At 45.6% G+C, this 126,887-nt stretch overlaps 2 protein-coding genes across 3 annotated transcripts; one reads left to right on the top strand and one right to left on the bottom strand.

Annotated features, from left to right (window-relative positions):
• The first annotated feature begins 1,101 nt into the window (after positions 1–1,101).
• On the top strand, positions 1,102–16,611 carry LOC116943898 (protein FAM171A1-like). The gene is made up of 8 exons (XM_032957225.2): positions 1,102–1,469; positions 6,013–6,252; positions 6,602–6,694; positions 7,912–8,070; positions 9,118–9,300; positions 13,190–13,306; positions 13,862–13,985; positions 14,091–16,611. The coding sequence occupies exons 1-8, from the start codon at positions 1,391–1,393 to the stop codon at positions 15,766–15,768; spliced, it is 2,673 nt and encodes an 890-aa protein (XP_032813116.2). The 5' UTR covers positions 1,102–1,390; the 3' UTR covers positions 15,769–16,611.
• Positions 16,612–24,814: 8,203 nt separating this feature from the next.
• Positions 24,815–95,114, bottom strand: LOC116943897 (uncharacterized). Of its 2 annotated transcripts, XM_032957222.2 has the most exons (54): positions 94,679–95,114; positions 85,804–86,007; positions 81,656–81,672; positions 81,437–81,469; positions 81,183–81,215; positions 80,377–80,430; positions 79,552–79,653; positions 77,901–77,978; positions 76,117–76,161; positions 75,910–75,963; positions 73,841–73,894; positions 73,629–73,682; positions 72,987–73,040; positions 72,036–72,089; positions 71,823–71,867; positions 70,804–70,857; positions 69,934–69,978; positions 69,419–69,472; positions 64,400–64,498; positions 63,842–63,886; positions 62,911–63,009; positions 62,356–62,409; positions 61,630–61,737; positions 61,157–61,210; positions 59,738–59,836; positions 59,269–59,322; positions 57,242–57,340; positions 53,029–53,082; positions 52,074–52,127; positions 51,433–51,486; positions 50,883–50,936; positions 49,970–50,014; positions 48,692–48,790; positions 47,567–47,674; positions 46,655–46,708; positions 45,486–45,539; positions 44,704–44,757; positions 42,070–42,123; positions 41,010–41,117; positions 39,831–39,884; positions 39,028–39,081; positions 37,780–37,941; positions 37,049–37,156; positions 35,763–35,870; positions 35,085–35,138; positions 34,175–34,282; positions 33,255–33,308; positions 31,328–31,435; positions 30,269–30,322; positions 30,009–30,116; positions 28,568–28,856; positions 27,959–28,146; positions 27,075–27,317; positions 24,815–26,375 (listed from the first exon to the last, which is right to left on the bottom strand). In XM_032957222.2, exons 1-54 carry the CDS (start codon positions 94,770–94,772, stop codon positions 26,229–26,231), a joined length of 4,470 nt encoding a protein of 1,489 aa, XP_032813113.1. In that variant the 5' UTR covers positions 94,773–95,114; the 3' UTR covers positions 24,815–26,228. The 2 variants fall into 2 exon arrangements, with proteins under 2 accessions (XP_032813113.1, XP_032813115.1); XM_032957224.2 differs by lacking the exon at positions 85,804–86,007.
• Between the last annotated feature and the right edge of the window lie 31,773 nt (positions 95,115–126,887).

Consider the following 126,887-nt stretch of genomic DNA (forward strand, 5'->3'; position numbering starts at 1 on the left):
AAGCCACAACATTTACAATCTGAGTATGACATTTCGCCGTACTAAACATAATTTTAACCGTTCGGATAGCTACAGACTTAGTGCTGCTTGTAAGCGAATCATTAAGTCATACATTGTTTAAATGCATGCCTATACAGGTCACCATGCTTCAATAGGGATTACCGTTGAACAGTAACAGGGCTATTTTAGTGCACACAATCGACAGGAAGTACAATAACAATGGGTGCGTTGCTTACTATACAAATAGCCCAGACGGCAATGGATACCCATAGTCATGTATATGCATTCATTAATTCCCCCCCACCACTTCAAGCAAGAAGTGCTCACAAGTCATCACAGCTCTATTTAAGGAACGAAACAGGAGGATTTCTCTACAAATCTGGCTTTCGCCTGATGAAGCTAGTTGTAATTATTGGCGGAACGTCGTACTCAGATGTAAATGTTGTGGCTTTGCTCTCCAACACACCGGTGTGCTGTACTAGTAACGAATTGGCATGTTTTGTTTACGTGATAAACCTTAATAATTGGCAAGGCCGGGTGGTGGCGGGTTTAACGACACATTTATATATTTACCCTCAAATCGTGCCAGCTGATCGAATCACAGAAGATGTAATTGATGAAGCTAATCGCAGGGCCCTGTGCAAATCATGTGTACGAATCTGGAATAATACAGAGTGCTTCAAAAAAATGGAAACACTTACATGGTACTATCGTTTTTAATGGAAAACGAACGGATAATAATAATACACTGTAACATGATAACAAATGTAATGTTAACAGCTGCAAAAAGCCAAAGAGTCTCCACTTGTTCGCCATCATTGTCAACGCGTGCCTGGAATCTTTTCCAGGTGGTCTTCAGAGCCCGGAGGTACATTGTATTTTTGCAAATTCCCAGAAGTGTTCACATGTTTTTTTGTTGGTGATCACCCCAGGTAATAATAATCATCATCATCATCGTCAAACACCACCGCCGCAAGCCAATCCCGACACTGCATTCAGTTGCTGGCGTCCGTGCCGCATCAACCGCGAATCCCGCTGCCGTCTGCAAATTCGCCGCAGTGTTCGCTTAGTGTTATCACTACGGGAGGGGGTGGGGGTTGATGTCGCGCATGCGTGGCCCAGGGATTCACTGCCGCCACTGGGGGGGGTAACGGCTCCCGACAACAGCCTCGGCGCTCCCCTCGGACTCTCGTGGCAGCAGCAGCAGCAGCGCGAGAAGCAGTCGAGTCGAGGAGCGTGCTCTTTACTACCGGCGTGGTTGTTGTTGTTGTGGAGGGTGGTGGTGGAGGGGGGAGAGAGAGGACGGGAGCCGCGTGAAGGAGGAGGGAGAGTGGAGGGGGAGTGAGTGAGGGAGGAGGAGGAGGTGGTGGTGGTGCTTGGTGCAGCCACCATGCTGCTCGTGCTGCCGCTGATGACGCTGCTGCTCCTGTTTCTGGCCGTGGCTGGAGAGGATGGAGCGGGCCCTGTTGGTGAGCAGTGGACACCCCCCCCCCCCGATAACCCTTGAATTATTTGACCAGGTTGGGGGGGCCGGGGGGGGCGGTTCGGGAAGTCCTCTGTGAGGGGGGTCACCGGTGGACAATCGTGCGGAGTCAGAAGGTCCTGTGGAGTCGTGCGTTAACCAGGGTGCAAGTGTTTGTTCAAGGGTGTTTCGGGGATCCAAAGGGGATGCTGTAAGCCGTGGTGGTCTAAGGGTCCCACACGGGCCAGAAGCTCCAACGTGGGATGTTCATGATTTGACGCTGGAGCGAGTGCTCTCGGAGGTTTAAAGGGTCCACGAATGTTGGCCCATGTTGATGTCTATAGGAAACGTCCACGTTGGTGCCATAGATATGAGATGGTTGTATTAGTACTGTGTGGGACACGGATGTCCCGTGAGCCTCCCTATATTCTAAGGAGTGTGTGTGGTGGTGGAGGGGGGGGGAGACCAACATCAATGGATGGACGATGTCCAATCGAGCAACTTTTGTGTTCGTTTTGTGTTGTACATTTTGCATGCGAGGCAGCGTGACACAGCGACGATTAAAGTGCATTCAATTCGGAGAAGTGCTAGCTTCGAACAAAACAATATATACAGGCACTGCGCGTTCTTGTTTGTGTTACTGTACTGCCATTGCATGCAGAGGGGGGGTGGCAAAGAGGATGGATGGAGGTCGCAGATGTTTTTTTTGTGTTGGAGGGGATGGAGGGACAGATTGACATTGGTCCCGAGGGACTGGACGAATCCATCCATGTGTTTAATTACGCGCTTGCAGCGTTTCAAACGAATGAATGGATGATGAAAGTGTTTTCTGCTTCGCGTTTCCAATTGCCAGGGCTCTCTCTCTTCGTTAGCCCATTCATCCTATTCATTCGTCTGAGATGTGATGATGGTTGCCCCTTGTGTGTTGTGATTCTTTACACGTGTGTAACTGTGCCCACGTGTGTGTGTGTTGATTGTGTATTTTAAGTTGTGTTTGTCTGCTTTTGTGTGTTTTGTTATGCCCCCTGGTTAATGTGGCCGCGACTGGCATGGTTCACGTGGTCTCATCTTTGTCCTTTGTAGCGCGCGCGCGTGTGCGTGTGTGATTTATTTTGGAAAAGATTTACATCAATTGTGTGGTCCACCAATTTGAACTACGTTGTGTTTTATTGCGTTAAGACGCTCGCGTTGGAAGCTCAAAACAAAGATTTCGGCAACGACAACAAAAATAATCGCAGAGCCCAACATTTATTCCACTCCCATTGATTTTTTTGGGCCCTTCAGTCATAAAGATTTGAAAAGCGCCATCTGTCGGCCAATCGTCTGCCCACTTGGCTGAATTGTTTGTTACGCGTTAATTAATCTATAAAGCTCATTTAAGTATGTTTAGTTTGTAAACATTGATTATACTGTTGTGGAATAATTAACATTTTTGAAAGGCATTCCCTTATGCCACATCCCTTTTTCGGACCAAAACAAAAGTAGCCATCTCATTGAGCTGTAATGCAACAGCAAAGGCAAATGAACGAACTAATGTATGTGCATATAAAGTGTTTCTAATTATTATGTACTCGTGTTCGAGATTATAAACTCTATGTTCTGCAGTAGTCCTGATTTACTGAGCGAGATTGTTTTACACTGCAATTACAAAATGTAAATCGGTGCCTATAAAGCAAGCTTCCAACAATGACCTTGTCATGGCTGTAATTAGGTTCAAGGAAAATTGCCTTCCACATTATCCTTGGGTCGCCCTGAATCTGTAGCAGACTCATCCCCCGGGCAGCCTTTCCCAAGGACCTTTCGCGCTTTCCCTCCATAGGGATAATACGCTAGGCTCTATTGATTCCACTTCTTTAATAGCAGAATGCCCCTAGTTTTACTTGGAGAAACCCCCCCCCCTTTTTTTACTTAATACATTAATCTCCATGGCTTTGTTAACATCCTCGCTTGCCTTTTGGCTTCTTGAATAATCTTCAGATGTAATGCTGGCGACTCGGTTCATTTTGGCCGCACGGTAATTGAATGGGATGGAGGTAGTTTGTGCGCTGTGGCCCTTTTTGTTGTTGTTGTGAAAATCCCTGGAGGGTGCAGCGCACCTGCACCTAATGCTGCGTCGTGCCTGACCAGCACCCCACTGGAAAGCAGCGCACTGCAGAGCAATATCTCATCGTGATGCAGCATCCTAAGTGCCCGCGCGCACCGCTGCTGCCGATTGAATCTTCCGCTTATCCCACTTTTAAAAAAGAGGGTAAGCATCCCAAATTAAATTGACCTCAAGCTACAGGCTTGCCGTGGTGTTATGGTCAGTGCATTGGAGTTGCACCTCAGAGGTCACCAGTCTGATTCGTTCTCCCGGCGCGGCAGTTGAAACGATGGGCAGGTTTCTGAAATTCCCGCCCCTCCCACTTCCCACTTCCGTTCACCCAGCAGTATAAATGGGTACGCCATAGTTTATCGGCAGGTAGCGTGTAGAGTAGGGTAAAGTGTGGGTACAGCTACAGTGAGGGAAAAAAGTATTTGATCCCCTACTGATTTTGTACGTTTGCCCACTGACAAAGAAATGATCAGTCTATAATTTTAATGGTAGGTTTATTTGAACAGTGAGAGACAGAATAACAACAACAAAATCCAGAAAAACGCATGTAAAAAATGTTATAAATTGATTTGCATTTTAATGAGGGAAATAAGTATTTGACCCCCGCTCAATCATAAACATTTCTGCTTCCCAGGTGTCTTTTATACAGGTAACGAGCTGAGATTAGGAGCACACTCTTAAAGGGAGTGCCCCTAATCTCAGCTTGTTACCTGTATCAAAGACACCTGTCCACAGAAGCAATCAATCAATCAATCAGATTCCAAACTCTCCACCATGGCCAAGACCAAAGAGCTCTCCAAGGATGTCAGGGACAAGATTGTAGACCTACACAAGGCTGGAATGGGCTACAAGACCATTGCCAAGCAGCTTGGTGAGAAGGTGACAACAGTTGGTGTGATTTCGCAAATGCAAGAAACACAAAAGAAATGTCAATCTCCCTCGGCCTGGGGCTCCATGCAAGATCTCACCTCGTGGAGTTGCAATAATCATGAGAACGGTGAGGAATCAGCCCAGAACTACACGCGAGGATCTTGTCAATGATCTCAAGGCAGCTGGGACCATAGTCACCAAGAAAACAATTGGTAACACACTACGCCGTGAAGGACTGAAATCCTGCAGCGCCCGCAAGGTCCCCCTGCTCAAGAAAGCACATATACATGCCGGTCTGAAGTTTGCCATTGAACATCTGAATGATTCAGAGGACAACTAGGTGAAAGTGTTGTGGTCAGATGAGACCAAAATGGAGCTCTTTGGCATCAACTCAACTCGCCGTGTTTGGAGGAGGAGGAATGCTGCCTATGACCCCAAGAACACCATCCCCACCGTCAAACATGGAGGTGGAAACATTATGCTTTGGGGGTTTTTTCTGCTAAGGGGACAGGACAACTTCACCGCATCAAAGGGACCATGGACGGGACCATATACCGTCAAATCTTGGGTGACAACCTCCTTCCCTCAGCCAGGGCATTGAAAATGGGTCGTGGATGGGTATTCCAGCATGACAATGACCCAAAACACACGGCCAAGGCAACAAAGGAGTGGCTCAAGAAGAAGTACATTAAGGTCCTGGAGTGGCCTAGCCAGTCTCCAGACGTTAATTCCATAGAAAATCTGTGGAGGGAGCTGAAGTTTCGAGTTGGCAAACGTCAGCCTGGAAACCTTGATGACTTGGAGAAGATCTGCAAAGAGGAGTGGGAGAAAATCCCTCCTGAGATGTGTGCAAACCTGGTGGCCAACTACAAGAAACGTCTGACCTCTGTGATTGCCAACAAGGGTTTTTGCCACCAAGTACTAAGTCATGTTTTGCAGAGGGGTCAAATACTTATACTGGTAGGAACGAAGTTGTAAACTGAGTGTACCAGCCTGTAATAGATTAATGTGTCCGTCCGTCCGTCCCCTTTCAATACTTTAACGAAGTGAAATCTCGTGCTGTTGGGATGTAAAAATAAAATTGCGCAACATTCCAATGTTCCTACCAGCCCACCCTGCAGGGACCTGTTTTCCCTCCTTAAAATGCAAATCAATTTATAACATTTTTGACATGCGTTTTTCTGGATTTTTTGTTGTTATTCTGTCTCTCACTGTTCAAATAAACCTACCATTAAAATTGTAGACTGATCATTTCTTTGCCAGTGGGCAAACGTACAAAATCACCAGGGGATCAAATACTTTTTTTCCCTCACTGTACCTCTAACAAGGCACCTGACTCGCGTGGAAGAATAGGCCAGCTACCCTCTAGCGGAGTCGGTTCTGCCAGAAGTGGCGTGAGGAAGAACTTTCCGGTGCGAAAGAAGTTCAACATGCATACGATGTGGCCCTTAGCATGTGCAGGATACTTCTTTGTTCCATTACGCCTAGGCGGGGGACGGGTGCTCATTTCCGCTCCCATTGCACTGTCCGGCGCCTGCCAAAAAGACGGCGTTTACCGGACGCGTTGTAAACTAAATCGTTGCAGATGCGGTGGCTGTCGCGGTGCACGTAAGGGACGTCCTGACGCATTTGCCCGTCGAGGGGGCCTCCGTTTGGGCCCTGGAGGAGCAGACGGTGCAGGCCGCTCGGGTGACATCACTTGCGGGGGCTGCCCAGCTGTCCTTGAGCCTACGCCACTCTGCCCAACCCCCCCTCCTCCTCCTCTTGGTGAAAGGCTCCGGTTATGTGCCTTCTACCCTCCAGTGGCAGATAATCAACGTCCCACGTGAGTCACAATATTAAATAAATAAATTGACGCAACAAGGACTTCTTTGTGCTGCCTACCTCAGTAAATGACTTGCACTTGTTGAGGTTTTCAGTAAACAAGCCAAAAAGGAATGATTACAAAAAGCCCTGCTTGCTATGTGAGCCCATTACACATTGCAAGAAGTATTTGCTCTTCTTCAGGGCATTTTTGGCTTAGAACCAAAACAACAAGTGTTCTGTATCGTCTTAGCTACCAGAAGTCACCCAATCCTGCGGGTCCACATTGAGCCAATTCCCATATAAAGCTGGTGGGTTGTTGCAATGTTGACTTGCGGCAATTTGTTGTCTCAATTGTGTTTGCATTACAGTGGCGGCTACTTTAAACGTTCACCTACTTCCTGAGGATCCTGCCCAGCTGACTGTCTACAGGGACCTGGTGACAGTTTCCTCCAGAGTTAGAGGTGTGACCTTGACCATTTAGTATGTATTATGTTTTATTACCATGTCGGTCAATAGGGTTAAAGTCCACTCTGTGTCCTAATCATATATTGCATGGTGAATTGTTCATGTCTCTTGGGGACAGCCGTTTCAAAATAGGCAAAAAAAATGTGTGGCTGTTTGTGTTTCTCTCTTGTGATGAGACTTTGTAGGATGAACGTTGAGATTTCTAAGGGCACTAGGTGACCAATAAGGTCTGAATTGGTCTGTAATAAGATAGGTACTGATAAGGGGTTGACAGGTATGTGTACGCTACAGATATAATGAGTAAAATAATGTAATATACATTATTGAATCAATGCAAACACAGTTCTACTGTATGCACTTTACATTTTCAGTTCCCAAACATATTTGGCAAGCCGTCCCTTGTGTAGGTTTTCATAAGTCGGCAACATGTTATTGATATTACACAATTGAAAATCACGTTCTCATGTAACCTCACTTGTCGACATCTCCCTCACCCACATTAATTACAATTGTATATCCGTAAAAAAAGCATTTATGCTAGGGGTGTTATCTTCATTGATGTAATATTCCTCAATATATGTTTCCCTATGCTAACATTTTTTTAAAGTAATATTAACCATGTTTGTACACAACTGGTACACACCCTCTGAGCATGGCCTGTTATTGGTTTGACATCATTACGATTAAATTCCATTCATCACGTGTAACTTAATTCTACTTTAAACGTCGCCACTTCATCCTAACTTAATATTTTTCACAACATATAAAGTAAGTAAAAAAAAATTCCTGTTTGAGTAGGATACATTTTTTGAAAGACTTACACTTTTTATTCTATTGCTTTTACACACTCGTGAATCGAATAATCAACACCAATTTGAACCTAAATTTATTTTAGAACTAAAAACTAAACTATTTTCCTTTTACCAGGTAAGGCCCACTAAGCTATAACGCTCTTTTTCAGAAGCGACCTGGCCACAAATAGCTGAATGAAGTAGCTTATCATGTGGAAATGCATAGCATCCAAATACTATAAATGTATATTGTTTCTAAATGTGGAGGGGAAAAACCGGCGGACCCGGAGAAAAAAATCCATGCGATCACGGGGAAAGAGACATGCAAACTCCAAATATACTGGCATCAGACGAGGTAGTTAACATCTCGCCACCATGGTGCCCAAAACTGGCACGAGTCAAAACTGTGTTCTGCATTGCAGGTCACAAGTGGCATTCTGCAGCACAGCTTCACCCCGGTTCCCTGGTGCTGCCGCGAAACACCAGCTACAGTGACCTCGAAGCGTACCTCACCGTGTCCACGACTGCAGATGAGCTCGACCTCTTCCCTTTCCCGCTGGGAACGGAGGTCAACGCCACTGGTGAGCAGCGTACATTGTATAGCCCTCCGATGTATTTCCTGATTTACGAGTGTTTTTTTAGCATGATGTCTTGCCTTTTCGCCCCACGTGATGGAAGCTTCTTGAACAGTTCCTCGACGTGCTGGGAACTTCTTCGGGAACAATTCCTGAAGGCGCTCACAGCAGGTGGGGTGAAATGTTGGACGTACCAAAAAATACGCGGTTCAACCCGAAAACTCATTGGAGAGCTGTACAGCAAAACCTGCGACAACATATACAGTAGTAAAGTGTATATTTATCAATTTCGGTGAATGCTGGATCCGGGATTATATATTGTTCTGTGTTGGGTGTTGGTGGCATGTAACATATCAGTCAAGTGACTTAGATTGTTGTTCCACATTGGCTGTGGCAGTGTAACAGCATGTATGTTAACCATCCGTTAGCTTGCAAAAAAGTTGGAATTATGGTTATTTTGTTGCCGTTCAAGAAAAACACATGGGGGCGGAGTGATGGCGCAGTAGTTTACTTAGCCACAGCTGACCCCTCCAGTGACAAAATGTGGTGAAGCATTTCACACGACCCCCATGATCAACATGGTGTAGAGAGGCTGTCATTCAGCAGTGGTTGACACAACTGATTTTTTAAATTCAGATAAGGACATTTATAGTACAATTAAATACCTCCGCTTGTCAAAGTGTCTTGTATCTCATCTCAACCCTTCATTCCGTTGCCCTTATGGCAGTCTCACCTAGGGAACCCCTAAGTGGCAGCTGTCCCTACTCGGCACAAGGCGTACGCTGCACAAGCCTGAGATTGGGTGTTGTCTGTCAGCAGGGGGCGATGCTATTATACATATATATTTTCACAACTAATTATTGTAAACCTAACTTCTTACAGTGTGGTGTGTTCTGACACGGAGATGTCCCCATCTTATTCATAATCCCCTTATCGTTCATTTACAATACAAAAACTTGAGGAACCTATTTGTCTTTCGTCGCTGTGACCCCGTACATCGAGCCCAGCGCCGGCGGTCCGCCGAGCTGACACGCGTGCCGCTTGCGCTCGCAGGCACAAACGGGCTGCTGAAGTTGATCCCGTCGGGCGCCGCTTGCCTCCGGCTGTCGAAACACGGCAGCCGGGAATCCAACGTGATGGTGGCTGGACCTGTCCAGCTGTCGCTCGCCCTCCCGCCTGGCGCCAGCCTCCGCGACGGTGACACCGGCGTCGTTTGGGAGCTTGACTCCAGCATCGGTGGGGCTATCATCGGCGGTGCTTTGATATGATGTAAACCGTGGTTTGCTTACCAGTTGTACGGCCTTGTTGCGGTCAGCAGAGGGCAGTACTGTACAGCTAAATCCATGACATTGTACTATGATCCCCACCTTGAGCCCACATTGACCAGCATGGTGAAGTATGGTCAAGCCGGCAAAACTCACATTGGGTCACATTGTAATGGGAAGGCTCTCATTCAGCATTCCAGTTATATATTAGGCATGTAATGATTCATAACCACCCACCACTTCCTCTCCCATACAATTTGATGAGTTGCATTTATTTTATGTCTTGCTTATGAGCATAAGCAAGACATAAAATAAATGCAACTCATCAAAAAACCAAGACTACAAATGAGCATTTGTAGTCTTGGTTTTTTTACTCTAATCAATTGACATTTCTTGAAAAATTCTAGAAATAGAAGAATCATCGATTATATTATGCATGCTTTCATATGTTTGTCTTGAGCATAAAAAAATGCAGTTAATGAATCAATCCATGATTGTGTGCCTAATAGATATACATTGTGAGAATATTTGGTACATTTGGGCAACCGATGTAACCGCAGTTGTATGCCACATTAACCCAGAGTAAGAGCCATTTTTTTTAGGGTAAAGTTACTGTTCCCATTTACTGTGAATACAAATAATTATTGTAATGATATTTTATCAGGTATACTTGTAAGCACGCAATCGGCTGTGACATCTGGGCATGTTGTATGAACGTCAGCCTTTAACCTAAAACGTCACTGCAATCAAATCCAGTGAACTTCCCGGGTTGGTACTTCAACTCATTCATATTCACGAGTTTCCAACGCTGTTCCAAGGCCCCTCGTCACCCCTGAGTCACCATTTCCTTTACAGCATTGGCTACCTCTTTGCAGCGCCTTTCAAAGGTTTTCAAGAGCGTTTCGTAATTTACCAGCATCTGTTAAGTCATCACGGGTAGAGAAAACGGTAAGTGTCCACTATTGCTTCTTGGAATCTTGTGCAAGAGGCTGCTGATGAAACCTGTGACGACCCTCTTGCTCATCACTGGCTCTTCTGGTACCTTTCAGTAAGAGTCGCGAGCTGCACACTAACGACTGCGTGGCTGTGACACGCAGGCATTCATGGCTGCTTGGCTCTGCTGTGTTGAATTGTGAAATTGCAACTGCCGCTACTAGTTTTGTACTGTACTTACTTTTCACTCGTATTTAATAATTAAGATGTACATGCAGTTCTCACAAGTTTTTCCGCTTGAGAATTTTACTTGCGAATGGAAACCAATACAACAAAAATCTCACTAAGGGCATTGGGAGTGGAATGCTGCACGCACGGTTATTTAATATTAATACTGTATTCAGCGAACGTCACGCCATGATTGTTGAAGCGATAAGGAAGCATTAGCTGCCATGTGGTTTGAAGGACGTATGGCTCTTCTGATAATTTAGTGCATTCGCGTTCAATGCACAGCAACACAATTAAATTAATTTAGGAAATTACGGGCATATTATACTCTTTGGTTTTTTCGGTAAAGTCACGTAGGTAAAATAAAAATAACATAAAAGAAAACAACTAAATTAAATCGCGACGTTTCGGAGGCAACACAAGCTTCCGTCTTCAGGTGGAACAGAGACAACAAAGTCCGCTGTATCAAGTGATACAGCGAAATCTAAAATTACGGGAATATTGTTTTGTTTACGCACTATGTTCGCTGTTATGTAGACTGCATACTTATACTATACACATGATTTCTTAATTTTTGGTGTTTAAACACTTAACTAAGTATATCATTTCATATGTATTACCTGTAAGCCAATTATAAAAGCATCAAAGTGTTACATAAGACCAATGAGCCAACAACTCCGAGTATCGTGGATTCATGTCCAGACAGCAACCCGTGATTAAATCTGATTCTCAAGAGTAGCGAGCTGATGGTCTCAGCTTACCCAATGCCTGCAACAAAAAAACATTGTATTACATGTATTTTTTTTGACTTGATTAAGGTACTTTGTAGTTTTGAGAAGAAAAAAAAATGTTTAACTGCCATGTGACAAAGATTTTTCTGCATCAGTGTTCCTAATGAGTTCTTTGTTACAGGACATGCCGATCATACATTTGGAACAAAATCTTTGTTACTAAAAAATAATCCATTCCGGAAGACGGTCCATGTACAGTGAGGGAAAAAAGTATTTGATCCCCAGCTGATTTTGTACGTTTTCCCACTGACAAAGAAAAGATCAGTCTATAATTTTAATGGTAGGTTTATTTGAACAGTGAGAGACAGAACAACAACAAAAAAATCCAGAAAAACGCATGTCAAAAATGTTATAAATTGAGTTGCATTTTAAAGAGGGAAATAAGTATTTGACCCCTCTGCAAAACATGACTTAGTACTTGGTGGCAAAACCCTTGTTGGCAATCACAGAAGTCAGACGTTTCTTGTCGTTGGCCACCAGGTTTGCACACATCTCAGGAGGGATTTTGTCCCACTCCTCTTTGCAGATCTTCTCCAAGTCATTAAGGTTTCGAGGCTGACGTTTGGCAACTCGAACCTTCAGCTCCCTCCACAGATTTTCTATGGGATTAAGGTCTGGAGACTGGCTAGGCCACTCCAGGACCTTAATGTGCTTATTCTTGAGCCACTCCTTTGTTGTCTTGGCCGTGTGTTTTGGGTCATTGTCATGCTGGAATACTCATCCACGACCCATTTTCAATGCCCTGGCTGAGGGAAGGAGGTTGTCACCCAAGATTTGACGGTATATGGTCCCGTCCATGGTCCCTTTGATGCGGTGAAGTTGTCCTGTCCCCTTAGCAGAAAAACACCCCCAAAGCATAATGTTTCCACCTCCATGTTTGACGGTGGGGATGGTGTTCTTGGGGTCATAGGCAGCATTCCTCCTCCAAACACGGCGAGTTGAGTTGATGCCAAAGAGCTCCATTTTGGTCTCATCTGACCACAACACTTTCACCCAGTTGTCCTCTGAATCATTCAGATGTTCATTGGCAAACTTCAGACGGGCATGTATATGTGCTTTCTTGAGCAGGGGGACCTTGCGGGCGCTGCAGGATTTCAGTCCTTCACGGCGTAGTGTGTTACCAATTGTTTTCTTGGTGACTATGGTCCCAGCTGCCTTGAGATCATTGACAAGATCCTCCCGTGTAGTTCTGGGCTGATTCCTCACCGTTCTCATGATCATTGCAACTCCACGAGGTGAGATCTTACATGGAGCCCCAGGCCGAGGGAGATTGACAGTTCTTTTGTGTTTCTTCCATTTGCGAATAATCGCACCAACTGTTGTCACCTTCTCACCAAGCTGCTTGACAATGGTCTTGTAGCCCATCCCAGCCTTGTGTAGGTCTACAATCTTGTCCCTGACATCCTTGGAGAGCTCTTTGGTCTTCGCCATGGTGGATAGTTTGGAATCTGATTGATTGATTGCTTCTGTGGACAGGTGTCTTTTATACAGGTAACAAGCTGAGACTAGGAGCACTCCCTTTAAGAGTGCTCCTAATCTCAGCTCGTCACCTGTATGAAAGACACTTGGGAGCCAGAAATCTTTCTGATTGAGAGGGGGTCAAATACTTATTTCCCTCATTAAAATGCAAATCAATTTACAACATTTTTGACATGCGTTTTTCCGGATTTTTTTGTTGTTATTTTTTCTCTCACTGTTCAAATAAACCTACCATTAAAATTATAGACTGATCATTTCTCTGTCAGTGGGCAAACGTGCAAAATCAGCAGGGGATCAAATCCTTTTTTTCCCTCACTGTATAAAAACGTGAAATATAATGCGTAGCTAACAATTGAAACGTGAGCTAGCGACGTTGGACAGTTGACATTGGCTGCGGCAAACTCTGGTGTCGTGCCGTGTGTGCGTCAGGCGTGTGGAGGAAAACGGGGCTGGCACAGATAAAGCTCTCGGGAGACACCCTGCTGTGGATGTACATGGCCTTCAGCACTGGCTGCTGGCTCCTTGCCTCTCCGGACAGAACTGCAAGTACGACCATCCTGTGTTTAACAACAAAAAAAATGCTTCCCTTACATATATATATATATAAAAAAACACTTTCAGGCAGGGGTGGGGAACATTTATACCGTAAGATACGACATTTTCAACGTACATTTGCTGGGCCACATGAATTGTCACTAAACCTTGTTCACACGAGTGCTATGTGTTGAATTGGTGCTGAGAGCTGCTGAAAAGACAACAGGTGACTGAGGCTGTTAAAATATAAAGTGTTGTCATGTCGAAAATATTGCACCCCCCCCCTAGTACCAAAATTAGTTTGGCTAAGATACTTGCAGTGAAGAATGAATATCGTTTCTGGGCCGTTTTTGAAGTGATCTAGCCTCATGTGGCCAGGGGCTGTATGAAATGAAGCATTCTGTCTGTGGACTGTTCCCCATCCCTGCTATAAAACGAATATTGTATTCTCAAAATGTGCAAATAAAAAAGGTGGTGTGGATGGGTATAGTAAACTTTTAAAATGCTGTGGCGCCTGCTTGCTTGGTGATTGCCTGTGTTGATGTCTGCGCATGTTCGTTTTCACAGTAATTGCTACGTCTGATACGAAAAGTGACATGCCGAGCTACCACACCATCCTACTGCTCGCCATTCTAGGCGGAGTGCTGCTCATCATCCTCTTCCTGCTTTGCCTGGTGATGTATTACTGCAGGTAGTTACAAGCCCTCAGTTCAGTGATTTGTGTCAAAATTCAGTGTCAAGAGCAATGTGATAAATTATGGACACAGTTAAGTGTGAATTGTCTTGTCTGACACAGGAGGAAGCGATCGAGGGAGAGGCTGCGAAAGTTGCCGCTGTCATCGCCAGCAGACACGTTACCACTTTCCAGGCGGGAGCAGGGTACGTCCACCTCCTACGCCAACCTGGGTGCCATTAGCACTGCCACGTCCAGCCGGGAGGAAGCAGGGATGAGCTCGCAAATGCTTAAGCTCTGCTCAAGCTCTGCAGCCGCCTCTCCGGAATTTGATTTTTCAATCGGGGACCATGGTGACACGTTTCTGGGATCGGCCGACACCCTGCCAGTAAAAATGGGCTGCACGCTGCGAGGCGCTGATGGCTGGTCGGAGAGTCTGCAGTTGCTGGGTTCGGCTTCAGATGTCTTGTTGGAGAACTTGAGCAGTGCCAGGGCATGCAGGTCCCTGGCTGAGGACAGCAACCGAAGCGTTCGCTCGGCGCCGGTAGCCACTGAAAACATAGCCATGACATCGGTATTGATAGCGACAGCTGCGAGCCATCGTTCTCTACTGGCAGATGATGATGCTGCATCCGACTCCAGGCAGACTTCGGGGAATTTGGCAGCAACGCCGCTCGCTCACTCAGCCGATGACCTGCTGATGGACCGGAAGGTTCCCGAATGCTTTCTGACGAGATCCGTCGATCACTTAGGCATTCTGGGATCACCGTCCAGGCCCGGACAGCTCTTTCTCTTTGGCTCTGTAAGCCACGTTAATGACAAAATAAATGGAAAGATGGTGCAAACTTTGGTGATCCCTTCCCAGTGTGTGACGCTGCCCACAGACCATCCTTTACTCTGTGCCAACGGTGCCATTTCGTCGGAGCAGCCGTCATGGGTTTCTAACAATAACCAGACCCAGGCAGCGGACGCATGTCAGTCTTCCAGGGTGCAAGCGTGGGAGCCACGCCGTTTAGATATGCCCACAAATGGATTGGAGGTCCCTGTAGCAACTGCGATGAATGGGGAACTGCAGCCGGTGCCACACGGCACTGCCGCCCTGCTGGAGCTGAAGGAAGTGAAGCCCCTGAAGCATCCCAAGGCCTGGTTCGTGGCACTAGACGGCTCCGTCAATGCTCAAGTGCGGCACTCGTACATCGACCTCCGCAACGACGCGAGTCTCGACTCCGGATTGAACCTCAGCGAGGGAAAAAAGGGCAGGCGGAAGGCGGTGCCCGTTGCCAGTCGCCTCGCGGACAACGGAAAAAGTGCAGGCCGACGCCAGGAAGAAGGCAAGCGGGAAGGCACACAGTCCGCCGTGGAGGCGCCGCCATCTTACACCCAGCTGGTGTTTTTGGACGAGATGGACCAGAACAGCGGCAGTGAAAGCGGCACGGCCACCTGTTCCCCGGAAGAAGGCTCGCTGAGGCCTCTGCTGGGCACCGAGGCCAGCGCGGCCGACGCTGCCTACGCGCTCACGTCGTCGATCGACACGGAGAGCCCGGCAGACGTGGACATGAACACGAGCCAGAGCGAAGAGGGAAAGTTTACGCAGGAAACTCATGACGGACCCGAAGCGCATGACGGACCCAACGGGCATGACGAACCCCACGGGGATGACGGACCCCATGGGGATGACGGACCCCCCGACGGGGATGACGGACCCCCAGACGGGGATGACGGCGGTGAAGGCGGTGATGGGACAAAGAGTCGGTGGCAGAAGCGGGAGGAGAGACCACTGATTGCCTTTAATCTACAGTAAAACAATGTTTTGTCCAGATCAGTGAAGGTAGCGTTAACGTCGGCTTTGACGCTCAAGGACAAAGTCCTCAGCTTTTCAAACGTGCTCAGAGTTATCAAGTTAAGGCAGAATGCTGCCACCTCTTTGTTTACCGAAATTACCAAACACCAATCCTGTAAACAGTGCCCCTGACCGCCAGCCTAGACTACATGATGCTTAAAGCATACAGACTTGTATTGAAAGTGAAGTGCTTTACTTTTTAATTGCCTTGAAGTCATGCTGTCGTGTCATGTGGGTGTTGGGCCAGGTGTCAGTAAAATGGACACTTGCCACTTGCCTTGATACCAGATTATTTTACCCAATGTAATGCAACTGTAGCTTGTAATGTATGTATTGTAAATGTGCAAGTTGAGGACAAGGATGAATGATTAGAGGGAACTTAAAAGCAGTGTGATGGAATTGTGTTTTTTTAAGGCTGCAAATGCATAATCATTTTGCTTTTTGTTTTAGTCATGTATTCAGTTTTCTTTTTGTACCTATTTATTATTCAATGTTTTAATCTGCATATTGACAAAAGCACTTGTAAATGTGACCTTTATAGTTATTTTTTTTATATATATAAATCACTGTAGAAATGTGTTTTCTGTTATTTTACAGCACCCAGGAATCAACTGCCACATTGGGTGCTGGGCAGATTTTAAATTCTAATGCCAGAGCTGTATTTTCATTGCCATATGGACACCTTGTCCTATTTATGCAACTGCTGTGTGGACAGGATGGTTGTAATCAGGTGAACATTAATTATGCGTTTTCCAGTCTGCATACAGATTCTGTGCATTTAAATAAAGCTTGTACCAACATGTCTATACATATCCTTATTCTTGGTTCTTTCGGGAAAGTCACGTTGAAAGGAAACAATAAAATAATCAAATATATATAAAACAATAAAATTCTCACGACGTTTCGACTGCAACACAAGCAGTCATCATCAGGTGTGAAAACCAACGGCAAGAACATTTGAAAGAAGTGGCGTTATTTATTTTTAAACGTTAGCACCACAGATAGCGATTTGACAGTTTGTTTAGATGGACGAGTCCATCTAATGGACGAGTCCATCTATGTTCGGAAAAGAGGGGGGAGACGAAAAATTAATGTATGCTGTCTGAAAGCCACCGTAAGCGTGAACAATCAATTAAGACCCGGAATGGTTTATCAAACCCTTCCAATGATTGCTAAGGCAGATTACATCTTCTCGGTTGAAATTGTCTCTGTGTTTGTATATGTGGATAGCCTCATGAACGAATCTCTCATGGTGGCCAGATGGCTTGCACTTGAATTGTTTTTGGTAGTTAGTGTTTGCTTTTGGTATATGTTAGCTACTTTGAGCGTCCATGAAATTATTTGGTTTAAGTCCATGCAATTTAAATGCTGTGTCTCAGCTATCATCAATGATGTCGCGTTTTACCACTTGTTGGGTCACTCATCACCCGTCACAAGTCTGATTTATTGCTCAAGTGAGTATTGAGTGCTCATCTGTTTGTGGCCCTGAGCCACTGGTCGAAATGTCACATTCGTATGATGGGGGCGCGTCAATCCATGTGACAGCTAATAGTTGGCTTCTCCACAAACAAGTTCTGACTATATTGACCCTGGAGGGATGATGGGCTGAATCAACCCCTAACCAGGATTTGAACTCGCAACCTTTCGAGAGCGAGTCGCTCACTCAACTGTGATGAGGCAACTGAATTGAATTAATCGCTGCTCAGGACAAAGTTATGGTTTAGGTATAAGTAATGTAAGGTTGAGCATTATACTGTCACTATACAGACACGACCTTATCATTTATATTATAAACGTTAATTAAATTAAATTGTACCGTAAATTCAGCAATCCTAATTGCCAAAAATGAAGCAACCCAGTTGCAGTCGACTGACCAAGTCAACAAGATACACTTGATAATTGCATTTCAACAAAAAGACAGTTTTTAATATTCAGACTCTAAATGTACACTTAGTTAATAATAATTATTTTAAAAAAACTACAGGTTAAATTTCAAATGAATGTTAAGAGCATTGTAAAGCGTAAGGTACACGGGGAACATGAAACACGAGCTTGTTTGCCCGTCCAAGGACGAGTGTATTTTGCAGTAAATCTGAAATACTCAATAGAAAAATTGTGCAGCTCATGATTATTAATGAGGGGGAGTTGCCCCATGTGGAGTGACGTCACCCGCTAATGGTATTTGGGGAGGGGTGCGGCATGTTGAGTGACGTCACCCCCTCATGATTATTAATGAGGGGAGGGGTGCGGCATGTGGAGTGCGCGACCTCTTGCAGTGACGTCACGCACGGATGTAGCACTGTGCTACGTAGATTTATTTTTTACCGTCACTTTCTGTAAAGAAACGTCATATTTGAAGCGACTTTGCATAACAAATTATTTAATTCAGCTCGACCTTCCTCTGCGTTCGTGTAAAAAAATCTACCCACTCATGAATATTAATGAGGGGGGTGGGCCTCATGTGAAGTGACGTCACGCGCGGGACGGACAGACATGTCTGGGTGATCATAGGTAATAGACTGGAATTGAAAGCATTTAGCTCGGGGCCGTTGAAAGTGCGGGGCCCGTAGCATATGTAGTTACTTTTGCTACGAGGATAATCCGACACTGATCATCACCACTGGCGTTCCTCGTGGTTGGGAATTAAATATGGGGGGGGGGGGGGGCACAAGACATCTGGACTCCACCCTGTTAACAGCAGCTAAGTGGGTAAAAGTACGTGGTGGATTCTGCATGTTAAATAAGTGGGAAGGCAATGAGAGATCGGACACTCGCACACACGTACAAAGATGCCCCCCCCCCCCCCCGTGTATCCTTAACAGGACAGTTGGGACAAGTGCTGTTAGCGAGGAGCGCCGATGAAGGCCGGCACGGCACACGAGGGGATGGGTGGCCATCCTTGATAGGTGCTCGCTAAAACAGAACTTTGGGCCCTCCGAACAAACTCTGTGAAGGTTTCACGGTGGCGGCGAGTGGCGTTGGGGGGTTAAGGGGGGGGGGGGATGAATGAGGAACTCATCCAGCGGTGGATTGAGCAAGGCCACCGAAAGGGGAGAACGGAATCGACGAAAAACCGTGGGCGATGGGGAACAAAACGGAGCCTATGGATGGGCGAGGCCCACAGGGTAGATCGCGTTTCGGGTGGCGGTGCGAAACGTTGGCTGGCACCCACGTAAAGTGCCGCAGAGCTACTGTCGGCAATTACAGTACAGTGCGTTTGTTGAACACCTTGAAACACTTTGGTGACCGGTGTAGCCCACAACAAAAGGGTTGTGTTTATTGGGGTTAGATGGTTAATTTTAAACGTCGTGATTTTACTCTCCAAACACACGACCGGTGTGCTGAAGTCGCTAATTTGCATGTTTTGTTTACGTATCAAACCTTATTGGCTGTGTCGGGTGGAGGCGGGTTTAACGACACATTTAAATATATACGCGATCGAACCCCACCCCCCATACAACCTTTTTTATGTACGTATGTGGAACTTCTTTCGCACTGTACGTAGCCAACCGTCCTAATCGAAGGTGCGGAGAGGGACAGCGAACTAAACACACAAAAATCAATTCCAAAGAAATGAGTTTGTCAATCTATACTCTTTGGTTTTTTCGGTAAAGTCACGTGTAGGTATCAAAAATAATAGATCACGACGTTTCGATCGCAACACAAGCAATCGTCATCAGGTGTGAAACAAACACAGCAGGAGGACTGCTACGTCAGCAATCACGAAAGCTTCAAATCAAGTTTGTCAATCTAGATCAGACATGGGCAAAGTACGGCCCCCGGGCCGTATACAGCCCGTTGGGCTTTTTAATCCGGCCCTCAGAACTTGCCCAAATATTATTAAATAACATTTTACCTTTCTCCTGTAATGCCCCCATTTCCCCATTAGATGGCGCACTTTGACCAGGAGTGTGGTGTATCGGGCTCGAAAGGGCACATGATCTCGCAATGCATTGTGGGCCGTCAGTGCCATTTTCAGGGTTTGTTTACATTGCTGAGTTAGACACGGTGCTCCCTTCACTTTTTCACTTTGCCCTGTGAGCCCTTCTGTAAAATGAGCGGATCAAGGAAGCGAAAAGTGGACAATGAGTGCCGAGTGTTTAACACGGAGTGGACAACAAAATACTTTTTCACTGAAGTCCAATCGAAGGCTGTATGCCTGATATGCCGAGAAACTGTCGCAGTTTTCAAGGAGTACAACATCAGCCGTCACTTTGCTACGATGCATGCTAACTACGCTAGCAAGCAGGTCAACGCAAGAACGGGCGGCTACGGCTCAGAGGTTGGTGGCTAATTTACAGACTCAGCAAAATTTTTTTCACCGACAAACTGCGATTCAAGAGTCAACTACCAAGGCAAGTTTTATGGTGGCATTCGAAATAGCAAAGGCTAGCAAGCCTTTCTCCGAAGGCGAGTTTGTAAAAGAATGCATGGTACAGACAGCAGACATCTTGTGTCCGGAGATCAAAAGCAAATTTGAAAAAGTCAGTTTATCACGCAGGACTGTGACTCGCCGTGTGGAACTGATTGATGGAAATATAGCCAGCCAATTAAACAAAAAGTCTGATTCCTTTGAGCTATATTCACTAGCACTGGATGAAAGTACGGACATAAAAGACACTGCTCAGCTCCTCATTTTTATCCGAGGCATTGACGGCAGTTTTGCGATAACAGAGGAGTTTTTGACCATGGAGTCCCTGAAAGGAACAACGCGGGGAGAGGGCTTGTATAACCAGGTGTCTGCTGTCATTGAAAGAATGAAGCTACCTTGGAGTAAACTTGTCAATGTCACAACGGATGGATCGCCAAATTTAACTGGAAAAAATGTTGGGCTGCTGAAAAGAATCCAGAATAAAGTGAAAGAGGAAAACCCTGACCAGGATCTTATTTTCCTTCACTGCATCATCCATCAGGAATCCCTGTGTAAGTCTGTATTGCAGCTTAATCATGTCGTGAATCCAGCCGTAAAACTTGTTAACTTTATACAAGCAAGGGGACTTCAGCACCGTCAATTTATTACGTTCCTGGAGGAAACTGATGCCGATCATCAGGACTTGCTGTACCACTCTCGTGTCCGCTGGTTAAGTTTGGGGAAAGTGTTACAACGAGTGTGGGAGCTGAAATAGGACATCATCGCATTTTTGGAGTTGATGGGGAAATCTGACGAATTCCCTGAGCTAAGCGACAAGAACTGGCTTAGTGACTTTGCGTTTGCTGTGGTCATATTTTCACACATGAATGAGCTGAATGTGAAACTGCAGGGGAAAGATCAGTTTGTTCACGACATGTACAAACATGTGAAAGCCTTCAAATCCAAGCTCACTTTGTTCTTCAAACAAATTGCGACCAAATCTTTCCCTCATTTCCCCACACTTGCCATGCAGGAAGAGGCACCGCGAAACGCAAAAAAATACAGCAAATCACTTGAGGACCTGCACGGAGAATTGTGCCGTAGGTTCTCTGATTTTGAAAACATTGAACAGTTACTTCAGCTGGTGTCCTGTCCCCTGTCACAAGACTCTGAAACAGCACCACAGGAGCTGCAGTTAGAACTGATAGATCTTCAGTCTGACTCCGTCCTAAAGGAGAAGTTCAACTCTGTTAAACTGAATGACTTTTATGCTTTACTTAACAGAGCCACGTTTCCAAATCTCCGGAGGACTGCACAGAAGATGCTGAATTTGTTTGGCTCAACTTATGTGTGTGAGCAGACATTCAGCGTCATGAACGCCAACAAAGCCCGTCACAGATCAAAGTTAACGGATCAGCACCTCAGATCTATCTTGAGAATTGCCACAACCAAAATAACTCCAGACTTGGATGCACTGGCAAAAATGGGAGATCAACAACACTGTTCCCACTGAAACTGAAAGTGATGATGTGTTGCTGCAGCGAGGTTGGAGCCAAATCTCCGACACACAGCCTGCATGGCCGCTCTAACCTGTTAATGTAGATCATAAAGAAGTTCAAGTGAGGTTTGGGCGCAGGCCTCAAATGTTTTCATCATTGGAAGAATTTGATAAACCATTTCGAGTCTTAATTGATTGTTCACGCTTACGGTGGCTTTCAGACAGCATGCATTAATTTTTCGTCTCCCCCCTCCTTTTTTCCGTACATAGATGTACTCGTCCATCTAAACAAACTGTAAAATCGCTATCCGTGGTGCTAACGTTTTAAAATAAATAAATACAAACCGCCACTTCTTTCAAATGTTCTTGCCGTTGGGTTTCACACCTGATGATGACTGCTTGTGTTGCAGTCGAAACGTCGTGAGAATTTTATTGTTTTATATATATTTTATTATTTTATTGTTTCCCTTCAACATGACTTTACCGAAAGAACCAAGAATATGTTTTCATGATGTTTGATCAGTCACATTACGACATGTTTTTGTATTGTTCATGTTCGTGCAATTTGTTAAATTGCCTTGCAAATAAATGCTTTGCTACCTGTTAAAGGCCAAATCCTTTCATGTAATGAGTTTCATATGTCATTTATATTAGTTCACACAAACACTCCATCCATCTGTTTCTGGCCGGGCCCCTCTGTCAAATTTTAGAACCCATTGTGGCCTGCGAGTCAAAAAATTTGCCCACCCCTGATCTAGATGATGATTTTTTTTAAGTGCACAGCTTTACTATCGGAAGGAAGAGCGTTCCAGACGGCCGCAGAAACGCACCTGGATGGCGAAGCCGCCCCCAAAAGTCAGCGTAGCCGCTGACAAACCTCCACAGTCAGTCAATTTCCACGCCTTGCCTTGCAGGGCTGTTGACCATACTTCAGCACGCTGGTCAGTAGTGATGATTGGGCGAGTGTGTGTGGGGGGGAGGGGGGGGTTGTGTTTGTGGGGTGAGTGCAGAAGAACGTGGGATTTTCCTGCAACCTCTTACTGGACTCTTTGGTTCTTTTGGTAAAGTCACGTAGGTAGAAAAATAAAATAATACAAAAAATAATTAATCACGACGTTTCAATCGCAACACAAGCGGTCGTCCTCACTGCTGGATTATTTTTTCCGCCTGAGGACGACCGCTTGTGTTGCGATCGAAACGTCGCGATATATTATTTTTGTTTTATTTTATTTTTTTCTACCTACGTGACTTTTCCGAAAGAACCAAAGAGTATGGATGCCTGCAGTCACGAAAGCTTCAAATCAAGAATGCACCTCTTACTGCCCACAACGCCCAAGGCCAGCACCTCTGTCTTGTCTCCGCATGGTTGGTGATCATTCCATCCGAGCGTTATCCAGTCTCCCCCCAAAAAATAACCCTGCGTAGCTTCCTTAGGTCTGATGAGATCGGGCACGTTCTGGGTGATTTGGTTATCGGCTGAGTGAGCTTCCATGCCCCTCTCTCCCGCACCTCCGACTAGCACGGTTGGCTACGTACGGTGCGAAAGATGTTCAGCATGCACTTGTACATAAGTCTCAAAAGCTGTTATGTCGCAGGTGAGGGTATCGAGATCTTGCTCGTCATATGCAGTGCAGCACATTTATGTGTTGTAGCGCAGTGTTCTTCACTAATTTTGAGAGGGGGGGGGGGCATTTTCGCCTTTAAGACCTCATCAGTGTGAGGGCCGCCACACATTTGAAACCATTGGGGGTTGACAGGACGATGACATGTCTGTCAACTCAAACGTTGTTACCCGTATTCTTGTACAGGAATTTGAGCAAAACAATGTTATTTGTCTATTTGCTTGTGTTTCTCCCTTATGATGGGACTTTGTAGGATGAACGTTGAGATTTCTAAGGGTTACGTGGGTGACCAATAAGGTCCTGAATTGGTCTGTAATAAGGTAGGGCACTGAAAATGGGTTGACAGGTATGTGGTGGTGATTGGAGGGGGGGTTCACATTTGTGAACTAGGCAGAGCTGTCATGTATCACCTGTGTGATGCGCCCCTTCCAGCTAAATAAAACGTATCACGCTGGCTTAGACATGTGTGAAGAGGAGATAGTAGCCACACTTCACCCTACCACACACGACCCAATAAAGCAGGCCGTTTGCTTCAACTGCTGCTCTGTGAAAATTGAACCTGCAACCTCTGGATTTGCAAGTCCAGTGCACTGAAACGCAGAGCCAGCGTATATAGCCCAACAAAATAATGTTGTGCGGGCATCGCCTTCACCAACGCGTGGATGGAATGTGAGATGCAGCACTTTGAGGTTGCGTGGGTAGCTGGGGCGATCTCCTTTGTTGGGTTTTGTCCTGGCAGCTGAAAAGACGGGAGGTGGGGCAATGACTGATCGTGTGGTGGCCACGTGCGTCATCCAGCAGTTGATTGAAAATGGGTGTTGGGACGATTTATGGTGGTGCTTTGTTATACCCTGCCAGAGTGTCCTGGTACGGCACTAAATTCGTAGAGCAGTGTCCTTGAGTGGCTGGCATGGGCCCCCAAGTACAATGCATGCTCTCCGCCCGATGCCTGGACCCCGTTGGTTCATGGTCCCCGATCGAGTTGCATCAACGGCACATTCGATAAAGAATACTCCTGTCATACAATCCTTCTGTCATGACCTTAGACGTGCGCTTGTGGCAACCAGGTAGAATTCTAAATAAAGATTATGAGTATTGAACCAGAGATGGTATGAACTCGATCCGATAACTAGCCCTTCTACCGGCAATGCATTTGGTCCTATTCTGGTGCTCGCTAAATACAAATTTTCATTGTGATGTTTCCTCCAATGAGTGTTGATTCGCAGTAGATTTTTTTTTATCAGTATAAGTATTAAATTATTACCAGAGTGCAATCTTTTAACGTGCATAAATCAACATGCAATCAAAATGGACCAATGCATTTGCTGTGTTTGTGGGGAAGGGAAACTGCAATTGGTTTAATTGTTTGAAAGAAACATGTTTAAAAGCATGGTTTTGTATTAAATGTTTTATTTTCATACTTCATTCTTTTTCATGATTTGTCCCAGGGAAAGATTTCTTCTTTTTTTCACAAAGGTACATTGTACAGTAAGAAACTTTAATAGAGCGGTCTCTTTTTGATAGAAAATATTCTACTTTATTTTTTTTTTATTTGGAAGAGGAAAAGAGAAACAAGGTACAGCGTTAGGGGTTTAAGAAAGCTTATTATAGATTAATTTAGAGATAGCATAAAAAGGCCACTTCTTCACTGTACCTTGTCAAATCCAGGAACATAGAAACTTGTTATAAGCAATGGTTCTATTTATACATTTACAAAACGGTCATATTTTCCTTTCTTCCACCCCCTGTTACAATTTACCTTGACTAACTTTGTTTTGGACAATGATCCCCTTTAGCTTAATTACAAGAAGCAAAGTCGTGCTGCGTAGGATGGGCCAGTTCGTTGTTTAGGGAAAGAAAAAAAATACAATAAACATATCACAGAAGAAATGTATAATCCACATGCCTATTTTTTGGAAAACATAGAAGGTATCGCAAACACGCGCTCTTTAGCCATATGTTGAAGTACCTGGCTCGCTTAATGCAGCATCCCATGGGGAATCATAAATAACACCGCCTCGTGATCATAGTTAGGCGTTAACCGAGTGTTAAGCAGTTCAAAAAGAGCACAGAAGAAATAACTTCATATAAAATAAAAACGAAATAACGACATTAAGCGCACAAAGCAAGATTTTTTTTTGTTCAACAGCACCAGGAAATTTTAATAGTTTTTTTTGTCTCGTTCAAGTTTGATTCGTAGTCGGCAAAATAGGATGGTTGTATACATCTCATAAACATAAAGCACCATTTGTTGTTGAAAAAAGGAACACATTTTGCAAGTGTGTGTGATTTTTTTTTGGGGGGGGGGATGCTACAAATGTCCTGCTTGCATTTGGCTTCCAACGGCTTTGATTTTTGTTTTTGCTGTCTGCTTGAGGTAGCTACAAAGGAAAGCATTAACCTCTCACTGTGTTCTAATTGCTTAAGCAGGTTCCATTCGTTTGTACCATCATTCTTAAGTCATGTCAATATTTTTTGAAAACAAGCTTTAAAAAAAAATAATCTCCCCCAAAAAGTTGCAATTCTAATCCTGTGTACTTTTTTTTTTCTTCTATCGTGTGTCGTTGTACAGTTTACTCTTTGCTTTTTGAATGTCAGGCTCTTGTGCATTTTTTTCCAGCAGGCTGTCCCCAGCCTCTGCTGTGGTAATTTTGCGTTGAAAAAAAAAACAGCACCAATGTTGAAACGCGTTCTCCGCCTGCAAAATAATTCGCGTCGAGAACCAAACGGAATTACCCGGGTACCCACATCCAGGCAACGCAAACACCAAGCAAGTAGAAATAATACAAAACACTCTGCCATGAAATCCAAAAGATAAGCGTGTGGAAAGACCAGGGCTGGTGTTGGGTGCCCAGTGAGTGCAAGGGGTCCTCGCAAAAAATACGTTGTCAGGACGCCACGGCGTTTCCTTGGCAGGTTTGTTTAAAAAAAAATTCTTCTTTCTCCGCGTTTACAGGAAGCAGACGGGCCCGATGTCCAGGCCAAACTCCTGGTCAGGGCCGCCGACGTCCATTGGAGCAACGTCGACAAACGGCAGCCGCGAGGTCTTCTGCGTGCGGTACTCGACGACCGTCCTGCCCCACTCCCCTGTGTGTTTCTGTAGGCGTGACAAAGGGGCGGCAGCAGCAGCAGCAGCACCGGCAGTTTGTTACACGTGTTATGCAAATGAGTCCGCGTCAGAGTGGAAGTAAAGGTGCGGCCCTGTAAATGCATGCTCACAAACCCTGCTGATGGGAAGGGGGCTCTCCCATCAACTTCCCATCCAGCGGCACACGCGGCAAGAGGTGAAACCGTTTTTGCCCCAGCTATTGTGTTATCTGATTAGTCGGGTGATAGAATTGATCATCTGTAGAGTATTTCATTAGCTAAATCATCTAATAGCCCAGCTCCGGTTGAGTCACTATTATGACATTACGCAATTAGTACAGGAATACATTTTTTTGTAAAAATATGTATTAAATTGTATTTTACCAGGTAAGGCCCACTGAGCTATAAATCTCTTTTTCAGAAATGACCTGGCCACAAATGTGAAAATTTATAACAGCCAAATACTCTAAACGGATGTTTCTAAATGTGGAGGGAAAAGCCAGAGGACCCGGAGAAAAATCCAGTTTGACTGGTCCCTCCAGCCTGGTCCCTCCAGTGTACCAGGCGAACTGATCATCGTTTGAGTATATAATCGATTGCATGCACAATTGGATAGCCCAGCTCTGGCTGCGTCGCCCCACGCAACTAGAGTTGGGTCTGTTTGCGTGGGGCGACGCAACGAATGAGGAAAGAGACGAGAGAGCCCTACCGTGCAGCTGTCCTCCAGCACGTTGTAGGTAAAGCGCGAGTTGCCCTCCGCGCGGATCTCCATGTCGTTGGAGCCCTGCAACAGCAGTGCCTTCTTGAGGTTGCCCGTCTCCTCGTCCATGTAGGCGATGCTGTTCTTGCAGTGGTACGTGATGTTCTGCGATGCCTCCATGGACAGCAGCCGCAGGAAGGTCATCTGGATGGCGGCCGTGTTGGCTGGCAGGTTGTCATCGCCGTAGTTAAACTGCCACAGAAGGAGAACGTACATTTTCTCCTGCACTTCAGCACGTGCACAGGTCGTCAAATTCCGTGTTACGTCCCAATCTGAGTAAACACTAAATCGTGATATGTTATGTCCCAATCTGAGTAAACACTAAATCGTGATATGACATTCTTTGTTGCAGTGCTTCTCCTCTCTGGACAAACATTGCGTGTCTTGTACATTAAAAACAAATGGTTTTAAAGGTACATTTAAAAAAAAAATTCGCAGTGTAATTATCGGTGTCATGTCATGAGTTGAACAATCTATTCGGTTATCTCCGTGTGCACATTCCATGTGTCTATCAATGGCTGCACAAGGGGACTATGATTTTATTGTAATTTATTCCGAAAAATTCTACAAGTTACCGTATCTCTCTTAAATTGAAAAGTCTTCCTTCCCAGTGATTTCCAATACAGCTAAAATACAGGTTATTGGACTGTAATTGCTTTAGAAACTCTACCCTTTACAGTAAAAAAAATCATCTTATCGTATTATTAAATATGGTTCGTAAGTTAATGTATGAGACATCTCTGTTATATTGACTACCCGTTTGTTCTGCAACTGTGACACGGCACATCCAGGGAGGGCCCTGTCAAAAGCCCCACAGAGATTCAATCACTTACGTGTAAGCCACCGCTCATGGCCTCGCCAAACCAGACATGCTTGCGGTCGGCGCTCTTGCTCTGCCACCAGTTCTTGCGGGAGATGGTCTGTGGGTTGGCGTACACGCACGTCTCGCCGGTCTCCATGTTGCAGAACACCTTCAGGGCATCCAGAGTGCAGCCCTGGTTGGGGTCGATCCAGTAGTTTCCTAACAGAGGTTACAGAATGATGGTGGTGTGTTAAAATGTGCTGTATTGAAAATGAAAAAAATGAAACCGTTCAAACACACCGTCAAGAGAGCTCTGTTACAAAAGAATGTCAAGGGAACGTCAAAACATTTGCAAACGTTCAGCGCTTGTGCAAAAAACTCAATTCCAGTTATCTCTCTTCTGTTGTTCATCACATGATGGCTGACAATTAGGCTGGACAAAAGTCTTCCACTCCTTCTTTTCTTTTAGTCATGGCAATCGCTTCATGTAAACCTACATAATGCACAGTGTGTGCATGCAGCCAAACTCCTGAGACCTAGCCTGGCACAAGAGCTGTGATGACACCACACCACTACTCAGTGTTAAACGGCTGCTGTTGCTGCTTTTGTTGTTGCCACCGTGAATGCGGCCACTCCTCACCGCTCTCCCATTCGGGGTGGCAGAGTTTGAGGTCACGGCAGGTGCGCGCCGGGTTCTTGCGGGTGCCCTCGGGACTCCGCAGCCCCTCGATCTGCCCGCTCAGAGACTTGATGGAGGCGTCCACCTCGGCGTCGTGCTGCCTCAGCTCGGGCAAGGCCTGGTCGCTGCGGTAGTAGCGCAGGGGATCTGGGGCCTTGTCGGTCTGGCCGATGCCAGCAATGGCGGAGAGGTCGATGCCTGGGCCGGGTGGGCCTGGGGGACCTGGGAGACCGGCTGGACCAGAAGGACCCTGGAGCAAGAAGAGAGGAGTCATCGACGATCAGGAACCTTCACGACAGGTGTGGAGAAGCCGTTGCTTACTGAGGGGCCAAATAGGGCCTTCAAATACAGATTACGAATCCCAAGTGTGGTTTTCTGGGACTGGCCACGTGTCGAGCGTTTATTCTCCCGTTTATCGCTCAGTGTCAAAACTTTATATATATATTGAGTGCAAAGATGAAGTAACATTTCCTGAAGATGCCTGCAGTTGTGCGTGGTGAAATATTGAGAGTAAAAATGATCAACCCGCTGTCCAACCCGGAAAGCCACACTTGGATTACGAGTGTCTGCGATAATGTACGTGCTAAATTAACAGATTATGATTGTTAGTAGTGAGTCAGTGATATTACATGTTTTTTTTTTGTGTTGCCCAATACAGGGCCAAAACACCCAAAATGCAAAGTGACCAGCGACTAAGAGTACTAATTATAGTAGTACAGCAAAATAACAGCCAACGTATTTGATGAATTAACTTAGGTTATATGAACTGAGGAAAAAAGATGCTGGGAGGGAGGTTCCAAAGCTGAGCAGTGTGAGGAAATAAACAGAAGAGAAATGTTTTGCCTTGTAGTATGTTTGTGCAGGTGAGACAATTTTGGTCGAATAATACCTTGTAGGGTTCATATTCGAAATAAAAGTAAGAAAAATTTATATTTTATTATTTTATTGTTTCCCTTCTATGTGACTTTACCGAAAGAACCAAGAATATGAATCCCTGCGGTCACGAAAGCTTTAAACCTTGTATGGTTATTAATGGGCGACGTTCATTGGAAGGACGTGGTCACATCAACAAATGAGTGACAAGGAACTTGACTGAATGACTGAGAAACGTGCTTTGCGACTGCGTTGAGCGGCAGCTTACAGCAAATGGAAAATGTGATTTTTTTTGTATTTTTTTATTACAAATCAACACGAGCTCGATATAACGCGCCGATTACAGAATGGGGAGGCGGGGGGGGGAACAAAGTTCTGCGAATAGCAGCCCGAGTTGAGCGCGACAGGGCAAAATGAAGAGGGAGAAAACTGGGCTCACTGCCCCACCAGGTGGGGGACCCACTAGCTGGGGACATGAAAGTTTATATGGGGAAAACGCGTGAGCGTTAATTTCGCTTCTACTACTCACCGCAGGGCCAGTTTCGCCAGTGCGACCGCGAGGACCTGGAGGGCCGATGGGGCCGGACTGGCCGTTGTTTCCATCCTTTCCTGGAGGGCCGGTGGGGCCAGAAAGACCCTGGACGTAAGGGAACACGACATCGCATCCCGTTAGTTAACACATCAAAGCTAAGTATAATTGCTGGTGCTGTTGCATGAACGAAACAAACTTATTGGCATTGATGCGTTTTAGTTTTTTTGTTCGTTTGAGGTGAGTTGTATGGAACGTACTCTGGGACCAGATGGACCAACGCTGCCTGCGAGACCCTGGTCACCTGAAGAACCCTGAAAAACAAAGCAAGACAGTGGCTTGTAAGTTACACGCTAAGCATATACAAGCTACGACGCGAATGCCTACACTGATAAACATTAATGACGAGCTTTTTTAGTTTCCATCGTTCATTTACACGGGGATTAATCTCTTACTTCAGGGAACACATACACACATGATCACAAAGTGTAATGGTGCATCGATTTATCGACTAATATCAATTTTTAAGCTCACAATGCATGCATCGGAAAGCACGTGTGTAAGAAACGAAATATTTATTAATGGTGCATGTAATGGGGCTCATGTGAAAATGCCAGCGTCTAGAGGCTGCTAAAGTCTAGAATCGAATCACGACCCCAAGTCATGAAATGTCATTAAATTCCAATGTGGTGTGAATCGTTACACCTAACTTAGGGGGTTAGCTGCAATGGGTGGTTCAGGTAAAGGTGCAGCGCTGAAATTGCTCACGCCACTGCGGGCAGGAGGGCCTCCACTAGAGTGAGCTCTGCAGGATAAATTTTGCCCTACTTTTCCACTCTTGCCAGAACATACGTGGTGCCCTGGCATTAATGTTAAACGCGCAACATCTCTGTTCTCGTCTGCCACTTTAAAAACTATAAAACGAAACTATTTCTTATTTTACCAGGTAAAGTGCACTGAGCTATATAGCTCCAGTTCAGACGCGACCTGGCCACAAGCGATAGCCCAACGAAGTGGCTTATCACGTGGACATTTATAACGGCAAAATAGTCTAAAACACGTTGATTCTAAATGTGGAAGAAAAAACCGAGGAACCCGGAGCAAAATCCACGTGACCATGTGGAAAATATACAGCGGGCGTCAGGGTCGGGATTGAACCCGCGACCTCCTGTATACCAGGAGAGGTAGTTAACATCTCGCCACTGCAGCACCTTGGGTCGGCAGATGGCACCACAGCCTCTTCTCTGTGTTATTATACTCTGCCTGACACCGATGTGCAGGAACACTGAAAGTTGTGCATTGATGTTGCTTTTGCTCACCGGTGGGCCGGGGAGTCCCTGAAGTCCGGTGAATCCTCGGTGTCCCTTGATGCCCCTCTCTCCAGCCTCTCCTGTCTCACCCTTGTCTCCCCGGGGACCTTGTGGGCCCTTAAGAGCAGAGCACGGCCAAAGTGAAATGTTGTCTGTTATTCAAACGCATTGTAGTTCAGTACATACACACTGATGGGTTGATTCAGCCTAAGTTGTCAATGTACTCTGTAGTTCGTAGACAACCGTGCTTAGGTGCGGGAGGAAGGACAACAAACTAGACACAAAAATAAGTTCTAACTAAATGAGTTTTCAAACGAGATTTAAAAGTGCATTGCTCCAGTGGTCTTTCCAATATCGGAAGGAAGAGCATCCGAGACGGATGCAGAAGCGCATCTGAAAGCGCGCGATGCAGTGACCGTCTTTAGTCGATGGCCAGCAGCCAAAAGCCGCTGCTGCTGCGAGGATGACCAGAGTTGGTGTAATGGTTTATGCTCCTTGAAAGGATCTGAAAGGTATTTTGGCTCATTTCTGGGCAATCACTTTGTGTGTAATGAGTGCGAGCTTATAACGTATTCGCTCGGAAACCGGAAGCCAGTGACAGCTCAATTTGCAAGTGTGTAGCCAGCTTATCATGTAGCGCTGTTTGCGGGAAAAGTATTGATCGCACTAATGTCCTCTATTTACCCCAGGAAAGCCTCACGCATGTCATTCGAGACCATTTCCATAAATACACATTGATGGATTGTACATCTCTGTATTCGGTATCCCAGTAAATGACATCTTCGTTTACATGTGTGCAGCCAGCCTATAATACAATGAGTGCTGTTATGTGGTCATAGTATTGACAACACTGGTGCCCTTTATATGCTCAGAATAGGCTCGTGTGAGTCGACATGAGGTTGTATTAGAATGCATGTCAGTGTATTCGGCATGCTCGTGAATGACGGCGTTACATGAGTGCGGTAAGCTTATTGGCAGCTGTTCGCTTGCTTAAGAAAAACGCTGCTGGATGATGATGTTGGTATGAAATGCCAGTGGGCACTATGGGCGAAATAATGTTTATTTACACAGTATGTGGAAGCACTTAATGGAGTTCTGTTTATGTGCGCTGTTATACGTGCCACTGCTTTGCGGTAATAGTATTGGTGATCGAGTTGTCCTTTATTTACCCACAAAAGCCTCACTAACTGTTAAGACCGGTTTTTTTTAGGACGATTCAGCTTTGCGATGTTTGGACAATTCCAATAACAAGGGTTTTTGCACATGGGAGGAAACTGAAGTCCCCAGAAAAAAAAAACTCCCAAAAGCTCCACAACGGATCAACCTCATGAAACGTTGTACTCCCAGATAGTCTACCAACTAGTGCTAACCAGGCTCACAGCCTGCTTGGCTTGGAGATCCCTTAAAATCGGAAGCATTCATGGTCATTTGGTTGCAGGAAATTGTGGCTGATGGCATAAACTTTGCACTTCAAATTACGACAACATTGCTACCCACCACTTTAAACCCAAATCCCCCTTCTAACATTCTATTGCAAGCATATCTTTATACGCTCTGAAAAGCTGCTGAGAAAAAATGAAGGGGAAAAAATTATGCATGCATGCATCCTGTAAAGCTTTCCAACATGCATGTATCCTTGGAGATATGTAATAACAGTACGGAAACTGGCAGATAGCTGTCCGGGCAAACCGGATTTTTTTAATATTTGCAAATAATATTTCTAGCGCTGGTTTGGTGCTGCAAGTTTTGGGTAACCCTTTGGATCAAGATGGCTGATTTGATTTCTCGGTTGAGTCCAGAATAGAAACATCAAATAAAAAATAAACTTAAATTGGATCATCTTTATGAGAGTTATCGTGACCCCCCCATGTTACAGACAGACAGGGATAATGCATTCACGGCTTTTGACGTTCGTGGACGACCGTTGAAAACTTACCGGCAGTCCACGGGCACCAGAGGGACCAGGTGGACCCATGGGGCCTTGAGGGCCCTGGAAATTAAAACGCAATTGGTCAGTCTCACATTGCATTCACAACAGATAACATAGTGGCACTCAGAGCTCATGATGCGGCCAAAGCCACCTAGCATTTAAAAATAGATCGCGAGGATGAGTGCAGTGGACATTTATTAAGTTATATCAACGTGATAACACGTGCAGATAATAGCGGTCACATTTCCCGTTTAATAACAGCGCATTCTACAGTTTGCCAAATGGATCTTCTGATTACATTTTGGCCATATGGTGCACTCAGGCTTGATGTCTTGTTTTCATAATCACAGTCATTGTTTATTTTTTTGTAAAGCTCTCAAATAGAATAAATATAAGTCTCTGAGTGCTGCCTGACATTAATGCTGGGTGATTAACGTCCCATTAAAAATTGTGTGGAAACAAGTTAAACAAAAATCATACCATGTTATTTTGATAAACAAAACCAGCATGCATTGTTGACTATACGAAAAAACAAATGAGGTAAATTAAATTATCTTCCAATGTTCCACCCTGAGTTTTAAAATTCATCGTCAAGTAAAATAAAATACATTAAATCAGTCCTTTATAAATACATTTGTGGATAAAGGCCTCCCCAACGACATATGTTTGTCTAGTATCAATAATAATCTAGCCATCTTGTTCAATAACACCCAGATCATTAACCCGCTTAAATAAATGAATCCTTGTTTTTAAAGATGTCGAACGTTGCCGCATCAACCGTACGTTGAGGCAAGGTGGTTGTGGGGGGGGGAAAACTCGATGACAAATGATCATCATGGCGGTGGTGCCACGAACACCCCTGTATGGGACAACGAGCAGGCGAGCCCGGCCTGGAGAGCTTTGGCGCCAACGAAAAAGGTGCTCACCTGATCTCCTCGGGCGCCATTTTTGCCGGTGGGACCAACGGGGCCGGGTGCCCCGGGTGACCCGGGTGCTCCGGGCTGGCCGGCCGCTCCTGCCTCCCCTCGCTCGCCCTGGAGGGTGCACACACGGCCGCGGCGTAGCACGCTTCACCACGGAGGGTCCACCGAGCGATTGTCTGCGACCCCGCTCCGCCCGTTGGCTGAGTCGGTCGGGAGTGTAACGATCTGATTTGGTGCAATCTGATTTGGTGCAATCGGTCGGGAGTGTAACTATCTGATTTGGTGCAATCTGCGGTCGACGCGTATTGCGATCGACGCGTATTACGATGTGAAATGGTTTTACTGCTTTTAATGCCGGCGCATAGCACAGGCCCAAAACGCCAAGCAGCCAGCAACAAACAGCACTCTGGAAAGGTGTATTAGATAAGAGTTTATATTTTTCTTGAAGTGAGCAAGGTTTAAAAACTTGGATATGGGTGGGAATTCCGTCGTCAATCGGTGCGTGGAACGAAACATCGATATTATTTGACCTGTGGTATGCATGGTGATTGAACACAGCATGAATTGTTTGGTTGGTTCAATCTGGAGCACTTATTTAATGGCATCACAGCAATGATTAGCCCTCATCTGCCTGCAATGAATTAACTTGCGACTGCAAGCAAGTGGGGTCGACTAAGCAAACAAACTAAACAATAACAACTGCAACCATCACAATCGTATTCAGATAAACCAATGAAGCGAATGTGAGACATCGACTGAAGCCCAAGTAAGAGCTGTAGCTCACCCACCCGTCTCATAATGATGCGCCTTTGCGTTGGCGTGAATGCACGGACAACGGTAAGGGTTTGTTAAGGGGAGGATCGCGACAAGGCCACCACCAGTGGCCCTCTCTTCTCCGAGCGGCACTGCTCACCTTTGCTCCAGCGGCACCATCGCGACCTGGGGCTCCATCAGAACCAGCGTTTCCCTGTCGGGAGACAAAGAGGAACGTGTCTTGAGAAGCCGCCCATGTCTACATTGTGGTGCACTCAAGCCCAGTGTGTACCGAATGAGAGGTGCAGTGATATATATATCCGATTGGGCCTTGTTATCTGTGGAATGCAAGGGAACCTCAATGTTTTATTCACTAACGAAGTAAATTATTAAATAAGATTTCCAAACGAGGTGATGATAAGGCCTCAAGTTGTACGAAAATGAACAGGAAATTTAAAGACAAAACACAGTAGGAAGAGGTAGAAGGGCTCGCCAGATACATATTCAACATTGCCTTATATTTATACAGGACAACCTCACTAATCACCGAGACTCAGAATGGTGGCCCTACATTGAAATGTTTTGGTCAAGTCCATTCGAAGGCACTAATGGGTGCATAAGCCCACTGGCCGTACCGCCATCTCCTGTCCGCCTCACAGCACAGCAGGTTTTGAGAGTTTCACAAATCTCTTTGGGCCACCGAACCCAAAAATCTGGATCACAGGAATGTGCCACCACACCCGGTGCAGTCCAGGTCTTTGAAAGGGTCACGAGCAAGTTTTGGAAATCACGGTGTTGGTAAGGGTGTGGCTCGTTAACCGGTTGATGTGGCACTCACTTCACGTCCTTGCTCCCCAGGTGGACCGCTCAGACCAGGTGGGCCGACTGGGCCAGGTGGGCCCCTCTCTCCAGATGCTCCCGTCGAACCCTGCTTGCCAGGCTCTCCCTGCAGTGAGGTGACATACAAACACACAACTCGTGTCTCATTCCAGCAGCCAACAAAGATGCCCATCTTCTTGGTTCTTTCGGTAAAGTCACGTAGAATGAGAATAAAACATTCTACGTGACTTTACCGAAAGAACCAAGAAGATGGATCCTTGCAGGCATGAAAGCTTTAAATCGAAAGATGCCCATGTGCAAGACAATAATACAATCAGAGCGACTGTAATCATCGTCGTCACGACCAAGGCTTTCCAGCACCATTGCCATCTCTCACGGTCCTGAGATACCACAGTCTCATCTCCTAAGCACGAACTAATTTCATCGCTCCATCTCCACGATGGTCATTCTCTCGGGAGCTTCATCTCTCCTTTCTGATGGCATAGTCTATCGATTAGCATGATTGACTACGTACGGTGTGAAAGAACAACATACATCATCCCTTGCGGCGATGTGTTCCGTCCAAGCCCGCATGCTTGCTTTAACAATCAATACGATGTCTCTGATTTGTGTTGGTTCCCTGAAATATATGCTGCCCTTTCTGTCTCTCAGTGTTATTCCGTGCACGCGTATCTCTCCATGCTTGTTCGCATAACTTTAAGCTTTTAATTCCAATTTTTATTTCACGTGCACGCCAATGATGTATAAGTCAGAGCCAATATGATGTAAATTAAAACATGATTTCGATATACACTGACTTTCCATTGTGTCCTAATGCACACTACTGGTGTTGAGGTGCTTCACTAATCCACTCTGAAATTTTGATTTAAAGCTTTCGTGACTGCAGTGATTCATATTCTTGGTTCATTCGGTAAAGTCACGTTGAAGGGAAACAATAAAATAATAAATTCTCACGACGTTTCGACTGCTTGTGTTGCAGTCGAAACGTCGTGAGAATTTTATTGCTTTATATATATATTATTCTTTTATTGTTTCCCTGCAACGTGACTTTACCGAAAGAACCAAGAATATATAATCCACTCTGCTTTGTTATCGTTGCATTAAAACTGTCAAGCACATTAGTCTTCCACTAGGGGGCGCTGGAGCTACGTGGATTTTGTTTATTTCTCCCAGTTAAGTAATGCTCATGCATCACAAAAAGTCACGCCATCCCAATGAACGCATAAAAGCATCTCGATTACCACGACCAGGAAAAAAATATATAACTACGACGGGAAAACTCACCGCAGGTCCGGGAAGACCAGGGAATCCCCTCTCACCGCGCTGACCGGGCAGACCCACAATACCTCGCTGTCCCGAAAGACCCTGGGCACCAGGGGGGCCGTCTGGACCCTGTGAAGAGAGGGTTGACGCACGGGAACACGACAGCAGTTGCATTAAGCTGTGCTTACACGATGCTTACTGCTTCGTCCTGCACTCGAACACCAGATGTCCCAGAAGTGGCCGGGTGACGTAGTGGTCAGACCACTGGGCCGGCATCGCCGAGACCCTGGTTTTGAATCTGCGTTTTAACTGCCCATGGTTAAACCGGGCTCTTAAGTGAAGTGAGTTTGTTAGTCTCAGCCTAGTTACTGATGACTACACAAAGAAATGCATGTATTAAACAAATATTGTTACGACATTACGTGTTTGGCAAAGGCCTAAGCTTTGTTTACCATAATAGCAATCAATGAGAAGGCTTTCTCTCTCATCCATCCACGAACCCACACACGCACTGACTTTAATCGGCCATTTCTCAAACGAACAGAGCGTGACATCATCCAGTCATTTGACCGCGAGATCCGACTTTGGAGGTCACCGTTCCAGTTGCCCACTCACGAGGGCTGCGATCAGGTCCGTTCAGATCTCAGGCCAACTACGTTTTTTTTTCACGACGGGAAAATGGTCCGGCGGCTGTTTTCCCCAACATTTCCCCCAGTAGGTCATGGCCGTCCGTGCGTCGCAGCGGTACTTACAGGTGGGCCGTCCTCCCCGGCGTCTCCCTTCTCTCCAGGGGCGCCGATCGGTCCCTGAAGCCCTGGCTCGCCGGCGCGGCCCACGGGGCCTGAGTCACCACGGATGCCCTTGGGCCCGTCCTTTCCGTTGGGGCCAGCTGGGCCAGGGGATCCTGGGTTACCCTGAAACGGAACGGGTGTGTCGCGACGTCAACAGCCGGGCCGCACAACGCTCTCGCGCCCGGCTCTTGCGAGGCCTCGTCACGTTTTTGCCACGCCAAATGCGACGGACGGTTGGCCAGAAGGAGGCGGCACTCGAGCAAACGCAGGTTGCGGATCCTCGCCTGAATGAAGGCTGGATCACTCTACAGTCTACACCTTTTGGCTATCCATCGAACATCGCGCGCTTTCAGATGAGCTTCTGCTGCCGTCTGGAACGCTGTTCCTTCCGATATTAGGAAATCACTGAGAGCTATGCATTTTGAAATCTAAATTGACAACTCATTTCTTTGGAATTGCCTTTTGTGTTTAGTTTGTTGTCCTTCCCCCGCACATCCGATTAGCACGGTTGGCTACGTACAGTGCGAAAGAAGTTTAACGTACATACATACATCTCCTACCTCTTAAGTTTTAACCTACGATCATTTTCAGTTCCATATGTGACATTTCGACTTTTATTTCAGGACAGTGATGTTATTTATTTATGTATCTATCTGTGTGTAGGTTTAATTGTTGTCCCCTCTATGCGCGGGTTTCTTCCAGGTTCTTCGGCATTCTCAAACGTGCAAAGAAGCACTTCGTCATGTAATCGGCCGAACATCCCAATGTAGTGAGGCTTTCCAAGCTAAATATAGGGTATCATCATCTGTGATCTATCCACTGCTAGAATGGCCATAGCCAGTTTTAGTAACATGTTCTACCGAAGCCAACTTATTTTCATAGAAGTCCAGATGATAACTTTAATTAGCATTTCTTCTCTGATCCATGTCTTCTTCTTCCCCTCTGTCAGTTTAATTTCCCAGCATGCACCTCTTCACGATTTTCTTTGCACGATTTAGTTTTTGTAAAAAAAAAACATGTATTTGTCAGTCGACATAGCAAGTAAGTACATTAAGAAATTCCCAACTCTTTTAACTGTGATAGCAGGTAATATGCACCGACTGTAAACTTTCTTCTGGAGGCACATGGTTATCATTTTAATGAACAAAACCGTTGTTGGTCAATATTAACATGTTAAGTGGAATGCAACAACAACAGGATGCTTCTCACATTGGGACCTGGGGGTCCAACTCTGCCAGCTGCTCCAGGGAAGCCGGTCGCTCCCTACGGAAACAGTGAACAAAACATGAGTGCCATGACGTGGGATAATCACGTTACATATTTAGCAACGACGAAGACCAGAAAAGCTTTTTCACGTAAAGTATATATATCATAATTTTTAAGTGCAAAGGCGGGAATTTTACAGGTTCCCAACCATCAAGAACAATGCCTGAGCTCATAAGCAACAGTTTACATTAGACACCAAGCCCACAGTCAGTCAATCGACAAGTAGTGCAAGGTGGAGTTGTAGTGCGGTCATTCCCAGTTCTTCAACGATGTTTCTGACCAGCATGAAACCAGCTTGAATGAGAATGGCAAAAAAAATATCCTCAAGGGCTCACTTGAGCCAAGCCCCATCCGCCAGCATTGGCACGGGCAAAGTAATTGCCGGGCTAAAATCTTTTACCCCTTTGCTTACAAGGCCCACAGCAATACATCTCAGAGGCTTTGCCATGTATTTCATTAAAATTATTTCAGTTGGTGCGTGGTGCAACAGCCAGACACTGAGAAACAATGTTTGGATTTAGACTGCAAGTTTTTTTTTCCTGCCAAAGCTGCCGCTAGGATTAGGATGCCAGTGAAGATCGCACGCTGTTGGGAAACACGACGAACAAATACATTTGTAAATAGCTGTCGCGAAAAATGTGGGCCTTTTTTTACGGGTTACGACGAAACAAGATGCGCCCATAGTTAAATCGTACAAATTAAATAAAGTGAGATTTTATGTAATTGCGTTTAAGAAGATCACTTACAGGGGGACCTTGAGCACCTCGTGCACCTTTCGGACCAGAAACGCCATTAGGACCCTGAAAAAAGAATGTTTAAACATGTGAGCCAAGTCCATTAGTTCTGAGCGAGTCTTAAGAATGTGTCCATATTATCTATGCAAAGTGTTTTTAACTCATTACAACAGAATGGCGAACAAACTCATATTACAAATGTTACTTGTCTACTAATGTATTTTGTATTCGTATACGTAGGTAGATTCCGCCGCATAGTAGTTGATGATCCATTGCTCACTGATTCACTCCGTTGAACTCTCTCAGTGTATTTCAGTCGCTTCTCTGCTACTCTCTTATCGCTACTACCTTGGCCATTGATCTCATAAACGTCACCTCCACCAATGTCAATAACTCATTCTACCTGAATGACTGTTTCATCACATTCATAATGTGTACCATGTTGCAAGTTGCAGCACTGCTCGACTTTGGAATGCCATCCCGCTATCATCTTTCCAAGCTTCTATGTTCTTGCTTAATTTACGAAATAGTTCATTATTATTATTATCATCTGCTGTCCTATCCTTAGTCCTGCAAGTTGCTGGCTTTGAAACTCCCTTCCGTTTGTTGAACACGTAGGCTTTCCTTTCCGTTTCATCTCCATCCTTTCCTAAATCCTTGCTCGCTTCAAGAAATGCATTCACTCTGTATAATAGTTTGTTTTTCAGCAGCAGTGATAAAAAATATATATTTTCCATATCAAACGATGAAAGCGCTTTTCTTTAATCTGATTTATTAACCCAACAAACATTTTTTCAATTTAAGATGTGCCTCAAAGCCGTTATGTTATGTCCGCAGAGTAAACACTCCAGTGCTTTCTACCATTTTGTTATTTACATACATCTCTATGGGTCTCTATATGGGTATATGGGTGTCTATGTGAGTCATTAAATATCCACGTGATTCTATATCTCACACCACGGATTCAATGGTAACACCGCTGCCCGCTTCCATCATCGGTCGGCAGCCCTTCCGACATTCACCGGGCTACTCGCGCATCCTGGGAGGACTATACATCCACTCTCTCACTCGCCAGCCTCGACACGAACACGTACACTTTGCCCATTAACTTCCCACCATATAACAGCTTGAGAAGTTGTTGGTGGCTTGGGGCGCGGTGGGGGGGGGGGGGTGGAGGAGGGAGCCACTGACCTGGGGCCCGGGGGCACCTGATGGCCCCTGGGGACCTGGGGCACCAGCATCTCCCTTCTGTCCGGTCTCGCCCTGCTCTCCCTTGGCACCGGGCTGCCCGTCTGAGCCCTGACAACGGACGGGTTTGTGTTTGTGCGTGCGCGGGTGCCGGTGGCGGAGGGAGGGACACAAACGACGTGGTTCACACACGGCCCTCGAGACAGCGCACACGGCGGCGGAGAGGGGTGAAGTTGTTAACCCGACACACAATTACACGGCCAGAACTGGCGGGCGCTCTGTGCGCGTTAGCGCGCACAAGACAAAGCCATCGACTGTATTTGAGTAAAGGTCAATTTAGTAAATGAATGGAACGTTTAATCCGGCCGTAAAAAAAAAAAATTACACCTAGCCCGGATAGAGTGGGCACAAGGTTTACTGCCGTTGGGGGCAATGCAGCCAACCCATGTTAGCCTACGATTGGCATGGTTGGCTACATGCGGTATGAAAGAAGTGCAACATATATACCTGCATACGAAAACATGTTAGACTTCTTAGGTAACAGGCCATGCGGGTTAAGTTCATAGACTAGGTGGTGCATATGCATGTACAGCCCTTTTCTGTCAATCCACTACTGGATGAGGGCCTCCACAAGACTTGTTGGGCCGTGAGAAATATTTTGACCATACATCACCACGCTGGTGATGGTGTGGAGGGGGAGAAGAAAATCAATGGATTTCTCTGCTCTGCCCTCTACTGCCCACAATGCCTATTGCACCCTTTTACACAGAGCGGACACTCACCGAAGCAATATCCAAGCTCAGCTTTACGAGGTCAGATGGAATTTACCGTATCGCGGGCGATTTGGTCATATGTCCAAATAACAATTGTCTGGCTTTGTAGTGGAATTAAATGTGTCATGTAAGGATGTAAACACACACGGCACGATTCGTATGTTTATGTATTGGTAAAAATCTTGTAATTAAAAATAATGAACTAAATTAACGCCGTGCCGTACGGCTTGTAAATGTGGTCGGAGTTGAAGGTGTGAGACGTGGGGGGGGGGGGGGGGGGCTATACTCACAGGAGGCCCAGCAAAGCCGGCAGGTCCAGGTGGTCCAGTCTCTCCACGCTCTCCCTGCAGCAGAGGGGTTAGTGTCGATCAATGGCATTAGCAAAGCGCCCTGCAGTGCTCAGGACACAATAGACTCCCCTGTGCGTGACTGCGGCATCGAACCATGGAGCGTCGGACTTTGCAACCGCCCCAAGTATGCACATCTAAAAGCGCTGTGCATTCGAAATTCACCGACGCTCAGGCAAAGTAATTGAATGGCTAAATCACTTAGAACTGAATCTCCTAATAGTTACTCTTCATTGGACATTGATGTTCGGCGCTGGTATGACAGCTAATGTAGCTGTTTCCTTGCGGCTATGCCTGAATAAAAACTGTGGGCCTTGGGCATAAACAATGAGAGAGTGGCGTAGTGTGGCTCTCTGAGCCACGGGGCATTGAGAAGTGAATCCTGAGAATCAAAAAGGTGCGTTAGTTTGGCTCTATTTAACCCTAAGAATTCTTAAGGGTGCATTGGTCTGTGAGGCTAATGCTTTATCAATGAACCCTAACAAACCTAAAGGAGTGTTAATCATGACAAAAAGGAAACGGCCAAACATTCCCAATGCAGAAGCCTGTTGAAAAAGCGTCTTGAGACTCAGTGAGGCATTCCCATATAAATGTCATTGTTATTACGTCTGACAGTTACTATTGTGTCACTTTTTAATGTATTCACGTAGCTGCTGTGCATTCTGCTCACCATATATATACACCAAGGCCGTAGCCATGGAGTCAACATTGGGGGGGACCAAATCTTCCAGGGGGTCTGGGGGTCCCCCTCCAGAAAAAAATCTTAATTTGGAAACGAATTTCCTGCCTAAAATATTTTAAAAAATCACCACTAACACATAGAATGGACTTTTTATTATTTTTTACAATAATGTCTAATAGTGTATTGTCTCTGTTTGTTATTTTTTGCCTTTTCTTGTTTCATTGTATGTAATGGCAGAGATTAGGGATTAATAAAGTACAACCATAACCACAATCATATAAACATAAATCTATTTTATAGCAATATATTGGGGACATTTTGAGCATAATTTAATATTGGGGGGATGTGCCCCCCCCCCCCAATATATATTATAATTACGGCCTTGATATACACAGCGCATAGTTAATACATATGTAACTAAGCTAAAAAGAAAGTTTGGTAACAATAGCGATGGCACTGTATCTGCTCCCACGTGCTGCTGATTTCTCCAAAGGTGGCAGACGCAGCTTGTTGTTGTTATTATTATTATTGACGCCGCCATGTATACGTGGTTATGATGTTAAGCTTATGTTAACGCACTGTTTACACTTTCTCTGAGGACACTGGGAGGTTTGTTTTGTGCAGATTTGCATAAGCCGCAGCTGTCTGTATGTTGCTACATGACACTGCCAACGGAGAACACTAAAATCACAAGCTGGAACAGCGTCCAGTGTGAACACCGATTCACTACCATACTCATCCCGTGATGCTAAAAGCAGTATTTTTTGAAAATGTTGCACGGCATTACAAACGACTTGCCAGTTGCCTGGAGATCTGTGTTTGGAAACTCTTTTACATTTTAAGAGTTCTCGCCTGGTTTTGAAATTCCTCAAAGCAGCTAACCCCCGAGGATCTATGATGCATTCAATACACAGTGAAGCATTGATTATCATTTCAGATTACCTGCATTATTAACCTAATCCCCAACAAACTGCCAAATGGGCACAGAGAAAAGCCCCTGAATTCTGATCATTCTGATCATTGCAAAGGCTTGTACAATGAATTGGCACAAGAAAGCACAATAATAATGCTCTTCATAGGGAGGATCCTTGATCGGACTGTTTAAGCAATGCCAGGAGGAGATAACACTCAAATCCCGCACAGATGGCTTCAAGAATCACGTTCCGTACTGCCATCTACTGGCCACCGCACAGACCAACTCTCCGAACTGATATTTAACCAGGCTCCCAATAGCCTGCTTGGCTTGCGAGATCTGACTTGATCGGGCACATTTGTAGGCTTGTCGTAGGCGCAATTCAATTTCTGCTTGCTTGTACGTTCGTCGCGAGCTCGTGTAGGTGATGACGTCACTGGTATTTTATTTGAACGTGGGTATTGTTGTACTTTACGGGGGCAAGCCTAATGTTGGAACATAGCAGAGGAAAAGTCGACCGCACTGGTGCGGGCACGTTAGGACCAGGGGTCGGTCGGCCAATCAAAATAGCAAGAGGCATTTTTTTTTTTCTAATTCGGTAAAAGACTCGATATTTCAAGAGCCGCAGTGCATCTGAATACGCGACCGTCCTGAATAAATAACATCACGAAAACAGTCCTTAATGAGCCGCAGGTTGCCGGCCCCTGCCCGTGGATTTCCATGGTAAAGTGGACTCCCGTGGCTAGGGGTCGACAACCAATATAACACGTGTCAGGAGTAGGGAAGGAGAGAAAACCAGGTGGGTAGGTGCAAGTGCGAAAGGACCTAGAGGAATTAATATTGAGACCACAACAATGCGGTAATACTGATTAACGAAAGAGAACCGTGGCAGAAATGTGTCCATCCCCATCATCGCTAATGAGCTGTCGGAAGTGACAGATGATGATGATGATGATGACGATGTTGATCGCGATTTACTTACGGGTGCCCCACGGGCTCCAGATGGTCCAGTTGGTCCAGCAGGACCAGCATCACCCTAAAGACAGGACACAGCACCGCCGCACAGTGAACAGACTGCTCTGAAGAACAGGGACCGCTTGATCTGTGTATAAGTTTGGAGTGTCCAACGTCGAGTTGTCTGGGTGGGCCGAAAGGTCAGAGGACTGCTCTGGCATCACTCAGAACCCGGGTTCTAAACATGAATTTCAGTCACCCATGATTAACACTAAACTGAGCTCTCAAAGTGTAGTGAGTTTACGGATTTAGATTGGTCACCAATGTCAGCAGAGTAAACTTGGTATGTAATTTCATTGAACTTGTTCCAGAATTTTGCTTTTTATTGACAGGTGATGAGCTATCTCTGCTACTGAAGGGAAGTGACTTTAGAAGTAATTCCGTGATGTCATCTTCTGGGGCCATTCTCTCACACAGGGTGATGCCCTTCTAGCTGCAGAGTTCCAAATGTTTTTGTCTCAAGAGATGAAGACATCTATAGCACAATTTTGATATAATAGAGAAAAAAAGTGAAGGTATCCAAATGGTACTTAAAAAAAACCCATCACATTTCTTTGATGAGATGTTTTATTATGATTGCTGAGCACAGGCCAGAGGCCCAATATGCCAAGCGTCCAGCAATAAACAGTACTATTTGGACGATCATCCACCCATTAACTTATTCAGCAACGCTTTTTCAAATAACGCCATGCTAGGTATGGATGTGATTCCATTCATCACCAAAACCGTCACGGTGGCATGTGCCCTCACCTTGTCACCGTGAGCACCGGCTGGCCCAGGTGGTCCAATAGGCCCGGTCACACCCTGCACAGCGACGGCGCAAACAACAACAACAACAACACGTCAACACAGCTCGCCCGACGCTTAATTGTTCGCACGAGCTAAGTTGTTCAAAAGATACGGAAAAGTCCGTGTCCACGCACGGTCTCGTTTGTGAATGCATCGCTTGATGAGGAACGGCCTTCCCCACGCCGTATAGTCACTGCGGGGTATTTGAACGTACTTCACAACGCTGGTCAGTGCGGGCTATTTGAACGTACTTCACAACACTGGTCAGTGCGGGGTATTTGAACATACTTCACAATGCTGGTCAGTGCGGGTTGGTCAAGGTGGAGGGAGAGTACAGAAAAATGATGGATTTGGCTGCACTGTCCTCTATTGCTCATAATGGCTACGCCTTCTGTTTAATGAACGGCATTCATCCATCCAAGCACGATCCAGGTTCAACCCGACTTAGCTTACATGGTCTGATGGGGATCGAGCGCTTCATCAAGTGATTTGGGCGTCGGTAAATCAACGTGTACTAGTTGTCATTCAAGCGGCAGGCGAAATACTACATATTGCATGTAATGTTCAATAATGGTACTGCACCTAGGGTAATCGCTTATGGAATGACCCATGTATAGTTTTGTGACAAGACTCCTCAACATTGAAATTTGAGATTCATTGCCATGTAATGATAGAAGCTGGCAATAAGCATACACAGTTTTCATATGAGCGACACATCCTGACAACACACTGATTGGGGGGAAAGGCAAGGGCCAACTTGCGATACAAACACGCTGCTGTACTTCGGATAGTAGCACGCGTGGCCTTGCTTCCAAAACATCAATTGGCTCAGAACGTCTGAATATATATCGGTAGTATATGTACCTCCACGTTTTGTGAATTGTGCGACGTGTTGCGTCAAATTCCGACATGCAAAAATCATCATTATATCCGGCGACTGTGCTTATAAAAGCAAAATACGGAGTGGGGGGGGGGGGGTGGGGAGAAAAAAAATGGCCCGCGACACTTGAATAATGCGGTAATAATATAAAGCTCCGTTTTGAAACCGAACCCGTTCGGATGGAGTGACAATTGCTGACAATCGCCAAGGAGCAAGACTCGTGCGCGCGCTGCATGCGTGAACAACCCACCCTGCCTCCGTCCTTGCCGGGAGCGCCCTCCGGCCCCTTCTCGCCAGAATCTCCCTGTGGGAGGCAAGGCAGGTAAAGAAAACAGAGTGAGATCGAGTTTTATTGAGCAACAAAAAAAAACCCCGGCTTCCACTTACCGATGCCGCGCCATCAAAGGGCCCCTTTGTGCTGCCTCAGCGCCCAGCAGGGCAATTCGCGAGTCGGCGGCCCACGGCGAAGCTGAACTCGTTCATTCATCCCCACTCGGCGTGACTTTCTTTCGCCCGGTGACGGTGTTAATTTTTTTTTGTTTGAGAGCAAGGGACGGTGAGCGTCTCATTTTAAGGGTCTTCCTTAATGGCACATTTATCGTGCTCGCCACAGCAGGCACCCCGCGTGCCCTGTACGGACACGGACGGGCAGGCTCGGAATGAACTCTCTTTCGCCTCTTTGTAAAGGTGAACATAAGTGGCGTGTGCTTTCCTCTCAAAAGGTCAAAAACGTGGCTGCCCTGCAATTGCTTGCGTGGGCAATCTGCTCGAGGAGGCTCTGGAGAAGCACCTCTAGAGTGTATTTGGCCTACTCTGCCACACATGGACAGGCATCTTGGAAGAGTCGGGAGTGCCCACGCTTTTTACCCCACCACACTTTGGTGTACCCTCGTTTTACCGCTGGGTGGACAGAGTTGAGGGAAGGAGGGCGGTTTCAGAAACGTGCCCAATGATCACAACTGCCTTCATGGGAACATCAACTGGCGACCTCTGGATTGCAAGTGCGGTGCATCACCCATTACACTGCAGCAACCCTCTCTATGACCACTCAAACTGAGTATATATATATGGGACATATATTGGGGTGCAAGTTAGTGAGAGCGAGGACGCAAACGTGAGAGTACTGGTGAGATGAGTGGTCGACATCCAAGGTTGTCCTCACCCTGTCTCCCTTGGCGCCGGAAATGCCCGTCGCTCCCCGCTCGCCCGGCATGCCCTGAAGGCCTGGGGGGCCCTGTGCTCCTGGGGGACCGCCGGGACCTGTCGCACCCTGGTACAGACAAAAGGGGCGGACGGTTGGCCACGGTCGGTTATTATCGTACGCGGCCACGCCTGAAACACGCAACAGAAAAGTGAAACGTGAAGTGTGCGTCACGACTGCCAATGTACGCGTTGTTGAAGGGGGGGGGGGGGGGGATAATATAAACGAACGATTTGGTCGTTGGCTCTCTTGCAGAGTTGACAAAGGACCATCGCCCGGAATTGTTATTCTTTTCCTACCTGTAAGTTGGCGGCTTATCCTCAAGCTGACATTAGCCATATGCTAATGTACTGTACATACCATTCCCTGGCAGTGCAGAAATCATCATCACCATCAGCAGTAGCAGCCACGATCTATCCACTGCTGCATGAAGGCCCCCCAAACATTGTCATCATCTCTCACAGTTTTTTTTTGCGGTGCCGCAATCAATCTTGCTCGTGCGCACGAGCTGATCTTATCGCTCCTTCTCCTCGGTGATCGTACCCTCGGGTGCGTTCGCTCCTTTGGCTGCGATTCTTTCACCAGTCTCCTCCTATGGCCATCATCTCACCTGGCGACGGTGCGTCCTGCCCAAGCCCGCTCGCTTTCCTTAACTTGTAAATGTTTTGGTTGTCTCCAATTTTCCATCAGTTCTCTAATCCACGCGCAGAATGGTCATTATTATAGTAGTAACTTGAAAAGTGGTGGGATTCTGCCCATGTTACAGGCGCCGCCCTTGTGCTCTCATCGGTGACATCCACCGTCTGCTTTCACGGTGAACGTGAAGGATCCCTTGACGTTATTGGAAAAAGGGTAGGCCGTGTGTGCCGACATCATGGTCCAAATCTGCTATATCGCACCCTACTGATAGACTAATTATGCGTACACCTTCTAGCGTACAGGGGCAGCTGCCACCAGTAACGAGGTCCCCAGCTGCAGCGTGCATCGAGATTGCTGCATGGGAAGTGTGGTGTGAATATTAAGCGACCAAGCTAATGATGATGGTGATGATGTTGTTGGCGCTGCCACAGGTACGACGGGGCCTACCTTGGGACCGTCAGTGCCGGGAGTTCCTGGAAGGCCTCGTGCGCCCTGCAGACCCTGGGGTCCTGGTGCCCCTCGCTCACCGGGGAAGCCACGCTCACCCTGCACGCGGCACGGTCAGGAAGGCGCGGTGTGTTGACTGAGGTCAGGTGTGGAGAAGCGCGGTAAAGTGCTGTGAAAATATGATTGGGCGTGGTGGTGTGAGGCGAGGTGCCTGGTTGGGTATGGTGATGTGCATTGGGGTGTCTTGAGGTGCGATGAGGTATGACGAATGTGGGAAGCGGTGCATTGTGGGTGAGGTGCGGGCTTGAATGAAATATCAGGCACGAACACTCGACTACAGTCAATCTCAAACAATGAGGCCTGCGCTATGAGGAGATAATGCGACATAAGCAAAACTTGTTATTATAATTAATTATAATTTACATTCACGCTGAACAGATTTTATCGACTTATGCTTCCAAACCATTATCGCGTGGTGTTCCCCGCTTGTATTTTCTTTCTCTGTGTAGTTTTCAGATTTTCTGTGTTATATATATATAAAAATATACTCCATCATGGGACCTTCTTTGCCAGTGCCAAAATATGAGAATAGGTTTTCGCCTTTTTTTCTGGCAACAAATCCTATTCTCATATTTTGGTAGTGGCAAAGGAGGTCCCATTATGTAGATGTTCACCCCGAGCTCTCATTACTCTGATAGTGGGCAGTGCCTTTGTCCTGTTCGCCTTTTGGTGTCCTCTGGTCTAACACCGTTTTGAGACTAGGCTCAAAAGAAAGCTGTCTCTGGTGTGGACCAATCCGTTTCAAAGACAATGCATATATTATCAGAGTATGTTTTTGTTTGCATTCTGACCACAAGTATTGTGGTTAATGCAGGACAAGATTCATTGTAAAAAGTTTCAGTTTGGCGTTTTCACATTTTAACACAGCTGTTTTGTTGCCAGAAAAAAATGGGAAAACCTATTCTCAAAAATATCACAAAAGTGTTACCCTGCAACGCCTGCGCACACATATGGCGCAGGCTTTGGAAACGCTTGACAATACCACGGACGTGCCAGTCCCGATGGGCACACGATGAGCTTCAGTGCGTACAATTTTGAATGGAATCTTTTCCAGGGCCCGCCCCCCCCCCCCCAAACCCTGCTCCGCCCCTTCCCCCCATGTACGGAACTGCGCCCCGGACAGCTCCGGCTGAACTGAAGAAGCTCCGATTAAGCTGCAATGCAAAGGCTGTTTTGCGCCCGTTGAGGATGGTACTTGGGAAATGTGGCGCGACTTACCCTTGCACCTGAAACTCCAACCTTGCCCGCTTCACCTGGGACACCCTGTGAAGACAAAAACACTTAAAGCCCCGCGTGAAACGCATCGCAAGGTGCGCACTTAACGACGCCTTGGCAACGATCTGCTGCCAGAGCCACTGGCTGGCTGGGTGTGCAACAAATTAGAAAAAAACATGGCACGGTGCATTTTGCCAAACATTTTTTTGCAAATGGTCACGCAGTAAAAGCCAGCGCAGCTCACATGTGAACGATAAAGAGATGGAATTGATTGCCCAGGGCAAACTGATGTAGGATAATTATACCCATCGCCATAACGTATACACATCAAGATCTTTGAATCGTTTTTTTTTTCTTTTGACCAGTTTGGCAGAGAATGCTCCTTTTCAGCACGGCACAGGACAGTTCAGAATGCCTTTGAGCTAGCAACTCTGGTGGTGAAACAGATGCCACAGCAAGTTGACATTTGCAGGCAAAAAAAATCTAACTTTTAGCTGTAACAATTTTTCGTAATATATTTTTTATCACAGTTGCTGAGCACGGGTCAAAGGCGCAGAACTCTTAGCAGTTAACGGCCAAATAACACTCTTGAGGGTGTACTCGATAAGAGCTAATGCGCTTTTGAATTGAGCAAGTTATGAGAACTTGGCAAAAGAGACGATGGCAGGGCACACACGAGCATTATTTTCTGAACAATTAGGTATCTTTTGTATCGCCTCTAACTGCCAGATGGTGCGCGTGTTAGATAATGTTCCGACGGATGATTATCTTGGGACTGAGGTGAGATTCATTCAAACCCATGATGCGTATGCGTCTGAGCTCGCTCGATGCAATCAAGCATTTCGATTGCGTGCAATTAGTGGTAGCATTCTATTTGCATTTATTATTAATGCCTTGATATTAAACAGTGACTCACCTGAGCACCTGGTTTGCCAGCCTCTCCTGGGGGACCGCTAGGTCCGGGAAGACCCTGGAATCGTTCAGATGCAAAGAGTCAACATCTTCGCAACGCACGGAGCAAATCAGGAATGTTAAAAGAACTCTTCATGGCATTTAAGTGCTATGTCACACTTTTGATGGTGTATACAGTTTCCTCTGAGAATAATCGTCCCTTGACGGTTTGATCATTTTGCCATTATAATTCTGGTGATTTTTTGTTGTTGGAACCATTGGCCTTTGATACAACATTTTGGATGATCCGAAAATATGAAGCCACAGAAAGTGATGGCACCAATGTGGCGTCAAGTCTGAGATTTTTCCCACCTTAAGAAATGTCACGTGAATGCAGGTGAAGTTGCTTTCGTGAGCACCAAGAAACGTTCAATTATCACATGCAATAATGCAAATGATCCAAAATTATCGTTTAAAAAAAAATCCAACAATTTTCAAATGTGAAACTCATCCCTAATCCGTCGTGGCTGAGAGCACATCGAGTCTGATGTTTGGGAGACTTGAGGCCTTCTCACCTGGAAGCCAGGAGGTCCAGGTGGCCCACCTTCACCTCGCTCACCAGCTGGGCCCTGGACAGACAATCGATCAGGTGTTATAGGCACAGGTGGAGTCAGCCACGGTTAACAGAAATGCGGCACAGATACAGTATATTATATTGCTACATGTCCTTTCATCATCATCAGCATCATAAACTTATTATGTATATATAATAAAGTCGACTTGTTCTTGTGCAAATGTATCTATTTGTGTTCACAAGAGTCGACTGAGTGACAGTATATCCATGATTACTCCTGTTAGTGACTGGATAAAATCCATTACAAGTAGCTTATGTTGACCGAAAACGTATTCACTGCATCCTCAATGCATCTATTGCAACATATAAAACTCATGCACATTATCACCCTCTTCATCGTTGAGACAAGTATTTTGGAAATACTTTTTTTTCTGTAATCATCCTATCGATTTTTTCCAAATAACTTTAAAACTCAAATAAATGCCAATCATTCGAACAAAGAACAATTACTTGGGACACCCAGTAAACGGGGTGCACTTCAGCGCAGGCGCTTTTCATTATTTTCATCTCTTTTACGTTCCGCTCATGCTATGCGAGTGCGCGTGCGATCGTGCGTCGTTATTGGCGAGGGTGAAAACGTACAGCGGGGCCGGGAGGACCCTGAGCGCCAGTCTCGCCATCCTTTCCTGGCAGGCCCTGCAAAGGCAACATCGCAGCAACATCAGAGACAAGCAGCATCGTTCAAGCAAACTGAATATGTAATTTGCGTTCTATTACTACCGCATTCTTCAGATTATCAGAAGTATTGTTCCCCAACCCCCCCCCTCCCCCCCCCTATGTGGGGGATGCGCATTATCCTGAGAATACTTTGTCTTCTGAAAATCAACGTGTTAATCGAAGTTGTTCAAAATCGTCTTGCCGAAGACGGTCCTCCAGGGCAATACGTGACCACCCAGGGGACAGAAGCTCGCCACCAGCCGTTCAGAATCTTCCAGGTGACCTCTTTCCCAAGGTTAAAGTGGTACGCTCGTGAACCTCTTTTCCCCATAGATAGCACCGCATGCCGCGGATTTTTTTTCTTAAAAAGTTACCCCAAAGAATACAGCAGTGCTTCGTCTGTCCCATGACCCATTGCTTCCACTTGTCACAGGATTTGTGTGATCATTCCGAGCCCTTCCACGTAACACCGATGGATGTTCTGTCCTTCTGCAACTGTTTGGTTTCAGCTTATTGGCCGTTGTCTTCGTTCGTGGCAACGGCATTTGTTCAAAAGGAACATTTTGGACTGGGTTTTGACATTTTGTACCTCACCAGTAGAGTGAGGCTTGCTGAACAAATATCATTACATTGCCAGACGTGGGCCAAAAGCCCTCCCTATAATTGGCAAGGCCCTGTCTCACCGTAAAGAAAGGCAACAATGTATTAGAAACTCACCTAGCGCTCATGTGGAGGAGCAATATAAATGTACTTCCGTTCACCTGCTATATTAAACGATCGTCGATCCCATCGCTTGTTTCACGAAAAGCGAATGTGGTTGAGTGCGAGAGAGAGAGAGAGACTGCAGGTGGGGATGAGGGTGAGAGTCGGGGACACTTACCCTGAGCCCAGGGGCACCAGGGATTCCCTTCTCTCCAGGCTTGCCAGGCTCTCCCTGCACAGGAACAAACACAGCAACGTGGTCAAAACAACCCTGTAGCGTCTTCACCTTGCTCAGAGGATAAGACAATTCAAACATCCGGGAGGGGGGGGGGATGGTGGGGGGTCACAACACGATCGTTCACTTGGCTATAAGAAATTACAATGGGGGCTGAACCTTCAGCAGGGGTGGCTGTGGGGGTTTGGGTGAGGCGCTTCTTCAGGAAGCATTGATGTCGACAGTGGTATGCAGGGTGAGGTTTGAGAGTGGAATTATTGATTCACAAAACGTATATTGCCCAACTGAAGGGTGATCGCATTCAGCGGGTCTAGAAGTTGGCCAAATTATGACGAATAGGACAGCGAATGGGGAATAAACAATAATCCCTGTGAAGAGAAAGGGGTTTGGGAAAATCAAGGGGCCTGCAAATAAAGTGCATCCAATGTGGCTAATGTGTAATTCGAACTGCTGCTTTCTATGTTTTATTATGATGCTAAATGTGTCGGCACATACATGGGCTGTTAACCCATAACTAGCACACAAGTACAACCCATGGAGTGTCCGTGACTTACACGCACGCATAGCTGACGAGGCATTCACAACGCAACTGTGTGAGTGTGTGTGTGTCTATACAGACATTAACTACAGGGACTCCTCTACTTACGAACGAGTTAGGTTCCAGAGGTCTGTTCGTTAGTTTCGATTTGTTCGTAACTTTACTCCTATTCGTGAGAATTTTATTGTTTCATATTTTTATTATTTTATTGTTTCCCTTCTACGTGACTTTACCGAAAGAAACAAGAATATGAATCCCTGCAGTCACGAAAGCTTTAAATCTAAATTTAACTTTTACTCCTGTCGATTCCAAATGTGTTGTACGGCATTGTACACTAAACACCGGGGAATAGCTTTACAAGTTGCGTAATCTCCTGGAGATGCCACCGATTCTTCACATTCCGCTGATGTAGGTGCCACCACCGCCATCATCTATTGTGCGGCGGTTGAACTTACGACTCTCGGTCCGAACAGGCAACCGGGTTTGTTCTTATCTCTGAAAGTTCGTAAGTCGAATGTCCGCAAGTAGATGAGTCCCTGTATGCTTGCAATTACAGCAAAGACTCAGTAAGCGGTTTGACAAAAGTGTGCCAGGGCTGTAAGGGGGCACTCTAATGATGCACAGTCGGTCTTGTTTCTTTGGTCAGCGCATCGCTGTGCCGCAGGGTGGCAACACAGCTAAAGATGTAATAAAGTGTCTGAGGTTGATTTCCTGAGGAAACCAATACAGGCAGTAAAACCCTGCAGGCAGAATGTACATACGGTGGATGGGAGTTCCCGACAGAGAGAAGCACTTGATTGCCCTAGCCCAGAATATTACATGTACTCCATATCGTATTTGTATAACAGGTAAGAACAACATGTCGCATAATAAACAGTGCTGTATTTTATTATGCAGCGTGATGCATCTGTGGATACACCACTGGTTTCTAAGGACACCAGCTTACGTATCGTTGGATGCTGTAAGTATATGTCGCATTGGTCACGTTGGACAAAGCGTATCAGAAGAGTGTTGTAATAAATGTATATTGATCTTGGTGGGAGACATGTAGAGCCTTTGAATTGACATATAGTTTTCTCTTCAGATTTGTACAATTATTTTAGCGATGTGTATATATATACACGCATCGCCCTGTGCATTGAGCCCACTGCGAACAAAATGGTGTTCTACGAGTTATACATATTCATTTTCCGTACGAAAGTGAAGCATTTCATCTTCCATATGTTAGAAATGTCTGTTTTTCCTCGACACATGCTCACGTTAATCAGAATCGCTGTCGTTTTTATAACGACCGGCTGACCTTCATGACAGAGCTGCATCAAGCCACTTTCGGCGCGATACCGTGATTTTCAAGTTCATCTGGAAATTATTTTAATTAAGAAAAAAAATCTTGCTTTTTAGCGGGCTCGTTAATTACCGGCATTGCTTGAGGAGCGTACTCGGGTTTATATCCTTGCCTGCGTTTCACGCGCCGTTCATGGATGAAATCTGCTTTCATCTGAATGCCTTTCAGATCCAGTAATGTGTAATGTATGTTGTATGTATGTTGAACTTCATTCGCACCGAACGTAGCCAACCGTGCTCATCGAAGGCACAGGGGAAGGACAACAAACTAAACAGCAGTTATATATAATCTTGGTTCTTTCGGTAAAGTCACGTAGAAGGGAAACAATAAAATAATAAAAATATAAAACAATAAAATTCTCACGACGTTTCGACTGCAACGCAAGCCGAAAACAAAAATCAAAATTTAAACAGCAGTTATAAAGAAATTAGTTTTCAATCTAAATTTAAAAGTGCAATGCACCAGTGGCTTCCTCATATCGGAAGGAAGAGCGTTCCAGACGGCCGCAGAAGCGCATCATATCCCGCACGATGCGGTGACACGTCTTTGTTAAATGATCCAGTAGCCAAAAGCCACTGCGAGGATGACCCGGAATTCGTGTGGTGGTTTTTGCTCCTTGACGAGATCAGCAAGATATTATTTGTGGCAAGCCACTTGTGTGAAACTTATTCCGTCGGCAACCGGAAGCCAATCCAGCTTGGCGAGCACTGGATGGACACGGTCGGATCTTGCAGAACCCGGCACGGCACATGCCAGGTAATTTTGTACATGCCGCAGTTTGGTAATGTCCTTTGCCAGATGTCCCTAGAGGTAGTGAGTTGCAGTAATCGAGCCGTGCCGATACTATGATATCGATTATATAAATGCGTTTTGGAAAATCCAGCGCCCCCTTCCCCCGAAGCCGCCGGATAATCGATGACCTCATGTATTTGCATGTTTTTCGGTGATTTGTCTGCCTTTTCCCTGTACTTTGCACTGCTGGCGTGTTTTTGTGTTGCTTGTTGTTGAAACGTTCTTGCCCGCCTCTACTGGAGATCTATGAAAATGAGCTTTATAGCTCATCGGATTCCTCCAGCGTGAATAAATATTTTGGGGGAAAAAAAAGATAGGCAGAAAGCTTACTGGCTCATTCGCTTCGAAAGTCACACTGGTCACGACTGCAAACGCCCATATCACTATTATTCACGGTGGCATCTGTTTGCATTTGTTCTGCAGGCATTCCATTTGTGCTCAGTTATGAGGAGCGAAGTACTAAAGAATCCCATTCGGAATCTCTACCATCAGGAGAAAAAAAAAGCCCGATTATCTCCAGGTATAATGCGAGAAAGTGATCGCTGTGTGTACGGCACGAGGCCGTGGGCTGGATTTGGTGCTGGCATATTGTTGGTGCACGTGGGTCGGGTCGCTTGGCCGGTTTTCACGTAGGACCATAACCAATCAGCTTCAAAGAACACTGCAGGACCATGGCAGATGGTGATGGCTTGCGGAGGCCTTCATCCAGAAGTGGATTGATTATGGCTCACGATCGAATGATATAACGCTTTCAAAGACTGGCTTTGCTAGGAATTGAATTACTGGCCGATAAACTTGGTTTGTTGATCGACAATCCTGTGTTCTTACATCGGAGTGATATGATTACTAAGAGTGGATATTAAATGTGAAATAGACCACGTTTAAGAATGATTTACCAAATGTCATAAAGATGAACCCTCTGCCTATTATTTTGGGTGTTTTTAGATCACTTTTGTGTGATAACTGAAAAATGCCAGAATATTACAGTACAATCTAGACAAATCATTAAGCATTATTGTAAATCTAGAGAAAATCCATACTCCTCAGACCTGGCTTCCAGCGCCTTCGACGTGAATCCACTATTAAAGAGCAGTATTCGGAAAAGCGATTTTCCAGTAACGTTGAAATGGAATGTGCAATGATCGATTCTGTAATCAACTAATGAGCCTTCACTCCTTCAATCTTCTCAGCCTCACAATTCTGATGATTCTGTCGATTTATACTCTTGGAGCCTCTGAGTCCCCGAAGAGCCCGACTAATAGCTCTTACAGGTGGTGGGATTCAAACTGTTGCTCATCACTAAACTAAGTGAAGGGTATATCGAAAGACAAAGAAAAAAAAAGAGGCAACGCTTTCCTAAGTTAATCCGACTGCTTTACGCGAGCGGGTACCCCCGGGCGTTTCCATCACCCCACGTGATTCCAAAATAAGGAACCGGTGCAGGCGCTGCGATGGTGTGTGCTTGGCGTTTGAGTACGTACGCCAGCGCCCTTAGGTCCGGGGAAGCCCATGACTCCGGGCTGGCCGCGAGCACCCTGGGGGCCAGGTGGCCCAGGTCGTCCATCCTCACCTGGAGCACCCTGTCGGAGGAACACAACATCCCACTTATGGATCCGCCGCAAAGACACGAGCATAACAATTCGAATTTCATACGCAGAGGTGGCGAGATGTTAACTACCTAGCCCGGTATACAGGAGGATGTGAGTCCGATTCCGACCCTGACAATGCCTGTATATGTGGAGTTTGCATGTCCTCCCCGTGGTCGCGTGGATTTTTCTCCGGATCCTCCGGTTCCCCCCCCCCCCCCCCCCACATTTACAAACACGCGTTTAGAGTATTTGGCTGCTGAACATTTCCACGTGATAAGCCATTTCGTTTGGCTATCATTTGCGAGCAGGTTCGCTTCCGAAAAAGAGCTATATAGCTCAGTGGACCCTTTCCCGGTAAAATAAAAATACAATGTTTTCGTTTTATACAGCTAAAGGTGCAGCCCTGCAATTGCTTCGTCGTGCCACTGCTGGTAGAAGGGCCTTCACTGGATTGCTCTCTCCAGAGAAGGGCCCCCGAGTGCTCTCGATCGTGCAGAGGATTTTTGTTAATTTATTTTTTGTCGGCTTCTCTTCCACGCTAGACAGGCGTTTTGGAAGAGATGGGAGGTACCCACATTCTACCCCACCGCACGTGTGCTCTGCACATCATGCAAATGCGGTGCGCCCATTGATGATGCTGGGTAGACAAGAGGCAGGAAATAAATAAATAAACGTCTCACATTTCCAACTGCTGCACCGGGGAAATTGAACCGGAAACCTCTGAATTGAAAGTCGATTGTGCTATACAGTGGACTGTAATCAACTAATTACTATGCAGACATCGGCCGTCTAACTTTCACGTTACTTACACGTATAAATTCATCACATGCGTTACATGGCATCTAAATTACACACCTCAAAGTAATCGATAATTATCTAAATTACACGAGGCAGGGTGAATTGGTCGTTTGTGTCTGTATTTCATTACTTGAGTAATTTGAATATATTTCGCCCATCTCTCTGGACCCCCACTACTTTGCCATGGGATTGGCCGTGTGTCACGTGACCACCACCAGAGGATGCGTTTGGCATGACCTAAGATGTAGTTTGTCGTGGTTTATTTTGTCAGATGTTGGAGGGGAGGGGGGGGGCAAGTGCTGTTGTTAGCCAATACACGGGCCGGAACTTTGTCTTTGGTTTTGTTTGTATATGTGGACGGCAGAGGGCAGTGCAGCTACATCTATTGTGTCGATGCTCCCCGTCTATGCTTCCCCACCTTCATCAACGCGCACTGACCAACAGTGGTGGTGAAAGATGATCAAATAACCCTCACGAGCCACACGGCAATGGGGAGAGGCCCTCATCCAGCAGTGGACTGGCGAAAGGGCTGTACATGGACAATAACGATGCAATGGAAAATAACTAAATGAAAATCTCAACTCAATTAAAAACTGCCAAAAAGTAACAGAATGCTCTCGTGGACACGGTCACATTGTTCACACTCGAAATGAGTCGGTGACAGAGGTATCGTGGCTCTATTGACCACCGGCATTGATTGGCACGTCATGGCCTAAATCTGTCAGTGTGGTGGTGAGCGGTGGTGCGGCGGTTAGCGCCACGCTGCGCTGCGAACCTGGCTACCCGGGTTCGATTCCCGCTCACGGCGAACACCGAGTGACGATTATCTGAACCGGCACAGGGACCTCCCCTAGATCGACTCAACCTCAAATGAGCACCCGGTGCGGTGTGTAAACATCGTCACCGGGGAGACAAAGGCGGCCGGGCGTGGTGTTGGCCACCCGCCCCCTCGCGTGCCGTGCCGGCCCTTCATTAAGTGCTACTCGCTAACAGCACTTGCCCCAACGGCTAAGGCTACACGGGGGATCTTTGTCTTTGTTGTGATCAGTAGTCCAGTGCATGTTGCTGTGTGCCGTGATCGTGAACGGGGATTCATTTTGGACGAGGCACTGCGAGCGCACCTGAGGGCCCAGCTTTCCTTCAGCCCCTGGGCTACCTGGACTGCCTGTCAGACCCTGCACACACACACACACAAGACACATGTAAAATACACATTTAAAAACTCGTTGCAAAAATTATGCACCTTAAAAAAAAACGAGTGCGATCGCTAGTATTTTCTCTTGCGTGGGAGAAGTTTGTTAAATAATGAAATCTCAGATGTATTCATTTTAAATTCAAATAAATGTATTGTTGTTTTTAGCCTGTTGGCTTTCCAGGCTCTTAATATCCAGCGACCAAGTAAAAAAATGCTGATCAATAACATTGCAACAAATGCTGGGTTATCAGATATTACTGGCAAGAATACTCCGTCAAAAAGCTCATTCATACGTGGAGATAGAACGGAGTTCTGCTTTCGTTTGCCTTTACGCACGACACAACATTACGTAAATGAGCTCGTGTTTAAATTAAATTAACGTCTGTGCTACTCACGCGGGCACCGGGTAGGCCAGCCTCTCCAGGTCGGCCGGGGTCTCCGTTGGCCCCCTTTGGCCCAGCAGGACCCGATGGGCCTCTCTCGCCAGGTGCACCCTGGGAAGGACAACACCGTACTTTACCAGGGCAACGTATCGGCAAGTGCAGCATTTCAATGGGGGACACCGGCCTGACGTAGCCACTCGTTAAACCTGAGCTAACGGCTTCAGTGACAACTCAAATTGGCATCCTTGTGATGGAACGACAGCGGAGGATAATTATTCGCAGGGTGGCCCTGGCTGACTGCGTGGGGGAGGAGGGGGCGGGTGGTCCCTGCCCAGTTAAATTTTCGTAATTTTTTTGATCGCCCTGCTGTTTGTGTAGCTTGGGAATGGTGGGGGGGGGGGGGGGTAGGAGGTGGGGGCTTCGCTTTGTGCCACAACGGCTAACGCTTCACATCTGGTGAGAGGGGCACACACAGAGATCCGAGAGTGGCAAAATCAAACGCACGAGCGCTCACATCTGCCAGTGACCAGCGTCGCCCTCGCGCGGTGTGTGCAGCCGTTGGCCACGGCGTGACGTTGGTCAGAGGGGGGTAACGTGGTGCCCGAGCGGACAACTCGTCTCCGCTCGTGGTTTATCGTATCTCGCTTGCTGGGAGAGAATATGGCAAGTAAGTGGCCATAGTGGTGCAATACCACATGCTGGGTGGCTGGTGAGTAGAAACTAGAGAGGATGCGATGGATATTGTCACGCAAATCAGCTGGGTGACTGGTTATAGCGGATCACAATTATAAGGTTTGCTAAGTGCAAATCCTGGTAGGGGGTTCACATGGCCCATTATCCTTCCAGGGCCGATAAAACGAGTACCACTTTGTGGGGAAGTCAACAGTGGTTGTCGTATGGAGATACTCACCCCCTGCCATTGGAATGTGGAATTTCCACCACTGGCTCAGGGTTCATTTGAGCAGGAAATAATGTTAACTTCTTTACTATCAGCAGTACTGTACTAAAATTGGAAAGCAAATCAAGTGGCACAAATATGTTTGCACCTGATGGTAATATGCAGTAGAAGCTGTATAAGATATCATGGAAATTGTAATGGCCACATGTTTGAGTAAACACATTGGTATGTCACGATGGGGCGATTCATGGACTAACATCAGTTATTTCGCTCACAATACAGGGATGGAAAAATGCCCGTGAGAATCTATGATTTATACCGATTTTATGCAGAAGTACCAATTTTACATTTTGGTTAATGGAATGAACACATTTTAGTTAAATGACATGGAGGAAACAGGAAACAAAGCGAACAAGATCCCAAAATACGAGACGAGAACAGACGATGGTAGAATCGACGCCGATTGTGGCAATTCGGATTATCGAATTTATCTACGGACGCTCATCCGTAGGTACATATGAAAACAATCGTACCTTTGGTCCAGCAAGTCCATCTTGACCTGGGAATCCACGGTTGCCAGGAGCTCCCTAGAAAATCACACATCAAAAGTAAATTGCGTTTAAATTTGCGTACAATCCAACGTCGATGTAGAAAATAAAAATAAAAACCCACAACTCTTGGACGTCAGCCTGCAAGAAACGTCGCCTCGAATGTCAAAAGGACGCGCGGGGAGCCGAACCCGACGCCAACACAACGCTTGGAAGAGGTACAAAAGCGCGCGCCGAGCGGCACGGCAACATTTGGTTTGGCCGGTTCGGGCGTTGGGCAACGAGAGCACTTTGAGTCAAAGCGGAGAGAGACGGCTGCTTTGCTTGGCGCTATTAAAACACCGCGAGAGAATTGCGGGCTGAGCGCAGCAGGGAGTCGAGGTATGCGCGAGATGGCCACGCGTGCCACCGCCGCCGGAGGAGGAGGAGTTGCAGGAGGTGCTGGAGGTGTCACTCACTCTCTCGCCGGGAGGACCGTTAGGACCAGCTGCTCCGGGTTCTCCACGTGCTCCCCGTTTGCCTTCCTCACCCGCCTGCCCAGGAGGTCCTTGGAGACCGGCTGGTCCCTGCACAAGTCATCGGAGGGAGACAGCGAGGAATCAATCCCATTGTTCACTCTCATAAAAACTCTTCTTTTTTATTATTCCAAACAGTGGCGATGCATTCGTTTCGTCCGCAATATCCCTCTTGAAGGAACGTACGTGCACAATGTTCCTAAGTGCTCATAGCAGTGCATTGTCAGGGTTACAGTTAACATATTCAAGTGACTTCAGGAGATTGCAAGGAATCAAGCCGTTGTTCATCCTAATTATTAAATAAATAAATAAAGGTCAGGCGATACATCAGCTAATCCACAATATCCCATACAAAACTTAAGTTCAAAAGGTACTGAATTGTCAAGTACTCGCACAAGTTAATTATCAACGATGGTTGAGATTGCTTGTGCGTGGTGTATCACGCTGCTGCTTGATTTGCCAAACACGCATCCTTGGCTTTGCTTATAAATTATTATAATTTTTTAATGTTCCCTGGATATGCTGTTCATGTTTATATGCTTGCCACATAGAGCAACATCCTGTGGTGGTGTGTGTAATGTTGATACTGTATATAAAACAAAGATGATAACTTATTATTATAATGTTATTAAATGGTAATGTGGGGTTTAGCAGGACGTCAACACTTACAATCTCTCCCTTGGGTCCAGCCTCACCCTTGAAACCATGAGCACCTGGCTCACCCTACGAAATGAGGAATGAGAGACATCAAATGTTAGTATCACTTCCAAAAAAACATCACATGCACTGAATACAATACACCATACAGTGGCACTCGATGCCGATCTTGGCACAATAAGCCAGACCGGATATATCATATTAATAGAAACAAGATAAATGCATGGGATGAAGAACAAAAGCCATGGAAATATATTCATGTAGATATTACATTTCAAAGGAAGTACCAGGGATTAATTTTAGCCAGGTCTGTCTGGGCCCGCAACCCGGAAACTATCTCAGCATTCAGCACACCACACCCGCTTTACCTCTCGCCGTGGCTATCGCTATTATCACACGCCTACTCTAGCCTACCAACTGACCAGCAAATATGTCCACACTTGGTGGCACACCACATTCAGTATACGTCTCACTGCTGGCTGTGGTTACTAATCACGTGACGACTGTTGTCTACCGGCGAGCTGCAAAACGTTCAGTGAGAAATTGTAAGTCCTGGGAGCTACCCACCTGTTGACCTTTAGGCCCAGATGGTCCAGTCGCCCCCTGTGGCCCTGGAGCCCCACGTGGTCCTGGGAAACCTGGAGCACCAGCAATACCAGGAGCACCCTGCACACACGCACGCATGCACACACACACACGAGAGAGGTCAAGTGTAAGTGCAGGTGCGCGCTGTACACGCATACCGAGATGCCAGCTCCAGCGCTCGGGAGTGATGGTGAACTTTTGGCTCGCACACAGTCCATGAATCAACCTCGTGCACGTCTCTCCTGACGCACAGTTAGTATAATCACGTGGCTACACTGTCAGTGTTGGCACTGCGAAAAGTGACACTGTAGTTGTCCTCGTGAATGTAATGTCATTAGAATTATATGAATGTTATCTTTGGGCATGTAGCAAATCTCCTCCCCAAGTGGATCGACCAGTTGACATCATTCCGGGGTCATGATTTGATTTCTAGAATGGATGATTGTTATTTTTTTTGTCGTCTAATTTTTTACGCCATATTGTTTGCATTGTATTCTTCTGCCTCGACCTTTAGAGTTTCGTCGAGATCCCATTTGTCTGAATGAAACATTTTACATATAATTTGCTTAAAATCGCCATAGATGGTAAATGATTGATTCTGACCTGTGCGATTTGACGCGTGATTCGTGAGTGAAAATATTGATTTTAATCAATCAACCGATGCGTTGTCACATATGCCTAAATGTCATCTCGGTTGCTACCGATGCACTGCTCTAATTTCTTGCCACCGTCATGATAACTGTCATCAGCCGTCTTTCACCTGGGTTGGTTTGCATCGCAATGAGGACGTAGCTTTCAGTAGCTCAAGGCCAAAAGTATACATAACAGTATAGTTCACCGTGTTATGTTATGTTTGAATGCGCGCAATAAAGGTTAGGAATCTTCACGTAGATCAACGAAGCAGGATACTTACAGATGACCCTTTGGCGCCTGGGAGACCATCAGTTCCAGGATTTCCCTGTTCAAGACAAAGACACAAAGGGAATGTTAACAGTGGCGATTTGACCAATTCACCTGGAAATTCACCTGATCCCATCAGATCTGGGAAGCTAAAGAAGGTTTGTGCCTGGATATCGCTCGGATGGGGCACACATTATAGGCCGCTGCAGGGCTACGTGTTTTAGTCCATCTTTTTTGTTGCAGTTTCATCTAAATCCAACGCACATTTGGGAACTTTAAAAGGATTTTCATTAAGCCAGTGGTGGTGGGTGCTTTTGGTCCCCCCCCCCTCCTAAAAAAGATGGACATTCCATCTCTTATGAAACACACTCTCTTCTGATATTAGGAAATCTAGATTGAAAACTCATTCCTTCAGAACCGCTTTTTTCTGCTTAGGTCCCCCCCCCACCGCACACTCAGATTAGCGCGGTCGGCTTCGTGCGGTGCGAATGATGCTCAACGTACATGCACGCACGGGCACATGCATACGTTCTGTGGGAGACTGTGATCACGGGCAGATGGATCGACTCACGGGAGCTCCACTGGGTCCGGAAGAGCCGGGGGCGCCTCCTTCTCCTCGTGCACCTTGCGCTCCTTCGGGTCCTCTTGCTCCAGTGGGGCCTGCCTCTCCCTGTGCGACACGAACACACACAAGAGCGGTATTCCCTTCGTCGTTCGCCGCGAGGGATACGTTCCGGAGGTGCTCGTGAATCGAGCATTTTCGCTGCTAATGGTGTTGGCCTATGAGTGTCGTACGTGCGACGCCTGCAGATGCTTCTAGAAAGCTTGGATAAGTTCTCTCTCTCTCGTCTCTGTCATATCTTTATCTCATCACTTTTACTCGCCACATTCTCTCTCATCACTTTATCTCGTCGCTGTTTTTTTCTCTCTCTCTCTCGACGCAGTCATGTAGGGTTCCAGATGCCAAAATCGCGGATAGCAAGTTCGTGTATAACGAGGGAAAACTAAACACACACACGGATGGGTGACCAGCATAAACAGATTGCCAGATGGCCGGAGTGCCAAGAGTGCCGAGTTGGCACCGAGAACCTCGAATTTTTAATCCGCTTTTCAGAAATTATTATTTTCAAGGTGGCTGGTCGGGTCAGACGTCAGAGTGCGGAGCCAACACCACTGAAATTCTGAGTTCGACGAATTGTGGGTTCTTAAGTTATCGAATTTCTGATCACTGATAACCACCAAAGCAAAAAATAATATTTAAGAAGTAAATTCCATTTTTTGCAATTATTTTTGATTCATTTTAGCCCGACCAAAATATAGGTTGACTTTCATGCGACAGCCTTGTATCAGAATGTGTGGAACGTGTGAAAGAGACCCTTCTGGAAGGAGTTTTTTGGGAGCATCTTTTGGGCAGCCACTATCTGACACACAGGGCGCACTGCTCTGCGAGATTCCCAAGCAGATTGTTTCTCTCGTAGCATGCAGCCAGTAGCATAATTTGAATAAATTAGGAAAAATTAAAACATCATAAAAAAGGGATTAGCCAGAGGCCCCACAACAACACTGCCACCACCACCATCACCCCCCTCCCCACTTAAACACAAAGTGAAATATGGTCACACATACTCATTCACATGCCTCATTCCACCCAAAACTCCTTATCTGCTTGGCTGCATGCCTGTGCGACCAGCTGCAGGTTCCTTCATGTGCCCATCTGCTTTCTCTCCACAAGGCTTCCGCTCTGCTCACACGAGGCCTTTGCTCCACACTCTGCCCCCTAACGGTGGAATATTGGCAGACGTGGCCCGCGCTAACCATCCCACGTGAACCAACAATCCAATTAACGTCGTCCCAAAAGCAGAGTGAGCTGCCAGTCTTCACTTCACACGATGGCAACGCAGCGATCTCTGAAACTACAATAAGTATTATTTCGCCAGCGATGACAACATTAATGTGTCCAGTCAAAAGACCTCGAGACAGCAGTGCATGCCCGCAGATCTGAGGCACTGCACACTGGTTGTTCTAGAGTGGCATCCCTAGACGAGGGTGATATTCCAAAGTAGTTTCGAGCTACCACGACCAGCACCCATGCTGCGCTCGAGAAAGAAGGGAGGGCGCTTGGAGGTTTATTTAAGTAATGGCTTTCCTCCTTCAAATGTCCCGTGAAAAGAGATATTTATTTTGAAAAAAAAAAATTCCGTTTTGAGGCTGGGTGGGACTGAACAAGCAAGCCCTGTGAGGGGAATCTCTGTCTTCCAAGCAATCCTCTCTCTCTGTCTCTCTCTCTTCACACACACACAATCCAGTTCTTCTCATTAGCAGGGATTAACATTCCTGGCCAATCCAGGAAATATCAACGTCGTCCTCCTGAATGAACAGCTTGTGTTTACATGAGACAACAAGGATGGAGTCAAATTGGCAAGCAATGGGTTGGGTTTTTTTTTACTTTGGGACCAGTCTATTGGCTTTGCTTTTCACGTGAAGCAAGTAACTTGGCTCACCGATGGAACAGGCCTCGTATATTTGTAAGTGTTTAGAGCAAAATTTGATTTATTTATTGTGAGTAAAACCAATTAACCTCTGGGATGTAATATTTAGTCTTGGACATATTTAAGCTATATTCCAGCAACCCAGCCCTCAAAGACCATCGTAATTTACATTAGCCACTCAACCACGGTCACATATATGTATTAGATGATGACGAACCAAACTATGGATTGCCATAGATTGCAGTGACTTCAAACTGCCATTAAACAAATATATATGGCCAAATCATGTTTATGTGCCAAGCACAAAGAAACCAGATGATATTCGACCAATTGCGGGTTCTCAGGCAATTACATGTCGAGTGAAAACTATTGGGAGAAAAAAAGAGTTGAGTTTATAATTGTAACACACTGCCTGTTAATGGGTCCAACAGGGAATTTTAAAGAACGTTCTGGCCGTAATGGCCAATACTAATTTAAACAAATGACAGATGTATTACACCTACACGCATTGCATTGGAGAGTGGCTAATTCGAACCTCCGACTAGCACGGTTGGCGATGTACTGTGCGAAAGAAGTTCAACACACATGCATATTGGCCTGAAAGTGACACTCTAACCTGGCAAAAACCCAGCTAAAGCATATTGGAGAGGAACAGGTCGAATTACTTTTCAACTCCAGAAACTCTACAGCTGTAGTTCATCTTCCATGACACCTAATAGTAATAATTTACAGAAGGGGCTTTAATGTTGACAAATAGGTAGACTGACTATGATTCATCGGATTGGGGTGGCCACCGTCAACTGGAACACAGTCGGTTCCACTTGAAGTTAAAATATAAATCTCCCAGAACCTGAGCCCGATCTCATCAGAACTTCGAGAGCTAAGCAGGGGTTGAGTCTGGTTAGTTACTGGAATGGGAGACTGCTTGAGAATGCCTGGTGTTGTAGTCTTGGGCTGAGAGGGGGCAGTGCAGCCATGGGTTATTTAATCAATCTGTGTGTAACGTGTAGTGTTATCCCCTCGTATATAATGGTATTCTCTGAGAACTCTGGTTTCCAATCACATTACAAGCACCCATTAATGGAATTGGCCAAACATCCCAATGCAGAACTGTCCTGAAAAAGAGTCTTGAGACTCTGAGACTTGAGTGAATAAATTAAATACATTATTATTTACTTTCAGAGTACAGCCTTCATCGCCCGACTTCCACTTAACATTAAAAGCTCAGAATCAACGAGCCGCACGTTTATCGAAAGTTGAGCTCGCACAGGTCAAAGGGGCACCACGAATGTGTTGGGTGAATAACAACACACAGCAGTCCACGCGCGAATGAATCACTGCCTGAGACTTGGGTTGTCTAATTTCAATTGAGGTTTATGATCGACGCGCGATGCCTAAATGTGGTTCACAGCGTGCTACTTGATTTGCTCCGAACAAGCTTGACTTTGGTGCGCTACTTAAGAGCCTTAGCATGCACTTCCTGTCGTCATAGGCATTAATTTTCCATAGATTAATTCAGCGGATGAAATCTCAGCATCTGAAGAAGATGATTAATGGCTTGGTGAGGCCTTCATCCAGCGGTCGATTTCCCATGGTTCACGATAATTTATAATTTAATATATTACATTCTATTTCAATAGCATATATACGTGTGTTAATTGGTCATTCGCTTTGCAAAAATCTAAAGTTTTATACTGAAATTGCAGTCCAGTACTAATGACCATCGCTTTACTCTGAATACTTCTCAAATTAGTACAAATTTACATAACATATTAATACATATACCATAGCAGACTATCAACTGTTATATTTTGCTCATACTGTATACATTACTGCATCGCATGATCGCTAACTGCTAGAACAGACATTAATCTACCATTGAATTAACCATGGCTAATGATAACTGTATAGATGGTAATAATAATAATTATTATGTTTAGTCATATACTGCATGTATGGAGAAAATGTAATTACTACCACGCTGCAAATCTTTGTTAAACATGAGCTTTATATTACCATCATTTACTCAACTGCCAATCAAACAAATGTGCATTGGAATGCTCATGCATAGCTTGCCACATCACGAACTGCCAGGCCATGATTTGCATAATGAGATATCTGACTTCTGGGTTATGGTGCTTTAAGGGGTCAGGTTATTATCAAGCACAATGAATCATTTTTAATATATTAATAAATCACTTTAACACACACACACACGTACATATTATAAATATCCTAATTCTATCTGGCAGTCGAGATAACGACGCTGTAGTTCATCACCGTACTGCTGATTAGAGGAATGTGGCTTCCTCTGGATTGGCCAAAGCATCAGAGGGGAATGGGCCTCCTGGACGAGGCTCTCGGGGAAAATATATTGGGGGGGAAAGGCCAAGAAGTAAAAGGTTGAAGAAACGAAGAGGTTAGCACAAGATCGTACAGACTGGACGGACCCTTGAATCAAGAACCTGCATTTAAGCAGAACATTCTAGAAGACGATGCGATGGTAGTCATTGATTGCTTCCCAGTTTGTAAATGCAGACAATTCCACTATTAAGAGGAATCACAATTTCCCTGAAAGCCAATTGACCTGAAATTAGACAGGTCACATTGGCACGAGAAACCGTCACAGTTGGGTCACCTGCACCCAGGTGACAGCCTAAACGCTGCTCCAATACTGAAAATTCCACTCCAGTAAACCCTCGCTACTCAAGGCAATGGGAGGTAGGGCTATCCCAGATTATATAAAAAATTAAGATAATGCAAAACATGTAAGTGTCACTTCTCAATGTAAGTCTGTATTGTTTCCCTCTGTTCAATGGTGGGGGGAGGGGGGGAAAGTAGAAATATTTGATCACTTTTTTATGTCTTCCGTAAGTAACGTGTACACTGAGTCACTGACCCGCGACGAGTTAAGAGCAGCCAGTAATTAAAAGAGGACACCCGTAATGATAATGCCCCCCCCCCCCCACGAGCGTGAGTGATATCCGCAATCAGGAAAAATCCACCCACGGATAATCAAGAGTCAGCTGCATTAATGTGACAAGTGCAGGGTGCTCATCTGGTCCCACAAGGAGTGGGCCTTCGGAGCTCGGATGGCTCACCTTGGTTCCAGGAGCACCTGGGAAGCCAGGAGATCCAGCGGGTCCAGTTGGGCCCTGCAGACAGCAAGCAGAAATGTAGGATCGATGTAGCGGGATGCGCAGCAAAGGACACACACATCACTTTCCATTGAAACAAAGCTTACTGCGACATCGGCGCATGGTGTACGTTTCTCGATCTGTGAAGCTGACGAAATGTCAACGCGTTCATCAATAAATTATGCCCTATAAGAGGAAACAAAATATACTGGGCGACGTTTCAGGAAATGGGCCTTCTCTCTGGAATACTAGGGAAGTGTTATTATTTATGGACGTGTGCTGAGTTTTGGTTATTTTCACTGATGCACCACTCCCAATGCAGCACAACGCAAGTTTATTGTTTCAGGCTGAAGGTGACGATGCATCTCCATGGTCACGGCGTGTGTGATAAATGCGTGTCCGCGAACCCGCCAAGAGCAGAAGTTGTTTCGCGCGATTGTGCGGGACGTTTTTTTTTCTTTCGAGAATGTCATACTCACAGGGGGGCCAGCAGCTCCGGCTTGGCCATCAGATCCACGAGCACCCTGAAACAAGTAGCGGGTCAACACAAGGCAACGAGCAACCACAAAGCCAGCGCGCCCAGCTCACTGGGGCCCATCAATGCCGGTCGCATTTGTCGTAGGACCATGAGCGACGGGGGACAGCATCGGGGAGGCCTGCCTTCGTCGAGCAAGCGCGACAGAAAACGGCTGACGATTTGTTGAGAGAACGAACGCACGCGCGCCGATGGTGCTGCCGTAGTGGCTAGGGTGCTAACGGAGGTGGCGTCGAACGCGACTTGACTGCAGTGGCGACTGTGCCCATTCGTCTTGCGGGCCGGTGCCACACCGTACAGCTTGTGCCGCGTAGGGACAGTTGCCACTCGGGGTTCCCTTGTCTGGACTGCAGCAGGGCATTGGGCTGGCTTGAGCTGAGTTTTACATGGCATTTAAGTGCAACATGTGTTCGTGTGACTGCGGTTCTGTACATGCGGTCTACAGACTGTCGTGAAACGGATATGATTGTATTTCGCGTCTCCAAGGACTCTTTACCGATGCGGTTCTCAGGAAGAATTCGCAGGTTTTGATCACCGCTTTCATCTGGCTCCGTCCGTGCCAGCGAGCCGGAAAGTATTTCCGCACCCAGCGTACCACCTCCAGTATAATAATTTCGCAATGACTGTGGCTTAGATGGAATCTCAGCTGCTTTAAGTCGCGAAGGCACTTGAGCTCCCTATGCATGCAAATCCCTATTCGTATGGCTATGCACAGAGGTTATCCGAACAAAGTGACAGAAGTTCTGCAATGAGGACAACCACTGCTCGTGAGATGACGATCGGTGGCACGCTTGAGCGGTTGGGCTCAACTCACGGCTGGTCCAGCAGGTCCTGTTCGACCCCTCTCGCCGGGCAGACCACGGGGACCCTGCAAGAGGAGACGCACAGTAGAACGTGGGTGAGTGTCCGTGACCTTTAAAGGTGAAGCCGTAACAACAACGCTTCAACTAGTGGCGGCCTGTCTCTAGGGGCTTGTGGGGCCGGACCCCACTCATGGTACCGCCCCCCCCCCTCCCCCCACTAACTATACTTACCTGCACATGAAATAAATATATTTCACCTACAATTAGCACGGTTAGCTGCGTATGGTGCGAGAGAAATTCAGCGAACATACATATTATAAGCCTCGCACACCCATCCCCTCTCCTTCCGTTGGCCATCCGTGCTTCACGAATATATTGAGCCATTGGCTCCAACACGTGGGAAAACGGTGCCACTGCCATCTATTGTTGTCTTGAATGCATTCGGAATAGATTCAACATTCTAACTCGCGATTCGTTATGAAACAGTTTTTTACAATACAATGTGAGTTTACGAAGCATTTCAGTTCAGCATGGAGCATCTTGTGTCTCCCCACACCCCCCCCTCCCCAAATGATTCGACAATTCTTCTCGATTGTGTGTCTCGTGATTTTATTCGACAACGTATTCTCTGCCGTTTCTCGATTTACTGCGTCTCGTTTACGCAATTTTGTTCATCCCCGTTCGCCGAAATGTAACCTTGGCATAACACGTGCATGTGATTTGTATAAAGTGTAAATAACCGATAGTAACGAACGTATATTGACACAGCTGACTGTGATCGGAACAACCTGGACAAAGCGTATGATGTTTGGTGAAGTGGTAAGAAAATGAAACAGACGTGGTCTCGAGAATATATCGGACGTTTTTTTCTTTTTAAACGTGACCGGGAGGACCATACAAAGCCATCGCTATAGCAGCGATGGCGAACATTGCAAGGAGTGCAGCAGTGTCCAGCACAGAGGTCGGGAATACTCGGTTACGAGTGAGAATGACGAGGAGAGAGAGACAGAGGGGAACATTGAATACCCACCATGGGCCCAGGTGCTCCATTCTCTCCCGCAGCTCCATTCTCGCCCTGCAACAGTCGCTCAGATCAGCTCGGCGCTCGGACTGCTTTCAACAATCGTGCGACTGTTAAACACGCGCGAGCGGCATCGATCTTTTAAAAAAAAAATATATACATAAAATCGCCATTGTTATCGTAAGTGTCGTCCTTGAATGCGACTCGTTTGCAAGGGCACACCTTGGCACCAGCAGCTCCGTCCTCACCCCTGGCTCCGTTCAACCCAGGGTAACCCTGCAACGATAAGCAGGAGAATCATCAGCGTCGCCGTCATTAGTCAGTGCCAATCAAGGCAAGTTGAACGGCGGCACCAAAGCGGTGAATCGACTCGCAAAACCAAACGCTGCTGAATGGCTAGAGGACAACCTAGGCGTAGATTTTCGCACGTTTGTTGATGTGCCAAAACGACCGGTTGCTTGTCTGTGCATGATTGATGCCGCACGGAAGTCGAGGAAGATTCGTACGTGTGGCATTCGCAGCATTTATTACACAGCAAGGCTATACCAGGAGCGCGCTGAAACACACGAAGAAATGCACACGATGTATTGCAATGCATCGCAGCATTAAGGTAATGAAGCCACTTACTAACGAATTAGCTAATGAGTGCAATTTTGCAGAATGTATTGGATATTATTACCATGTGACTTATCTAGGTAAGATGAGATTAATTTCACCTGTTATTCGCCTCAACTAAAATCACAGTTGAATGTCGAATTAAAGAGCAAGCCAATATCAGTTTTCACAGTTATAAATTAATTGGCGTTCATTGACTGTCAGTGGATTGCACACATTTCATCAATGTTTTCTTTTAATCGTGCAAACCATTTAACTGTAAGCTGCATACACATATGTGTGGGTATTATTGACGTTCATGCGGAACATTTCACTTGACACACTTATTACATCTGTACGTAACAGTTTTGGATGCATTTCTAAATTTGCTGAGATAATGGCACGAACTGGGACAATGTGAACTCGAATAACTGTCAGCCTTTTCAGCTTTCTAAACACCTCCACAGACTCCATGGCTAGACCTGAACGTGCCATTTATTGGAACCCTTTCATATTTTGCAGGCTATGCACGTGCACATTGTGTGTGATATGTCAATCCACGTCGGTGTCCTAACTTACTCGGTGACCCTTGACACCTGGAAGACCGGGCGTCCCGGGGAAACCTCTTGCACCCTGGGTAAGCGAGAGAGACAGAGAGTGAGAGCAAGAGACAGAGACAATGACACGGTCAGTTAACTAAACAATGGAGCAGGGAAGAACGCGATTCAGAACGAGTGTAGCCAAATGAAAAACACGAAGCACTTTTCGACGAGGTGATGATGATGATGATAATGGGCGATGAGGTGTGGCCGCTGGGGTTACCACCTCCGCAGTGGAATAAGAAAATCGGATCATATCCCGAAGTTTTAGCAAATCACTGGAGCTATGCACTTTTAAATCTAGATTGAAAACGAATTTCTTGAGAACTGCTTTTTGTGTTTAATTGTTGTCCTTCCCCCGCACCTGTGATTAGCACGGCCTGCTACGTCCGGTGCGAAAGAAGTTCAACATACACACAGACGCCACGGAGAGAAAAATATCCCGCAATACCGAAACGGGAGGAGAACTAGGCGAAAACGTCCTAAACGTACTTGTCTTTACGCATCTGGCAAAAACGAGGACATTTAACGTAGCCGCCTCACAGTGAAGAGGCTCCCGGGAAATCCAGGATAGGTGGCGACCCGAGTGGCCGTGTTTAGCTGCAGAGGTGATCTCTCTCACCTGTGGGCCTGCGGGGCCACGCTCGCCAGATTTTCCAGGTTTTCCAGCATCGCCCTGTAAGGGAGCAGCGGCAGGCACGTGGCATTAGCAGGAGACATCACACCCCGCCACGACAACATGTCATTGTAAAAAAGAAATGTACACAAACTGCCAAAATACTCGCAAATGTATATACAGTACATGTCTTTTTAAATATATATATACATACTCACATCGTCACCAGGTTTCCCAGCTGGGCCAGGTGGACCCCTTGGTCCCAGAGGGCCCTATAAACAAGAACAAAACACAACAAATGTAAAGCTCACCTCTTTTCCATTCACCATTCCCTTCCTCTTCCCTCCCCTCGCCCCTCCACTCTGTCCGCCCCTCCCCTGTAGCCCTTTCTTGACCTCCATGTACCCTCTGTTTCTGTCCTTCATTCCTCGGCCCTTGCACTGTCACTGTCATCTAGATCACTCTTTTGTTACTGCTTTTTAAACTATGTACAGCGCCTTGAGCTAAGGTGCTCTATACATATAAAATTAGACGATATTTGTTGTAAGCTAGGTATGATGTATTGTTGTTGTCAGCCTGTGGCTGCCTACTTGCTATACAAAGGCATCTCTTGTTTTATTCCATCCCTTTACTTAGTTGTACACCCATAGAGGGACTCTGTGGCATTCACCCGAAGTCATGCTCCAATTATAACAAAAAAGCAAACCAGTCTCGTGAAATAATGAAGGGAAATCCAACATTGTGGAGCATTTATTTCATTGAAAAATAATTAGTGCACAACGGTGAACTCCCTTGAGCTTGTGACTGCAGCAATACGGATGCAGCTTGCCGATCGGCAGGTCACGTGTGGCGGCGTAAAGCGTGGGTTTCTCCCACCTCTGCCGAGGCATCTAGCCAGCGTGGAGGAGGTAGGCCAAATCACCCTCGGGAAGGGACCGTCTATAGCTCTCTCCGATCGAGGCCCTTCTCTGCTAGCAGTGGCATGAGAAAGCAATTGCAGGGTTGTTCCTTTACCCTGCCAGCATCGGATGCTAAATCTTCAAGGTCATATTTGTCAGGAGAACAAAAAGGCAGAGCAAAGGGTAGACCACAGTTTAAATAGAACTGAAAAATTGCATTGGTCTTTTAGTGACCTTTACAGCATTGAATACAAATGAATAGCCAATTATTAAATATTGACACTGGCTTTACTCAATTTAAGTGTTATAACGAACCTGCACCGATGTTGCTGGAAGTAACTGCGTCTTTGATTAAGGTCAGTGGTTTGTTACACCGAAGCTTTGCTCCAAAAATATCGACTCGCTGTGTTTGGCGATTTTTGAAGAAGTGTAATGTACAGATTACATGGTGACGATGCTGTGTTGGCCTTGGTGCACAGGCACAACAAACAAAAACTCAGCTCATTTTCAACGACACTCAATATATATGTATACAACATATATAATCGGTGACATTTTGGGCATTTGCTTTGAAGACGAGCCATTGCCCAGAATGTTGCCTATGTTATCGATATATGTCCATGTAAGGCAACAATGTTATTGGTGAATGTGTTGCGGTGTTTTTATTTTATTTACAGACTGGGTGAAGCAATGTTGGGCAGTTATTATCGCACCGCGCTACTTAACCCAGTGACTCGATTTCGATTCCTGGCCTTTTCTAACACCAGTGGCAAATGAAACCTGAAACGGTCCTGGGCTCGACCCTGACCAGTGAACTTAAGTAAAGGTCAAACACCCTGCCCCACATCCCCACCGCCATGACGGACATGGATACGGGAGGCCTCATTCAGAAGTGGATATTTTATTTTTTGTAATTTAAAATAGGCGCAGGAGAATGCCCAATAGGTTATGAATAATAGTAATAATAATGATGACATTTATATCGCGCCAGATTTTGCAGACAGGTCAACAACTCAGAGGCGTGGAGCCAAGATGAGGGCTGCTCGAAAGTCCTGACCAAACAGATAGAGGCCTTTTAATGCTTCTTATAAGTTGCAATGCATTTGATGTTGCGGATGTGCAAAGGGATAGAGAGTTCCACACCGAGGGGGCGACAGCAGAGAACCGACGTGAGGCTGTAACAGTTCGAGACGTTGGTGTGATTGCCAAGACATCTCCACGCGGGGCCCTCCTCAGTTTGGCTCAAGATGAACCCGCGTGTTGACAGCAGCACAAACGACGTCTGCCTTCCTTTTTTTTCTTTAAAAGTCACCGCTTTCTGTCTTTGGACCACTTGAGGCCAACAAGAGAGAGTCGACCTCGCGGGGCCATTTGTTGGAGATACTTACAGCAGTGCCAGTCTCTCCGGGTTCGCCAGGAGATCCTTGGAATCCTTGAGGGCCCTACAGAGCGACGATGAAAAACGTGCGTGTCATCCCGCTGGGCAGATACGTCCCGATCCGTTCCATTGGCAACAAAACAAAGAGTGCACATTCTGCGATCGTTGGCTCGAGATCAAAACGTTAGAAAAGTAAAATATGCAAGGTTTGACTTACAGGGGATCCGGATGGTCCGGGAGGTCCTCTTGGTCCCATAGGTCCCTGTTAGAAAAATATAAAGAGATGGCAAAGGTAATTTATGTGTCTCTGTGTGTATGCGCATGCACGTGATGGGGAGAAAAAATGTAAGGTTTGTTAAAATATGTAATATATTAAATATTATGGGGGAAGATATACATTCAGGTGGACAGATACAGTGGTCAAGTTTCATTTATTAGGTAGAGCCCTGTGAGCCATGCGGCTCTTGAGTCGTGCGCAACCGCAACAAGCAAAATATGAACAGAGAAACATCTTAAAGCGACGACGCGCAACAGAAACATCCTGGGATAAACCAGCAAATCTTCCAGAAAAAAAAACCACCGTATTACAACGCTGTGTAAAATAATCCCAGTGTGATGCAAGACAAACAATAACAACCATAAGACAATTTAGATTCAAGTTATCAGGCCAACTCCGCACTTCCGCAAGAAACATGGCTTAACCATATGTTTTAGAAATCACCAAAATAAAGCTATAAGATACAATGTAACAACAGTAATCATAGGTCAAAGGGTAAAGGTGTAGAAGATAAATAGTTGAGAATCAACGAAGCAATAAACCCGGCTATAGGAAGAGAACCACGGTGGAAATTAGTTCAGCCATCATCATCATCATCGCTAATGAGCTGACCGAAGCTGTAGATGTTGATGAATATCAAATAAAGTAATTCTTGTGTGAGCAGAGCAATTTCATGAAACGTGCGAACGGCGCCCTATCAAGCCGATCCCGTTGCGTTGCGATCGCCCAAGTGGGCCCTCTTTGGCCATCACAAAAGCGGCGATCGCGAGAACGTTCTTTACACTCGCAGCGCTCGCGAGAGCCCAGCGGGACCTCGCGACCTCGAGCCATCGCTCGAGGTGGCGCTGCCTACGGTCGGAAGTGTCGCGACAAATGCGAGAACCTGCTGCCACTTCTCTCCCGTTTCGCTCGTCGGCGTCAACGCGGCGAGCACCTCGCCCGCCGCGTTCGCAGGGCGTGAGCCGCGCAGGTGAAGGTGCAGGAGCCGGGTGTGCGGGAGAAAAAGGTGTGCACGTGAAGAGGTCTACGGGCTCACGGGTGCTGCGCTGGGCAAAACCTATACAGTGGCCCGGGGGGCCCCAATCATGCTGAGGCAGTTATGCGGGTGGTAAATGTGAAGGTCAAATAAGGTCCACCCGAATTTGACTTGTCTGGAGGAAAAGTCGTTTATACAGATCAAGTTTACAGTACAATATGCGCTGAAACACTCCAGTAAAATATCAACTTGTAGTGTTTTTATGTATGTTACAGTTCACTCTCCCACCTCTCCCCCTCAAGTTAGGGGTCACGATTTTGTTTCAAGATTTCATAATTTTTTTCATCTCATATCGTTTCTCGCGTGTCATTAGTTGCAGTGGCCTTAGGGCAACGGTTCATAATTATCGCCAATCGTAAACTAATGATTCGCACTCGCGCGATTTCACGCTTGAAGTGTGCGGCGTGAATTTGCTTTGAGTACATTCAACGAGGAGAATGCAATGTCGGCACAACAACATTTCCGTGAGACATAATAACTTCCAACGAGTTCCGCCCCTTCCCTCCTCTCACCAAGCCGCACTGAACAGCGTGGTAAAGTATGGTCAAAGAACCCCCTACAAACGAGACGGCATGGAGGGACCTTCCTCCGGCCGTGGATTTGCACTAAGGCCTGCTGAGTCATCGTTTAAGCGTGACCGGCTGTGCTGAAGCAGCATCTACACAGGTCAGGAGAACAGGCTTCTCACCATGGGGCCTTGCAGAGCACCGAGCTGAGCGCCACCAGACTTCTCATCAAAGCCACCTGCCATCTGAGCGGCAAAGTTCTGGAGGGGAACAAGGCAGAGGGGGGACAGAGAATGAATATCCATGGCGCATCGCAGAGCGTCACTTCTCCAGCAGTTCCTTCAGTTTACAAATCAGATCAACTTACTTTTGTTATCACAGTTTGGTGAGCAGAGGCCAAAAGGCCCAACATTACCAAGCGACCAGCAACAAACGGCACTCTTGAATGTGTAATAGATAAACATAGTGAGTTTTAATCAGATATCGCCTGGGTCATGGTGTGCCGCTAATTACAACACACGACACCGCGAAATGCGTCAAACTACTGGTCCACGAAGAAAAGAGGACCATTGTACAGTGGCGGTAAGTCTGTTGTCCGTTGTTTTACTATGGGTGGCTGGATATGAGCTCTTGACCCGACTACCTGCCTTTACTTTTCAGCACTTGCTATATACTAAGGGGATAATCCGGGCTGACATAAACCTGAAGAGGCCCTCGGCCATTCACAAGGAGCGGCCGTAGAACACATGTGACTTTGAAAGGGAAAAAATCTAAGTTCAGAGCATTGTCATCCAAACACCTCCAGAGGGCCGCATTAAACACATTCCACAACTTGTTTTGCAAGGCCGCAGACTCCTCATTTAACCCTAATTTCACACAGCGCCCACCAACTACCATTGCACCCACCGATTTCTGGCTCCTCCAAACTGCCCTGCACATCTCAAAGGTCAATCAGGCACGAGGTGGCAATCCAAGTGGCTCAGAAAGGACTTAGAAATTAAATCTTCCAAAGGGATTTTGTTGTTGTTGTTTGTTGTCGTTGTTGTATTCAATCGATTTGATCTCAGAAACTGAGCAGATTTAAACCCGGTTTGTACTTAGGGTGGTAGTGCTGCCTGGGGATGCGAGGTGTTTTAGGCTTGGGCTGCCAGATGGCAGTGGTTGAGTGGCGAGATGTTTATCCGCCTCCCCCTGGTACACGGGAGGTACGTGGGTTCGATCCTGGTCCTGACGCCTGTACACTTGGAGTTTCCATGTCTCTCTCCGTCTGGTCGCGCGGATTTTTCCCCAGCTCCTACCAGTTTTTTTCCCCACTACAATTAGAATCGACACGCGTTTATAATATTTGGCCGCTATAAGTTTCCACGTGGTGAGCCACTTCGTTGAGCTATCATTTGCGGGCCAGTTCGCTTCTGAGAAAAGAGCTATACAGCTCAGTGGGCCTTACCTGGTAAAATAATAAAACATTGTTTAGTTTAGTGTCACCCCCTCGTGTGCACACGTGTTGGGGTGTACTCCAGGTGCTCCGGTTTCCCCCCCCCACATGAAGCCAAACACTCGCTAATGGAAATTGGCCAAACATCACAATGTGACGGTATCCACGTGAAAAGAGTTGTTGACTTCGTGAGGCTCCTCCGGATGAACAAAAGGAAATATTGCAATAATATGATCATCACTAAATGTTCATCTATATACTGTTAATTTTTGAACTCGACGACAGAGAAAGACTCAGGGACTCTCTGAGGCTTTCCTGGGAAAAAGGGCATTGTTGGTGTCATCGTGAAGCCGAGCAGCCTCTCCAAGTGTTGAAGAAATAAATATTAAGAAACTTACCCCTCCAAGTCCGGGTGGTCCTGGGGGACCGGGCGGGCCTGCTGCTCCAGGGTTTCCGGGTGTTCCGGGTTCGCCATCCCTGCCGCGAGGCCCCAGAGTTCCCTACAGGACCAAGCAAAAGGCACACGTTAGCCCGACAACACAGGGACAGCTGCCACTGGGGGGTCCCCTTGGCTAGACTGCAGCAGGGCATGAGAGAGATTGAGACGAGATGTGATATAAGGTGATTTAAGATGCTGAGGCCTGATTGCAACCTCTGAGATAAACGCAAATCCGTACTCTTGCATGTGTTTGTAGTTCTATACTTGTGGTCAAGAGAATGTCACATGCTAATATGTCTGAGGTCTTCAGTCACACGGTTTTCAATTTCCATCTTGTACTCGGGGCTTAATTTAACATGGGTCTGCACACGCCAGTAACCCCGGAAAAAAAATATTTGTCCACAGCCAACACGCCACGCATCCAGTATACCTCGGCCACTACTAATCACGTGCCACCCACTCGAGTCTACCGCCAGCCCAGGAAAATATTTGGTGAGAAAATTAATGGCTAGGTTTCTATGGAAATTGCCTCAGGCTCCGACAAGGCCCACCAAAAAAAAAAACTCAGGCACCCGCTTCCATCAAAAAATAAACCACTTTCACAAAGTTTTTTTCTAGTGACATGGGCCACTGGGCCCCCATCACTTTTGCCACCACGCTCTCTCCCAACCGCTTTGTTTTGCCTCGCCGCGTGTGGCACCGTCCGCGGCGCCCGCGCCCGCGCACCGAGGGGTATGGGGGGTAGGTGGGGGTTGAGGATGTCCACAGGAGTTCTCTTCCTCACCTTTTCTCCCTTGTCTCCTCGGTTTCCTCTCAGTCCCTGCTCACCAGGTGGGCCCTGTTTTGAAGTGACAGGCAGCGGCATCCCAGAAGCCATTGAGGATATAAACATTTACAGCGTTCAGCTTTTTTTACGTATTTATTCCTGTATTGTATGGGTTGTGATAATCTAGCACAAATGTACTGTACGGGCACGTGTAATTGATTCCAATAATTAACCGTTACATATATTAACTGTATTTCCCTGTACTGTACTTGAATTGACAATGATTTAAAGTTCCATTACAATTTAGTTTGCCATTTTCATGTATTTATAATACAATTTTGCTGGCAGTATATATATCCATATAGAGCGGTTCATTTTCATATCTCTAGGTCTTTATCACAGAGCCATGATACTTAATTGTGGGTCATTTCCCAACATCATATTTCATGATGAATTATGAGGTATGACCCGGACTTGACATCACAAACCTTTACCTGACATCCTTCAAGAGTTATCCCACTACCTTTAAAATACACACTTCCTACCAAATAATTATTCTGAGGTTAAAATGACCAAAATGCAAGATCAAATACATTTATTTTATGGCATTATTCGTATGAATTCTGAAACTATTAGCTTGCTGCGTTTTTAGAACTTTGTTTAGTCTCTGTTCGCTGCCCAGATTCAAGCCCAGGATATTAATCGTGCTGGACCAGTGAAAACACACCACGTGTGCTTTGTGAGTTCTGTTTACTGATCAGATATCTAAGATTACTTATAATTACAATATCATTCTCAAAATGTAGCGAACAAAAAAATCTCACCTGTGGTCCCGAGGGTCCTCTGAGACCTTGTGTCTAAAAAATATCAGAAGGAAATCACACAATAATAGTATTGTTGTTATTGCCTTTAAACCATATTCAGCAAATAACAGACGTGCTAAATTATACTGCAATTCATGTCAGAGCTAGTTGTGAATGAGATAGACAGTTATTGTAGGACATATTTTCACCAAAGGATGATTAATGTGTTTATTGAAACATGCACACAGCATAGAATAAAAATCACGTGGACCTACTTCAGGCACTTCTCCTGGCTCACCCTTTTGTCCCTATGATACAAGAAAAAGAAGAAAATTGGGTTATCAATTAAAAGTTTACCATATTATCAACAAAAAGCAGGCCTCCGGACAAAAAGACAATCGAATGCACGTCACCCATAATTGTAATAGATTTTGCATGCTACAATTTTACATTTTGAGTGCAAATTGAATTGAATTATGCACAAATTGACTTACCCTTACTCTTGACGGCCCTGCGTATATAGGGGAGGGGGGCAGGGGACAGTTTTGGAAAAGAAAAACATGAAAGGTAAAAATAAATCTTCTGTTTATATGAATAATTGAACTCTTAAACGGCGGCTGACAGCTCTGAGTAATTGTGCTCGATATGAGAGACGACTTTTTAAAAATAACTTTTTTGTGCTTAGCTGGACCTGTGATCTGAACCCCTTTACAAATGCAAATCAGTTCACGGCGCTCAAACTTTGTTACGGAATTCTACGGCAGAGACATTGAGTCGCCTGCAGCGCTGACCCGACCCGATGTCAACGTTTCTCCGCTTCGCTACCGTACGACGAGCGGATCTGAGAGAACGCGTGCCAGTGGAGAGGCATAGCATGCATGCAGGCAGGCAGGTGGCTCCTCTCTCCCCTTCCTGTCTAGAGTTCGGGCACGGTGGTTGCCAGGCTTGCAGAGCTTTTGGAACGGAGACTTCTGGTGTGATGCCCAACGGCCTCCCAGCGAGGATTCGTTTCCACCGGACGTACGTCGGCCGTGTCGTTCTCTGTCTCTTGTCCTCTAACACGACGGCTCTGACGGAGTGCTCTTTGTGCTGAGGAAAGCATCGGACCGTGCAATTTGACGCATCGTGAACGTGTGCCGAAGGAGACGTTTTCCGGGTGGTGGTCGATGGCATCAATAGCAGAGGGGCAACGGTGCATCGATCCGTCGATTGATAGTGGAAAGATAACGTAATATTAATGATTTTAATGGCACTCCCAACTTATCAACAGCGATGTCCGTTTTGTGTGCACGGTCTTTAGCAAACTAGGAGTCGACGTTTTTTTTTTCAATTTGTAGATGTTGGGTGCAATCGGTTGACGTGACCCACGTGCGATCCACTGGAGGCGCTACCATTCGGCGCAGTGTTAGAAATTATTCTTGAGTTGAATCGTCGCGACCTCGAATCACAATTTCATTGAGTTTCTAGCGGGCGGGCGGGAATCCTTTGACCTCTTTATTACATTTAACAGAATGTTCCTTTTGAGAATGTTTCACTATACGGGTATTTGCTCTGTTCAAGTCTGTGCATTTTGTGTGACTCACGTGACACACACCTGATCGGCGGAGATGTACCCTAACACAACCTTTTAGCATCGTATAATATGTGAATGGAATTCACGATTGGTGGAAAGATAACGTAATATTAATGCTTTTAATGGCACGCCCAACTTATCAACAGCGATATCCGTTTTGTGTGCATGGTCTATTTTTATTGAGAGCAATGGTTCGTTGGTCGATTGTGAACTGCTTGATACTGCACTTCGTATAAATAATGTTAAAAGTGTCGCCGAGTTGGCTTTTCTGTTGGATTCGAATGAAGGGGTCAGAAAGCATCGATTCCTGTGAACTTAATTGAGTTCGGTGAGCGAGCTGTCAATATTGCCACTCATGGCCTTGGCTTGTTGAGGCGGAGGTTTATAAATATATATTTTTTTGGTATCTGCGGTGTGGATCTGAATTGCGAAGGTCAGAAAGCATCGATTGCTGAGAACCCAGTCAGGTTTTTGGGAGTGAACGGGCACTGTCACAATGCCACCTGAGCGTCCCGGCCTGTTCACCCGGAGCTTTTAGATTGTTTTGGCGACCTTTCTGCTCCCTCCAGACTCGACGAACGCACAAAAAAAGCCCCACACCGTGGCACCGTCATGTACTAAAATAATCGGATGTCCTTTTGTTTTCCCCGTGATCATTTTGCACGTACGGGCCATTGACGCAACACGTACATTCTCTGAAGCAAAATTATTTTTCAAGGATTTGGCAGGTTTTTTTTGGGATATGTCAGCAAATGTCATATAACTGTGGTTCAATTTGGCTGCAGTTGAAATTGGCTGCGAGGTGGGCTGAAGATGGCAGTTGGCAGGAGAGTAAAACCTCTTCTTGTTTGTGGGGGATTTTTTTTTCCCCAAGCTGTCCTGTTTCCTCCCTCATGAAGCCAAACGCTCACGAAATTAATTTCCCAGCCCTCCAAATGCAAGATATTCCTGAGAAGTATCTTGAGACTCAACGAAGCTTTTTTGGATATTTAAAATGCATTTCCATTATGAGTATTACAACTAAACGTGTATCTCTGCACATGCACTATATATTGGTTATATCTATCGTCTAGAGCTTTCTAACGATGTCGGCCAAATAGTGAAGATGTGAATGTTCGTTGAGTTGTTCCAACATGCTTACAAAGTCAAACGTTTCGTAATCAGACTTGCACGACGGGTGGGCTTTGATTTGAGCATTTTCTTTCCAAAAAAATGTTGCGGATTCATCACAGCGGTGTTGTAATGGGAGGCCGCCGTCATTCTGCGGTGGATAACGGTTGAGGGTAGTCATTGGTTGCGGTTATGAACGAATCTAAGGGAAAAGAGAGCTCCTCGCCCCTCCTGCCCCCCCCCCCCCCGGCTCCTTTTGACTTGACTTTCAATTCTTGTGACATCAGGGTAGCACAATGATCACCACACTGGCGAAAGCAACACCGCGATCTTGAAAAACGCTGTTGGACCGATTTGGAGGCAAAGACTGCGCTCTTAAATTCAGCCACTCTTTGAAAAGCCAATTTTGTTAAAGATGCAGCCACTGATGCAGTCTGCCCCGTCATTTGCGGCCTCTTTGATTTGTTTTGCAGCTCGCTGGCGGTTCTTCAAGGAGAGACAATTTCCGTGATTTTTTTTTTAAACTCGATAGCCAGCCAAAATTAGGAAAAGCGTCGACTCTATTCGCATTCAGGCACTGGCTGATTCGAAACACGTAAATAGGGTTTTTGTTCCTTCTCCTTTCCGAGTCCTATTTAACATCCTGAAAGCTGCCTTGCTCGACGCAGGAATAAGAAAAACTTCAGGATTCATTTGCAGCAACCACGCTGGGAGAGATGGCGACGGCTTGGGAAGGCCTTCATCCGGCAGTGAATAGATCATGGCTGATGTCGATGACGTTGGCAAACTTTGAGATTGGCTGCTTGTTGGAAACAACAAATTCCTCACACTCCCTGACTCCCAATCCAATGTCTACTCTGCTGTAGCTGTGTCTTTTGCTTTTTGCTGCCTCTGTTGCTGCTGCTGCTGCTACAGAGTGGGGGGGGGGGGGGGGGGAAACTAAAAGATAGCCGTGGTGCATCTTATAATTCTGGGAATCCTGAGAGGCATCGCACTCCGTGACAACTGCAGGAGCCACTGAACCACGGAACAAAAAAGGTCGCTTCCGCACGGTATAGCGAGCGGTGGGAAATCCCTTCGTACTCTACGGCGCTGCTGGGCACCTGTTTGGCTCGGGCAATCGGAAACCTGCACACATTGACCGGATCGCTCGCGACGCTACTGGCACGTGACGCGTTAGCTCCAGCAAGCGGTGGGCTTAGGGAAAAGTCGTGTTGCGTGTGAGGAAGCATGTGTCAAGTCGGACCGCTGTTCCGCACAGAAGCACCACATGTTAATTTCCCCAAAACTTTGTGCAAAAAGGAAACGGTCTGTTTCTTACGCAAACCAAATATTTTGTCAAATGAAGGAAAAATGCTTCTGCTCGGGGCTTAATTTTATCAACTGAATATTATCCGAGTCGATTAGTCGACTACAGCAGTAGCCACAGCACTTGCAAGAGGTGCGCTGGATGTGGCTGTGCCAATTGTGGAAATATATTCTGGGCCACCGACCTGGACAAACCCAGCTGAAATGAATCCCCGTTTTCTGCTCGGTAAGAGAACGTGTGCGTAAAGAGAAGGCGAACAGACCGATTAAAAAGGTGGGGGACAGGGAGGGTTCACAACTGCGTAGGTTTTCGCAGTTGTGGCCCGTAGCCCGCTGATGCGTTTTCGAGTTGTACCGCGGTGCTGTTCCGCACGATGTCCGACGTTTCGCCTCCACGCGCTGGGAGCACGTTCAGGAACTGACAACCGACTTCAGGTTCCTCGATAAGCCGATCTCCGTTTAAAGAAGTTTCCTTACAGCTCCCCAGCACGCGGAGCGAAGCAGCGGACGCCGGGCCAAACGACAGCGCGGCACGACCCGTAAACACGCGGCGGAGGGGGGGGGTGGTGTAGCGGGAGGGTACACGCTGCACAACATTTGACGCTGGTGACGGGTAAGAGTGTGCGGGTGGGAAAGGAGAAGCAATCGGACCGGATGAGGGCTGACTGGACGCGCAGACAGGGCAGCACTCCCCAAAGGGAATCTCCGTTTTGGGGCAGTCATAGAGCGGCTCGCAGACTATGTCATCGCACAGGATGCTGCCACTGTCGCAGACACAGATGCTGCAGGGCTGCGGCTTCCACACGTCCTTGTCGCTGTAGCGCTGCCCGTCCTGCACACAGCTGCCATCCTCGCCTGCTCATACCGCGATGGGCCAGGAGGGGAAGGAGGGCAAGGGTTCGGCGCGTTAGTTCCGAGGGGGGGGGGGGGGGGGGGCAGCTGGTGGCAAAGCCCAGGATTGTTAAAGCCGTCGAGACAGTGGTGCCCGCTGGGCATTGGTGAGCCAAGCAAGAGCCTTGGACTCCAAGCAGCTAAAGTGGGCCACCGAATTCTTGGGGGGGTGGGGGGGGAGGGAAAGAAATGGAATATTGGCTGAAATTAAATCCTGATAAACGTAACGAAATAATTAACACAAACGAGTCAATTAATCTCTCTCGTCTTTACCTTGTAATTTTTTTTAATCTTGTCTCGCTCTTCTCATCTCACCGCATCGCAATTTTTGGCTGCTATGTTTCTCTTATCTCACTGTATGGATATTTATTTTCTGCCGTCTCACTATGATTTTATGAATTCAGGGATTTTATGAAAGGGAAGTGCGGGGCGGGGGGGGGCTCAATGTTTAAAATTAATGCTCAGGGCTCCCAATGCGCAAGCCATCACCACCGTCTCCAGAGCTCAGACGGTAACCGTTGTCACTTTGTGAGCACCCAACCCAGGTGCTTTGGATGCATTTTGCTGAGTAACATTGAGCATACGATGCAACGTCAACCTAACGGGCGGTGATTTACAGGTCTACCAGGGGGGAGAGGGAATACAATATTGAAATGAATCTGTGCTACTGCGCACCATAAAAGTTAAATTGGCCCTACGAGCTTATTTTGTTGTCCTTCCCCCACACCTCCGATTATCACGGTTGGCAATAATGTACTGAGGGCAGTACATTATTGCCAAGCTAAAAATGCGTAAAATACCATAGGTACACACCGAGTGTAAGCAGGGGAGGGGGGGGATAAACGAGAAGTTGGAGCCTCCTACGATTTTTTTAGATTGAAAAAAAATTTAACAGTTGATGGGAGGGATACCATCGTTGCGTCGTGGTTAGCGCCCTGGACGTGCTAGCCAGCGGCAGTTTAAACGATGGAATCGTTCTTTTAAGATTCCGACCGCAGTATAAATGTGGACACCGCAGATCAGCCGGTAAAGCGCTCCTTTAGGGTAAAAGTGTGGAAACCTCGGGCCGATTCCAAAAATGTCTGGCCAGTGTACAAGAGTAGGCCAAAAATACCATTCCAGTGGAGGCTCTTTCGCCAGCAGTGGAGTGGTAGAGGCAAGGCAAATGAATGGCTCATGCACTTTACCATCAATCAAACGCGTGGAAGGAAAGGATGTTTTATTTTTTTCCCTAGGAAATATTTTGCTCGGTGTATCACTGGCACATACCCGCGTCTATTTATTGGTCTCTAATATACAATCAGTTACAGCCATACACACGCAACAACAAAACTGTTTAAAGGGCCTTTAACTTGTTCAGGAATGTAACGCTATCATTTATTAGTCCGGTAGAGGGCGTTGAGGGCGCATGAGTTTGTGGAATATCTTCAAGTGGTTAGACAAATAATAAACTGTTGCCGGCATCACGCTGCGATGTTTACCATTGGGCAAAATGCATCCAAATATAAGTGAAGCTTCAATTGCAAAGCATTTTTAATTGAAAAATTGCACAGCTTATGTTTGAAAAGGCATGAGAAAAGCATTGTATGGACAGTTGTTTTCATACGACACATATTTTCATAATCTTTGTTCTGAACAATTTTCCACCTGCAAGAAGCAAATTTAACAACATTAAGGTACGTTTTTTGTACTTGATATACATTTCAGTTTTCTATATTTGTACACATTTAAATCGTACAGCATGCCATCACCACCCTTTCTTGATATTTCGCAGCTGAATATGTAAGTGCTAGATTGTTCTGGTTATATTTCGCAAACGTTGAACTTGACATAATGGTTAATTATACAATTAGTTAACCATTAATACCACGTGTCCGGTTCTTCAACTGTAGTCTGCAGACATTACCCACACTCAGATGAAAAATGTTGCGATTTTGTTTTCAATGTTTTGCTCTATAAATTGCACGCAATCGCACATCAGGGTCACACAGCAAGTTTTCTGACGTTTCGCTGGAGGCCGGATGTCCGATTTGTTTTAAAGTGAACGATTACTCCCACGACTATCGCTTCGATTGCTCGACGTATTGGGATATCGCGAAAATAGTTGGGGGGGGGGTAAAAAAAAGTCTCACCTCCGTTCCTCCGCGTTGCCACTAAAGGGGAGGGGTTGGGCGGGGTTTGGTGCCCGTGATCGGCGTTCAAAGCCACGTCGCGCTGGGCGTGGCTTTGTTGGGGGGGGGGGGGTCCCACCTTCAGGAGGAAGGATGCGGGGGCGGCTGCCAATTTTGAAAATGCCCCGAGTAATCAACCGCGTGAAAAAAAATGGGCGATGATTTTTTTTATATATATCTCCAAATTCAGGAGTTTAATTGACTAGTCATTCCAGGTGCACGTTTCATTTATGAATTATTTCACCACCACTCATCGGGCAATCACGCTAACATCACTACCTGCAGTTTAAGACAGTAGCAAAGTGGAATTGAAACATTAACTTACAGTGAAAAAACAGCATGAGTGGTGCTGAATTAGATTCCAACTGGTAATTTTACCGTGGCAAAGCCCTGTGTATGCATGTTACCATCCAAAATTGTAACATTTGTATGCTGAATTGCTACTACGAGCCTGGCTATTTGTGGAAAGTTTCATTTTGCCACGGTGCTAAACTCACTGATGAGACACATTAGTACTCAGCCCTACAGGCAATGTTGGGTTCTTGTTTAGCCCAGCCACCACAGAGTTTCATTTAAAATACTTTTGGACCATGAATCATCATCCTCATCACTGTTGTTTGCTGAAGAAGAGCTTTGTAATGCAATGGGTTTGCCTCGGTAAAAAAAACAAATATTCATTCAGAACCGAACTGCAGAGTATTTGCACACCAGTGATGTAGCAATCAGGAATACAATTTTACGTTAATTTACCAATTTCAAATTTCACCTCTGTCGAGCCAGTGTCGGATGAAGGCCTTTCCGCTCTCACCGTGTCGGGCATTGGATGTGTGACCGTACTTAACCTCGCTGGGTCAGTACGCGCTGGTGCAGAAGGGAAACGGGCCGGTGGCATCACGGGGTTCAGATATCACTCACCGCTGATGTCAGCCGCGGCCAGGGATTAAACTCAATAAACGGTGCTCGCATCGGCAAAGGCGCACGCAAGCTGCTCATCGTCCACCCCTCCTATTTGGATATTGCAATTGAAGTCGCGCGGATTGAGTACGCGCTCACAAATATACTTTCGAATGAACGTACTCTCTTCGCCAAACGATGTGTTTTTTTGAAAGCTCTTATTTACAGTTCAGATTGCTTTTTACCGACGATGTCCCCGAGCGCCACCGTTGACTACAATTAAAGATTTTACACTGCGATGCCTTCTTGCGATGAAGGTGGCTGTGTGTGTGGTTTTGACAGATAAGACGACATAACATTGGTATATTTCTCGTCTGTGCACCGGCAGACCGTACAAATACCGTGTGGACTGTCAAAGGTTCGCGATAAGGTGGAAAATAAAAACCCGCCCGAGGTCTCCGTCGATCTTCCCAGAGATCTTTAGACGTATTACTGTACATGTTTTATATCACGTGTCATTCACGCGGAGGGCAGTACCACACCTGCGAATACCGTCACATTCCACCCGGGAGGTGCAGCCGGTTGGAGCTTTACACTGAACGCATCTATGATAAATGCAGACGTCAGCATAATTCCACGTGACCCCACTGAAATGTGGGTGCCAATTTTTTTTTGTTTACATGGAGCATTCTTGTCAATAACATATAATCCGGCAGAATGTGTTGAACAAGTCTGACTCTGCTGATGAGACCCAAGAAGGTAGAAACCGGTCCAGAGTTTGCTCGCTGGAAAGCCAGAAGGCTGACAGAATATGAACATTTGTGTTTATACGTGGAGACATATGCTTTTACACTGAGCTAATGTTTCCTATTGCAGTTATTTCACATCTGTAAGGATGATTTGTATGTTTGAGTAACAAACCCTTTTGTTCCCATTCATAACTGTTCTCATTATAGGAGCGCCACGGTGGCGAGATGTTAACTACCTCGCCTGGTATGCAGGAGGTCGTGGGTTTGATCCCGACTCTGACGTCTGTATATTTATACCCTTTGGTTCTTTGGGAAGAGTCAGGTAGTTATTCCTGCATTCACGAAAGCTTCAAATCAATTTTGTATATTTGTCTATTTCTCCAGGTCCTCCGGTGCGTTTAGAGCATTTGGCTGCTATAAATTTCCAAGTCGCTTCTGAAAAAAGGGCTATGTAGCTCGGTGGGTCTTATCTGGTGAAATAAAAAAAAGTATATTTAAACAGTCTAATTGATTTTTGGATAGGATCGCTTGAGTCAAATTGTGCGTTGTAAAAAAAACTCTTCTCCACCCGTCACCGTAAATTAGCAAAGTTGTCACGTGAATAAATCTTTTCCGCGAAATGTTTTTTTACAGGTTCCATTCTGCATTCAAATGGTTTCTATCACGGCTCGCAAGGAAATTCCATGATGCGGATTGTACATCTGTTGATTAGTCGACGCTCATTGTTGGATTGCTGAATGGCCCCAAAACGCATAGATTGGAGTTTGGTAACGGCTGGAATGGTTAACTTTCAATTCGTGACTGAGTGTACATTTTAATATTCGTGAAGCCAAGTTGGTCGGTCGCCCCATGTCTTTATAAATTAAGACTTAGATTAAATAATCTACTTGTGCTCTATATAGAAATGGAAAATCTATATAACTATGTTATCCCTGTTGGGGTTGTATCTCGATGTAGATAAAGGATTCATCTTTATTGATTTGAACTCTTAAATATAACTTTACTTTATATTAAAAAAAACTATTTCTTATGATCCTTCAAAATAAATGAATTATCTTGGAAACTTTTTTTAAAAAAAATTTCCTGCTCTTTTGTAATAGATGTCAAACTTAAAGTTTGTTCATTATTTCGTGAAGTTTTGTATAAAAAAGAAGGCAAATGCTTATTGGATTGTATCAATCATATTAGCCTGTCCCCATGACAAAATAAACCTACCACTGCACAACACCCACAATATTCAAAATCAATTTTGAGACTTCAGCAAAGCAATGGGACAAAATTTCTGCGCCCCCCCGCCACCTCCACCCTAAAAAAAACCCCCACAAACGGCAAATTGTCTCCGTAGCACGTGTCCACGGAGGCATCCTATAGATCATATTTCGGCGAGGTATCTCACGGACACATTATCAGCTTGGCATGTGGGTGGAGGGACTAGAGGAGGTTGGGAGACGGTGTGGGGTGGAGGGAACGGAGGCGGATGATTATATTCATCGCAACACGCACACACACACACATCGCTCCTTGCCCTCCCTGGGCTCCCGGCAGCTCCGCGTGGAGACTGTTATGATTAGGCATTGCGCCGCGCCGCGGTAGGTCACGCCAAGTCCTGAACCCTGCTCAAATGCCAAAGAGGGAGGGGTGAGGGGGGGGGCAATTGGGGGCTCTCGGGAGCCGTGGGCTGGAGGGAGGCAGTGGGGTAGAGGGTGAATGGGGATGGAGTTAGGATGAGGGCTCCCGAGCCAACAAAACTCGCTTTTGTTCAGCGCGGAGGTCTCCTTGCAAGCTAATCTCTCCGCTTGACCACATTCTGGGCCGGCAGCAGAAGAGGCTGTCTTATACCCGCTCTCTCTCTTTTTTTTGGCGTGTTTGCTTTTTCTGCAGACTTATTAATATGGGCTTTGGTTCCGCTCGGGCATGCCGACTGCGTGCCACAGGTCTAGCCAAACTGTGAAATGCCCCTTACTTTTTTTTTGCCAGAGCCAAGCTGTTGCACAAACGTAGTGTGAATACATAATTAGAGTGGAGGCTTTTTTGTTATTTTTAATGACTGCTTGCTGCAATTGCGACCGAAATGTGACAGTCAATTAGCAGACATTATAATAGGGGAGAACAATTCCCATATTATAAAAACAACAAGACTTAGTCTTCCTTCAATTTAGAAGTTATCGACCGGTGGTGTGAATGTTTGCGCGGGGCAAATAATTGGTTATTAAGCTTTCAAAAAAAGTATTCCAACTAAGCAACTTCACCTCAGCCGCGACGCTGCACGGGCATAGGCTGAGAGCGTCACAGCAACGCAGCGTAATCTCTGTAGCATGGCGGTATTGTTTAAGATGAGTGGGTTGGGGGAGTTATATAAAAGTTAATGGTGGAAATGACACAGCCAATGTTGATAAAGCTTTCAGCTCACGTTAAATGCTCAAATCGACGATGAGTACCGATGCGATCCGCTTTTGTCTCTCGTGCATTCTCGCTCTACGATCTCGACCCCTCTACGCATTCAAGAAAAGGCTGCAACATCCATCGCTTCAATTATGCTATTTTGTCCCCCAAATTATTTACTTGACCATAACAATTTAGAATTGGGGCTAAACCTTCAGCCCCCTCCAGCCCAGCCCCCTCCCCGCACTCCAATGCTACAGGGCTGCTGAATGCAGACGCTTCTCCCTTCCTCCTTTCCAGTGTGAAATCAGAGCCAACTGTTCAACGCCACAGTGTTTGCCCCGCAAGAACACATGGCAGGAATAACGCTGTAAGCTCTTCAGTAAACAGCTTTACAGCAAAACAAAAAAAAAATTCTCACACACGATGCACTCATGTGCAGCCCTTTTTGCCAATCCACTACTGGGTGAGTACAGGTTCCATTACCATCCTTCACCACGCTTGTCAGTGCGGGTGGGTGAATGTTTGTGAGCATTGACGAGGAAGCATTGAAATACAGTACAACAACGAATTTTTACTGTATGGCCCTCTGCTCCCCACAACGTAGCCCCGCGGAAGCCTATAGCACCTTACTTATCCAAGCTCAAATCTGCTGAGCTTCCGAGATCTGACGAGGGCGGGTGCATTTACAAGTGATTTAGTCAAAGGTAGCGACTATGCTCATTCTTAAAAAAAAATCACAAGCGCATAAGGCGCTTGTGTTAAGCTCGACCAAATGCTGTCTTTGATAATTGTCCCGTAACCTGCTCACAGCATGGTTCAAGCATGACTGCAATACAACAGTGTACCGACCGACCACACTCAATGGAGGGGAATACATATGCAACATCGTACACAGACTGTATATGCAAGTTCAATAAAAAACCCCGCTATTGGTCGTTTTTACCATTTCACACCACGTAACGCAGCACTGCATCATATGCTACATTTGTGACCACGCGTGCCGTTAGTTCCTCCTGACCGTGAAATCACATGCAATATAGGATTACAGCTCTCACAAGGTGCTTCCTCAAAAATGTATAACCGTTCCAATGCAGCCTCTGTGGGCCAAATACCAAATTCGGTTTTAACTGACCTCCCTGGCCAGCGAAATTCCCATTGCGGTGTGACCCTCGGATATGTCCACACGCACGCAGGCTGTCTCTGTGAATGAGACTTTGCCACACGTCAATCCCCTGTCATATACGGGTTTGCTTACAAGAGACCCACAAGGACTTTTATCTTTTCCCAAACCTATCCAAAGTCAAACTTGTCCGTGCCCATTACTCTCAGCGATGCACTCCACTCTATTGATTGACATCGAGTTAAAAAATATATATGCACCTGCCTCTGCTATCAAGAGCCATACCTCGCTATAGTGTGACCCACAACAGATCTCAGTCGTATCTCGCCAATTAAACGCGATACTGATTTTGTTGTTGTTTCGTTTGTTGCCCTGTCCCCGCAACCACCGATTAGCGCGGTTGGCGACGTACGGCGCGAAAGAAGTTCAACAGACATACATATACAAACAAATGCATTTATGGCAAGCAAAAATGTTTCGTCAACGAAGCAACAACTTTACTTCTAACGCCGTGACAGCTCGTTGAAGCTTCACGCTCGTTCCCAGTAACCCCCCCCCCCCCTGCTTGTTGTGGTACAATGCACGTAATACTCAATTATAACAATGCGGTTAAAACAGCACCGCAATTTAAGAGAGAGAGAGCGATCGTGGCGTGACACCTTACGCAATTAGCAATATACGGCCGCCGCTATTGCGTGTGTCGGCGAAGTAAATATCTCGAGACTATGTGCGTCATGCTCTCGGCATCACACGCCCCGGGCCTCTCGGGACCTCCACTCGAGTGGGATTCGAGTGGAGGTGGGCTGGACGCGGGGTGCCCACGGCCACGGATGAGAATTGACCCAATTACCGCAACTGAAATGGAGCAGCAATCCGGCTGCAATGCTGTTCAAGCCAAGTAGGACATTTCGAGCAGGTGCTAATAGATTCCCCGCTCGTCGCGATAAATCCATTATTTGCACGCCGCTTGATTTGAATGCTCACACTTGCTTACTTCAGATCTGTTCAATAGAGTTTTTTTTTACTGCAACACAACAAATGTCTTTCTGTGTACAATATTGGCCTCGTTAATAATTAACTCATAGAAAGCGATTTTTTTTTGGAAGCAATTAAGCCGTCAACGGTACGCGTGTACGATTTTTTTTGCAACAAATAATTTCGTAACAAATTGTTTTGTAATTTGTGCAAAAGTCACGCTGGATAATTAAGTTTAAAAGGTCCTTCCCACACAGTTCAAGCAATCCCATTAAGAATTACTCACCCCGCCCCCACATCCCCTCCCCACCACTGAGGATTAAGATTAATCGTTCACTTACTGAGGTCATCTTGACATTTCACCACGGTCACCAGTAGCGCTTGTGCCGCGATCAGCAGCAGCAGCAGGTTCCTTGCAGCCAACATGTTGGACATTTATCTAAACGGTGGGCATGTATATAGCCGTGTTATACGTGTCCTGGTTCGTATAACACGCACGCAGAACAAAAAAAAATTAAGAAACGATTAAAGTACACAGGAGTGGTCAAAGTACGATCTCATCCACCGGTTATTGTCCAAACATACACGGCGTGAACGTGGCCCCCACTGGAATTTTTTTTGTTATTGTTGAAAATTTGTTGGGATTTTTTTTTAACCCGACTTTACCCGGGCCCCAGAAGAAAACTTTGTGATTTTATAAATTCTACCCTCGGCCGCCACCAGGCCGGGTTCTGCTGTATGCCCTTCTTCCGCAGGCCGGTTCAGACTATATGGGGCAGTCAGAACGATGCGTTAGGGACGGCCCTCCCGACCCCCAAGCGAGCCACTGAAACCTGACTCCCAATCGGGCCACTGTGGGCCCTATCCTGCACCCCTCCCCACTCCCAGAGCAATCCCCACCCTCGCTGTTCTCTCCACCTTGCCTCCATATTTGTTTTGCTACCGTGGGTTCCAACGCCCCTTTTGAATTGGGTGCCTAAGACATTTCGTCTGAGCCTAGCGGTCCGCTGATGCCCTCTATGGAATCGTAGAAATCGCGAGCCACCATCGTGGCCCGCAGTGACCGTCAAGGCCACGCTTAATGGTTACGCGGCATATCTGGTGGATAGCATTCGTAGCTTTTTTTGCAAGCCTGCACGCGATGTGGTCAGACTGAGCGGAGCGAGGACTGGCAGACGCACCTTGCGTTGGTTTTAACTCACAGGCTGCCTTTGTTATGTATGTTTTTTTATTCATTCGGCATCGTCGACCAGCCGTGGTCAATCTACTGCTGGATGAAGGCCTCTCCAAGTTGCCGCCACTTCTCACACGATCCTGTGATGTAATAATCCACCTAACACCTGCCCATGCACGGAATTTATTGCTCCATCTCCTCATCGGACGTTTTAAGTTGTGTGCTTCTAATGCAAGTGCTAATTATTTGTTTGAAAAAGATGCATTTATATTGAATTTATTGAAAATATTTAACCGGGAACAAAAATTGTCAGATGAAATATCGTGTTTCTATGGTTTCTTAACCCAGTTAATTATCGTTAATTCATGCTAGTTAAAATAAAGACCGTCTGCATGACTTAAAAAAGAGTACAAAACTATAAACACTTTACAATCCTTTGCCAATCCACTGCTGGATGAAGGCCTCCCCGCGGAGAATTATCGGCGCGGTCTATTGAAGGAGGCGGCGTGGTGGTGGGGTGAAAACCGGTTCAGATATCACCCCACGTCTCGTTTTAGCCGTGACTGGAAATTGAACGCAGGGATTTTCATATATGGATAAATAAACAAACGGTACCTTAATATGGAAGTGTAGCACCATCAGCAATGCATTTGGTCATTCCTTTCATTTGTCCTAATGAGGTGAACATTTTCACCTTCATATGGTCAAAGTTACACATTTAAAATGTTTTTTTTTATTTAGTCAAGGGCCTGAGGTTATGGCATAAATATTCATATGTAAAATCTAACTTAGTATTCGTAGTCCCCGCTAGAGGAGCTCTCCTTTCGTGGAGGCCCTTTCACCAGCAGTGAGCAAGCAATTGCAGGGCTGTGCCTTTAACCACCTTTATTTGACACCAGGAGACAGCCCGTTGACATCTAAAGCCTCATTTTAAAGGCAGACAACAACTTAAATATAAGAAAGTGTTGAATTACAAGAGATGAAATGTCATCCTCAGCCAACCGAAAAACACGTTTGCAAATTATGTTTATATTTTCTTTCTGTATGAGCAAAAGGCACCACATTCTCATGAACAAATAAAAACTAAATATACAGGGTTTTTTATAACGAAGGGACTACACCCACTGCCAGAGCAGAGCAGTGCACAAATGAAGGTTAGACTGTAGGTGACCGTCACTGTACCGACATATCTGAGGCCCAGTGGCAAAAATAGGGAAAGCAAGCGAAAGTGTATGTCCCCACGTAGCTCAAGGGGTCACGGATTTACGACAATTGGGGTGCATCATACATCATCTCAAAATCACAACCAGCATAACGAGCTAATTAACACGAAGCCAACTAAACTCTGTCATCTCGACTTAGTGTGCATCTCTCGTCTCACCACATCTCTATCACCTTATCAATCCCCCTTTGACATTTCACGAGGATTTTATAAATCGAAAAGGGAGGCCCTGAAAAATCATTTTCGCTTCGGTCCCCCGATACTTGAGAGCGTGCACACACACCCACACTACTGCTGAGGCCCCCTCTTGATGGAAATACGTTGGTCTGTGGATAATGCCACTTGATTTCCATCTGTAAAGAACCCCCCCCCCCCCTTTATCCCACCCCCGCCTCACCACTCACCACCTCGCTCTTGGCCCTGCTCGCCCAAAATTCCTTCTTCTGCCACTTCCAGAAATGTAATCTAATTCTAAATCGCATTTTTTTTTATTTAAAGAGCGCATTGTTTGCCTGCTGGGAAATCTCTGGTCCTCCTGTATTTCACGGCTAAACTAAGTGATTCTAAGCAGGAGACTTGACAGGTATGCAGGACGCACAATTCCATTCTGTTTCTCGTTTAAGTACATATATATAAAGCATGCATACACCTTAAAGTAATTTGAATGGCCTGGATGAGGATGAATGGCCTACCTCACCCACGAGTGTCAAATAAGGGCCGGGGTATTTTCGGTTATGTTGTTCAGCAATAGAATAAAACTAGCGGTGACCAATAAACCCACTTCACCCCTAGGGTAGCAGTAATGAGAAGGTGTGATGATACCTCGGGGCGTTTTAGTGCCCTGATTATTCCGTGCTACATTAAGCACACCTTTTAAATGTCCCCGCTTTCATCCGGAGACTCGCACAGACGACGGGAATGCTCCAATGTTCTCAATCTAACCAGATTTTTCAGCACAGGCAGCGTTACAGCTTTCAGGGGACCCCCGCGTGATTTATTGCTATGCCTTGCAAGAGGCCTCGAGTTCCTGTTTTATAGCTTGTCCCTCTTCTGCGAAGGGTATATCTTCAAATGCGTCCAATTTATGACCAGCTTTATACTTGCTGCATTTGATAACGTGAGTGCTGCAAGCTCATGCACTTTGGGCGTAGCTGATTACTGTGACGGCTGTGGACAGAAGTTAAACGGGTAACGAACCCCTATTTAGACGATCTGTTCCAGAGGTTTGCCTCTTGACTACTTTTTCCTTCACGGGGGAAAATATGAAGGCGCAGCTCTGCAATTGTTCGCTCACGCCACTGCCGGCAGAATGGTCTTAACTCGGGGGAGCTCAAGGGAGCTACTTTGGCCTACTCTTCCACGCTGGCCAGACGTAGTACCCATACTTTTACCCCACCAGATGTGACCTGCTGGGTTGACAGAGGTGGGGTGGATTAAGGAAACGTATTCGTCGTTTGAACTGCCACGCTGCATCGGGGTAATGGTTAGCACACTGCAACTTGCAATTCGGAAGATGCCAGGTTTGACTGGCATTGGGATGGAGCAGTTTGCGCAATGGTTAGCACACTGCCCTGTGAACCTGCGAACCTTACGTTTTATCTCGACCTCGGCTAACGTAAGTGGCGAGTGATATCCGAACCAATCCTGGGTACCCTCTGTAGTTTCAAGTTTCATTTAGTTTTCAAGTGTCATTTATTAGGTGTAGCCCTGTGAGCCATGCGGCTCTTGAGTCGGGTGCAACCGCAACAAACGAAATATGAACAGAGAACTTTTTAAAGCGACGACGCAAAACAGAAACATCCTGGATAAACCAGAAAATCTTCCAGAAAAAAACAAAACACGCACTGATCAGTGTGTGGTGAAGTATGGTCAAACAACCCTTGCGATCGACACGGCATGGGAGGCCTTCATCCAGCATTGCATTACCAAAGTGCTGTAAATTATTGTTTTAAACTGCCATTTGGAGTATTTTGTTAAAGGTGACTGGGTGGTTCAGAGGTCAGATCATCGAGCCGATTCCACTGAAATCCTGGTTTCGTATTTGGGTTCTCAAGTGTAATGAGTTGATGGTCTCAGCTCAGTCACAAATTATTTCCACGTAATGCCTCCACCCTATATTAAGTCAAATTCGGTTTACAATTAATTCAGGCTACATTCCCGTTTTGAGACTTCAAATATATTCATTTGACCGTCATGTGAAAGTGTGACCCCCAACTGTGCCAAGGATAGAGAGGCCACTTGAATGATTTTTCAGAAGAAGTCTCGTGAGAAGAAAAATCTTACTCAGCCGTTCTCTGACATGGGACGGGGTCACGCTGCTCTCCGAGATTTCCAAATGGATTCGCGATCACGTGATGTGAATGCCGATAGCGCGAGAGAATACAACCGGGTAAAAGAAAGATGAAGTAAATAAATCAACAAACTGGTGTCTATTGCAGCATATGAAGTTGAACAGATACAACAGAATATATCTACATAATCACAGTGTGGTGGCATCTTATCAAGGGCCACAATGAGGAATATTTTTTTTTTAATTTGCAATAATTCGGGTGTATGAATCAAACGCAGAAGATAATCCCATGAACGCTCACACACACCTACATAGACAGGTTTATGTGGCTTCAATGACCCCCATCTCACTCGGCTCAAAGGACCCAAAGTAAAGTAGGAGGCATTCCTTCATTTCCACCTCTGCTGCCACAAACCCCGGTGCCAAAACTCAAATTGCCGGAAAATGAGTGATGCCTTTTTCCAAGATCAAAACTCCACATATGCGATATGTACGACATTTTTTAAATCTCCCTTTTGAATGCATAATTGTTTTTAAAAAAATAAGCACCAGTGACGTGTTTGTTTTTATTTACTGCTATATTTAATTTTACATCCAGTGTGAGTAGTTTTTTTTAGCACATTTCTTTAGCTTTGTGTAGACATCCTGGTATACAGGGTGTCGTGGGTTCAATCCCGACTGTGACCCCTGGGGTTTGCACGTTTTCCCCGTGGTTGAGTGGATTTTTCTCCGGGTCCTCTAATTTTTCACCAAAACATTTAGAATCAACGTCACGTGTTTACAGTATTTGGCTGCTATAAATTTCCACGTGATAAGTCACTTCGTTGAGCTATCATTTGTGGCCAGGTTGCTTTACTGACAAATAACTATATAGCTCAGTGGGCCTTACCTGGTAAAATAAAAAAAATAGTAAATTTACTTTTAACTTATTCCCCTTCCCAGCCCCCAAATAAAAAAATGCAGTCCAACTAAAAAAAAGGCAGTTACACTAGCGTACACCACGACAGTGTCATGCACAGTGAAAATGACACAGATTCCTTTCTCCTTGTTCTGACAATCTCAGCTGAAAGGGTCAGTTCTCATCTTGATAATTTCGTCAAGTATTTCTGTGCTGGCCGTGGTGCAATGGACTTGCAATCCAGAGGTCACCAGTTCGGTTTGATCTCCCCGCGCATGGAAGTTGACACACCACAGCGCAAGTTTCTTAACCCCCCCCCTACACCCGCCTGCGCCCCCCCCCCCACAACCGCCCCTGTTAGGCCAGTAATATAAATAGGTCCACCACGCTTCGTCAATGGGTGCAGGCCCCATGTGATGGGGTCAAATGTGGCTTCTCCCACCTCTTCGAAGACATTCTGCTCAGCATGGAGGAGTAAGGTCGAATACCCTCCAGAGGAGGTGTCTCTTGCCCTAATGCCGGCAGTGGCGTGAGCCAGTGATTGCGGGGCTGCGCCTTCGCCATCGTCGGTGCCTATTGGCAGCGATGCAGTCTCGGCCAAGTTTTTACCCCCCCCAAAAAAAACTGATGAAAATCAGAATTGTCAAGATGAGAAACAATGCACGAAATGTCCAAACCCACAATATGGCCATTTACTGAAATGGACAAAAACTGCTTTTTGTATTCGCATAATCAACGACAGACTGGAACATTTAATTTGACCCCAATACCAATTTTTTTTGGGGGGGAAAGAAAACTTTCCAGCGCCCGCACTGCCCACCTCTGCTGTGCAGGTGGATGTGTGGCATGTGCAGCAGGCGTGAGTGTGTATCTCCATTATTCCTTCCGCACCTTCAAAAAATTGGCGATAAAATGCCAAAACTACCTTGAGTGGGGAGTCCCATGCACCCTGTGGTCCTGCCCAATCTACATGCCTTGTCCTCTGTTTGCTTTGGAGTAGATGAGGGAGGCTCTGCATTCCTTCCAGAGCCCAGCGACTTTGCAGAAAAGAAGAAATCAATATTTTTCCATCTGAACTGCAGGCTGTGAGAAACACCCAGAATTTCAGATTTTTTTTAAACCATCTCTATTTTAAATATATATAAAACATTATCAATCAAACAAATGTGCGTGCGGTTAATATATGTGCTTGCAATATACAGCAACCTTTAAAATAATTGCTTTCAGGTTTGACACTTGCTCAAAAAGCCGAAAAAAATGGGCTCGGAGGCAGCAGTGAGAGTTGTTTGTTTATTGTGAACACTACGTTCGGTGGCTCGAGAAAGCTGAGGGCACAACAACTGAATGCCTGGTTTATGAAATGCTTTGTAGGGGCCGTCCCACGGCAGCCAGTAACAACCAAAGAGACTCGTAAGGTATTATTAGAGTTCAATAGGTCAACAAAGGGAAAACAGAGAGGGATTTTTACTTTCCAGCCAATCTCACTGGAGGGCAGGGGTTGTTTGGAGGATTGTGGGTGATTTGCTGCATGCTGCCGCTAGTTTACCTCTTACACTAGTTCCCCAATAAGTTATTGCGCCTCTGCGCGTAACGCTTAGAAGTGACGTGGCCACCACACCCCGAATACATTTATTATTCTCACAACACCAATACAATTTTTTTAAATGATTATTCAAAGCGACATCGAATGGTGTAATTGTAAATGTCTATTTTAAGTGACCAATTTGAAGCTCTGGGGTCTCTGGATATGGAGGCAGGGTGGTATGGTTTTCTCCACGATGGAAAGATAAAGCACAGTTGACTTGCCAAATTCCTTTCCCAATTTTCTCAAGGTTTATTGTCTCAGGAGCGAGCTGTCGTGGAGTGGAGTAATAAGAGCCGGAGCCCAAATGGAGATCAGGTAAAATGTGAACGGCTAATGCACAGCTTCGGAAAATGCAGAGGATGAAATGAATAGGCACACTCATCGCAATCCCTGCTGGAGAGCTCTTTTCCTCTCGTTATAGCCGACACTCCATTGTGGTCATTTTGGCTGCGATCTTACAAATTATTATAATATTTTTTTTTGCGACAGTGCTTTGGCAGTGTTGCACAAGCATCGATAACAAACAAGCTCAACACATCCATCAATAACATTGCCCTACATTTGGGAGAGAGAAAATATTCAATATGACGTTTCAAGCAATGGCTCTTCAACAGTGGAAATATACGCTATTCATGCTGTGCTATGAAGAAGGCCTATTGGCCGGAAAGTTGCCTGCTATATGCTTTCTTTATTTTAAGACCAGAGTGTTATGGATGAATGTGCTGATTTTTTTGGGAGATTTTACTTGTGCACCATTACCAACGCAGCAGAAGCATCGTCAGATAATTCACATATTATAGAAAATCTCTCTGCTCTGAAAAATAAATGAGGACCATTTCCAGAAACGTCGCCTATTACACTATGTAACACAAATTTTGTTCCTGGGTAGTAAGTGTTATTTCGTAATTGCTTACGTCTAAAAAGTATAGAAAATGGCTATTATTCCCCACGAACTTTGCTTTTGTGCCCAGGACATTGATATTTTGAAATGTACCTATTTTCAATGAGAAAACGGGCGAATCAGTGTCTTTTCGTTCACATAAAGTCAGACAAAAAATGTGAATCAAAATTAACATTATTTATACTGAAGTGATGCAAAAATGACTACAAAAGATTTAGAAGTGAGTAGTTTTTCAAGGTTTACGATTATACTGTAAATCACTTTCACGAATCAGCCCCCAAATGTAGTCTCCCATCATGTTCTCGTTATACTGTCCTTGGTAGCGGCGTTCAAAGTCAACTACATCCTGGTGGAAGCGCTCGCCTTGCTCCTCCGAGTACGCTCCCATGTGCTCCTTTAATTTATCAAGATGAGCATCAAGGATGTGGACTTTGAGGGACATCCTACAGCCCATTGTGCCGTAATTCTTCACCAGAGTCTGAACCAGCTCCACATAGTTTTCAACCTTGTGATTGCTATGGAAGCCACGAACCTCTGTGACAAAGTTGTTCCAAGCCGCTTTCTCCTTACTAGTGAGCTTCTTGGGGAATTCATTGCACTAGACTGACTAGAGGATCTTCTTTATCTGTGGTCCGACGAAGACACTGGCTTTGACCTTTGCCTCAGACAGCTTAGGGAATAAATCTTGAAGGTACTTGAAGGCTGCTGACTCCTTATCTACAGCTCTGACAAATCGTTTAATAAGGCCCAATTTTATGTGCAGTGGTGGCATCAGCACCTTCCGGGGGTCCACCAGTGGTTCCCACTTAATGTTCCTCCCCACAGAGAACTCTCTGTCCGCTGTGGCCAGTCCCACCTGTGGTAGTGCGTCTTGGTGTCTAAATCTTTTGTAGTCATTTTTGTATTACTTAAGTATAAATACATGTTAATTTTGATTCATATGTAGTTTTTTCTGACTTTACGTGAACAAAAAGACACAGATTCGCCCGTTTTCTCATTGAAAATATGTAAATTTCAAAATATCACTGTCCTGGTCACAAAAGCAAAGCTTATGGGGAATAATAGACATTTTCTGTACTTTTGAGGCATAAGCAATTAGAAAATAACACTTACTACCCCGGAACCAAAAAAATGTGTTACATAGTGTTATAGACCTCCTTGGCCACAGTAAAGCATGGTCAATCCGTATGTAAATGCTTCCAATCGTTGCCTACTACCTCATCTTACCTGCACTGTATTTGTGTTCATACTTTCAGTCATGCATAAAACTGTGTGTAAATTTAGCTTCAATTGCTTGGTGTTCTACACAAACTAAAGGTTACTTTCTGTTTTTAGATTAATTGTCTTTGCTCGGTAATTTTGGGGGGCAGTGGTGGCGTAGTGGTTAGGGTACTGCCCCATAAACCTGGTCACTTGTGTTCGAGTCCCAGCCACGAGTGACATTAATGGCGATTAAATCTTTACCAGATCCTGGGCCCCCCTTTTCACCAACAGGGGCTGCTCGGCAGAGTGGAGTACGGTCAAAGAATGGTCAATCCGCCCTCCCCTTGACCAACAAAGTGCATCATGGGAGATTAAACCAGCGACTTATGCATTTCGTTAACCAACTCCATCCAGTATGCTTGTCATGTAGGAAGTGATGGGAGCATGAGTGAGGCAGGTGGGAGCATGTGGTACAATTAAGATTCTGAAAATGATGATTAGAATCGCTTTCTGGGACTGGAGAATCGAGGTACGGCCACGTGACTCCTGTTGTGAGTCTCACTGAGGAGCGCAGCAGGAGCTGGAATTTAGTCACCGCAGAGACAGAGGAACACGTGAAGTAGAGAACGTCTGCAGGTTATAGACAAAGTTCAAACTGTTCATAAAAGTAAGTGGGCTTGGACCCGGGACACGCCGCAAGGAGTGGGAGTATTGGTTGGCACGGAATATAACGCGGGGGCGCTGAGAGAATTGTTTTTTTTAAGAGTTGAGAAATGTTAGGGGTGCAAGTGAACTCAGGGTCGGGAGATTCATCAGCGTTTAACAAACCAAGCCAGTTTGGGGTTCGAGTTCAATGCAAACTATCGAGTGCTAAACGATACGCAGGTGAATAAATACCTCACTTAGAATGGTGTATTCTTGAGCAGAGCGGTGGTGCAGCGGTCAGCGCACCACCGCCACAAACAACCCCGGCGACCCCGAGTTTTATTCCTGGCCAAACAACCGGCATGACTGACGAAGCGTGCGAAAGTTTTCGCACAGCAGTGGATTGAGAGACAGCTGCAATTATGACTTATCCTTGCGTATTTAGACACCTAGCCAACGTGAAAGAGTTGCCCAAAAAGGCCCTCAAGTGTGGGGCCCCAGAGGTGCCTGGCGTGGAGGCCCCTTCCTCCAGCGGCGGTGGGAGCCAAGCAATTGCAGGGCTGCGCCATTACCTCCCTTTTAATTCGTTTTATGAGCGTCTCCAGATGTGACGATGTTCAGTATAATTGCTCCGTTCATACTTTTGCCCTGGGAAATTCCACTTTTTACTTTGCTCGGTAGCAAAAGGTCCGCTTCGGCAGCTCGGATGAACGGAAACCTCTCCGTCATTGCCTCGACGCACCACCGGCGTCTGATGGGTGAACCCATGGAGTGCGCAATTTTTCCTTGTACAGTAAAGACCAAGACAACCCGGCCGCTCTATTCCTGGGGGCAGGCAGTCTCTCTGGTGTGTGCACAGCTGCGCCACTTGTGGAATGTCAACGGATTCACGTTGATGCCACTGGGCAAAGCGACCAGTGAATCAAAGAAGGGTGGTGTGGCTCATATAGGGTTTTTTGTTGTTGTTGTTGTTGTTCTATTGCATAGTTGTTGTGGGAGTGGTGGGGGGGGTAATTTTAGCAGCGTAAATTAGACGAGGGGAATGACCGTGATCCGTTTTAACTGCGGTGTTCCAAACAGGAATTTACAACGCGCTAATTTTTGTACTTGAATTGTTGTGAGCACCCTTCTCACCCCCCCCCCCGCCCCCTTTAACCCAATTATCTTCGGTGCCTCTTTTTTGCGCCGGAACTACTTTCATAAACACATCCGCGGTGATGACGATGGCAATGTTGAGGGTGTCACGATCATAGCGTTAAATGGCCAGGTGTTGCGAGGTGTGATAAACCAGCCCACTGACCCTACAGGCGTGCAAATATCCTGCCTTGGAAGACCATTTCCGGATATGAATTGCATTGGTGGAGGAGCTCACACAAGCATGCATGGTTACACTATATGAGATGCAAATACAAGCAGAGCTCCCTTCTGTGCCTTCGCATATTAATCATCAATATGGTTTAGTCCCTCGGACTATTGGGCTTTCCAGAACAATATTTAAGCAGCATTTTCTTTAAGCATGCAAACTCTGGTCCGGTTTCGACATACTTGGTCTCATCAGCAGAGCCGTGCCTGTCAAACAAATGATGTTGGGTTACCAAACGTTGCTGGCAAGTGAACTCCATCTAATTTATGAGGACTTGTTCAACGCAAAAAAAAAGCAATATTGTATACAAACTCAATTATGCGTGGCTGTGGATCTTTAGTAGTAAAATAATATAGCAGCTTAACTCCGTCCGCATATACTTTCACGGTTTGTTTTGGCACGGATTCAGCAAAGCTGAAACCCAGTGGCCCCCTTTTATTCTGTACATTCCCAGGTCTGCATTTCATCTCTGTGCTGTAGGGTAATTTCATAAGTCCCTCTGGAGTTATGCAGCAATTCAGATCTCGCTGCATTAACAAATTGTTTATATATTTCTATATCGTATATTGCATAACTCAATATAATAATTAGCATCGGTTTCAACGTACATTGTCTAATCAGCAACCAGGCTTGCTGGAATCAAGCAGGATTTACATCGTAGAGAAAAGGCCCTTGCTTATAAGATCGGAAGTTCACCAGCATTAAATCTTGAATTAAAGCTTTCGTGACTGCAGGAATTCATATTCTTTGGGTCTTTCGGTAAAGTCACGTAGATGGTTAAAAGAAAATAACAAAAAAATAACAAAGAATGACTCCCAAATTCCACCGCCGATCACGCGGCGCAGTCAATTTCTTTGAACCATCTACGTGACTTTACCGAAAGACCCAGAGAATAATATTCACCAGCATTGATTCGAGCAAGCCTGACTGCCGATGAGACGCTGTGTAATGAAACTGGTCCAGAGTTTGCTTGTCTTGAATCAATACCACTGAAATGTTGCACTCCCAGAAGGCCATGCAGCTGCTGGGTTATGTGAGGAATATTATATATATTTTTTAATGTGGAGACGGGGATATATGACAAAGTGCCTGCTTAATTATTTTGTTTTCCTACATCGGTGTTGTTGGGAATATTCCATGCCATTGTAGCATGTAAAAAAATGCCCACATTTTGCATACTTAGCCTTCTAAAAAATACACACATTCTGTTGAATACATATTTTGCTCACATAACAAGAGTATTTCGTTTAAAAAAAGGCTAAGTGCGATGTGGGCAAACTTGAAATCGGTCAAACTGATTTGCGCCTAAAGGCCTGCACACAGGGGGACTTATGTCATTAGGATGCAGCCCAAAACGGCAGTCTGCATCTCGGACCAAAGAGTCTGGCTGCTTGCCAACTTCACATGCTCGTCCATGGCCTAGGCAGCTTATTTAATCAAACATCACAAACGGCAGGCCCTGGTTCAGTTCAGTTCATTTATTAGGTATAGCCCTGTGAGCCATGCGGCTCTTGAATCGGGTGCAACCGCAACAAACAAAAACATGAACAAGATAAACATCATAAAGTGACTACGCGCAACAGAAAAATCCAGGAAAACGCAGCAAAATCTTCCAGAAAAAGCACCGCGTATCAACGCCTTGTGCAAAAATCCCAGTGGGATGCAAGTCAAACAATAACAACCGTGAGACATATTCTTGGTTCTTTCGGTAAAGTCACGTAGAAGGGAAACAATAAAATAATAATAAAAATATAAAACAATAAAATTCTCACGACGTTTTGACTGCAACACAAGCAATCATCATCAGGTGTGAAAACCACAACAAGTTGTTGTGAGAATTTTATTGTTTTATATTTTTATTATTTTATTGTTTCCCTTCTATGTGACTTTACTGAAAGAACCAAGAACATGAATCCCTGCAGTCACGAAAGCTTTAAATCAAAACCATAAGACAATTTAGATTACAGTTACCAGTCTAACTCTGTGTACTACAACAAACAAATATGGCTAAACCAGAACCTTTTCGAAATCACCAAAATAAAGCTCTAAAAAACAATGTAACAGTGATCACAGGAATTGTGATTTCCAATTTAACAATAAACGATATACGTGACATGTACGACCAAACTTTGCAGCCATAGCATCATGAGATGCGTATTACGACCAACGAAGGCGGCGGCGTCTTTGAATGGACACATCAGCACCTTGCACACGTGCTAGGGAATCGCCGATGCATGTCGGGGAACAGCGCAAAATATATCGGTGATCACTGCCAACAGTAAAAAAACCGGACCAATCATTCGTCCATTTAAATTCAACGTCTGCATTTATAATACCTAGCGGGCAAAGGAAATGTCGCTCGGAATAAAAATGCAATATTGTAATGACATACGAAGAGATTGTGCAACCGTGTCCTGATATCGGTTACGTCATTTCTTTCTGGAGTGGCTAAAAAGAATAGATGTTGGCCATATACAGTGTGGGTCCACTGAGGGTTTTGGGACAAATCCAGACTTTTGTTGAAACCCCTTTCCCCAAGACTCCCAATTACACCGCCGATCTCACTGCGCAGTCAATTGCACTCGCGTTACCACGGTGGACAATTTCACGAAGAGCCCGACAACTCATGCATCGCTGCGTGTTGCCCTGTTCGGTGGGCGGGCGGCCCAGGGGTCAGGTTGACGTGCATTTGGTCGTGAAAGTGGCAATTCTCCTGCCCTCGTCCAGCACTCCCAGCCAATGGAGGGAGCACATTCACGAATCACTGTGAGGTGAATGTGCCATTGATATGTTTCTGTGTTATTACGTTGTACGTAGTGCTTGGTTTCAGCCGGAGCAGTACGTTTTTATGTATGTATCAATGTTGAACTTTTTTCCCACCGTAAGTAGCCAACCGTGCTAATTGGAGGTATCGGGAATTAGTCCTCATAAAGAGTGTTGAGATTCCCTGAGGCTTTCCTGGGTAAAAAAAGTGTAAAAAATATCTTGGCATGCCACATTTAAGCTCACTCTATATTTCCCCCTATTGTACCTTCTACAGTATTCCTATATTGTGTACAATATTGTGGACAATAATATAGGATTATTGACCCGCCCCTACTGGAAACCTGTGGAAAAATAGCTTCATAGCGCATCTGATTTTTCAGATTAAGTAACGATTATAATTCTGGATTATTATGGATAGGCATACCTTGCACACGAGTGGTAGTGCCTTACGCCTCTAATGAATTCCTTTAGCTAGCCAGCCTAGCAGTGTTCTGGAAAAAAGTGAGTAATTAAGCCCTGAGTGTCTATATAGGTTAGCCACCTGTCATGATTTTCTCAGACTTGTCCAGGGAAATCTGTAAGTCTTCACACATTATTAAATTGTCAGTAAACGTGTGGAATCTCCCCTCTTCCAGAATTAAGATTTTTTTTTTAATTCCCATGATATGTCCCATTTTTTGGTAATTTCAGATGTGGCAACCCTTATGTATGTGTCAAGTGTTCTTGGCCATAGCTTGTACACATCAACACCATCATAGTCATCGTCATATTCATCATTAAGTTTTTTTTTATTTAAACCAGGCAGGAATATCATTACATTACGGGCATACTTTGGCAGTACTATGCAAAGATAAAAAGACACACTCACCAAATGAATTACCAAATTAATCACGTAAACAGAAATATATAGTTGGGTGACGTTTGGAGCAATGACCCTTCAGAGCAGAGAGAAAGCGAGGACAGAAAGAAGTTGCAGATCACACTCTACCCCCGTGGGGCTCTGAGAAAACAATAATTTTACAAAAGTCACAAGATGGACTGGTTTGGATTGACACAGGGACCGTTTTCGACTAATAGAAATTGAATATCAAACCATGACAATAAATGAAAGCGAATTTGTAAGGCTGTTGATGTTTTTCCACCAATGGAAAATCTAAATAATCAGACTAGAAATATAGTACTTTACAAAGTCAGCTAGAGTAAAGGCACACACACTAGAGCACAAGAGTAAAATAAAGTACATAGTACCTCTATAGCTCTGAGAAAGCGACAGTGGTACTGCCTCCCTCGAGTGATGGCTTATATATCAGGCCTTGCGTCTCACACTTTATCTCGTAACTTAATAAAGAGGGCCATAATTTTTACAAAAAATAAAAATATCGCAAATATAGCACTCCCTTCTTAAATTTGCTGAAAAGTTGAAACTGTACTGCGCAGTAGTTTAGAATTCAGAATCAGAAGGCATCCATTCGTTCGTTGGCAAAACTGCCCTCCTCACTGCGTAAGGTATGTCGATTTTTTTTTGTTGTCTTAAATTCTGTATTTTCATTGCGTTAGCATTGACTGAATCATTGCCATTCCCGTGGGTATGGACTTAGCTGTGAAACCCATCAACCTGAAGTGAAATGATGGTTTATGCATGTAGCTTTTTTTTGGTGATTTTTCCCTTCCAAAAGAAACCTGTCCTAATTCTGTCATAACCAAGTCAAGTATGAATGCGTCTCCAAGCAGTTTAAACTTCATGGCTATAGGGCAGTGTATGTGCACGTGTGTATGTACGTTTTTAGTTTGTTTCTGTGTGTGTGCGTGGGGAGCGGTAGTGTGGTGGTTAGTGCGCTGTGCTACGAACCCGGCTACCTGAGTTCGATTCCCGCTCACAGTCAAAAACGGTGACGATTATCTGAACCGGTCCTGGGCCTCTCATAAGTCGACTCAGCCTCAAATGAGAACCTGGTGCAGTGTGTAAACATTGCCACTGGGGAGACAAAGGCGACCGGGCGTGGTGTTGGCCACTCATCCTCTCGTGTGCTGTATCGGCCTTCATAGGTGCTCGCTAACTGCACTTGCCCCAAGAGTCTGTTAAGGCTATAGGGGGATCTTTGTCTTTGTGCCTCTGTGTAGAGTTGGGTACTTAATGAGGCTAGAATACCTGCTACAATACAAAACCTTCCCTTATAAGTACAATACGATTGTGCAAATTAATATTCCAGCTCACGTGACGTTCAAGGTACATATTTGTGAGTTATATAATTGGAAGGAAAACATACAGATTGGTCAGTCTGCTTATAGGGAATGAAAGGCATAACTTAACATTTTTGAGCTGCTTAAATATACTATGGGGTAGTAAAATATTTAGAGAATGGAACAGTAAAAATAGACATAGAATCTCACACACCTTTTACTGTACGCTTAACATTCTGTAGCAGTACCTAACTTGAGCACACCTATTGTAAACAAGGAATATGAAAATATGACTTCCACGTAAGATTATAATTTCAGCCACTTGTAACTTTGGCATTTTCTATGTTATATCAATAATATTAATTTACAGCCCTTTGTGAATCCAGGGTCTGCTGAAGGCAGGGCTGTGCAGAGCGGCGTGCGGGGCCCAGGACAAATCCCACCATGCGGGCCTCTCGACGCCTTCAAAATAAACCGGACGAATTCCATTTGACACTGTGACGTCGAAGCGGGGGATCGTCCAAAGCACGGGGCCCAGGGCAGTCGCCCCAAATCGCTGTGTTGGTCACAGTGGTCGTAGAACCACGTCAGTCATCTCAGTCAGTTAACCCACAACACTTGGGTCTGCCCCGTGACCTCTTGTCAGTGAGCCTTCCATACTTCACATGGCGTCATACTTTGATGGGTTTTACAATTTAGCTTCTGATGAATTAACAATGCGATGAAAGAAACCTTCTGACTTTTTTTTAAAACGTGTAATTCTTTTCACAGGCATTAACATTTTTCATACAGCAAAAAAAAACTACCCCAACTGTACATGTTTTACTACAACTAGAACCCCCAAATGAAACTGGTTTTAAAAGTGAGTGCATATGGTAAAAAAAACCCTCTTATCTACATAAAAACCATCTCACAGAACAAAAATGAGCTATCTACAAAAAGCAGGAGAAAATATAGATGTTGTCTGAGACATTCCTGCATGGGTAATTAGAGGTCCCAGCCACGGAATCCAGAAGGAGTCGCGAAAGTTACACATCGTCACCCCGAGAGCCACGGGGGGGGGGGATGGGAAGATGGCCGAGGAGACTCGGGGGACGATGAATAGGGGCATTGCAAACTTCGCAGGCTGAAGGAAAAAAAAAAACCTGGATCCCTGAAGCGGAGCTGGCACGTGACGGACCGTCGGGACATTCGGAGAGGCACCGTCGAGATGGCAGGGCGGTGCAAGGTCACACTGCGGCGGCCCACGTACCCGTCATGTGAAGGGTCAGACGTCGGAAGTTAAGAGGACCTGCGGTGAGTTGGCCCAGTGATATATTGAATACCAGGTCGTACCATTTTATTTTTTGTTCGCATTTCCCCCCCCAAAAATATATATGCATTCACATCCGAGTTGCTGCCGCAGTGGTGTAGTGGTCAGCGCCCGGAATTTGCAACCCGGAGGTAGCCGGTTCCATTCGATCTCGCGACACTGAATTTGAAGATTTGGGCAAGTTTATTAAATCCCACCCACCGCGCCTGTGTCCAGCCAACGGTATAAATGGATACACCACAGTTCGTTGATCGGCAGTTCGAGTGTGGTGGGGTCTTGTGTGGGGTGCTCCCACCTCTTCTAAGACGTCCGGCCAGTATAGAAAAGGAGGCCAAATATTTTTTGATTTAAAGCTTTCGTGGCTGCAGGGATTCATATTCTTGGTTCTTTCGGTAAAGTCACGTAGAAGGGAAACGATAAAATAATAAAAATTTTAAACAATACAATTCTCACGACGTTTCGACTGCAACACAAGCAATCATCATCAGGTGTGAAACCCACAACAAGAAAACTTTCCTGTTGTGGTTTGTGTTGCAGTCGAAACGTCGTGAGAATTTTATTGTTATATATATTTTTATTATTTTATTGTTTCCCTTCTACGTGACTTTACCGAAAGAACCAAGAATAGGCCAAATATTCTCTAGTGGAGGCCCTGCTGCCAGTAGCGTGAACAAGCCATTGCAGGGTTGCACCATTCCCTTTATGAAGACATTAGGGATGTTACCCAACATCAAATGAATCCGAAAATTCCCCCAAAATCTGACCAAGACACGAAATATAAGATAATCAGAAATGTTTCTCGTATTGTATTGATCCAAAAGTATGACCTCAGAACATGACCGGTAATATTACGTTTTTTCCATGCCATTCTTGCCAAAGGTGGCGTCACATTGCAACGGATTACCTCACTTTCGTGAGCACGAAGACGCGTTAATCTATTACATAATGCTTAATGATCCAATAATCAGAAAAATATTTGTAATCGCCTTCAAAAGATATTTTTTTAAATCCGAAACGCCTTTGACCAAATCAACTTTCAAGTGCACCCGTGCTCGCCCTTATCTCAAAAGATAAGCAAGACTGAGCCTGGATAGCGTTTGGATGGCTGACCACCGTGCATTAAACAGGTGTCGTAGGCCGCTGTAGGGCTGTGTTGTGTGCAGCAGTATGGCAGGACAGCAAAATCCATGATTGTATTGTACAATGCTATAACGTCTATTGTCCCCACCTTCACCAACCCGCACCAACCTGTGTGGTGAAGTATGGTTCAAATAGTCCCCACGACCCGCACAGCGTGGGCAGATCTTCATCGATGCACACTAAGTAGGCCATGCGGCAAAATATTGTTTTTTGTTGCAAATACCTTTATTCATAACACTTAATTTGTTTCTCTGTGAGCCAGTCTAACACAGTACTTACTTGATTATTTTTCTGTTGGTTAAAATAAAGTAAAGACTCATTTAAATAGGAATAAACCAAGGACCTATATGGTGTCAATGATTGATTATGTAGGGTATACAGTGAGGGAAAAAAAGTATTTGATCCCCTGCTGATTTTGTACGTTTGCCCACTGACGAAGAAATTATCAGTCTATAATTTTAATGGTAGGTTTATTTGAACAGTGAGAGACAGAATAACAACAAAAAAATCCAGAAAAAACGCATGTCAAAAATGTTATAAATTGATTTGCATTTTAATGAGGGAAATAAGTATTTGATCCCCTCTCAATCAGAAAGATTTCTGGCTCCCAGGTGTCTTTTATACAGGTGACGAGCTGAGATTAGGAGCACACTCTTAAAGGGAGTGCTCCTAATCTCAGCTTGTTACCTGTAATAAAGACACCTGTCCACAGAAGCAATTAATCAGATTCCAAACTCTCCACCATGGCCAAGACAAACGAGCTCTCCAAGGATGTCAGGGACAAGATTGTAGATTTACACAAGGCTGGAATGGGCTACAAGACCATTGTCAAGCAGCTTGGTGAGAAGGTGACAACAGTTGGTGCGATTATTCGCAAATGGAAGAAACACAAGAACTGTCAATCTCCCTCGGCCTGGGGCTCCATGCAAGATCTCACCTCGTGGAGTTGCAATGATCATGAGAACGGTGAGGAATCAGCCCAGAACTACACGGGAGGATCTTGTCAATGATCTCAAGGCAGCTGGGACCATAGTCACCAAGAAAACAATTGGTAACACACTACGCCGTGAAGGACTGAAATCCTGCAGCACCCGCAAGGTCCCCCTGCTCAAGAAAGCACATATACATGCCCTTCTGAAGTTTGCCAATGAACATCTGAATGATTCAGAGGACAACTGAGTGAAAGTGTTGTGGTCAGATGAGACCAAAATGGAGCTCTTTGGCATCAACTCAACTCGCCTTGTGTGGAGGAGGAGGAATGCTGCCCATGACCACAAGAACACCATCCCCACCGTCAAACATGGAGGTGGAAACATGCTTTGGGGGTGTTTTTCTGCTAAGGGGACAGGACAACTTCACCGCATCAAAGGGACGATGGATGCGGCCATGTACCGTCAAATCTTGGGTGAGAACTCCTTCCCTCAGCCAGGGCATTGAAAATGGGTCGTGGATGGGTATTCCAGCATGACAATGACCCAAAACACACTGCCAAGGCAACAAAGGAGTGGCTCAAGAAGAAGCACATTAAGGTCCTGGAGTGGCTTAGCCAGTCTCCAGACCTTAATCCCATAGAAAATCTGTGGAGGGAGCTTAAGGTTCGAGTTGCCAAACGTCAGCCTCGAAATCTTAATGACTTCGAGAAGATCTGCAAAGATGAGTGGGACAAAATCCCTCCTGAGATGTGTGCAAACCTGGTGGCCAACCACAAGAAACGTCTGACCTCTGTGATTGCCAACAAGGGTTTTGCCACCAAGTACTAAGTCATGTTTTGCAGAGGGGTCAAATACTTATTTCCCTCATTAAAATGCAAATCAATGTATAACATTTGTGATATGCGTTTTTCTGGATTTTGTTGTTGTTATTCTGTCTCTCACTGTTCAAATAAATCTACCATTAAAATTATAGACTGATCATTTCCTTATCAGTGGGCAAACGTACAAAATCAGCAGGGGATCAAATACTTTTTTACCTCACTGTATGACCTTTGACCCAGGACAAACAACCGTGACTTAACATTTTCACCAGGCTAACGCTATGGAGTTTTTTTTATTTCTCTTCCCATTCCTCTCTAAGAGTTGCATACAATTTGTAAAATAATGAAGACGTTATCATGAAATGAATAAAAATGTGGGTCACATAACAATTCCTGTGGCCTCGGTCCAAATGCAATAGAGTTGATGTTTTTTTAAGGATTACAGAGTTAGAATTCACCACATCCAAAGAATGGACTCATACTGCCTTGTTCTGCATAAAACAAATATATACACACGTGTCCATAAGTTTAGTAGAATGGACATGGTGATCAAATATATTCACTAAAAGTTAATTTTTTTCATAGGGACTATGCATAATACTCCCGAATGGCTTGAAATGAAATGTCAAATAATTTAACTTCTGGCCGTGCTCTAAACTGCAGAGCGTTGCAGTGCGTCCCTGGGCAGCTTGCAAATCTTGAACCGCTCGGTGTTTGCTGACGGCAAGCCACGGTATTCAGCCGAGCGTCACGTGGCCACGTTTAAAGCCCCCCCAGTAAAGCCACACTTTCTCTAAGGAAAAAAAGAAAATGCATTTGCGCTACAGTACTCCGGAGTTCCCACTCTTCCTAATTGAGACCATCAAAGACGTCGGTCTCGCTCGTGAGGTAACACTGGCGGAAATCTTCGGTCAACCTCCGGGCACCTCCGTGACCGCTCGAAAGTCGCATTTTCGGTTCGTTTGGCATGAGAAATCGCACTTGGGAGAAAATTGCTTTTGGGCCGCGATCAACAACCGTCCGCAGTGTATTCTCCCACCCGCATGGTTTGAATTAGGTCAAAAATGCATCCCTGAAGGCTGGGATGAGGGCGGGCAGAAAGCGAATGAAAGGGAGTCCTGTACTACTGTGTGAGCGATGCACAGCGTACACCGGTGGAGCACTGGATCTGAACCAAGCCACTTCGGAAAAAAAAAGCATTTGTACTCAGAAAAGAAAGTTAAAATCGCAGCGTGACTCGAGGCAACCGGGCGGGCTGCTTTCAATGGCAAGGCGAACCTGCCATGGAAATGGAAGTGAAAGGTGTGTGCTCAATGCCTTTCACACATTGGCAACTGTGTGAACGCTCCTCTTATGTAAACGATTGCACGAGGCGCTATGGGGAGCATGGATTTTTTTTTGAGGGGGGTGTTTTTGTTTTTTTGCTTACTGCCTCAAATTATTCATGGAATTCATTGGGTGCCCGGTTGAGAATTTTTTGTTTGTTATGCCGTTGATTGCGTAATTCAAGGGCTACGCAACATGATGGGCAGTGGAGCACAGTGCGGAAAAATCATTTGCTGGAACTGTACTGCCATATTCCCACCGGATGGTGTGGGGAGGCCCTCATCCAGCAGTACCTTGACAAAGGGCTGTACATTTGTGTTATTGTTATGATCATTTGTCACGCCGAAATGCAACCGCATCACAAGTTATATACATCGCGGGGACCAACAAAAATAACAATACACGCGTTACAAAAAATGTAGTCTTTTTCCAAAGTTTTATCCCAATTCTGTTGTCAGTGCCATATACAGTAATGAGATTAAGTATAATTTACGATTACTCACAGAGCAGTGCAACTCTTCGTGTTCAAATAATGGCCCATCGAAGTGGATATCACAATGCTGCTTCTGAGATACGTTTCGATGACCTTTGGTCCACAATTGAGGGCAGAACTTTTCCACTCACGCTACCAATGAGATTAACGTCCATACTTTACAGTCAGGCCGATATTTTAAAGTCTCAGTCTTGGTATTTAGCCAAATTAAGTGAAAGAAATCACATTTATTGTGAATGTTGTTGTTGTGCAGTCATTGGTGACCAGGCTAAGACCATCAACTCACAACACTTGAGAACCCAATTTAATTACAGATGGCTGCCTGACAGGTGGCTGCCTTGAAACCAGGATCAAAGCAGTGCTAGTTCAGTGTTCTAAACTCTGAGCCACCCTACCACCTCTGGTAGATCTATTTTTATCAAAGGTAGGGTGCAGCTGCCAACATTTTATAGCTCGGAATCAGTCAATCATGGGCAGAGAAGAGCCTCGACTTGAACAGGAGTCTGCAACACAAATGGCCCTGGTACTCCGGTTCACAGTGGCAGCAGCATGAAAGGACCGACCTTACGTTGAGCAGTATTTTATAGAAGGCATCGCTGTATGTAATAGAGACCACGTGGAAGGGAGCAGGCAGGGGCGTGTAGATGAGGATCTTGACAATTGTGAGGGTGGACTTGCAATTGATAGTACAACCATCTACTCTAGTTTCAACCAGTGGAATGGTATCTTGATCTTCTTTGTAAAGATCTTTGTATGTAGCCAAGCGTGCTAATCGGAGGTGCGGAGGGAAGGACAACAAATTAAACACCAAAAGCAGTTCTAAAGAAATGAGTTTTCATCCTAAATTATACTACACGCCACAAATACAAATGAAGGCGAGAGATGGAAGCCTGTCTGGACTGCGGCCGACGTCAAAAGTAAACGTCTCATTCAGCGACCCTGCCGTCGAACCTCCCGGTGGCTTCGACCTTCCACGCCGCCAATGGTCGACCATCAACCGAATCAGGACCGGTCGTGTGGCGGATGCGGCCACCTGATGCACAAATGACGCATCGAATGTGTATTGCGGCCACGAATCCCAAATCACCGACCGCATCAAAAACACCCCACTGCTGTCTTCACTCCCTTCAAGGAGGAATGGAGGAGATCCACTCTGCTTCTGAACAGACGATTGAGTGGATAACACATCTAAATTTGCATCTTTAATCTGTTGCTATTAATCCATACGAAAGAAGAAGCCTAGATTTAAAAGTGCATAGCTCCAGTGGCTTCCTAATATCGGAGGGAAGACGCGTTCCAGACGGCCGCAGAAGCGCGCCTGAAAGCACGCGATGCAGTGATCGTTTTTGTTCGATGACTTGCCAAAAGCCGCTGGGAGGAAGATCGAAGTTCGCGTAAAATGACCCGAGTCACACGTACAATGTGTTACCTCCACATTGATGATGGTAAAAACACTTGGTTTATCAGCTTTCACAGGCCCTCAGCTCAAGAAAATGTCTAGAGTCTTGCTGTGCTCAGACCTCATACATTAAACATTAGGCATGATTGTTCACTTCGAGCGATTTGATGAAAGGTAAATGTTTCGGGTGATGATTCTATCGAAAAAAAATCTATTTAAAAAAATGTAAACTGGTCCAATGTTTTCTTGCTTAAACAAAGGCTGCTTGATATTATTGGTTTGAAAAGCCAATAGGCGCGTATAATAAATAATATATTTTTATATATATGTGGAGAGACAGAATTGAGTTCTAATTACAGTGAAGGAAAAAGTATTTGATCCCCTGCTGATTTTGTACGTTTGCCCACTGACAAAGAAATGACCAGTCTATAATTTTATTGGTAGGTTTATTTGAACAGTGAGAGACAGAATAACAACAACAATATCCAGAAAAACGCAAGTCAAAAATATTATAAATTGATTTGCATTTTGATGAGGGAAATAAGTATTTGACCCCCTCTCAATCAGAAATATTTGTGGCTCCCAGGTGTCTTTTATACAGGTAACGAGCTGAGATTAGGAGCACACTCTTAAAGGGAGTGCTCCTAATCTCAGCTTGTTACCTGTATAAAAGACACCTGTCCACAGAAGCAATCAATCAATCAGATTCCAAACTCTCCACCATGGCCAAGACCAAAGAGCTCTCCAAGGATGTCAGGGACAAGATTGTAGACCTACACAAGGCTGGAATGGACTACAAGACCATTGCCAAGCAGCTTGGTGAGAAGGTGACAGCAGTTGGTGCGATTATTCGCAAATGGAAGAAACACAAAAGAACTGTCAATCTCCCTCGGCCTGGTGCTCCATACAAGATCTCACCTCGTGGGGTTGCAATGATCATGAGAACGGTGTGGAATCAGCCCAGAACTACACGGGAGGATCTTGTCAATGATCTCAAGGCAGCTGGGACCATAGTCACCAAGAAAACAATTGGTAACACACTACGCCGTGAAGGACTGAAATCCTGCAGAGCCCGCAAGGTCCCCCTGCTCAAGAAAGCACATATACATGCCCGTCTGAAGTTTGCCAATGAACATCTGAATGATTCAGAGGACAACTGGGTGAAAGTGTTGTGGTCAGATAAGACCAAAATGGAGCTCTTTGGCATCAACTCAACTCGCCGTGTTTGGAGGAGGAGGAATGCTACTTATGACCCCAAGAACACCATCCCCACCGTCAAACATGGAGGTGGAAACATTATGCTTTGGGGGTGTTTTTTCTGCTAAGGGGACAGGACAACTTCACCGCATCAAAGGGACGATGGACGGGGCCATGTACCGTCAAATCTTGGGTGAGAACCTCCTTCCCTCAGCCAGGGCATTGAAAATGGGTCGTGGATGGGTATTCCAGCATGACAATGACCCAAAACACACTGCCAAGGCAACAAAAGAGTGGCTCAAGAAGAAGCACATTAAGGTCCTGGAGTGGCCTAGCCAGTCTCCAGACCTTAATCCCATAGAAAATCTGTGGAGGGAGCTGAAGGTTCGAGTTGCCAAACGTCAGCCTCGAAACCTTAATGACTTGGAGAAGATCTGCAAAGAGGAGTGGGACAAAATCCCTCCTGAGATGTGTGCAAACCTGGTGGCCGACTACAAGAAACGTCTGACCTCTGTGATTGCCAACAAGGGTTTTGCCACCAAGTACTAAGTCATGTTTTGCAGAGGGGTCAAATACTTATTTCCCTCATTAAAATGCAAATCAATTTATAACATTTTTGACATGCGTTTTTCCGGATTTTGTTGTTGTTATTCTGTCTCTCACTGTTCAAATCAACCTACCATTAAAATTATAGACTGATAATTTCTTTGTCAGTGGGCAAACGTACAAAATCAGCAGGGGATCAAATACTTTTTTTCCTTCACTGTATATTTGCTTTTATTTTAGAAAAGTGTGCAGATGCCAGGCTCGGCTCTTAGCAGGGATGGCTTAATCATTAATACGCCACGGCCCCTAAATTCACTCCCGAGGTGATATTTGCTTCACATTTTATCACTCGGAACAAAACACGCCGAAAAGCATTTAGCGCACATTCTGAAAGTTTGGCAGCATTTGAAGCCAGAAATATGGCAAAGTGGAGCCCACCAAGAACTCATTATGAAGCCAAATGAAAGTCCAATATCATAGATTTGCGTTTGCTGCCATGTGCCTGAATTCATGTGGAAAAACAAATCCCATCTCAGCAACTCCTTCAGATAATTATATTCTATTGGCCAAAGTTTCCCAACAAAATCTTTCTCTAGAAAATTGATTTTTTTCTTCCGTATTTTAATTCCATTTCAGCTTCAAATCACTTACTTCACAAAGACTGACTAAAATATAATTGGTACGCAAAAAAAAGCGCTTCAATTTTTGTCCACCTTTAAACTGTTGCTGCAGTCTACTCTTAAAGTTGCTCATTATAATATTTCCATATTGCATGAGAAAATAAAGTACGATAAGTGGGAGTTTATTTGTGTTTGAGTCATGTTTTGTTGGTACTTTAAAATTAAATAAAGATCTCCAGTAACCCACTGGAATTATTCACCCGAATATTTTACGGAATATTCTTCAAAGTAATTAAATAACAATAAGTGCACGCTCTACCAAATTATAAATGTCAATTCTATACCTGATGGCATCTAAAATTGTGCGAGGAAATAAATTCTGCTGGAACACATGCCTCACAGTCGTGACGAATACTTGAAATGTGGGGGAGGGGGATAATTTATTTTGTGTATAGCAATGTGTTTACTATTCAATTACTTATTTAAACAACATATAATGTGACAAGCTCACAAGCTTGACCGGTACTTTCTGTGACCTGATACTATGTACACTTTCCAACCATAATCATCGGGATATTGTAATCAGGATATCAATTAAATATGATGATCGTGATTTCTTGTCTCTATGCCAGCTCTGGCCACGTTGAGGGCTGAAGGCCTCCCTTTTAGGCCTCTGCCTATGGCTGACCTTCCATTGTTAAAACAAAATCAATCATCGGCGTAGTTCTGCAAAATATAAAGAAAAAAACAGGCGAGAAGACAACATGTCTCTTTCGTTCGCATTAAAAGAGAGGGCCCTTCAAGCAAACCTGACCGTGCTGGTGAGACCCTGCATGTCAAAGCTGGTCCAGAAATTGCTTGAACTGAATCAATATGGCTAAAAGGATGGACTCCCAAAAGGCAGTGGGGCTGATGGATCGTGAAGGAAATACTTTTACACGTTATGGAGGAGGCATCGTCTGCTTGTCTATCTCTTGTACAATGTCTTCCTTTGCTCCACGTTGCGGCATCCTCCCAAATTCCCAGTGCTCGAAAATGTCTATGGCATTGGACACTGCAGAGCCGTCGTTGAATCCGATTGCATTCGGGAAGTTTAATGAGCAGAATCTGTGATGACACCTGCGGCATTGGACAGGAGATCTTTTTGAAGTCCTGCCTCATGGCGCTCGATCGAAGCCATTTGCATTCCACGATTGAGGCGAAATATTCCGCGAAGGAGGTCGCTCTTTGTAGCGAAAGAAGACAGGACGTTGTAATGTAGCAATGAGGTCTAACCCTCATCTGTCAATCTATCACTTCAAATATACTCCATCGAATGACTGGAGGAGAGAAAAAAACTCACTGCTACTTGGTAACTATTGCTTGGTAATTGTTCTTGTCTGTCGTGGTGACTGACGTTGCCAGCACAGTCAGTGATGTGTGACGGCACACACAAACACATAAAGGCCCTCTGACAAATGTCTTATTTGTGTGTTTCAGTTACGTTCAGCACTGGCAGCATAGGCAAGAACAGGTAACAATCGTACACACGTGAGGTGGCGGATGGAGGAGTGATAAGGCGAGGGAAGGGGTGAGGTAGTAAGGGAAGCAGAGAATGTTGGGCGTAATGCTATGCATTGTTCAGATTTTAAATAGAGAGCTCTTTAATTGGGACTTTAATTGAAGTTGCGTGCAGTACATTGCTACGGACCTTGGCCAGCCTCAATGATTATATAAATGGTGCTGTAACCTTTGAGCTTCCAAGGGACAAGTCAATTGCATTGACATTCAGGATGTTGCACGTGGGCGTGAGAAGACAGGTGGGTTAAAAGAAGCAGCTGCCTCCCGCCGTCCCCTCAAAATTGTATATTTAAAATAATAGTTTTGGAGAGGGACGCAGAGGGATGTGCCATAGACTCTCAATGTCCTTCGTGAGGCCCCCATGGCGACTCGCAGTGACCGTCACGGTTGCGTTTCACTCAAACTTCAATATCATTCCCATCAACTGGACATTGTGGATAGTATGAATAGAAAACAGAGCCTCTTTGAGTTTGTCATGAAATACAGTGCATTTATTTATGTCAAATTAACCCAGGAGATATATTTTTGGAATTGTCAATATCCACATGTCTTTTTTGTGGAGTTTGTCTGGGTCTTTCGCCATTCTGCACGGGTTTCCTCTGGGACCCCCAGTTTCTTCCCATCGCTAAAAAGACAGGATTACTGGTATTGACCAGACATCCCAATGCTGACAAATTACCTGAAGATTACTCGATTGGGATTACAGGTCGCAACATTCCCCCTCCGCCCTCTACCGTGGTAACTTGGCAGGACCCTCCTGAAAGAGAGTCTTGAGAATCAGTGAGGCTTTTTTTAGAGGGGGGGGGTTAATAAAAGCCCAACCATGAAAAGTTTCTGTAATATCAACTCACCGTCGACATATAAAGTACTGTGCAGCGTGACATATGCTGCATCCAACACACGTCAGCCGATGCGACAGACTACGGACACGTGCTTGATCCCTGCTGTGTTAATGTTTAACAGCACGTGTTCTCCAACATATTCATGATGTGAAGAATTTCTAGAAAACGGGAGGGAGCATGAGAAAATTCACAGAAAGACGCTACCAGAGGTAATTGATTCCACGATGGGCTCTTTTGTCATGTTGACGATGATGATGACGCTGTTGTCCAATGGAAGAATAGTAGCATTCGATAGTTCGAGGTTTTAAACTCCATAATAGAGGTTTTTTGGGTTAGATCGCGTAAATATATAAACGTGTCATTAAAACCCGACACAGCCAACTGGTAAGGTTTGTCACGTAAAAAGAACATGTCAATTCGTCACTAGTACAGCACACCGGTGTGTTGGAGAGCCAAGCCACATCATTTACAATCTGAGTACGACGTTTCGCCAGTAATTACAACTAGCTTCATCAGGCGAAAGCCAGAGTTGTGGCGGGTTTTTACGACACTTTTAGATATTCTTGCGATCTAACCCAAACCCCCAAAAACTCTATTATTGATTATATTGGTCGCGAAAGCCTACGTGTTAACTATTCAACATCTTTTTTTTTATTTTACCAGGTAAGGCCCACTGAGCTATATAGTTATTTTTGTGACGCGACCTGGCCACAAATGATAGCTCAACGAAGTGGCTTATCACGTGGACATTTAAGCAGCCAAATAATAAAAAAACGCACGTTTCTAAATGTGGAGGGAAAACCCGGAGGACCCATATAAAAATCCATGCGACCATGAGGAGAGACATGCAGACTCCAAATGTATAGGTTCATGGTATTGAACCCACGACCTTCTGTGAACCAGGTGAGGTAGTTAACATCTCGCCACCGTGGTGTCCAGGTTGAGGTTTTGATAGCTAGTCAAGGGCTTCAGGAGATGCGGAGTGAATCTCAATCGATGTTTCTGTAGAATAATCAACAGTGGACAGTTGTCTTCTTGGTTCTTTCGGTAAAGTCACGTAGAAGGGAAATAATAAAATAACGAAAATAAAATGTTTTATTTTTTTATTTTATTCAAACATATTATTTTATTATTTCCCTTCTACGTGACTTTACCGAAAGAACCAAGAAAATGAATCCCTGCAGTCACGAAAGCTTTAAATCGAAAAGTGGACAGTTGTTCACACGATGCTCCCTCGTTTGAAGTCGTTCGCCACATCCACACTGTTGAGTAATAAGAATTGTGTTAATTATGCTCCTTAATTCAACGATTGCAAAGTCAGTTTCCATTCGTGCGAAAGCTACCCGCAGCGTCCGCTTGGGTCCGATGCTGCATTGCAAAATTATTTGGAATAAAATTATACCTCCATTGCATATGTTTAAACTGCTGGTATGAAAGTGACAATTACGTTAAACGGACAATAATTCGTACGTGCAAAATAAAGGTTCGGGTCCGTTTCCTGCAGTTCCTCACTCACACGACTGCTGGAGGAATAATAATGATTGAGCTTTATAAAGCGTCCTTAAACAGGAAGAACCTCCACTAGAGGGAGCTCTGGAAAACCCTACTCGAGGGGACTTCGGCCTACTATTTCACGCTGACCAGACACCCGAGGGGAGGCGGAAGGACCCACACTTTTCCCCATCGCCCGCGACTTGCCGATCAATTAACTGTGGTATACCCACCCATGTGCACCGCTGGATGGACAATTGCCCATCGTTTCAAGTGCGGCGCCGGTAGAGCGAATTGAATGCCCGTGCTCTGGAACGCAAGCCCCAAATTTCTTCATGATTATACCGCGACAGCAAACCCCATATGCATGAATTGTACAGAATTTTGTAGAGGCTATTTTAAAAGCACTGTGCTGTGGCTTTTGGCTAACCACCGAACAAAGACGGCCACTGCAACGCACGCTTTCACATGCGCTTCTGTGGCCGTCTGGAACGCTCTTCCCATATTAGGAAGCCACTGTACTTCTATATTTAGATTGAAAACTCATTGCTTTAGAATTGATTTTTGTATTTAGTTTATTGTCCTTCCCCCACACCTCCGATTAGCACGGTTGGCTACTTACGGTGCGAAGTTCAACGTACATCCATTTGTGCATACATACATACATACCACATGCAAATATGTATGTAAATCTTCTTTCGCACCGTACGTAGCTGACTGTGATAATCAGAATATCATAATCAGGATATCATCCTTATCTCAATCGATGCCAGCCCAAGTGATTAGAGCTCACCTGCTGGAACTTGCTTCAGTCTCCACATCAAATAGAAATTCAAATTAACAGAAATTCGTGTTAATCTCAGAGTAAATTGTGAGCGCCCCCTTTTGGTAAATAATATTCACAGTTAACTAAAGTATGCACCTGACAAGAATACAAAATATATTAACAGCTGCAAAGAAGATGTCTTGATTAAACAATAAAAAGCTTTAAATTTTGATTTAAAGCTTTCGTGACTGCAGGGATTCATATTCTTGGTTCTTTCGGTAAAGTCACCGCGTAGAAGGGACTTTACCGAAAGAACCAAGAATAAAAAAATAATAATTACGTGAGAAAAAAAATTACAGGATCGAACGTCGTATTTTAATGTTATAAATGTAAGGCATCATTTTTTAGCCCCTTATGTATATCCACTGCTGGATGAGGCCTCTTCCCTCCGTATCCTGGAGGTTATTTGACTATACCTCACCACGCTGCTCAAGCAGTTGCTGGTCTGTGAAAGTGGGGGTGACGTGTGGGAGCATAGCACAGTACGGTACAACAACAGATGTCGCTGCACTGCCACCTGCAGCCCCGCGGTAGAAGCCTATAACACCTGTTGGAGGTTTCTTTAACTCTTGCCGATCGGTCACCCAATTCAAGCAACTATTCAGGCTCAACTCTCTGCCTCGCTTCCGATTTTGTCAGAGGAGCAAACAGGTACGTACGGAAGAAGCGTGTCAAACTTAAACGAGCTATCGACCGGCCAAGAAATATCAGCCGTGCCATCACAAATTGTTGTTTAATCCCGGGGACCCCATCAATACATCATATTTCCTCACAAAGCTTAGTTGGGAGAGACATTTTTTTTAAAGGAATAAGCAGCAGATATCGAGGTCGCTTTGTGTCTCCCTCTCTCAAATGCACACGGGGGAACGTGAGAAACGTGTACCCCCAAACCTTTGTAGTTTACTCGATAAGAACGTGCCCTGGAGTAGTGGTGGAGGCAGGCGGGCAAGGAGATACCGCAATGTAAAGAATGTAGCACCTACTGTGTGTGAGCTTTTTTTTCTTCCCGCCTTTCGATTGTTTGCTCGTGGCAAACGTCGGCACATCGCCAGCCTACATTCCCCGCTTCCTCTCTCTCTCTCTCTTGAAAGAGCAGCCGGCAACCCTACGGCACTCTCGTCTTTTTTGGGGGCAAATCCCTGCTAGCTTTGTATAAATACTGTGCATCACAGCAATTGCTTGTGCTTGGGATGGCCAGGTTGTCTCGGCAGTTTTATGCTTGCTGTGTGTGTGTGTGAATACAACAGTCGTGTGCATCCTTCCATCGTGCGGCTTTTTGGATGTCGTCCCGCACCCTTCCAAATGAGCACGGTTCGGCCACGTACGGTGCGAAAGAAGTTCAACCTACACACATCCATATGCGTACGTCTGACGTATTGCACCAAGTCCTTTGACTAATTCGGCTGGGACCTTGCGCGCAAGGGTTAAAGGTCAAAGTGCAGCCCTGCAATTGCTTGCTCAAGCCACTGCTGGCGGAATGCCCTCCACCGGGGAGATCTCTCAGAGAAGAGCCTTCGATCGTCTCTGTCGGGAGCCTCTCTCACTCTCTCTCTCGAGTCCCTTGAGGAGGGTATTGTCTGGTCTGCTCTTCCACACTGGCCAGACGTCTTGGAAGAGGGTGGGGGGGGGGTAACCCACACGATTACCCCACCGCACACGACTTGCCGATCAAGGGAGGTGGGGAGTTAATAAAACCAAAATTGGTCGTTCAAACTGCTGCCCCTACTGCATTACCATTAAACTACGGGCCTTGTATGACTTGGTACGTCTCAGTGGCGATAATATCTCGACCCGAAACACGTATACAGGTATGGCAT

The sequence above is a fragment of the Petromyzon marinus genome, chromosome 19, assembly GCF_048934315.1.
Source record: "Petromyzon marinus isolate PM22_M1 ecotype Great Lakes invasive population chromosome 19, UKy_Petmar_22M1.pri1.0, whole genome shotgun sequence".
NCBI lineage: Eukaryota > Metazoa > Chordata > Hyperoartia > Petromyzontiformes > Petromyzontidae > Petromyzon > Petromyzon marinus.

Bases quoted from the DNA above. Each gene is read 5' to 3' on its own strand.
- LOC116943898 (XM_032957225.2), top strand. From the start codon at position 1,391: ATGCTGCTCGTGCTGCCGCTGATGACGCTGCTGCTCCTGTTTCTGGCC. The intron at 9,301-13,189 runs GTGGGGCTATCA...TGTGTGCGTCAG, and splicing joins GGAGCTTGACTCCAGCATCG to GCGTGTGGAGGAAAACGGGG. The intron at 13,307-13,861 runs GTACGACCATCC...TCGTTTTCACAG, and splicing joins CTCTCCGGACAGAACTGCAA to TAATTGCTACGTCTGATACG.
- LOC116943897 (XM_032957222.2), bottom strand. From the start codon at position 94,772: ATGTCCAACATGTTGGCTGCAAGGAACCTGCTGCTGCTGCTGATCGCG. The intron at 44,758-45,485 runs GTGAGGGCACAT...TCCTGTCTTTAG, and splicing joins CCGGTGCTCACGGTGACAAG to GGTGATGCTGGTCCTGCTGG. The intron at 31,436-33,254 runs GTAAGTTTTCAA...TCTGCTCTTAAG, and splicing joins CTGGTGCCCGTGGACTGCCG to GGCCCACAAGGTCCCCGGGG.